This window comes from Rhineura floridana, chromosome 4 (assembly GCF_030035675.1).
Source record: "Rhineura floridana isolate rRhiFlo1 chromosome 4, rRhiFlo1.hap2, whole genome shotgun sequence".
NCBI lineage: Eukaryota > Metazoa > Chordata > Lepidosauria > Squamata > Rhineuridae > Rhineura > Rhineura floridana.
In genome coordinates this window covers 847,460-991,638 of record NC_084483.1, presented here as the reverse complement: position 1 = coordinate 991,638, position 144,179 = coordinate 847,460, and positions in this window count along the sequence as shown.

Below are 144,179 nucleotides of genomic sequence, written 5' to 3'. Positions count from 1 at the left end.
TCCAGCACCACCCTTTCCCCTGCCAAAGCGAGGGGGGGATAGATGTGATTAGACAGATGGAGTATGGGTCCAGGCTGCCAGCCACCAAACCCCCTGCAGTGCTTGATGAGGAGCAGAGCATCTATACAAACCAATCAAAAAGCTGGCAGTTCAATTACAGAGTAATAAAGGGACATTCATCATTCAATTAGGCACCTGTCATGGTTTCACAAAAGGGAAAACTTCTAACCTGAGACTCCAGGGAGAAGATGCTAGAACCAGAAACCAGGGAAACAAATGAAGGGAGAAAAGTGTCTGTGTGTATCGGGGGGGGGAGTTACTAGCTAAACAGACAAAAGGAAATACAGTAAAGGAGGGGATCATCTTTAGGCCAAAAATTTAGGGAAGGTATATGGCCTTACATAGATTATAAAGGGACTAGCACCAAAAGCCAAGGTACTCTGTGAGATATGTTTTTGAATTTTCTCTTTGCAACCTAACCTGAGAACTAAATGCAACAACAAAGACTGGTATTTGGGGGAGGGGGGAAAGATAGAACTGTACCTTAAACCCTAAAACTGCAGTTGGTAACAGTTCATACACGTAGGTAAATTGCTAACCATTATTTGGGACTGCGGGGTACAATAATTGCATTATTATGAATCAGGGATGGGGAACCTTTCTCAGCCCAAAGGTTGCATCTCTTCATGAAGAACCTTCCAGAGACCACATGTGACTGGTGGACGAGGCCAAAGGCCAAAGTGGCCGCAACAAAGGGTGTGCTTTGCACAGTAGGCTACATCCCCGCCATACAAAACTCAGATGTCTCTACACACACACAAACGCATCTTCCCATCCTCCATCAAGCCAGCAAGAGGCATTATCACAGTTCAAAGAGACATTCCAGCAGGAGATGGACTCAGAGACAGGACAGAGCAGAGCTGGTGATGTGTGTGGCCTGGCAAGAGGGCATGGCCAAGGAGCGTACTGAGGGCCAGACAAAAAAGCCCGGAGGGCCACATTTGGGCCCTAGTCCCATCATCCCTTACCCGTTATAAATGTTAGAAATGACTACACATTTAGGCACAATTATCAGCATTACTAAAAACATGTAAGGTAACTAGCAAAGAACTGATTGCCACAGTGAAATCAGAAGAGAATATTGATATTCAGGAAACACTGTATTGATTGTCATATTGAGGTTATTTGCTTATAGTACCATGGGACCGTCTTTGGATGATTCTAGATGGGTGTTTATTGTGGGATTAATGCATGCCAATTTTTTGCAGAGCCTACACAACATCATCATCATCAAAATGTCAGCCCATTCCTCCCTCCCTACCCCCAGTGAATCCAGGTTTATTCTTTTTCGTGAAAATCCAATTAACTAAAAAATGTTGCTGCCAACTAATGACCCATTTGTGAAATCTCAACAGCCTGTTTATTACATTATTAAATTATTGTTACACTATGCTAAGAAATTGGCTAATTGCTTGCTGTGGAAGGGGTTGCACTCCTTCTAAAGGAGCAGGTATGCAGTCTGGGGGTGCTTCTGGATCTGGCTCGGTCACTGGAGGGCCAGGTGGCCTTGGGGCTAGGAATGCCTTTTACCTTTGGCTGGTACCACAGGTACGGCTGTTCGTGGACTGGAATAGCTTGACCACAGTAGTCCAGGCATTGATGATTTCATGACTGGATTACTATAGTGCACTTTATGTGAGGCTGCCCTTGTCCTTGCTCCAGAAACAACTGTTAGTGCATAATGTTGCAGCACAGTTGCTGACAGGAGTGATACCCTATCAGCATATTACACCCCTTCTCAGAGATCTGCATTGGTTGTTGATTGGTTGGAGTTCAAGGTGATACTATTAGAATATAAAGCCCCTAACAGCCTTACCCAATACATGCCCACTCAACTGCTCCAACCTGTGGAACTGGCACATTCACAATGCCACATAATGTTCACTCCACACATGGAAGGAATCAGTCCATCAGTGTGGTGGCACCTACATTCTGAAACTCTGTTCCCATTCACATTAGGCAGACACCTCCTCTGTATTTTTTTCAAAATCTGCTAAAATCTTTTTTTGTTTAGGCAAGCCTACCCAAGACATGTAAATTATAGGTTTATTTTAACATGTGATTGTATTTTATTATACTTTTTTTTTTTAAAACGGCTGGTTTCATTTTTTTTAAATTTCAGGTCAATTTGTTTCCAGCATCTGATTTTATCTGTATTTTAATGTATATTTTATGTAACATATTTTGTAAACTGCTTAGAGACAGATGATTAAGCAGCATTCAAATCCAGTTTAACAAATGATAACCAAATACCCCCATGTAGAGGCACTCTTTGTGTATGTTCTAGATGCTTTTATGTTCATACTGTTCTAGAGTTGCCACTGAGCCCTTGTTCAGACGTTCAGGCTGTTGAATATCTGCTTATCTTGATGGGACAATTATCACCCTGACCCTTTTTATTTCTCAATGCAGAGTCAAAATGTACTGGCGCTGCTAAAGCGCTAAGCCTAAAATTCTCAGCTGGGAAGTAGAGGGTGTGAAACCACCACCTCAGCTGATCATTTTTGCTGCTGCCGCCAAAATTGCAAAAAGCTCTTCCCAGCAGCCACCATTTTTATTTTCCATAATTCCCCTGGACACCCGAACTTTGCCTTCAGGGTACCCACTGGTTTGTATTGAAGTTTTCTGATCAAGATCTAAAGGGCTTTATTTAGACCCAAAAAGAGCACCTGGACCTGGGGGCAACTTTACGCCTGTGATTATAACTGGCTATACCTGTGAGATATTTATCTTTACTTGGATCTCATGCCTCTGTCTTTTGTTTATCACTTCTGCCGGGCAATGCCCTTGAGCTTTGCTGCAGCCTTTTCCAGCCCTTGGCAGCGTATGTGAAAACATCCTTCTGGATTAGCTCATTGGCATCCACTGTCTGGTTTGGCTAATTGAAGGCCTTTTCCCAGCTTTTTTGTAACGCTGAGTTCAACATAGGCAGAGTGAAAAAAACTGCAAATTGAGCTTACTGACCTAAACAGAGCTTCTCAGACCCCTGTACTACACACAGGCTGAGAGAGCAATAAACAAACCCAGAGGAGCAGGGAGAAGAGGGGTGTGAGACAGGAGCATGGGACAGGGGAATGGAGCATGCCGCACTAAATCTCCTCGGTTACATCGAGATGTCTTGAAGTTATTTTCCAATACACTGCCATGGGTGGAGGCGCATTTGCCCCCATCCCACTCCATTTCCCAACAAAGGAGACTTATGAGAGCACCTCCTTGAGGGAGGAGATAAGGGGTAGTGGCTCATGGGGCCATTTAGCCAGTGGTAGGAGGATGGAGCTTGGGCTTAAAAGCCAGTTCTACCCCCCAAGCTCTGTCTCTTGTGCTTTTTGCTGCACCTACCCTCCCACTTTATGCAGTATGGGCTTTGCCAGTTGCCAGAAGGGCTGAGTAGGATTTTTTGGGGGGAAGGGGGGACACATCCTTTTGTGTCCCTTCTGTTTCGCCTACTTCATACTGTTGGGGTTCATATAGTTGGCTTTGGAGTCATGTGGGCGGCTTGCCTTGTTGGCACGGAGTACAAGCAGGAAAGGCGGCTGGTGGGAAAATAGGATTATACTGGGGGTAAAAGCTCCCTGTGGAGAACTGACAGTGCTATATGCCTGGAGGGAACTTGGGGGGGGTGCCCTAGTAACCCAACTTGCACATTTGGGTGAATGTCAGTACAACAGGGCCAGCTGTACAGGTTGGGGACATCCTAAGCTTCACTAGCAAGGAGGGAGGACTTTCCTCCCCATCCTTGACTGAAGCCACAGCTTCCAGCTGATGTACATTCCTGGGAGAATTGAGGGATGTTTTACAACCAGATGTAGTTCTTAGCCCCACCTGCCTGTACCGCATTAATTTGGTTAATTTGGTTAATTCAACTGATTTGGTTTGCAGGGGTTGTTATAGTTTAGTAAATATAATATTAACCCAATGTCATGTTTTCAAGTCTTCTTCAGGAGTGTAGTAGCAAAGGATACCATGTACCTTTAAATTTATCTGATCTTACTCCCCCCCCCTGTGTTTCTACTTTCTTCCATCAGCTTCTCATCAAGGGCCAATTGCCAAAGCCTAGTATACCAATTTTTCAAAGTAAGATGTTTCGCCTTTTTCCAATTTTGGCAATTTCAAGCTTAGCTGCCACCCAAAAATTCATTACAAGAGGTTGATAACAACTGAGAATCACCCATTCTTCCCCAAATATACAGAGAAGAGCTAGGGCTGGTTCTGGGATGAGCATTTACTTGATCATCTGACTTGCACATCAAAAACATGGAACCACCCTATCACAATCCCACCAGAGGTGTAGGAAGGATCCACAGACTGAACGTCTCCTTCAGCATGGTAGTAATCAATCAAATGAGTACGTCATTTGCATTTATTACGATTCAGCAGTGAAATTGTTTTAACTCAGATGTCTTTATTACAAAGAGGTTAAAAGCAATCCAATCTTACTAGATGTGCTTTCTAACATGCTTAGATGAACAAGGGCTCCAGTATTTCTGTCCAAATGCACTGGATCACTAATGAGACCTTCAACCACTGAGTTGTGAAGTTGAAATGTGCTGTTCTTTAGTTCATTCTGTTACTTTGTAAACATTTAAATCACTTGGGGAGCTACTGAATTTGTGCTCTGTGTCTGTCACTGGGTATGCACTAGTGTCTATGGAGGGGAGGGGAGAATTTGGCAGAGTTCTAGATCATGATGCACACACATTTAAACTTTTTTCAGCCATCATCAGGCTAAAAATGCACTTTAGAAAAACTACAAAGTTGAGATTTATAGGATTTGTACACCTGTGTTTTATGGGACATAAGCTAACTCATGACCATTTATAGATATGCTTATAAAGGTATAAATCATCAGACAAGAAGTTTGTTCAATAAAGCTCTAGACATAAATATTAGACCAACTGTTAAAAAGACTAATTTTGCACGACAGCATTTCTCTATCTGACTATTCATAGAAGGCATTGTTATTTATCACACATTAGGTTCCTTAACAGAGTAACAAAATCTATGCCAGGGTGCCAAAGAGTTTGACTAAATGGCGTTTATTGCACAGGCTCTCTCCCCTTATTTTTCACACCTTTCCAGTTCATAATGAGATTCTGATACAAACGCAACAATGAGGTTAATAACCCTTACTTACCTCCTGCACGTGCGTGCCGTGCAAAGCATAGCCCTGCATATGGCTGCTGGTACACACTTCTGAAAAAGTCATCCCAGGCTATTCTTCTGGCTTAAACAGTTAAGAAGATTTCTTTGTTAATGTTGCTGTAAATTCAGTTCCCACCACACTTCCAAAAAAAAAAAGGCAAGAAAATTAACAAAGGAAAGCACAATATGGCCATTGAACTGGAGAGCCACAAACCTCAAAATGTCTCAGGGCTTGTCCAGATGGCAGCCTCCTGCACTCCCAGCTGGGTACTGTCATGCTTAACTGGGATTATGGGAATCAACCAAGGGAAAGGCCAGTACCTTGTTTCACTTTGGACACCCCTGCTGCATGTACTAAGCCTAAGCCTGCTGCATGTATAGCACAGTCTGTACCCATGCTGCCCAATCACAAAAAGTAAAAATTAACCCCCCTCCTCTCATTTATCTTTGTCAATAGGGTTATAGAGGCTGCAGTCAAGAGAATGGAATCTGCTACCTAAAGCTCCACCTCACTTCATGGCCAAGCTGCCTGGCCTTGTGCTGCCCCATCTATTACCAAGTCCCATGTGAATATCAGGCAGCATAATATGTGAAGAAAATACAAAATACTGACCTGAAAAGAATGAGAAGAATCTGTACTGTGTTAACTGCTGGTTGGTTTGCAGCTAAATCTATGGATATCTAGATTTATATACGCTACTTGTTTTGGACCTATATTGTGACGGGTGATTTGCTTTTTTTGACTCCAAAATCCTGGGTCCGCTGCTGAATTGCAGAAATACATTCAACTCATTTCAGGACTGGGAATGAGATAATTTACCTATCCCAACACAGTAGGACTCAAGCAAACACCATACAAAACATTACACCCCATCACATGGACTACCACTAGCTGGAAGTGTTTTTCAGCAGCCTACTGGGGCCATACTGTGTGAAGCAGCCCTTAACCCAGTTAGGATCCATGTTACATAGTGCAGCTGATTGTGTCTACAAACTAATAAGAGGGCTTTGCAAACAGAAGGAACCTCATGAACATGCATTAATAGTAGCATTATTTAAAAATATTATTCACAAAGCCTATCTAAGTGTGGCGTAGTGGTTAAGGTGTTGGACTTCGACCTGGGAGACCAGGGTTCGAATCCCCACATAGCCATGAAGCTCACTGGGTGACCTTGGTCCAGTCAGTGCCTCTCAGCCTCATGAAAATGCTATTCATAGGGTCGCCATAAATTGGAATCAACTTGAAGGCAGTACATTTACATTTTATCTAAGAAGTTATAGCATGATTCTATACATGTCTATGCAGAAGTAAGCCTCACTGAATTCAGATATGTAGGCTAACTCCCAGATAAGTAGGCATCGGACTGTTGTTTTAGAAAGCAATTCAAACCCAAGATCTGCTGGGATGAGGGGGATTTGGAATAGAGGGATCTCCAACTGAGCTGGCTGAGTCCCTGGTCCTGGCTCAGCTGGAGATAAACTGCTGTAAGTCATCTTAGCTCAGCCAAGGTGAGCACCCCCAAAAGGGATGTTCTATGGGCAGGACAGGGGCAGGCGAGACTTATCCCTATTCCAAACTCCTTTCATCTTGCTCACATGACCTAGCAATTCACCAGAAGTTACATTGGCAAAAAGGGTAGTGTAAGTCAAACACTATTTTCAAGACTTGCCAGGCTCAGAGGCCAGCTCAGCCAGCAGTAGCCCTGCTCCTGAAAGGAGTTTGGAATAGGGGTAAATTACTCTGGCTTAATTTAGGCTGACATATAAATTGATTATATAATTGGTAGCAGAAGATGGAGAGTTCCATACTGCAAAAACAAAACCAGGAGCAGACGGCAGTACAGATCGTGAACTGGTAATACCGAAAATCAGAGTAAAGCTAAAGAAGAAGAACAAAGCAATCATAACGCCAAAATACAATTTAAATAACATCCCAGAAGAATATAAAGATCAAATAAGGAACAGGTTTGAGACTTTAAACTTAGTTGACAGAGAACCAGAAGAACTATGGAGTGAAGTCAGAGACATTATCAGGGAAGAAAGCAAAAAGACAATACCTCTAGTTAAAAAGAGGGAAAGACCTCAATGGATGACTGACAAAACTCTTTAAATGGTTAAAGACAGAAGGAAAACAAAAGCAAAAGGAGATAGAAACACAGTTAGAACTCTAAATGCAACAATACAGCTACTAGCATGTAGGGACAAAGGGAACTATTACAATAGTTTTTGTATAGAAATAGAAGACAACAAAAAAGGAAGAACAATAGCTCTGTTCCAAAAGATTAGAGAAATTAAAGGGAAATTTAAACCAAGAATAGGACAAGGGAGCACACTAACTGACCGAGATAAATTAAAGGAAGGTGGAAGCAATACACTGAAGAACTCTATAAAAGAGATGCCAGGATGACAGATTCATTCATGGAGGAACCATATGATGAAGAACCAGAAATTTTAGAATGTGAGGTGAAAGCTGCTCTTAAAATACTTGGAAGAAGCAAATCACCATGAATAGATGGCATACCAATAGAGTTGCTAGAAGCTACTGAGACTAAAAACAAATTTTGACAAAAATTTGTCAACAAATATTGAAAAGAAAACAATGGCCCACAGACTGGAAACATTTGAAATACATCCCAATTCCAAAGAAAGGGGATCCCAGGGAATGCAGTAATTATCGAACTATTGCCTTAATACCCCATGCAAGTAAAGTAATGCTCAAGATTCTACAACAAAGGCTCTTACCATACATGGAGCAAGAAATGCCAGATGTCTGAGCTGGATTTAGAAAGGGAAGAGGCAGGGCCGGCGCCAGAGGGCGGCCAGGTTGGGCCCTGGCCAAGGGCCCCTGTGTCCCAAGGGGCTCCTGAAGGGCCTCTCCTTAGGATGGGTGGGTAGCACACCCTTCTGCAATGTGCAGCAGTGTTGGCTCCCGACCCTGCCGCAGATCACAAGAGGGAGCTCCCACACACACCCCACTGCTGCACAGGCCCACAACACCTGCCTGCCTGCCCCACCTATCTCTCCCTTGATGTAAATGCTGGTTGCGCTGCAGACGCAAGCCTGCCATCAACCAAGGTGGTGGCCAAGGTTTCCCTACGGGCTGATGCCCCTGCCGCCATCTTGGATGATGGCAGGGATGTGTGCACAAAGCACACATGTGCCATCAACCAAGATGGCAGTGGCAGCATCAGCCCCTTAGGGAAGCCTCAGCTGCCATCTTGGTTGATGGCAGGCATGTGCGCACAGCACGGGCAGCATTCACCAACGGAAAGGTAGGTAGGTGGGGCACGCATGCGTGCATGCAGGTGCTGCGGCCCAGGGCAGGCTGGTGCCCAAGGGCCCTGGCATGCCTGGCACCGGTCCTGAGAAGAGGCACCAGAGATCATGTCGCAAACATATGTTGGATAATGGCACAGACCAAGGAATTTCAGAAGGAAATCACCCTGTGCTTTATAAATTACAGCAAAGCCTTTGATTGTGTAAATCATGAAAAACTATGGAATGCTTTAAAAGAAATGGAGATACCACATCATCTGATTGTCCTGATGTGCACCCTATAGTCTGGACAAGAGGCTACTGTAAGGACAGAATATGGAGAAACCGATTGGTTCCCCATTGGGAAGTGTGTGAGACGGGTGTATTTTATCACCCTATTTGTTTAATGTATACGCAGAACATATCTTACGGAAAGCGGGATTGGACCAAGATGAAGGAGGTGTGAAAATTGGAAGGAGAAGTATTAATAATTTAAGATATGCAGACGATACCATACTACTAGCAGAAACCAGTAATGATTTGAAACGAATGCTGATGAAAGTTAAAGAAGAAAGCACAAAAGTAGGACTATAGCTGAACATCAAGAGAACTAAAGTAATGACAACAGATGATTTATGTAATTTTAAAGTTGACAATGAGGACATTGAACTTGTCAAGGATTATCAGTACCTTGGCACAGTCATTAACCAAAATGGAGACAATAATCAAGAAATCCAAAGAAGGCTAGGGCTGGGGAAGACAGCTATGAAAGAACTAGAAAAGGTCCTCAAATGCAAAGATGCATCACTGAACATCAAAGTCAAGATCATTCAGACCATGGTATTCCCGATTTCTATGTATGGATGTGAAAGTTGGACTGTGAAAAAAGCGGATAAGCGGAAATGTGGTGTTGGAGGAGAGTTTTGCGCATACCATGAACTGCAAAAGAGACAAATTGGGTGTTAGAGCAAATTAAACCAGAACTATAACTAGAAGCCAAAATGATGAAACTGAGGTTATCATACTTTGGACACATCATGGGAAGACCTGATTCATTAGAAAAGACAATAATGCTGGGAAAAACAGAGGAGAGTAGAAAAAGAGGAAGGCCAAACAAGAGATGGATTGATTCCATAAAGGAAGCCACAGACCTGAACTTAACACGATCTGAACAGGGTGGTTCAGGACAGGTGCTCTTGGAGGACGCTGATTCATAGGGTCGCCATAAGTCGTAGTCAACTTGAAGGCAGATAACAACAACAATATTACACCGGCTTGGATTGCTCTGCCAGTTTGCTTTATCAATCGTGGGAAAAGATTCAGGTACCATCTTCACTGATATAATTTTCCAATCAGGTCTGCACGAGTGTTACTTGACTAACAAGCACTAACTATATAATCAGATTTCAGAGGCAGTTGCAGTCGAGGTGTGAAATAAAACACAGACACATCAGCTTGGGTTGAACAAGGGCCACTTTATTAAATAATATTAAAATAAACCCAATTTAAAGTGACCTGCAGAAGGAAACCTAGGTGCAGAACTGACTCTAAGCAAGTATCTTGCCATACAGCTCTTGGGCGACCAGCCCCTGCCGGAGGAAGGGCAAGCCCATGTGCTTACCTTTACCCAGGCCACACCTTGTAGGTGAGTAGGGGGGCCTTCCTACGTCATCCCCACCCGGGGCTGGATAACCCCTGGGTAGATGAGATAAGTTGGCCCCAGAGGCAGCCCATATCCTGCCTTCAAGCTGGAAAGCTCTGACAGGCAGGCCTCCGAAACCGCCAATCACCTCCAAAGGTGCCTAAGGGGGCCACCTAGCTGTCCTTACCTATCTCCCTTCCGCACCTTCCCGCCACAAAAGGGGGACAAATCTCTATTTAGTCCCCCTTTACCCCACTGCCGAGAAGAAACTCTCGCAGACACCTCTGCAGGTCTTGCAGAAAGAGGTCATTACCTGCATCAGACAGGTGAACGCCATTGGCCCTGTATAGTTCAACCCTGGAATGCTGAATACGGGGATGCGGAATGGCTAAGTCCCCGTGCCCAAGAAGAGCCAACCGAATATGCCGGTTGACCCTCTTCCGTGCCCTGTCGAGCGCCCCAGGATTCCAAACCCCACGCCATACCCTACGTGGTAGTATGTCTGACCATAGCAGACGTACCGAAGGCCACCTTTGCCTTAACACCTGCATGTCCTCACATGCCTGCACCCTGAGGGCCTTGCCCTGCAGCAAACCAAGGTCATTACCACCCAGGTGAATGACCACCACGTGCGGGGCCGTCCGCACTACATTCTGGTGGAACAGGGTGGGTAGGAGCCCCTCCCAACACATTCCTCGCCGGCCCAGCCACTGTACCGTAGCCCAACGACTGAGGCCCAGCTGCGAGCCCATGCTCGACCTCGCTGCCCTCCAGGCTGCCCAGAAGATCATGCTGTGGCCGCATATGAGGATGCACATCCGCTCCTGCCCCGTCCAGCCACCTGCCAAAATAAGTAAAACGTATCAGGCTTCCACGTTCCCCGGCCCCTTAAAGGGGCGAATGTAGGCCTTAAAGGCACCAGAGGACCAACGTCCGACTGCTTGTACTCTTGGTTGGGGAAAACCAATATCTGCTGCCGTGGAAGCAGCTCCGATTCGGAAGGAATGGGTTCCAAACTGTGAGGGGTCAAACCCCAGCTTATGTAAAGCTAGCTTTGTTAATGCCTCAAACTGGTATTTTGTGAGGGGAACCTCACTTGCGTGGGCAAATAAATATCCATCCCTCTGCCCCCTTTCTGCCATGAACGCGTGTAAAGCCCGCACTGGGCAGAGGGCAGGCACTGTGGATGGGGCCAACCGGACATATTGTCCCTTACAATTTTGGTCGGTCTTAGACCGTCTCAACTTTATGCAAACACAACCTCCTGCTATGGTAACATCTGCCAATTGAAGGGCACAACGAGAGGAGTCTCGCTTGGAGCCAGCTAGGACTTCACCTATTCGGAAGGCACCAAAAAACAATGTGAGTGCCACTGCCTGAAATAACAGGGCTTCGTAGCTGGAGGAACAAAGTTTGTCCCACTGGCCGGGTAAGGCTATCAAAATGTCGACGGAAATAGGTCGACGAGAGTCAGGGGGGGCAGGATGCTCCCTAGCCCACCCTGCCAACATGCGGCGGACCCGAAAGTCCCCCGCATTATCCTGAAAGCCACCTGCTTTTGCTAAGAAGGAAAGCCCCGCCAGCTTACCTTGCAGAGCCCGGACTGACAGGCCACGTCTCCTGCCGTCCACCAGGAATTCCAGCAGATGATTCACTGGAATAGGCCATTCTGGCGCGTAGCCTTTGTCAGCCCAGAATTCCTGAAACGCCCTACCTGCTCTCTGGTAGCTGGCGAGCGTGCTGGGGGCAATGGATAGGCTTATGGCCCTCGCCGACTCTGCTCTCCAATCTCCCAGATTGTAGGGGGCACGGCTTCTGGCTGAGCCCTGGCCATCGGCGCCAGCTGACGGAAATGGTCCATCTGGTTCCGTGACAGAGCATCAGCAACACTATTGTCAATGCCAGGAACATGCCGTGCCTGAAAAAGAACATTAAAACGCAGGCACTGGAGAACAAAAGCCTGGACCAGGCCCATAACTCTGGCGTTCCTAGACGTAAGGGAATTGATAACATGGACCGTAGCCATGTTATCACACCAAAAATGGACTGTAGAGTCCCTCAGCCTCTCAGTCCATAAATAAACGGCCACCACTATAGGGAAAAATTCTAAAAAGGTTAGATCCTTGTCCAAACCGTCTTGCACCCCAAGTTCCGTTGCTAGGTCCTGAAAACATGTCATGAGATATACGCATTCATTAGTGCCGGCTCCCCCAGCAAATAAAAAATCATCCAAATAATGTACCACCGAATTCGAACCCGTCCTTTGCTTAATAGCCCATTCCAAAAAAGTGCTAAAGCGCTCAAAAACTGCACACGGGATCGAGCATCCCATGGGTAGTGCACGATCCATATAGAATTTATTATCAAATGCAAAGCCCAGCAGCTCAAAGTCTGCAGGGTGAACGGGCAGAAGGCGGAAAGCCGATTTAATGTCACACTTGCCCATGAGTGTACCTCGGCCACCAGCGCGCACCATGCGCACTGCAGCGTCAAAGGAGGTGTAATGAACTGCGCAAAGACCGTCAGGAATGAAATCATTCACTGACGATCCATGCGGGTAGGACAAGTGATGAATCAGCCGAAATTCACCTGTTGCTTTCTTGGGCACTATACCCAATGGTGATACCCTGAGGGTGGGGAGCAGGGGCGACTGGAATGGGCCAAGAACCTGCCCTGCCTGTACTTCTTTGTCAATTTTCATTTGTACAATGACCTCCATGCCCTTTACGGATTTCAAATTTCTGGATATGAAGGCAGCCCTTGGCCCAGTGTAAGGAATACGGAAGCCCAACGAAAAACCCTGGAAAAGAAAACGTGCATCCCCAATTGCCGGATATCCTTCTAATAAGGTCTGCAAAACTTGCAATTTAATTGGGGAGGGGCCCCTTTCCTTGAGCCGCCCCAGATGGGGGCTGCTTTCTACCTCCCTGTTGTTCCCTATTACCTCCTTTATAAAACCTGCCCCTGGGGCAGGTGGTACACGGGTGTGCTGCCCCACAGATGGAGCATTCGTGTCGAAAGCGACATGGGTTTCTTGTGCAGACCCCCCGGGAACTAAAGTCCCAGCATAGCAGCCATTTTTGAACCCCTTGCCCCGCATCACCGCGGGGAAGAGGAGCAGTCGACTGCCTGCTTATTAAGTGCCCACTATCACACCTGTCTCCTATTATGGCCCAGGCCGCAGTCATAAACTGCAGCCAAAGCTCTGGTTCCTTCTTGTCCCATGGCAGAGACCCATCGCATGCCACACGCATACGAAATGCCTCATCATAGGACAACCAGGCCAGCCCCGAGAACTCCACATAAGCCCTGTAGATTATATCTAGGTATTTCAGGAGAGACAAACCTCTTTGGGGCTGTCTCTCCATCAGCACTCCAGCGTATATTAAATACGCCGGTAACCAGTTGGCCCATGTGCGTTCCACCTTCCGACGTCTGGGCCTCTCTACATCGCCATCCACCTCCCTATCTTTATCTTTCTTAGGTCGCTCCCTATATAGTAGGGAAAAAAGTCCACATATTCCCCTCGCCAAATTTTCTCTTTCGTCGAAGGGAGCAGGTGGAAACCCAGGGTGATGGATGTGTCGCCGAAAGGTATAGCGTTAGCTGCAATGGCCCCCAACGGGTCAGACAAATTTCCCTGACTGGCCGCTGTAATGGACAGCTGCCGCTCCTCGGCCTGAGTGGCTGTGAGAACCGGCCTGGCATGTGGCACAGAGGATGTTGTTACCTGTTCATCACCTGCGTGTTGCCAAATTTGGCTACACGCAGTTTGAAGCAGTGGTTGAGAAGGAGCACCTATGTCAAGGCTAGGAGGAGTGGATCTTGCACTCGGACTGATAACCCATGGACCCTGAGAAGTCCATCCCCAACCTGGCGGCCCAATTGCCTGAGCAGGCGTGGCAGACTCACCCGTTACCACCAGCGGTGCAGCCCTGAGGGGGTCCACCACAGCTGCTGATGTCACTCCGGTCTGGGGTGTTGCCACATCCCTTCCAGTCCCTGTCGCAGTTGCTGGCACAGGAGGATTCACCGGCCCATCACTCACCCTCTGAGTAGCCTCAGGATGGTTCTCAAGAGCGTTAAGCCTCGCTAAAATCAAAGCAAGCATAGTACTGTTAGACCCTTGACGCTGCCTGACATTTGGGCCACCTGGAGTCTTTGCTTTGACCGCTTTGGCCTAGTGACGCCTCCAGTGGAAGTCCCTGGAGTGGCCTCCTGTACAGGAGCAGGCTGCGATAACCCAGGCCCCGGGGCTGGTGTCGCCCTCCCCCGATGTTCAAGAGCATCCAGGCGTGCCAGAATGGCAGCCCATGGCGCTTCCTCCTCATCTGATGAACCAGGTGGAGGGGGCGCTTTTGTGGCTGTGTAACAGCCTTACCCTCACCTTTTGCCCCCCCTTCGCCTTTCTTAGAAGGCATAACTGCAGTAAAACGCCCTTGGCCAAAAGGATTAAAAGATAAAACCTTGGCACAGGCCTTCACTAATTGATAGCACCAGCAGCAAAATGCTAATTGCCAGGCACTGCCTATGATTTGAACGCCAAACAAAACCCTTTTTTTGGGGGGGGGATTAATACATATAACTGTAAACCGCGTAGTCTAAGCTATAACAGCTAACTAATTATATAAGACAATAAATGTGCTGCTTAACTGGGAGGCAGGTAACCCACAGGTGGCGTTAAAAGAGAGCCCCCGTGCCTCCCTCCCTTATTCGCTAGGGTGGGAGTTATTGTTTGGTGGTTGCACACTGTATTAGGCCGGGGGGGGCCATTACCAAGGCCCACTCGGCCGCAGGCGCTCCTATGGAGCGCAAACACCCTTGCCTGCAACCAAAATTAATTGTATGGGGATGTAAATCGGCCCAAAATTAATGCAAGACGCTGTGAATCGCGCGCCTAAGATGGCATCGACCATGCGGCCTATACAAAATGGCTGTCTCAGTAAAGTAGCAGCCTCCACCAAACTGCCTGTTCCTCGCCGCAGTCGCAAAATGGCCACCGCCGCCGCTCGTCTCCTCGCTCCGTCTGGTCCCCCGTCGTTCTCGACGTCGCTTGAGCAAGGAGGAGGTTGGAAGGGGTGGCTGGGCTTAAATAGGCCCATCAAGCCCCACCCTTTCACTCTGTGCGTCGCGCGCGCGTAATAGCCGCGACGCACGACTCTGCCCCCACAAGATATGGAGGCAGCAGCTTCACTCCCAGCTGCAACTAGGCCTCACCCACCAGCTGCGCAGTAAGTGAGGCCTCATTTGTCCTTTGATTGTTGAATATTGCGTGTATCTCTCTTCAATCTCCCATTCAACCACTGAATGTGTATACAAGTGAGGAGCTGCATAAGTTATGGAGGATAAGACTATCAATGGCTACTAGCTGTGATGGCTATGCTCTCCCTCTGTGGTCAGAGACAGTATGCTTCTGAATACTAATTGCTGGAAACTGCAGGAGGGGAAAGTGGTCTTGCACCCTGATCCTGCTTGCGGACTTTCAACAGGCATCTGGTTGGCCACAGTGAAAACAGAATGCTGGACTAGATGGGCTGCTGGCCTAATCCATCAGGCTCTTCTTATGTTCTTAAGTTGGGAAGTTGCTGTTCTAAACAGTAATCAAAGTTGGTGGGATGGAAGTAGGATGGTTTCATTTCAAATTAGGCTAAAGTCAGTTTCAGGGTTCCTTTCTGAATGTGGAAGGCAGACACTCATGGCTTTGCAGTTCCAGTTCTCCAGACTTTTATGAGTACTTCTTGGGATATAAACAACAACAACAACAACATCCTTTAATAAAGATATGGAATGGAAGTGAACCCACATAAATATACAAATTTAGAAGATATATTTTGTCCGTGCTGAAAGGAAACAGGAACACAATAATGGAGGAGGAATGTGGCTAGGTGAATAATTGATGTGCTGATGGCCTAAGAGTGAGTGTCATTAATATCATCCTGCCATCAGAACTTCAGGCCTTGGGTTGTGACAATTTGTGACCTAAACTATGATTCCTTCCACCTAGCACCTTTTGGAGCTTTCCTTTTTAATTCCCCTCCCACTAATCATGAGTCCCTAACCATGACAGCAAGCCTTAGTAAATAATATATCAAGATAAATGATAATTGTTCTGCTTTAAATGTCTCCTAATGAGCACCATAAATTAAAAATTAATATTGCAAAGACTGTATGAATAGCATCAGCGCTATAAACAGAGCAGCAGGGATCAAGAATGCAAATGAAAGTGAACCACTTCCTTCATCCTCTCTCTCACGGTAACTGAAAATTCCTAGAGCCAGCAAATTGTTAGGCATTAGAGCTAATAAACAAGTTTAATGTAGTTGTATAACAAGCAATTCGTCCTTATATTTTATTCCAGGTTTGGCAGTTTTTTGTTGTTTTATGGTCCCTCCAGAATTATTGTTTCTCTCATTAGGAACAATGGACTAATTTTAAAATAAAACATTGTCTTGAGTCCAAAATTAGCAAATGAATCAGTTTATGCTGCTTCTTGTGATGATCATAAATGTGCACACGGAACACTTCTTGTGCCTGCTGAGCTATCCATTCATTTCAATGGAGAGAGACATGATCCAAGCTGATCACTGAAATTAATGGAGATGCCCATTCCATGCATGCCTTAGAACACTGTTCTTCAACGTTGGGTCCCCGGATGTTGTTGGACTGCTACTCCCATCAGCCCCAGCTAGCTTAGCCAATGACCAAGGATGATGGCGGTTGCACAGCAAAGGATGAATGTCTGAAGGGGCTTTGAAACACTGATTCTATTCCATTGTTTCATAATATTGTTTCTGTTCCAGTAGTGAATTCAAATGGCTGAGTTTCAGCTGATCAGTGACTTAAGAAAGCTGATTTTTTCTCTGTTTTCTTCTTCAGTTACTTGCTTGCTTCATACTTTACAAATCAGAGCTGATCTTTCAAAGATTGGTAGATGTAAAACTAAATACAACCAATTTTCAAGGAGCGAACAACCATTTTTAAACCTTCACAGGCCGTACATATTTCAAAAAATAACTATATCAACTAATATTCTGTTGATAATATGACAATATTGTGAATATTGGGATACTGGTAATAAAAACAGCATAACCAAAATCAGTCAGATCTAGCACACAACTTCTCTCAAATTCCTTGTCTTGGGGAAAGATTTTGAAAAGTGTCACATCATCCTACTCTGGAAAGATAGGGTTGCATATAAATGTGCCCTTCCTTTTGTGGAAAAGCTTTTCATCTTGTGGTGGTCTCCAATAACAGAACTGGGAAAAGCAATCTCCTCTTCACACTGCAACTACCAAGCTGCTCCAGAGGGTCCCCCAAACCTGTGGAGCAGATTTTCCACTGAGGCACAATAGGGAAGAGAAATCAGCAATAATTGCCTCCCATTTGGTTACCAAAGACCTCTATTAGTTCAAAAGCCATTCCATGAACAGAAGGCACAGCTGGATACAATCCACATATCATTATACCTCAGAAGGTTGGGCATGATCAGGACAATATCACTGAAATAAGCATTCTCAGCCTTCCATTGGCATGGAGATTCATCTCTGGTCTTGCAAGCCATCCTTTTGGCAGTGTCCAGGATTACCTTTCAATAGCTTTGTTTTCAATTTCTATCAGACTACAAAAAACAAATACTTAGAACTTGTCTTAAAGCTCTGTGTCACTTGCCCTCTGTTCCTGCATGTACTTTCAATGCCCTTTGATCTTTTTCAAAGGCTCTCTTCTGGGCGTCCCTGCCATCTGAGGTGACACTGGTGGTGACCCAGAGAATGTTTTCACTTGGTGCCTGTTTGAATATCCTTCCAGGGCAAGGAAAAGACAGTTATTTTCCCAGGTTAAATTGTTTTACTGCTATAATACTGGAATTCGATCTGCATTTTTGTTCAAAAGATACTAACCTAACATGTTAGTCTTTGGTGGACGGCATAGCAGAAAAAGAAGATTCCACTATATATACTGTATAAAAAAATCTCTGCCTGGACACACTTAGGCATTTTGTTCTCCCTAGGCAATCATATAGGTGACTATTCACAAGCCTGCTTTTAACCAAAGTCATATATAATGGCTTGTTTTTGTATTGCTAAGCTGCATGCACAAATAGGAAACAGGTGTATGAATGGAGCACCTTCCTCAAGACCACTAGATCAGTACAGTGTAGTTAAATCTGTCAATCCCAATGGTGTTTAACTGGAAGAAGAGACAGGATGCTTTCACAACGCACTTTATTCTGTTATTCCGATGATTCCTTGCCTGGTAATTTGTACATTTTATTTTGCCTTTCATAAAAGCTAGTTCTGGAAATCTAGTGGAATATAGTGAGAGTTTAGCACTAACTTTTGTGATAAATGATTCCAGAAACAACCTGTTTACAAGCTTGGGAATCTGGACGATCACAGGACTTTCCCCCTAGCTGCAGCTGCTCACATGACAGGCATCTTGGCATGCAATGCGTTCCAGTTCTTTAGGTGCATGCCACTTTTAGTTTGTCTGATGAAAGTTGTACCAGTATTCCAGCATAGGCACAGGTAGCAGCTTCTCCTTCCTCCGTTTCCCACCTCCCATGTCCAGACACTTGCTTGTGAAGTGAATTATGGGGGGACTACAGTGTGCATTTGTATGCCAGGCATTGTTCATTGGGGCAGTGTCAAAGACATTTGTGTGAAATGCTGGTATATCTGCCAAAAAAGCCACGGTTCCTTAACACAACAGGTTCTGCAGTGTGAAAGGGATTTTAGAAATTTGGACAGAAGCGTTACCATTTTAATCCGCAAAACCGACGCAATAAACTCCATCTTTGAAAGCAGCCACTGAAGGTTACAGTCAAAACTATGGCCTAATTCTACACTCTTGTTTTCTTTTGAGTTTCTTGTATTTATTTTTCTTCAGTCACAGCTTTTTGATGGAACAGTGGATTTATAAGTAGGGAATATACTGGATGGAACAAAGCATCACCTTTAAAATAATCAACAGGATAAAGATATCACAAAGTGGTAAGACTTTGAATATCTTCTATTAGCCTTGACTTTTGTTGGTGGGTGCTTTTAAATTACATGCAAGTTCACATTCTTTGAACTTGTACAAAAATTGAACCCATCAGCAGGCAGTGCTGAATCTTTAGCTATCAAAGACTAGTCCAATATACGATCATTTTGAATTTACTAATTTCTTAATACTGAATTATAAAGTCAGATGCCACCTCCCCCCAATATAGCATTTTAAAAACTTGTTGAATTTCATCTATGGACTCCATCAAGACTGAAAGGTTGTAATTAAAGTCACAGTTTGTATTTTATATGCTCAAAGGTACCTACATCATCTAGAGACTATGGCAGATAAATAGTTTCAAGTAAGGTCGCTGTGAAATCAGAAATACTGTATCAAATTGAAATAGTTCCCACTCGTTTTAAAATAGCTTTTCTTTTTTTGCCTGAGAATATAAACTATTGTCCAGATCACCAGCAGCTATTAATTGGCTTTATACTACAGAGAGTAACAAAGCTACATCATGATGTACTCCAGCTGAAAATCTGGCCATGTATTCCCATGTTTCATGCTTCTGTTAATGCAGAGAAGTCCACTGCTGCTTGGAATACAAGCTACAGCTTTGCCCTTTGTAACCTAACAGCAACTCCTTCTTTAGCCACCTTTGGCATTGCATTATCACCCTTCAAGTCTGGCCTGCTCTATGATAGAGACACCTGCTAACTAGGAAATGAGCTGAGACAACCACCTTGTTTCATATAGGCCACTGAACAGCTGTCACATGGTAACAACTACCAGGCATGGCTGACCTGTAACAAACCCTAACCTGTGACCCAGAGGTGAAAGGTTCTGTATCCAATTACCAGTCCTGGAGTGACCCAGGCAGTTCCCCTATGACCAAATTTCTAACACAGAAAACTAAGATGATGTCTTGCCTTTCAGATTGCTGTTAAGTGTTATATATGCCATTAAAAAGAAAAGCTATTAACACAGAAAATTGTATGGCTTGCATAATCATTTCAGAAAAACCCAGACCTGAGTTTCCATACTACATTTCGCTATCTGGCCTATGAGCGCAACAGAAAGAAGGGCCTATGACGCAAACATTCTTCATTAAGTTTTCGATAGGATGAAGATCAAACTAGTCACAATTAACACTCAAAAAAGAAAGAGACTTTTATTGACACCACAGAACAATGAAAACTCATAGATTAAAAAAAAGCTCTCCTTTAAACATTGTTAATATTAATTAGGTACAACGCAGTTCAAGAGCATTGCTAAAAGGCTAAAGCAGTGCTAACAAACTGACCAATAAATCAGGAAGTTCCCTGTTCCACTTTCTCCCCTGCTAATGACTCACTAGAGCCAGTCTCTCTCACAGTTTCATTCCTCCACCCACACCATTATGGGGATCATAATAGAGACCAGCCTTCCAGGGTTGTTGTAACAATGTGTTTTAAAAGTAATATCAAGTTTATTTAAGAATCAAGATCATGCCACAGAACTGTATGCTCCCTCCTTCCAAACTTGCCCACATAGGAGTGCATTCTCCCTTTCAGCCTCCCTGAGATGATACCCACTGGTAATAAGTCTCATTGAATTCAACCAGACTTACTTCTGGATAGACATGCAAAGGATTGCACTGGAAGTTATTAAGACTGCAGTCCTAGCAAGCACATTTACTAGGGGAGTAGGTGCCACTGAACTTAGTAGAACCGACTTTTGAGTAGTTTCCACTGAGTGGGTTCCTTAAGGAATGTGCTGTGTGTGGGGCTGCAACCTTGACTGTAGTTAAGGCTAACCAGTTTCCATGTAACAAGAATATGAGACTAGGATTCCAAGAAGTTAATGTCATCACTGATAAAACACTTAACCATGGAGAGGGATGGGTTGCAGTAGAGAGAGATGTGGGCTCCTGAACTTTTAATTGTGGTTAAGAGAGCCCCCACTTCATTAAACCGCATCACCTCAGTCACCCTGATGGATGATCTTTATCAGGAGAAAGATGGAGGGAGTGCAACCCTGTTATTCTTTCTTGATCTCTCAGTAACTTTTGAGATTGTTGACCATGGTACTCTCATGAGCTAACTTGGTGAGATGGATACTGGACACCCTATTGTACAGTGGTTCCGATGCTATCTCTGGGGTCACTTTCAGACAATGGCACTGAGTGATTGTCTTTTAGCCCCTTGGCAGTTGTACTGTGGGGTGCCAGAGGGTAGCATCCTGTCCCCAATGCTATTTAAAATCTATATCCAACATCTATATGAAACTGTTGGGAATGGTCATTAAGAGATTTGGGGGGAGGTGTCATCAGCACTTTGATGATACACAGTACTGGCTGCCAATAAGCTGCTTCACTAAGTTCAAGGAGTCAGTATTAGTGTACAAAGCTTTACAAAGCTTGGGACTGGGACACCTAACAGATGGCCTCACCCAATCGACCACTGCAGATACCATCTCAACAGGAGGTCTATTCAATATGATGTACCTACCCTTTGGAACTCCTTCCCATTATGCATCAGACAGGCAGGGCCGACGACAGACAGGTCATTTCTAATGGGACCAGGGCCAGCAGGGGGACCAGACTCTTAGCTTTCATTTTTAAAAAAGTAAGTTTGTATGTGGTCTAGAAAAAAAGATGTAGACCAACATGTGACCCCCCCCATTTCTGTGAAATAAGCTAGCCACCTGCTCCATGTCCCCACCCTTTCAGGTTTTTCACTAATAAGTAAAGTCACTCCAGAGAGAGAGAGAGAGGGAGAGAACCAGGGTGGATCTTGGGAGGTGCCCACATTGCTAAACAGCTGCTGCTGCTTCCCCACATATTTATGAGTTGCATGAGGCAAGCAAGTGATCCATCAGGAGCAGGAGGTATCCCTTGCCTTGTGCCCCAGCAGCAGGGAGGATGAGCAGAGGAATGAGGAAGCAGGCTCTCAACCCACCCCCAGCCCTGCAATCTCACCTGCCAGCCAGCCATTCCAGAGAGAGTAAGAGTGGTCCCATCGCAGCATCTCACTTCCATCTTCACCTCCAGTGAGGGAGAGACCCCACCACCCCTCTAGGTAATTGGCTCCATTGTCAAGCTGTTCTTGCCATTGAGAGGTATCTTTAACGTTCAAACAAAAACTTACCATGTATAACTTAAACCCATTCAATCTCCCATAATTTAAGATCTCTGGGGCTACAGAGAACACGTATTTGGCATCTTCTATGAGACAGCCCTCCAGATATTTGAAGACTCCCGTCATGCCTCCTCTACTCCAGGCTACACATAGTTCATTCAACCTTTCATCATAGGGCCCGCATTCCATACTGTTGACCATCTTCACTGTCCTCTCCATTCAATTTCTTTATATCCTACTCAAGATGCTGCATCCAGAGCTTCACAGTGCTTTACATGAGGTCTGACTTGTGCACAATAAAGTGGAACCAGTACTTGAAAACCAACCATTTTAGTTTGTACGTCGCCTAGAGTGGCTTCGGCCAGATAGGCGACACAAAAATTAAATTACAAAAAAAAAGATTCTATTAATTCAGCCTAAAATGCGGTTTGCCCCTCCCTTTTTTGCAGCACGTCACACTGATGTCTCGTGTTCAGCTTGTGATGGACTACAATCCTGAGATCCTTTTCACATGTAATACTGCCAAGCCAGGCATTCCCCATCCTATACTTGTGCATTTGGCTGGTTTTGGTTTGTTTGTTCGCCTAAATGGACAAAACTGCATATTGTTTCTGTTGAATTTCCGTTTGCTAGTTTTGGCCCGGTTTTCCATTCTATTAAAGTCATTTGGAACTCTTCCCATTTTCTGAGTGGGTGTCACCCACCCCTTCATCTACGTCATTGATAAAAACATTGAAGAGTGCCAGACCCAGGACAGAGTCTTGCAGCACCCCTCTTGGGATCTCCCTCCAGTTGATCAGGAATCACTGTTTTGTATTTTATTATGTTTCTTGTTTGATTGTTTTATTGTGTTTGTATTATTATTATTGTTAGCAACCTTGATGACCATTTGGTGCAAAAGCAGAATATAAAAATAATTAACGAATAGAAGATGTAGAGAATTTTTTTAAATTCCAGTCTTCAGCCAAAAAAGACTCCCAGAGCACCTTAAACATCACTAAAGAAAAAGAAAAGAAAAAAGCTCTGCCCTCAGGTTTATAATCTAAACAGACACAACACAAAATGAAAATGGATTGGGAGGGAGAAGGAAAGAAGCAAATGGAAGGTCCAAGTTCTTAGTTATAAGTTCTTCTAATGACTACCCCAGATGAAAAAGTTCAGGGAAAGTATTAAAATTATCAAAAATAAACTACTAATGAGCATTTTTTTCAGTTGTTTTCCAGCCAGATGTAAATGCATCTGATTCTATCAACTAGTCTACATTTAACAAGTTTGGTAACCAAAATATGGACAGATATTGTTGGACTATAGCTGCCATCAGCCCCAGCCAGCATGGCCAATGTTCAGGAATTATGGGAATTGTAGTTCAGCAACATCTTGGGACCCAAAGTTTGGGAAATATTGATTTAATGCTTTGCTGAAATCAAGATAAATTATGTCCACAGCATTCCCACAATACATTAAGCTACTAATTTGATCAAACAAAGAGATAAGATCCATTTGGCAAAATTTATTCTGGACAAACTCATGCTGGCTCCTATTAATCATTAGGTTGTTATTCAGATGCATACAAACTGACTCCTTTATAAGCTGTTGCTGTCTCTTCTGTAGTATCTTCTCTCGTATCAAAGCCATACTGACTGGTCTGTCGCTTCCCTAATCTTCTATTTCCCCCTTTTCCTGTGGCACCTTCAGTAGTGCAGTGGCAAATTGAGAAGTGCAGGGTCCCTTTGTGAGTCCTGCGACAGCTCCCATTGCCAACCCTTCTAAGGTTATACCACTGACACTGTTGGGGCCTGCCTAACTGACTTTGAAAGCTACAGCAATAAAGGGGGGAAAACAAACCATGATGTTGTATGGAAGCTTCACCCTCTCATCTCAGTCCTCATGGACAGATCCTTTCCTATTTGATTCACCAGCACACATAGATTAACCACCCCCCTTGCACACTCCCTTAACCCTAAAATTACCCATCAATCTTCCACAAGATCATCATCTCCCCCCCCCCAAAAAAACCCAACACTCACCAGCCAAGTACTGTGGCCTGCAAGTACATCACAACCTGCAATTTCATCAAGGAATTTTTTGAAAAGCACATTGTGGTTTTAGAAGGACATTTGTTGAAAGATCCTTCCATGCCTTCTCCACTCCAAGGTTATGTTCCTAGAATAACAAAATGACCTTAACTCACATGAATGACTTGACTATCATTCTTTAACTATCGTTTTTCTTATCTCTAATCTTGTCATACAATCCAGGCAAAGAAAGAAATTAACAACCTATTTTATCAAGATAAATCTGCTATGGTATCATGCAACCCAACCATTTGCATGTTTACTCATAAGCAAGCCCCACTGAGATCAATGAAGCTTACTCCCAAGTCGACCAAGTTAGCTTTAACATGTTGGTGTTGCTGCCTTCCTAGCTGAGAAAATTGCTTCCTCGTTCGCTCCTCCCACAGCAGCAGCATCCATTCCCCACAGGGAACAGATTAAAGCTACAATCCAATCCATGTCTATCTTTCAGATGCATGGGGGGAGGGAATTGGAGGGGGGAGAAGGCGGGAAAATCTCACAAACTTCTAAAGCCTCTTTTTTTAAGAGAGAAAGAGAATGCTTTGCAACTAATATGCCCCTCCTCCTCTTCGGAAACCTGAACTGATCAATTACCTCTGGGAGGGGATAAAAAACCCAAGAAGCAAGCACGACATCCAATTCCTTTCCTAAGCTGGGTGATTTGAAGCCAAACTAGTCATTCCTGGGGTCACAACCATGTTCCACCCTCCCCCTGTGTCAACTCCTTCTCTCACCCTCCATCATCCTCGCCACCTTTCTCCCGAGTAAACTTCTCTCAAGTTCAGGGTCCCTTCACGCGACCTCCCTCACATACACACATACATTCATGCTGCGCTGCTACAGATCCACCACACATCCCCGCTACCGTGGAGAAGGAGGCAGGAGCTCCCCCCAGCACATCCATACAGCAGAGGCCACAGAAATATCCTCCCCAGGAGTGCTAGTCCAGGAAGGAGGAAGAGCCACACTGTGGGGCAAGAGACAGGCTGTAGGCTGGTGTGGGCACATATCTGCTTCATTTAGAACCCCCCCCCGGGAATTAAGCAGCTTTTTTGCTGGCTTCTGCCACCAGTCGCCTGTCTCTTGGCCTGCGGTTGCACCTCCTCTTCCTTTTCTTCCTCCGCCTGCTTGGATAAGCATTGCAGAAGCCTCTGCTGTATGGTTTGGCTGGGGAGCCCCTTCCCTGCTTGCCTCCTCGTTCGCCCTGGTGTGTGTGTGTGAGTGGGTGGTGGATTGGAGGGGGCTGGCAGGGGACGAAGTCCTGACGTGTCCCCCCTCCAAAACATACCTGGGCACCTTCCCCTTTCTCCAGAATGTTTCAACCTCAGACAGAGGTTCTGAGGTTAACCAGAAAGTTCCCTGAGTAGCCCAGGATGCAATTCCTCTGGCCCTGAGGACCTGAACTCATTTAAGGTAAGTGGCAGATAGCTGATTCCTGACCAGCTCCTTGTCATTCTTGGGCTACAATCCAGACTCCTCACCAGTTACACTACTTATGTAGAAGCTCATTTTGGTATTAAGCAGGATATAAAGATGAAGAAGACAAAGATGACGACACTGAAGAATTTCATGTAGTTCTCCTTCAGGTGAAGATGGTCAAAACAGAAGCTGAGCAGTTCTTCTGCCTTCTCTTTCTGATCCATTAACATTTCTCCATCCAGTAGGCCTGCTATTTCCCTTCCTCCTCCATATTCTTTCAACAAAACTGGAAAAACACGTTTAGTTCTTAGCCTCCTGCACTATCCTCCGCTTGTTGTGAGCTTTAGCTTTCTTGACACCCTCCCTATAAGACTGGTCTGCTCATCTATAGCCGTCCTTAGTTAGCAGCCCTTCCCTGCTTTTCTCTACATCTCCTGCTTTTATTTTCAGCTCCTCACAGGCACAGCAATCCAAATCATGGAAAGCCGGCGGGAGGGGGGGCAGCAGAGGAGCCACAGAAAGTTCCACGGCATCCATTCCACTTTCGGGAGCACTGGGCCAGCTGAATGCTCAGCCGAGGGTCCACCACATCCAACTCCCCCCAGTCCAGCGCAAATACTAGTTGGATTGCACCCTAAGCCCCTTTTTTTAGATGTCTCCCATTTTTCTGCCTCCTTGGAATTGTTTGTCATTGTGCCTTTAGGAAGCCCTTCTTCAGGAACTCCCACCCGTCTTAGGGTCCTACTTTGCCATGGAATCCTACCTTATTAAAATAGTCTTTTCTGATATTCAAGGTACACAATGGATATGTTTTAAATAAATAAATACTACTGCTTTTTTCTATTTGAAAAAAAAACAGTCATGGGGGGAAATATGACTTCTGAATTCATTAATATATTTATTATTGTAGGCTTCTTACAGGACCCATGGTTAATAAAGCCCTAGAAACAAGGTGAAACCATCTGTATGTCACCAGGATCATCCAGGATCATGTAATACTTTCTTTGATCCTGGATGACCCTGGTGACATACAGGATGACTACTTCTTGTAACAGGAGTCAGACGGCTTGGGCCTGAGGGGGTGGATGTTGATGTCATCTCTGAAGGCTTTGGAACACCACATTCCCCATTTCATTCTCTGTCACTCCTAATGCATCTGCCATGATCATAGACCTGATATGAAAGAACGCATGAGAATTCCAGTCTCAGATGAGTCTAATCACAATGCTGTCATTAACTATATGCCATTAGGGATGGCTTCTCCTGATATAGAGATAGCATGTCCACAGCCCTTGGGTATAATCAATGGGGCTTTTGCCAGACAAGCTACACTTTCCCCCTGCTCACTATGCTACCATGTTTTCAGCATATATGGTACTGTTCTCATCAGTTCTAGACCTGTTAACCAACTTCCTGAGTCTCAACCCTCCAAAAGGAAACCAGTGAGAAGTTAAGTAGCCTGGGAAACTCCTCCTTATATGTGCAGAACCTCTCAAGAGTTTTCCCCCACTAGATTCTACAGGATACTGCGCATTATGAGTCATGGTTCTTCAAGTCAGAAAAGCTGATACGTCTTGTACTTCTTCAGGAACCTGAGAACCCAGTTGTCCTGTACATAGATCACTGAAGCTGTTTATCTTACTAATCAAGAAAATAGCAGTGTCTTCTTGAAATTATGGGTCAAACCTCTCTCCTAAAGGTAACTTTAACTCAAGTACATTATTATATTCCTTGATCTCCCTGGGATTATGTGTTTACCACATGTACCACCAACTGGTACTGACACCAAATCCTGAGCCTTTTATTGACATACTCCCCTATGGACAGTTTTACTGGCACACAATGGGGAAAAACTGAGATAGATTATATTCTTAGCAGCCCCTAATGCTGTTGAAGATGCTCCCTCTCTGAATAGAATCCCAAAATTGTGACCACCAGCTACAGGTCCAGAGCTACCTCATTCTGCTATATTGACATCCCATTATTGCTACCTAAGAAAGCTAACAACTACACTCTTAGGTTGCCTTTTGTGATATTCCCAGCACAGGGAGGGGGTGTTCTGGGACTTGAAGAGGGGCATTCTACACTCTCTGGACTGCAATATAATACAGTAGATCCCCATGCCCTTTGTTCCACTGCAACTATCACTTTTAATAATAATTTACGAATTCCTGTTTACCGTCGGGAGGTTGTCTCATGCTGGGCAGGCATATGTTGGTAGTTTCCAGGCAGATCCACCTCATGCTAGTACTATTTATGATACCAGCCAGATGTGGGACACTTTCTTTGAGTTTACACAGTGTGCTACAGCTCACCCAGAAGGCTGAACCACAGTGCTTCTGAACAGACAGGTCCTGCTCCTGGGTATGCCAGCCTCTACTTTTATTATAATGGTTATTATTATGATTTTTTTTAAAAAAAATGGAACTGCAACCTTAAATATAATGTCCTCCATAATTATAGCTGTTTCACAAGCAGATGTACAATTGTACCTTGGGACGTATTCATTAGAGCTCAAGGAACACACTCATGCCATTCAGACCATATTCCATCCATATGCTTGTGTGCTTTATACTCTGGGTTTATTGGCATTGGATACTGTTGTGGAGTAGGAAACTCCCAAGATCGTAATTTGTACTTATTGTTACAGTTCAAGACAATCCCTTTGAAGCACAATTTTCATTATACAAGAAGCTTTTTTTTTTAGCAGGAAGAGCCCCTGGCATAGAATATATAAATTCTTAGTATGAAATGTTAACATCATTTGAGTAAATGAGGAAAAATGGAAGCTCTTCAAGGGAGACAGTAGAACTAAATCATCAAAGCAGCTGCTAAACTCACAGTGAAAATGAGAAGTTTTGTGGCCTACTGTTCAGGATTATTTTAGTACTATAAAATGTAGAGTATCAAGCTATCATATGCATAAGTTGAAGACAGGTTGTTGTAATTCAATGAATGTCATGACTTATCTTTTATTCATATAGGTACTTTCCAATTACCACAGAGGGAACTTTGTCAAAGGTTAACTATCTAAAATTGCTCAGGCAAATTTAGTCTGATTTGTACATTTTTTAAAGTAATCAAAGACGTAGATATTCCACATTTTGAAAAACAGATGAAGTAGAATATGCACAAAGTTTTATAATAATATTAAAAATAGCTTAGTTAAAATTGGGATTGTACACAAAATGGGTGGCATCCAATTGGTGTTTCTCCAACGACAGAAGTCATTCACCAGTAAAACTCCTGGGCTCCTGCTGAGAGGTGGGGTGGGATAAGATTCAATAATAAATAAAATAAATAAATAAAAACTGGGAGGCGGATCCCTCCTGTTATCCTATGCATTAAGTCATCCATCCACGAAAATGGGGAGGAGGCAATTTCTGGTGTTTGCCTCCCTCCAAATCTGCTATGGAGAGTTGGGAGACCCTCTGGGGCAGATTCAGAGAAGCACAGGGGCTGCAGGGGGGAAAGGAATCACCAAAAACTGTCTCCATCAGCAAAGTGACACCAATTCGATACCCATAAAAGTATGCTAACTGGCCAATGCATTTTTTTGCTCTCTATCATAGAGTTAAAAATTCAATTCAGTAGACTAAAATATTTCACTTCAAAAATACATTTGAAAAAATTAATAATTGCTTCATCCTTCTCTTTTGTTATTCTTTTGTGATTTTGTTATTCATGGTCGCATACGTGGTACTGGGCAAGAAAAGGCACTTCCTGCTAATTTGTACTGCATCCTATATGAATGAGCAATAATATGGAGACAGTATTATGGATAAATAGCAAGTTTTAAGTGTCCAGAGTTCTTGATTTGGAATGTTTTGTTAATAGCTTCCGTTCAAAAGTATACATAATCACCGTCATTAGTATTATTATTACAGTATTATTATTAATAATGTTACCACTATAGATTATCAAGTACAGGTTAATTTGAGGTCCGCTCAAGATGAGATATGAACAGGGTGACCACCAGGTGAAAAGCAGGATAGGACTCTGTGACTTTAATGTTTCTGCAGGAGAGAGAATTTTGTCTTGTGAAAGGATGAGAAAAACTGTATTGAATGAAATTCTCTCTTCTACTTCTACACAACTATTCAAAGCTAAGGAGCCTACTGCCTCACCCTAGATGTAAGAGGAAAGTATTTAAAGTAAGGCATTTTGTGTAAGTGGTGGAGGGTGGAAAAATCACATCTTTCTGTGAATAATGGCCTTAACATGGCTTTCCCTCCGGGTCTGCACTGATTATTGCTGGACAAGACCCTATGTTGAATGTAGCCCATTATGTCTCAGTTCAGATATTAAGGAAGCCTATTGTTTCTACAACAGAGTCCTATTGTTTTTAATGTTCAGCCCCAACCTCATTTTCAAGCAGCTTTTGGACAATGTGGGGGAAGGGAAAAGAGCGGAGAAGAAGAAGAAACTCAAGGGAAGCAGCTGATTAGATTCTGGCAAGGAGGACCAAACATCTGCTTTAAACAAAAGACATCTGCATATTTCACATTTATTTTTCATAATTTACAGAAGCAACCTGCCAAAATTTAGCAACAGAGAGTAAGCTAGCACATAATTAGCTAAAGTTTGCTTGCTTTAGAAGTTATTAACATGAAGCCCAGTAGCTCACCTGGGAGGACATCAAGGCATGTAGATAACTACAGTTTGATTTTGCAAATTCAATTTTCGGTCTACTGTGCCAAGCCAAAAAGATTCATTGTTGCCACATATGTAGGGGATAGGTGGATGGATGTGCCAATTAATGCCATGCAATGAACAATCTACTGTCCCTATGTCATGTACTATACAGCTGCCTCACAGGCATTGGCAACGTTGTTTATTAAGTAAGATTTGATTAGACAGAAGGCTTTCTCTGCGGCTACTAAACGAAATGGGGTGCAGGTTAGATGGGATCACAGAAGTTATTGAATCAAATGGGTGCATAAGTAGTGAGTGTGCTGATGGTGTCCCAACACTGCAGAAGTATTCCCCTCCTACACACACACATCCAAAACTCACTTTTTTATGCACAGAAAAGTAATCCTCAATCCAGAATTTATTGGTGAATGTGCATTTCAAATGCATGATGTGAGATTTTTTTAAAAGGCCAAGTAGATACCTATTAATGTAGCCTGTAGCAAACCCTAGAGGTAAGTGTAACTTTAGACATCAGAGCAGCACAGGAAAGAATATATTTTTAATAAAGCAAAACAAAACCAGGTTATTATTTCGCTACCAGATCAGAGTAAACCCAGAAAGCTTGTGCTAGGAAGGGAATATGTGAAATCCAATTAAAATAAAATGGAAATAAAACCTTGTTCACAAGCTATATTTTTGGCTGCAATATTTTTTCCTCATGCTAGATAAGAACTGCTGGGGCTTTCTGCTGTCCATTATGCTAGACACCACATTTTAAGGCCCTTGATTAGCTTGCAGCCATAGAAGGCCAAGGACCTATATAGAATGGGCAAATTTGTCAAAGTTTCTGTCCGTTTCTTATTTTTCCAGTCTTATGTTCAGTTCTGCATAATTCCTCATGACAATTCAAAAGCAGTTTAGTGTGAATTTAACCTAATAAAGACATTTGTATGCAATTTTGCCCAATATTTTTGCCAAGCAATGTTCCCGAATATAATGCATGTTTATGGTATTTTCACAAATATACACATTTCCATGCATACTTTACGCATTTTGTACACATTACTTGGTTACAGAACTGCACTCCAATATTTGGAGAAGTGCAAATTTTGAAGAACGGCAGTGTTTCAGTTCTCATATCATTTCAGTAAATGCATATTAGGGACGTTTAGCTTTAAATGTGAAGTGAACCAAATTTCTCCCCCTAGCCCTCATTCTATAGCAGTGGGTGATACCTTTTCATGAAGAACTGCTCACTTACCCACTACTATAGAAATATGAGATGAAGAGGCCTTTGCCTGTGATAGCGTCTTGGTTTTGGAACTCCCTCCCTTTTGAAATACAATTGGTATAATCTTTGGCAATCTTTTGGCACCAATTAAAGACATTTTTATTATCCCAGGTTTTTAGTGGGGGTTAACGTGAGATATTTCATTGGATGTACCTGCTGCTATAATGCTGTTGGGGATGGTTTTGATATTTACTGCTGTATTTTGTTGGAGTAACATCTGATAATTGCTTTGGGCTGCCCCTTTGCATTGCGTTTCATTGTAAATTATGTATTTTAATTTTGGTCACAGCTTTTTTAACTGTTGTTACTTGCTCTGGAATCACAAAAGTGATGAAGGGCAGGATGTAGATCTACATAATAACCAAAGCAAACAAACAAAGGTACCCTGTACAATGACAGTTTTGGAGAGATGTTCCAAAATTAGTTGTTACAGATTTCCAGAGATCCCCCCCCCCCGAAATTCCCTGTATCCATGACATCTAGAAATTATATGTCATGGTTATCTTAAAATTCTGTCCCACTATCTTTGTATGCAGTGCCCTTAACTTTGGGGCAAAACAAAGCAAAAGGTAAGGAATGATGTAGATAATTATTGGAACAAAAGAATTAAATAAATAAGCCCTATTCCTATTTATGCAGAAGTGGGGAGATTCCTCCATCAGAGATTGCAGGACTGTGCCCACCCAGACATCAATGAAAAAAAGGGGGAACAAGCACTTCAAGAGCCTTGAATTAATAGTCACCACATTAACCAAATCTTTTGGCTTTCCCATGCTGTGCTCTCTTCAGATTCCAGAAGGAAGGGAAAGGATGCAATCATTTTTCTAACTAATGATTATGCTCTCCTCCTTGATGCTCTTCTTGTGGCCTTGAGCAACAGAGAGGAGGAGAGGAGGGGAATTTGTAGAGAGAAGCCAAGCCCATGTGCCATCCACCCATGTGGGTTTTGCTTTTGATGCCTGCTCAGAAACTATAGTTACTTTAAATTTCAGCCACTTGGCTTCTAAGTGAGACCAAGCATTAAGACCAGGTATACTGGCTCCTGTTCATTTTCAGGCATGTCAAGGTGCTACTGGTGCTTATCTTGAAAGCCCTATATGGCTTGAGATGAGGGTACATGAAGGGATGCCTGCCTGTGTTGAGATCTATGAAACCCTCCTCTAGTTGACTCCAACATATGAGATGAGATGTGAAGCAAGAGAGGGCCTTCTCAGTGGTAGCACCCCAACTGTGGATTGTATTTCCCCAATAGTTCTGTTTTATTTCTCTCTGAAACTGATTTTATGCTAATGTTACATGCTGTTTTTATTTATTATGTGTTTTTAACATTGCATGGTATGGATTGCATTTATTTTTAATATGCCATAAGCCACAGTAAGAAAAGTCTTTTGAAAGGCAGGATGTAGGACTTCCGGGAAGGGTGACTTAGCCTGTGCCTGCTTTTGAGACGGGCTCCTGCCTCAAAAGAAGCTTATTCAGATATATCAGTCAGTTTTTTCTTTTTTTTTTGACTGATTAAACTTCTCCCGGGTAGGGAGAAACGAAGAGATTAACCTCAAAGCCTATTTTTGTTGGGACGACCAGATCTCATTAATTTATGGGACGAGGTCCAGCCGACGAAGGTGGGACGGATTTTCAACAGCAAGCTCTATCTGTTAAAGCGAACGTTCACCTTATCTTCTAAGAGAGAACGCACTAACAGGCAAGCACCCTTCTTTCTATATTTTTCTTTTACTTGACTTAAATTGTTGCTGTTTAAAAGAGATTTGCCAGATTGATCGGTTTTTGACATCTCACTGGGGAGCCGTAACTTCTCTCTGCTACGCACTAATTAATAGCTTATCTCTGTTTTTGTTGCAAAAAGCTGTCCTGGATTTGCATTCTAAAGATACACACAGAAGAGGGATTTCTATTCCAGATTTTTATTTTGAAAAATATTATACTGTTTTGAGACTACTCTCTTTTTGGTCTATTTTATTTTGACGAATCTGTTTCTTGACGATTGCCATTAATTGCTTCGATCCTGGGAACTGCATTTTGTTTACTTAACTATTGGAGAGATAAGGCTGTCTGCTCTGTTTATACTGTGATGTCACCAAGTTTGGAGTATTAACCCAATTGTTGCTGAAATAAGAAGTGGTTTTCCTATATTTTTCTTTTAAAATGGCAATTAAGAAAGTGGCTGAGAATCTGGAAATAACTATGTTTCAGAGAATAATGAATGAGATTGAGATAACGAAAATTGAATTGAGTAAAATGAAGCAGGAGATTAAAGATATAAGGGTACCTGTGAGAGAGGTGACCCTGGAAGGGGTCCCTGTGAGAGAGGAGACCCCGGAGATTGGAATAGGGGTCCCTGTGAGAGAGGAGACCCTGGAGACTGGAATAGGGGTCCCTGTGAGAGAGGAGATCCCGGAGATTGGAACAAACGTGGAACAGGAACAAGATTTGGAGTCTATGGACTTTAGAAATAAAATCTATTGTTTGGAACTCAATGTTATCTCTGAAGAAATTAATGAAGATTCTAGAGATAAAGTTATCAATGGCATGGATTATCTTCTGGACTGGAATGATGTGATGGAGCCCAATATAGAGAAAATCTATGGAATTAACTGCAGCCATGTGACAATGGAAAAACTTTTAAGAGATGACCCAGTGTATTTTGAAAAAAAGAACAGAGATATGATTTTACAGCAGTATTTCAGCAACTTATTCAGAATGGATGGCAAGAAAATATTTGGGATAGAGGTAATTCCCATCAGACTCTTATTATATGACTATGGCTTTGACAGCAAGATTATTATGGAATACTGATAATGGAAGATTGGATATTGAAATTACTGGACTTAACAAGACTACTGAAGATAGAAGATGGAAAATGGAACTAATAGAGATAATAGAACAATGGCTACTGAAATTACTGAACCTAACAGATTCTGATGTGATGGATTAATTGAAATGTTTATTTTGACTATGGTTATGACAATAAGATTATCATAATTAGTAATGAGATGGATTAATCGATATGCTTATCTGGAAAAAAAAATTGATAGATATATTTCTTAAAGAATTGAAACCTCTCTTTGACTTTTTGTGGAAAGAATAAAGTAATGTTTATGAGATTTGATGATTAAGTAAGATAACTACTGGAGGAAAGTGATTTTATAATATGACTTAAGAGACAGGATTGCTATATATTATAGACTTATAACTGATTTGATCTTTGACAAATGGGAAGTCAATATTTTACTCTTTATTTTTTTTTTTGTTTTTTTTTCTTTTTTTTCTTCTTTTCTTTTTTTCTTTTTGTTTAACTATTTTTGATTTTGTTTTTTGTCTTTGAATGTTTTATGATTTTGTCTTGTATGTTTTATGAAAATCTGAATAAAAATTATTGAAAAAAAAAAAAAAAGAAAGGCAGGATGTACATTTTATAATGAATAAATATGGGTTGAGTGATGACTTGTCCAAATATAATCCAGGCATGTGGTTGATCTTTTGCCACAATCACTGGCCAAGGACAAACAAATGTGAGTGAAAGCCAGTCATCTGCTCAATATCCATATGAATTGGCCCTTACATTAATCTCAGGTTTGTTGCCATTCATAATCTTGACTTAAAAACCCAATTTCCTACAGCAATGCACATCCTGATAATAACTGCTATATTTTGTGGTAATACAACATTTTCCTTAAATGTTTAAATTATTTCAAATACATTATCTCAACCAACCTTATGTCTACCTAGTGAAGTTAGATTGTATTATTATATGCTGGGAAATTATGCCTTGACTCCTCTAGCACAAGTTTGTTCCAAGCTGAGCTGAGATTTGACTGGGATTTCATCTCACCACACTTAGACATTACGCAACACCAATTCTTCATACAAGACTAGAAGATTTAGACTGTAATCCTTCCTGCATGCACTTACCTGAGAGTAGGGATGGGGAAGAAATTCAATTCAGTTCACATTTAAAGGTGAAGCTATCACATTTGCATTTTCTGAAACAATATGAGAAATGAATCACAGTCATCCTTCAAAATTCGCGCTTATCTGAATTTTGCAATGCAGTTCACCAACTAATTAATGTTAACAAAAATGCATATATTAGGGGGAAATATGTATAAAATGAATATATTCATGAAAATAACATCCAAATATGCATTACATTAGGAGAAATTGCTTGCAAAAATATGTGCATTACTCAAAACTGCATATTACGAGCAATCCGCAAATTGTTGCAGCAAAGTGGAGAACATTGCTTAGAAAATAAAAATGATTAGAAAAATTAGAAACTGAAAGAATTGAAATTGGCAGATCCTTCCATCCCTACCTAGGAGTAAATTGCATTGAATGTAATGGGACTTATTATTTATTTATTTATTTAATTTATATCCTGCCCTTCCCAGGAAGACAAACAAAAAGCACTTTAAATCATCTTGAAAACAAAAGACTTTAAAATGTATTAAAACAAAACATCTTTAAAACATCGTTAGTTTCTTAGCAGACATTCCTAGTATTGTACTGCATAAGAGGGAGTAAAAGTTGTATCTACTTGGAGGCAATATTTTTGAAAATACCCAAGTAATAGATACCCCAGAGCCACACAATGACTTGTGTTCAAGGAACTGTGGGCAAATGAGTTTATGCACCGGGGCTTTCCAAGGTTCTCTCCTGATGGCAGCCTCTCACATCCCTTGCAAAACAATGCAATGCTGAAGCAGGAGAAAAAGGTTAAAAATAGGGAAATCATGTAGGGGCTTTTTGGTTCTAAGTCAATTGCTGGCATAATGGCATGCCTTATGTCCAGGTTGGCAACCCTGCCCAAGGGCTATATGCAGCCCCTAAGCAACAACTGGTACTCCTCAAGACCCCCAATGATTTGCTTGCTGTGTTTGGTTTTTCTTTCTTTCTTTCTTTCTTTCTTTCTTTCTTTCTTTCTTTCTTTCTTTCTTTCTTTCTTTCTTTCTTTCTTTCTTTCTTTCTTTCTTTCTTTCTTTCTTTCTTTCTTTCTTTCTTTCTTTTTGCTGAGCTATAAGTGGTGCTGTTGAGGCCCATTTCATGACTGTGTGAGCAGAGAAGAGTGTGATGATAGGAATGCAATCTCCCCTATCACTGCTCATCAGATGAATGTCTCCCACAGCTAAGTGCATGTTTGTGTCTGCCTGAATATGTGTGTGTGTGCCTTCCTGCCCATATGTTCCCCCCCTCTTCTGAGTGTATGTATGTCTGCCTTCCTGTGTGCATGTATGGTAATCAACCTTTCCCGATCTTTGGGTTTCCAGATGTTGATGGACTACAATTCCATCATTCCTGACCTGTGGCTATGCTGGCTGGGGCTGATGGGAGTTATAGTTCAACAACATCTGGGGACTCAAAAGTTGGGAAAGGCTTGTCTATATGTTAGGTGTTTCTGCTCTATGTATGCGTGTACAAATGACTGTTGGCCACACCATGCCCACCACTGGTTTGTGGCCCTTGGAAAGGTGGTCAACCTCAATGTTGCTTTCAGACTGAAAAAAATAGTCATCCCTACTTTATACCATTGCACTAAGACCATGTACTTTATTCTACTTCAGGAATGGGGACTAGTTGTTGTTGGACTACAATTCCCTTCATCCCTGACCATTGGCCTGGGGCTGATGGAAGCTGGAGTCCACCAGCATCTATAGTGCCATGGGTTCTACACTCTATTTGCTAGCCCAGTTCCAAGACTGATGCAAACTAAGATTCTAAGCAGCTCACATTTCATTGAAAGTCAGTGGTAGTTAGGACTCAAAGGCTCCAGTCTTGCAAGCATTTTCCCCTTCACAGCCAGATGGAAGTAAACATGACTAAGCACACCACTGTTGACAAATACCCATTTAGTTCATAAATCAGTAAGTGGACTACTGAAAAATCTATTCCAGTCAAGGTCCAGAATCATTTTAGCATACAGATTACAAAATAGTGAGTTATAGAGGTCTTGTGGTTAGGTTACAATCCTGACAGCTCTAGGAGCTCATGAGCAATGAAACACAAGCAGATAAAAGAGATTCACTCTGAGTGAGCTCAGATGGGGAAGAGTAGCAGGTGACAGGAAGAACAAGGAAAACCAGTGCTCCTGTGAAGGTGTGGCAGCAACAGGAAGTCTATTCTTCCTCCGAGTATAAGACAAGGTGAAGGGCTAGAATGTGGTTCAGTAGTTATGGCTGCCTGGATTGATTAGTTGGTTACAGGCTGGCTGCATTACAGATATTACCTGATTAAGAGGAAATACATGAATCGGTCCTTGGTCTCTACTAAAAACAGTCAACTGATAGCTCCATATAGAGCGGAGGCACTGTAAATAAAATGTCTTGAATTCCATGTTGCACTCCCCATGAATCATGTTTGGAGGGGAGGAGGTTGCTCGGAGTGCAGAATGTAAATGTACATGGGAGGGAGGCTTTGGAAGGAATATGGAGTTACCCTGGGGAAATGACCGTTGACAGTTGGGAGAGGGAAGAAGATGGAACCTGGAGGGTAGCTGGTTGGGAATCGGTTTAGGAGATTACCATCTCGAATTGCATTCATCTCAAACATCAGTTAAATTTCTTCATTGTTAAATGAACACTGTTGTCAACTCTAGGTAACTTTCAGAGAAATCCATGCTTAAAGGGCTTGAACAACTATCCCAAAACCTACACCTACATAGTTCTCTCAGGACAGTAAGACTGTGATACCCCTTTATGCGGTTGAAATGGCCACCTTTCCTTGCTAACTCTGACACCCTATATTAACTATACCAGGGATGTGGACCCTGTGGCCCTCTGGATGTTATTGGACTACAAAGTCCATCATCCCTGACCACTCACCATGCTCCTGGGACTGCTGGGAGTTGGAGTCCAGCAATATCTGGAGGGCCACAGGTTCCCCATCCCTGTTCAGTGACACGCTTCTCATTAATCAAGCTACAGAGGGAATCCCGCCTTCATCCTAAAAATCAGGGCAGCGTTCTGAATCCTACAGAGGTAAAAATGATCTCCCTGGACAGTCAGAGAGAAATGCAGAGCAATGCATAAACTTTTCCATGTCTGCTTTTTCACTCTCAAGGCATGATGACTTAATTGTTCTAGTTTCCCACAACATGTTGGCAAAAACATGGTTTACCACCCCTAACAAGCAGTTTGTTATTTCTTCCCTTCTTAAAATATCATATAGGTACAATAAACCTTGAAGACAATGTTGGTTGTGTTAAGCTACTTCCCTATACAAGGCAGTGTTGTTATGTCAGCAACAGTCCCTCCTCCTGTTCCACCCTCTGTAATTTATTTATGCAGAAAACATGCAAGTCCCAGCAGGGTCACCAGCGTGCGAAGCAACTCAAAGATGCTCCCTTGTTCAGTCTTTGTCTTTTCTTTTTTAAACTTCAGCTGCCTTTACCGTTAAAGTCCTTCCCACTGTGATGGGCAGAATATGGGTTACTGAAACTCTTCGATCTGTTCGGAGTGGTGGACAGACATCATTATGTGTCACAAGTGATGAAAGTCACAGCCTGTGACAAGAGCAGCTGCTGCCCTGCGGGAGGAGTAAATGTTCCCTTGCTGACTGTGGCACTTCATTTCACCTGAAGTAAACTTAGCCTTTGTTCCCCAGTTTATGAACTGTTACTAATTTACAGTACCCCAGTGGGGGGCGCTATGCTTAAAGCCGTGAACTTGTACTAAGAAGAGGGAGAAGCTGAGTAGGAGTAAAACCTCTGTGAGAACCGTTTAATCCAGCATGACTCTGCTTATAGAAGTCAGCCCTATAGAATATTTATTCACTGAGTTTTTTCCCATTCAGTATACGGTATCTAAAAAAGAAAGAAATCAAATGTGTGGGGCTGAGGCAAAGTTCACTTAGTTTGGAATTGATATAGGAACTCCGGGACGTATTTTTGCAAGGATTCAGTACTGGGTGCTCAAATTATCTCCATGCAAAAACCTCCCTTGTGAAATGCTTTTTTAAAAGCCCTGTTGTTAAAGACATATGGATTTTATCTTTTTTGTTTTTTTCAGTTTTGAAAACAGAAATACAGGTTGATGCTAAAATGTACAACGCAAAGTCTGTGAGACCCAAAATGGACTTTGCTAGAATGTCATGAATCCCTGCCTGTATGTAAGGTGAGGGCAGGACCTGAATTTGCAGCCACCAAGGACATTATGTGCATCTACAGTTTGAGGTGGTATTTTTTTCACCTTGATGGATCTTTGCTTGTTGGGGTAAAACTAGGGGCAAAGGATGAAGCCTGCTTTTTCAAGATGAGAACTTGGGAATGCCACACTTGAATTCTACTGTATCTGCACTGACCTCCGTCTGACGTGCACTCAAAATTACTAGCACTGGTTTTGGTAGGAAATCATAAACAGCTTGAACCCACTGTGTCCCATCATATTCTCAAAACTAACTGAGGGCAATGGCCACTTTTTTATTCTTATATAAGGGGATAATACATGAAGCAGAAGCCTCGCACCAACTTCATCTGGCACACACACACAGTGTATCCTGCAAGTCCAGTTCACCAGTCATGGCTGGCTTAGAAGTAAGAAATATTCAGCATGTTTAAAAATATCAGCTAAGACACAGTGTGATAACAACTGGGAAAGAGTTTGCAAAATAAGTAAATTAAAATTAGTTTAAATAAAGCTATGCACCACTTTTGTCCTAGCTGAACCGCGTGGAGCATCAAAGTCCGAAACATGTAAATGTTCATCTTTTTTAAAAAAAAGGATGCCCTCACTGCAAATGCAAAAAGACGTTGAAAATGTGCCCCTAATGTGGAGCTAACACATAGAAACCATAAGGCAAATATAAAAAACTCTGCATTACTTACACCTTTTAGATTTCATTATTTTTCAGGGGAGGTGTGTTACTCTGAAATGTATGCCTTTGAGAGCAGCATTCTGGGTTGTAGGGTACTCAATCTTGCTGGAAGATTCGATTGATAATCAGAGATCTGGTTAAATTGAAAACAAAGGCTGAGTTAGTTCATGTTCTCTAAGCTCTAATACTAAAGCTTTTGAAAATCTGGTGACCGTTCCGAAGACTGTTCAGAAGATCTGTATTCAGTCTGAATAAGATACTCGTATGTCTAATCCTTGAAAACCATCTGCTGTTGTGGGCTACCATTGTAACTCAAGAACCTTTCTTAAAAGATTTTTAACTAAAGATTTACTTTGGAAACACTAAAAAGAAAGGCAACAAGAAAAGAGCAATTACCTCATTACTCTCATGATAACACTTGTTACCATCGGTCTGTCTCCATTTTATATAAGCCCCCCAAAACCATGTAGAAAGCCAAGACACATTTTGGTGACAGATAAATTGGCAAAAGGCAGAAATTATCCTGAAACCACACTGCAAATGAGTCATCTGTAATTTGTTCCGTCTCCTCCTCTAGAATTAATTTTGTGTTTGGGGACTTAAAGCACAGATTAACAACCTCATAAATATCACACTAGCCATCACAAACACACACAGAGAGTGCACGATAGGATAAAAACCTTTCAGACTGATCTGTGAAATGATCTGGCTTACTATCCTGAAGAAACCCTCCTTGGACCCAGATAACTTGAACAACTATAGACCTGTGGCGAATGTTCCGTTCCTGGGCAAGGTTCTGGAGTGGGTGGTGGCCGGCCAGCTCCAGGGGCTCTTGGATGACACTGATTATCTTGATCCGTTTCAATCCGGTTTTAGGCCTGGGTTTGGTACCGAAACAGCCTTGGTCGCCCTGTATGATGACCTTTGTCGGGAGAGGGACAGGGGGAGTGTGACCCTGTTGATTCTCCTTGATCTCTCAGCTGCTTTTGATACCATTGACCATGGTATCCTTCTGGGAAGACTCACGGAGTTGGGAGTTGGGGGTACTGCTTGGCAGTGGCTCCGCTCCTACTTGGTGGGTCGTCACCAGAAGGTAGTGCTTGGGGAACATTGCTCGATACCCTGGACTCTCCATTGTGGAGTCCCACAGGGATCGGTACTGTCCCCCATGCTTTTCAACATCTACATGAAGCCGCTGGGTGCAGTCATCAGGAGTTTTGGGGTGCGTTGCCACCAGTACGCTGATGACACGCAACTCTATTTCTCCTTTTCATCTTCTTCAGGTGAGGCTGTTAACGTACTAAACCGTTGCCTGGCCGCGATAATGGATTGGATGGGAGCTAACAGACTGAAGCTTAATCCAGACAAGACCAAGACGCTGTTAGTGAGTGCCTTCTCTGCCCAGATGGTAGATGTTCACCCTGTTCTGGATGGGGTTACACTCCCCTTGAAAGAACAGGTTCGTAGCTTGGGAGTTCTTTTCGACTCTTCCTTGTCTCTTGAGGCTCAGGTAGCCTCAGTGGCAAGGAATGCTTTCTACCATCTCCGATTGGTAGCCCAGCTACGTCCCTATCTGGACAGTGGCGACCTCGCCTCAGTCGTTCATGCTCTGGTGACTTCTAGATTGGACTACTGCAATGCGCTCTACGTTGGGCTGCCCTTGAAGACAGTTCGGAAACTACAGTTAGTCCAGAATGCAGCGGCCAGATTGTTGACGCGGACCAGAAGGTCTGCTCATATTACACCCGTTCTGGCTCATCTGCACTGGCTTCCTATTTGTTTCCGGGCTAAATTCAAAGTGCTGGTTTTGACCTATAAAGCCTTACACGGCATGGGACCGCAATACCTGGTGGAGCGCCTCTCCCAATATGAAACTACCCGTACACTGCACTCAACATCTAAGGCCCTCCTCCGAGTACCATCCCATCGAGAAGCTCGGAGGGTGGTGACTAGAAATAGGGCCTTTTCGGTTGTGGCTCCCGAACTATGGAATTGTCTCCCTGATGAGGTGCGCCTGGCGCCGACGCTGCTATCTTTTCGGCGCCAGGTGAAAACCTTTTTATATTCCCAGGCATTTTAATGCGTATTAGTATATGTATTTGATGTATTTTACTACTGTTTGATTATTTTGTTTACCTTTGTTGGTTTGATTTTATTGTATTATTGTATTTATATATTTTGATTGCTTTATTGTATGTACACCGCCCAGAGAGCCCTTGGGCTTAGGGCGGTATATAAATTAAATTAAATAAATAAATAAATAAATATCAAGAAATCATCTACTGTGTAAATGTTGCTTTCTTTTAGGCCATTTTCACACATGAGGTTTGCTTCAATCAGGTTTAACAAGAATGTAAAACCTTCATTGGCCAGAAGGTTAATTTTCGCAATACAAATGCCTCTCTTCTGCCTTATATTCCACATGAGCAATGATCAGTTGTCAGCATAAATAAAAGAGGATCAAAGACAAGTTAAGATCTCACAAAAGGTTTACAGGGGATGGCCACTTGTTACATTTTTGATAGGTGTAAAATTTGTATAAACTTAGCTAGTGCCATTCATTTCTGTATCTTTGTAGTTTCCATTCACTGTAAAAGTCTTGCAAATGTCAGTATCACGTTTCCAAAAGTATGTTCCTTTTCATCAAGGTCAATTTCCCTATGGCCATACATGCACAGAGTCTCCACTTAAACACTGCATTGGCGAAGCACTTCTGGGTAGCAAATCAGGATATTTGTTGATACAATATTTACTTGTTATATGAAGAGAATATAATCTTATTGACATTGCATTTTTTCAATTACTTAAGAGCAAGCACATGCATACATTAGGAATGTACTGAACTTGTCCCTTTATGTCCATGGCATTTTCTACTTTTCCCACAGCCTCCAGTATCCATGGCCTTGCAAAGCAGACATCCTTGCTTTTAGGAACTTCAGACATTAATCAGATGCACATTTACTTTCAAGGACTGTTTATTCAGAGTAGGGATGGAAATATCTGTCTTCTTTGGTTCTCAGTTCCTCATTTTTCCGATGTTAAATTCAGTTCTCCATGTTTCTACAGCGATCTGCAAATTTTGTTTTAAAAAAATCCTCATGAAAATTTTCCACCATTTTAGTGCGAATTTCTCCAAATAGACACATTTTTGTAGGCAGTTTTGACAAAGGGACACATTTTTGCAAGCCGTTTCTAATCACATCGTGCCTTTTTGCATGTTATTTTCACTTATGTATTCATTTTTATGCACACATTCCCCTAATATACACATTTTTGTAAATGTTGTTTAGTTGGCGAACTGCATCCCAAAATTCTAATCAATGCAGATGTTGAAAGATGTCTGTGTTTCGGTTCTCATTGTTTCAGAAATTGTGAATTTGATAAACTCTCCTTGAAATGAGGACTGAATTGGAATTCTCACCCATCCCTAATTCAGAGACACATCCTCATTTTTAAATCTTTGGCTAGGAAGCACATCCCAGTTTATGTATCTAGGTCCTTATTTAGGAGTGATACACACACTTCTAAGAGTTTAATTTAAAAAGCATTCAAGTTTATGGAAGGTTTCCTTATGTATTCAATATGATTTTGAAAACAGAAAATAAAGGCTCCATTCTTGGGTAACTTTCAAAACTACAGTATGGGGCAGTATAATATTTGAAGAGACAGCACCATTTTGGGTTTAAGTGGGCAACAACTTCCTTTAAAAGGATCTGCAATAGGTTGCAATTCTAGCTGTTCATATTGCTCCCTAAAGTCTGGGTTCCTATTTTTTCTCAGGTGTTGGAGCATTCATTCTTACACATCCTTCCCTTTTCCGGTGGGTCTCCTGGCTCAGGACCATGGAGTATTTCTTCCCCTCATGGCCATCTCTTAGACATCAAACTGAGTTCCTGGTTTTATTTGAATGAGCCTTGCAGCCTTGTTGAGTAGGTCCAAGGAGGCCTCCCCCCTTCATTCAGCTGCCTCAGGGTGCACAACAAAATTGTTCTCTTGTTCTCCCCCCCCCCATTAATCATATCGAAGTTCACCTACTCTAATTCCCGCCTTACTTCTTGGTGACTTCCTGCCTTCTATAGGCAAAACAACAAAACTTCATAGGTATCAGGGAGCAGCTCAAAAGTCTCCCCCACATATAGCAATACTCTTCAGCTTTCTCCATTTGTTTTGTCATAACGTAGATTTAAATATGAAGTGGCTGGGCCTTTTTCTTTCTCTGTTTCCCCCCAGTGCCAAAACACCTTCCCGCTGCTTCAAATGGCAGCTTGGCTACTCTGGTCCAGAACAGAAGGCTTCTGGGAAAAGTGTTACACAATCACTCTCAGCCACGTCATGATTAATCCAAAAGCAAAATGAAAATTTGCCCAATTTTGGAAGTCATTGGATATCAACTCCACCACCACCCGCCCATTCATGGGGTTGGATGGTCCTGTGAAAGTGCAATGGGGATATTTGTCCCAGTTCTAGAAAACGCCACCATGGGCCTCTGGTCAATTTGAGCCCCCAGGGGGGAAATTCAATGCAGCAGTTTGTCTACATAAGATTGCAGTTGACCCTATGCCTCATATCTGTATGAGAAGCATGGGCACAAAATCACTCTATGCTACAGTGTGCTATGATGTTTTAGAGTGTTTTTAGTTTGTCACCATGAGCTCCTACTGGCAGGAAGGGTGGGATATAAATTTAATTAATAGATAAATAATACCTATATATAATCCATTTTGTCATGAATAGTATTCAGTAAGACATTTTACTATAGTCTGAGAGACATATTATCAGAACTGGAGGATTATGATTTAGGGGCAATAGCTCTGCATTCTAACAAGTGAGAGCCTGGATGTATTTTGGAGGGTTCGTGAGCAGCTAGACAGAAGGAATCAAAGTGGGACATCTCTGACAGTAAAACCATACATTGGCTTGTGAACATGGGCACATGAGGCTAAAATGAAACTGCTGCCTCCAGTGTGCATTTGATCTAGCAACAGCCAAATGTTTAGAATCGAGAGGAGCTTCTAGGAATTTGGGGTGCTACTAAACTTCTCCAGTCTTTCTTACGCTATCTTCTCCTATCTTTCTTCTGTCATTAATGTATACATTTGCTCTTGGGAGTATTGGATATCTTTTGAATGTTTCAGGTGACCCAGCAACCAAGCTGGTCATAGAAGTGATATTGAACACATCGAGTCCAACTCCATGCTCAATCCAAGTGAAAGCATACCCGACATATGTCTGTTCAGCTGCCTCTTGAATACGTCTAATTTTGGCTAGGTAATTGATTCCATTGTCCTAACTACTCTAAGTTGCAATCTGGCTTCCTGAAACTTGAGCCCACTATTCCATGTCCTGCACTCTGGAATGATTTAGAAAAGATCCTGGCCCTCCTCTGTATGAAAAACTTCAAGTACTTGAAGAGTGCTATAATATCTCCCCTCAGTCTTTCCTTCTCAAGGCTATACATGCCCAATTCTTTCAGTCTTTGCTTATTGGGCTTTGTTTCCAGTGCCCTGATCATCTTCATTGCCCTCCGCTCAATCTGTTCCAGTGTGTCTGCATCCTTCTTAAAGTGCAGTGTTCAGAACTAGGCACAGTATTCAAGATGAGACCTAACCAGTGCCAAATAGAGGGGAACTAGTACTTCACACAATTCTTCTGTTAACGCAGCCTAAAATAGCATTTGCCTTTTTTGCTGCCACATCTCACGGGTGGCTCAGATTCAGCTTGTGATCAACAACAATTCCAAGCTCCATCTCACATGTAGATAAGCCAAGTATCCCCCATCTTATAACTGTGAATTTGGTTTCTTTTTCCTAGGGGTAGAACTTTGAACTTATCCCTGTTAAATTTCATTCTGTCGTTTTCAGCCGAATGCTCCAGCCTATCAAGATCACTTTGAATTTTGTTTCTGTCTTCCAGGGTATTAGCTATCCTTCCCAATTTTGTAAATTTTGCAAATATTGCAAAGATGTCTCTTTGCAATATGTGCCCTTGTTTTTACTGTATATTTAATGGTTTCTGCTACACGTTTTTTATTTATTGTAAACTATGTTGCTTTTTTAAAAACAATATAGCAAGGATACAAATATGTTTATAAATAAATTAACAAATTCAGAGCCAGCTAAATGTGGCAGAGATATAACATATATCCTGGTTATAATAAATTGTGGGTTTGATCAGGTTAGGAATATAACCTAAACCTTATGTTTTAGGGTCTGTAAGGTTGGAACATTCTTCAACTCTTCAAATCTGAATTCGACTTCATTGTTTTAGTTAGGATTGAAGAACCAGGAATACACTTCAGAGCAAATACTGGTGAATCACAACCCCTATTTAGGTTAAAGTGCACTCATGTTGCCTAGTAGATTGTTGTGCATTTATCAAAAATTTGACATCTGATCCATATGCTTTGCTTAGGCTTTTATGGCTAAAGGGAAGTATTACGTGATCTACTGAATGAAAACTGAACCATGAACCATGGCAAGTGGTGTAGCTTCATCATTAAACTTGCCAAATGCTGGTACATCTCTGATAGAGACTCTTTTTAAAATTAATGTTAACCCATCCTGAGATAACTTCAAACCACAGAAATAAGCTGAAGATACCGTCTCTAGCAACGCAGTATTATTTGTTTCTTTATTATTTGATTTATATCCTGCCCCTCCCAGCAGGAGCCCAGGGCGGCAGTATGACATCATAGTTGCAGAATAACCATAAAGGGAGTGGAATAGCAAACTTTGGGGAAGCATAACTAAACCTACCGTCTATTGCAGTGCATTACTGCATCACATTATTTATTTGTTTAAATTGTGTCCCATCTTTCCTTCCAGAAGCTCAGGGTGGCACACTTGTCCTTGACGCTAATTGGCTGAGCTGATTCACAAACATTCCATTTGCTCAGTTGGGCTAAGGAAAGTTAGCTGGCTGGCTGGCATGAGAATCTTGCAGAGCCATTAAGGACAGGAGAGGCCAAGAACTGGGAAGAGATCACAGGATACAGGAAAACCGAGGGACACAGAATTCAGAGCTACGGTGTCTAATCTGAAGGAAGAGAGGTATATATGGATTAACAAAGGGAAAGTCAAGGAAGGGCTGCAGAAAGGACAGAGGGGACAGGTCGGGGGGTGGGTTGCATGCTATGAGCAAAGATGGAGACAGACATACTAGGGAGGGTGGAGAAAGACAGAGTGGCTAGAGAAAATTGTCCATGAATTGTGGGATTAAGGATGATAAAGAACTGAGAAAAGAAGCCCTAGAAGGATGAAGAAGCAGAGTTTGTGGGGCTGTTTGTTACCTGTTTTGAACTTATGAGCTACCTCTTTGGCAGCTTTCTTCATATCCTATTTGTAAGTTTCCTGTGAAAAAAGAAATAAAAACTGTTGGTGAGTTTTGCCTACCTCCTCTCTCCTGTTTCTGCTGTCTTGGTTTAATACTAAGAAACTTCCTGACAGACAAATCTCCTGTTAACTGCATAGATGCTGTAATGTAGTTGCCATTCAATTAATTAATTAGGCAAAAAACCCCATATATTTCATGCTGCTGCGACCTATACTGGGTTTACTGAAACTGGAGTAGAAAAAGATGGAAAACATGATGTCAGAAAGGGAGGCTAGAAAAGCAGATATACCTGAAACAAAATAAGACATATTTAAATTGGCCAAAAAATATGTGGATGTGTTTAACATTCCTTTCAACACTCAGTGAAAGGCAATAACATGAACTTACGTATTTATGACTATTTTTATACTATTCATCCATTCATCCTAAACACATTTACTTGGAACTAAGACTAATTAATGCCTGTAGAACACAAAAAATAATGTGCTTAGGAATGTAGACCTGATAACATTTTATTTGTATTTATGTTAGTATTATTCTCCCAGTCTTCAACAAAAAAAGTTCCCAGAATGGCTTACAACATGCTAAACTTGATGCCATAATTGGTTCAGGTTTGTTAGAAGTCCCTAGAGCACTGTCAAGTGATAACTTGTAGAATCAGATTTAGTTGTTGCAGCCCGAGGATGTGGACCGGACACTTGTGGCAGTGAAGCCAATGCCATCCTCTCTTGCTCCTTGCCCATTACGCTTGGTAAAATCTACTAGAAGGCGACTGATTGGATGGGTCCGGGGAGTGGTCAGTGTCTCACTACAGGGCTGTCCTGACTCCTAACCAAAGAAGCAGACTTAGGACTTAGAGACTGGATTTTTCTGCATGAAGCTTTATTCCAGAAGTCAGTACAGGAACACACACTCTAGGCTTGTTAGGATACAAAACTGGGGCAAACTAGGCATGTCTCAGGATACAAAAACAATAACAGGCTAGATATATCTTAGGAACAAACTAGGAAAGGTGGGGGTAGCAACAGACATTATTGCAACAAATCTAAACAGGATTAACTACAACTTTATATCAGACAGAAGACGGACATTTGTATTCTATGGGTTAATTATGGCTGTTTCTCCAAGTGCTTTAAGATGAGAAAATTCTTCTAGGAGCAAAGAGCACTTTATTTAGCTGCAAACAACTCTTATCTAATTTATGTGACCTTGGCGAGAGTGTAATTTCAGGCTCAGAAAAACTATCCTCATCATTGTTTTAGTTAGCCTTTTTACTGGAGTCTGTTCCAAAGCTATATCTGGACTGGGTGGCAGAGAAGACTCTTCACTGGCCGGTTCAGGTGAAGTGGGGTTTTCTGGGCTTTTGTCAGCCATTCCATTAGCAAGCCCAGAGGCTTCTAGAGGCATTTCCTCCATGTGTTCTTCATTCCTTTCATCAGGACTGGCAACCCCCTCCCCAACATCTGTAATCACTCTTCATCTTCCCTTCTTGCCAAAGGGGCAGTGGTGCTGTCCCTCCTGAGAGCTCTTCCTTGGATCCAGAGGTTTTAGAAAACTACCATCCAGTCTTTAATATTTCCTTCCTGAGCAAGGTGATTGAGAGGGTGGTGGCCGGCCAGCTGTAGGCCTGGAGGATGCAGATTATCTAGACCCATCCCAGTCTGGCTTCTGGCCTAATTCTGGTACAGAAATGGCCTTGGTGCCCTGTCTATCAGGAGAGAGACAGAAGCAATGTGGCCCTGTTGGTTCTCCTTGATCTTGCAGAGGCTTTTGACATCATTGACCATGGTTTCTTTTGGGAGTGACTGAAGGAGGTGGAAATTGGGAATTGGGAATTGGGAATTGGAGGTACTCTATTGCTCCTACCTGCAGGGTCAGTACCAGAAAGTAGTACTAGGAAATTGTTGCCGCCCTCCATAGTTTTTGGACTGTGGGGTCTCACAAGGCTCCATTCTATCTCCTGTGCTATTTAACATATATAGCCCTCCCTATCTGCCCTGTGGCCCAAATCTGTGGGCTGCAAAAAGGGCCAATCCACCCTGTCCCAAAGAGATCACCTGCCCTGCCCCGGATCCATACCCAAAGTAATTCAGGGGGGTAAGGGTTAAAATTAAAAATATGGTCTGGAGGGGGGAAGGAGAACCCCAACTGACAGCAGGTGGGTGCAACCACACAGCTGCTAAGGGTTCTTACTGCAGGGTGCTACTCCTTTGCAAGCAGCTTCCCTGCATTTAGGGAACCTGCTCGCTAAGGAGATTTGGCATGCAGGGCTTAGGAGGCCTGGGGGGGAGGGAGGAGAGGTCAGGCAGAAAGGCACTTGCCTTCTGCAAATAAGTACTCCCTTTTCCTGGTTTCTCTCTTCCTTCCCAAGCATGCCTGCCTCCTTTTTCTTCCTACCCTAAACCCTAACCTTTGATAGCCTCAGATCACTCTGTGCCACTGTATCTGAATCACAGCAATCCGGGGCTATCTCAACCTGACTTGGCGCAAATGCCTCCACAGAAGCCTGATTCAGCCCAGAGTAGAGCCCTATATGAAACCATTGGGAGCTGTCATCTGGGGATTTTGAGCACAGAGTCATCAGTATGCTGATGACACACAGGTCTACCTTTCCATTCCATCTGAATCAGGAGATGCTGTGAAGGTGTTGGACACGTGTCTGGAGGCAGTGACAGGCTAGGTGGGAACCAACAAACTGAGGCTGATTGTGTGGTAGGAGCATGTTGCGCCCCCTTTAGCAATGGGAATAACACAGCCAGACACAGATTTATGGGTGAAGTAAGGCCACAACTTTATTGATAAGAGCAAGTAAAGCAGGGTTGGCATGGCAGTAGGGCAAGGATCCGCTTCATTCCGGCAGTCTATGCTGGAGGAATGCTGAATGAACCAACAAGCAGTTGGGAACTACCCTTGGGAGTTGGCTCGCTTTAGACCCAGGTGGGGTGTGAACGGTCCCGCTGACCAACCAGTGGGAGGGGTTGTGAGCTGGATGAGGCAGCGCCCCTCCCGAGCTAGGGGCGTGGCTATTGTGTACCCCCACTGGACTCCTTATGGGAGTCCCCCTTATGATTGATCCTGCCCAATGCCATTTCCGCCACAAGGGAGGGGAGCTGTGCTTCCCGACCCGCCGCCAGCCCCATTCACTTGCTGAAACCAAGCCCATAGTCCTTTGGTGAGATCGCCAAGCCAGGCATCATTCCCCTCGCGGAGAGATGAATTCCATCCGTGTGATAAAACTCAGGGCACGAGTGCCTGATGAGTGGGTGACAAACAATGAGGCCCCCTTTTGCTTGGACCACTTTTGCTATGGCTCTGCTGACATGGCAATGGGTAGCCTTGATGCTGCCCAGCTCATGTGCATTTCTCCACTGGAGCCTCGGAAACCAGGCTGACCACCCCAACCATATGGATGGATACCTTTCAGCCAAATGGGTAAGGTCAGATATTGCAGACCACTTCAGGTCGACACCGGTCCAGGTGCCCAGGTCATTCTCCCCCAGATGTGTGAGCAACAAGTCAGGAGGGCCATAGCGACAGAACTGTTGCTCCAACAAGGGTCAAAATTGTCCCCACCTCATACCACGTCTGGATGTCCAGCACACTCTCGCCCAGGATGACACACTGAGCTGTTCAGACCATAGAGTGGATCTAGCATGATGCTTGGCCCAAGGAATGATGCTGTGACTGAAGATCCACACCCTTTTCAGCCTGAAAAAAGATCATAGGTTACTGGCAGCTTTGGGTCTTGCTTGTGGGCGGATATAGCTTCTGAAGGCATGAGATCTCCAGCACCCAATGGCCTTGATCTGAGTTGTATTCAAGCCCCACTCTGCCGCTGAAGTGGCAGCCCCATTCCTAAAGGAGTGTGTGCCAAACTCCTTCTCTGGGAAGCCTGCCTTTGCCAGGCATAGCCTAAGCACCCCTGCAAATTGGTGCCTTGTGAGGGGAGATCCATCTTTATGAATAAAGAACTGCCCTGAATGTGGAGGCCGGAGGCGGAGATAAACCCTGGTGTCACGAAGTGGGCAAGGCCCCCCTTTTGGAGATGGCCTGAGTGAAAAGGAAGAACCCTTTGCCCTTTGGTCTGTTTTTGATTTCCGAATGGTCGCTGACATCTTGGACTTGGAATCCTGATAAAACAGATGTGCTGTGGATGGGTGATTCCTATGTCCAGGAATTAGGTGCACAACCTGTTCTGGGAGGGCTTTACTCCCCCTGAAGGAATAGGTCCATAGTCTTGGAGGACTCCTGCATTCCAACTTGTCAATAGAGTCCCATGTGGCTTCTGTGGCTAGGAGTGCTTATGCCCAGCTGAGGCCGATTCACCAGCTGTAGCCATTCCTAGACTTGGATTGCCTGACTTCAATTGTCCATGCTCTGGTGACTTCCTGTCTGGATTACTGTAATGCGCTGTATGTGGGGCTGCCCTTGAGGCAGAGGCTGCAACTGGTGAAGAATGTGGCTGCTAGATTGGTAAGTGGGACAGCCAGATGGGACCATGTGCCACTGTTTCTGAACTGGCTGCTGGACCAAAATCAAGGTACTGTTACTAGCATATAAAGCCCTAAATGGCTTAGGACCTAAGTATTTAAAAGAGCACTTTCCCTACTATCAACCATCTTGGACCCTATGATGATGAGGCGAGACCTTGTTGATGGTGCTGCCACTGAGCTCTGCCCAGTTGGCACTGATCCATGACAGGGACTTTTCAGTGGTGGCTCTCAGTTTGTAGAATGACCTCCCCACTCTTATCTTTTGGAAGGAATTTGAAATCTTTCCTATTCACTCAGGCATTTGATGGCTAAAAAGGCCTGTTCCTGGCAACCTGAAGATTACTGATAAAAGAATGTTTTTAACTGTGTTCTCTATATTTTTAAAGTGTGTTTTAGAATTTCTTAAAATTTAATTGTGTTTTGGAATGTTTTTAATTGTTTTAGTATGTTTTTCCTTTTGTTATGTTGTCTGTTTATGTTTACCACCCTGGGATCAGGGGGAAAAGGGGGGGATATGAATTCAATAAATAAATAAATAAATAAATAAATATACAACAATAAGCCCCTGTCATCAGGCTTATATTCCAAAAGACACAAGACAAAAAGAAAGGAAATTGGGAGGGAAGAGACATTACATTTTGGGTCAGAATGGGATAAAATGATAATCATGCTGATGTCACACCATGAAGTGCAGCTCAGACATTGCTTCATTGCATTAAGTAATATCGAGCTAGGATGATCCAGACCTAAAACACAAGAAGAAGCCACCATCGCCAGAACTCTGTGTTGTGATGCCTCAAAACACAGATGCCAGTTGAAGATTCACCAAAATAACTCCCCCAGCACACCTTTCAGTAATAGTAAACAAGATATTTTGGCTCAGATCTTCACACTGATGTTTGTGTAGTGGATTATAACTGACAGCTTGGTAGAAACTATCATAAATGCCACTCTGCACATGTATTTAACATTCAGGTCCTGGTAGGAAATGAAGCAGAAAACAAAGTGATCAACCAAGCTGGAACTTCTGTTTCTTCTGGAGATATTATATGCCGTTTTAATAGTCTGTAGTAAAAGCTCTCTTCAGTGCAGCATTGCAGGAATTTCATTTAGCAGGGCTATCTACATCAACTGATCTCTTAACCCTCTGCAGTTAATTAATAAAGATGATAAGATCACTCTTTGGAGGGAGACAAGCTAGTTTCATTACTGCAACTGCATAAAATTCACAAAGGTACCCCACATGTGGGGAAATAAGGGCATAATCCCCCAGCATAAAGGCATCTCTACATCTTCCAAAGATCTCCCAAATGTTTTCCAAACTTAATCCATCTGAGATTATATTGGTCTAATGTGTGCTCATGAAACTGAATTCAGTTTCTGTTCAATTTATCCCATCTAACACTTTCATTGCTGTACCATCTTTCTGAAGCTCGGTAGCTTTTAATTCCCGGATTTTAGGATGACATTTTAAACTAAATATGCTCTCCTGTTCAGCCTTTTGTTTTTGTTTTGAGGGCTACCGAATGGATCTCATCGATCCTTGCCTGAGAAGCAGACTTTCCTTCAGCTGATGCCTTATGAGGGTCAGATTTTCAGGTACTGCCTGCTCTATCACAGGCACAATTTAATTAACCACCACAGATATCACTGATGTCCAACAGAGAGGACTGGGGTGAAGATATAACCTTTAGTACAGGGTAGGAAGACCTTTTTCAGCCTAAGAGACACATTCCCTGCTGGGTACCCTTCCAGAGCCACATGCCAGGGGTGTGCAGGGCCAGGGCTATAGATGGGGAGAAATATGATTCAGTTTGCAGTTAAAGCCAAATCTATAAAATTCACACTTTCTGAAACAATATGAGCACCGGAACACAACTGTCCGTCAAAATTCACACTTTTCCCATGTAGTTCTCCAACCAAAACAATGTTTGCAAACATGCATGTTAGGGGAAAGTGTGCCTAAGAATGAATATACAAGTAAAAATAATGTACAAAATGCATTATATTAGGAGAAATTGCTAGCAAAAATCTATACATGAGTCGCAACTGGGGACAAAAATGTGTTTATTAGGAGAAATTAGCACTAAAATAATGAAAAATTTTCATGGGGATGTTTTAAATAAATAACTAAATGACAAATTGATTCAGAAATGTGAAGAACTGAATTTAGGAGTGGAACATGAGAAACAGAGAGAACCAACGACAGATCCTTCCAGGGCCAAAAGTAGGCAGAGCAAGGGATGTGCCTCTATGTACAGGAGGCTATGCGTGCTGCCACATGACTATATATTGTGGACTCGATGCTGCTCATGCTTAGAATTTTTTTGCACCACCCACACATTGTCATCAAAATGCCAGCATGTACTTTTTCTTTACTTAATCCAGATTTCCCCTTACTATGGAAAATCCAATATGTAAAAACAACCCATCATACATCTGCAATCAATGTTAGTGTGGAAGCTCCTTAGCACTTTTTTTGGGGGGTAGACAGTCTGTCATACGTGTAGTGATGTTGCAATGAATGGCTATTGCTATGCCCTACTTCTGTTTGCTCCTTGCACAAGCAGATTTTTGCAAAACCTGTAATGTGTGTGCCAACCATTCTGTAAATTAAGATGATTTCTCTCTCTCAGCCTTCTCCAGTTAATACTGAACTTCATCTTAAAACACCTCGGGATACGATAATGTTCCTGGGGGGAGAGGAATTGAATCAGTCCTTAGTGTCTTCTTGCTGTTTTTTCAAACTTCTCAAAGACTCTGCTGCTGCAGGAGTATGCCCTACATGTATATTTGTGACTGTGCGCAAGCATTTCTGGCTCTCTAACGAATGCCTGTCTGATACATACATTTCCCAAACTGTGTTTCCCTCATTCATACTTCACATTTTTAGGTATACTGAATTAAAAATGCTTAGGTACATACCTAAAAAATGTACCATGGGAAGCAAGGTTGTCATCTAATGCTTGATGGTGTTTTGGAATTAGTTCATCTGAAGTCAGTGGGACTTTGTTTCAGTTAAAGAGATACATAACAGAGTTCAATGCCAGCTAATGTTTAACAGAGCTCAGTACAAGGTTAATCTGACATTTAAGTATTTCCATTCAGTCAAGATTGAAATCAGATTATAAAATGCTGTTTTATTCAAGTCAGTTATCATAGTTTTATTTTACGCCTTTTAACCAATATGTACTTCACTAAGACAAACCATGGAACTACTAACACACACACACACCATCTTTAAAAAAAATCTGTTAAAATAATTAACTTCTTCATTTCTCAGGGAGAGAGCAGAGCTCTTTTCGTTTTGCTAAATCCAGCAATAACTGTCTTTGTTATGACCCTGACACAAATTGTGTGTATGTGTATATATGCACATTTTAAAATGTACCCTTAACTTTTCTTTTTTATAGCTCTGAGGTAGCAAATGCCAGAGGCACAATTATTCAACTGTCCTTCAAAAGGTCTTTTGTATATGAGGCATTTCCCCCCTTTATGCTGGAGAAGACTACATAGGTTCAGCTTTAGGGGAAAAAAACAGATTATTTTGTTCATTTCATTTCAGTTAGCTAAATTTGTGGTTTAGGCATCTGTTGGAAAATGTCATATTGGTTAATGTTCTCAGCTACATGCTTAATGTAACTAGCCACACAAGCCACACTTCTGTCTGAACAGACTATGGTTTTTTTCCCCTCCCCTCCCCCGTGTTGGATATGGTCTGAAATATAACAAAAGTAATTCAATGAGTTTGCTGGAATGTTGTGTCAAGTAAAAACTATGATGTTTTCAGACTATTCCACCACATGTTGGTTGCATTAGCAACACTTGGCATGGACATTAGAAATAATTGCGCATCAGCTCCAAGAGAATCATTGTTGGCACTGTTAGGAATCTTGTTCCTTTGGCATTTTTTTAAAAAGGCACAGCACCCAAAGGCTCTAGTACTACTTACAAAGGCAATATTTTCAGAAGGGGGATGCTACAAGAGCATGTCATTAAGGTGACTAGGTCTTAGTCCAACATCTCATAAGTTAAAAACAACATCTCCTAATGTCTGCTAAATGTAATGAGCAGTTCAAGTAATGAAGCTAAACCAGGCATAGCGATACATCTCGGTGAATGTCTCCACTCTGGCAGCTGCATTCTGAACTGATGCAATCTATGTAATGCATTTCTCAGAAAGACCTAGCGAGGAGGTACATTAATGGAAAGTGTGCTGATGGCAGAAATGCAAACAGTAGCAGATCTGGCAACGGGGAACAAGAGAACAAATACCTTCAGTTTAGCAGTATTCCTAAAAGAACCAAGCCATGTCCAAGACATGGGTTGCCAACGTGCCACCTGTGGGTGCACATGCACCCACAAAGGCCTTCCTGGGTGCCCAAAGAGTCCGGTCTCCCCTCCTCCTTCCCCATGCTGAAATTAGGTTGAAAATAAACGTTCTTTAGCCATGTGATTTGATTTTATTATGTAGTTTTATTTTATGTCTATTTGTTTTAAAATTGCTAGTTTTATTTATATTTTTGATTTCTTAGCTTTGATTTTATTGGCATTTTAATGAATATTGTGTATTGTTTCCTGTAAACTGCTCAGAGGTTTTTGTTGATTAAGTGGTATATAAATCCTGTTAAATAAAATTAAAAAATAAAGACTTTTTTTCAAGCCTAACTGCAGCGCAGAGGACAATAGGGTGGCGATTTACACCTGGGGAGGGGGAAAGTGTGGTGCCCACAACAATTTATCTGGTTAACAAATGTGCCCACAAGCCCCAAAAGGCTGGCAACCCCTCGTCTAAGAGATACAGTTACCAAAATTGGGAAGCTCAGTTTTTAGAATTAATCTTACTACTGCTAAGAGAAATTGGTAAAGGGCTTTATAAAGAAAAAGGTGGGAGGAGGGAAAGAGACCCCCCCATCAGATAATTAGCAGCAGCGGTTGGCATTGTGGGGTCATGACACTTCCCTGACCTCCCATCACCCACACTGCTGCAGCATACCAGGAGGGAGAAGGGTGAGGCAGCAGCGAAGCTGCTGCAGTGCAAATACAGTGGCAGGAACACCAAATTGGCTTTGCTGCTGCGTTTGCACTGCACTGGCCCCGTGGCCACCTTTCCCTCCCCCTCTTCTTCCTGGTCTGCTAGAGCAGTGCAGGTGACAGGAGGTCAGCTAAGTGCCACCACCTTGCCTTATCATCTGCCTCTGATTATTAGGATATAGCATCCAAGCAGGGCCAGAGCTGTTTTTTCAGGTATGCAGATCTCCACTTTTGTATGAATACACACGTTTTTTGGAATGGGAAGATGTCTGGGTCAGAACTGTTTAAACTTAGTTTCCAAAGCATACATCCATAACAGTGGCTCCATTCAAACACTGTGGGAAACCATGGTTCAATCCATGCTTGCCTTTTAAGTCTAATTCCCAGATGCCCCAGAGCGGTGTCCTTAAAACAGAGATCCCTGTGGAGGCGGAGGCGGCAACTGATGCAAACTCCACACTGCTGCTTCCTTGCCACATGAAGTTTCAGGATTTTTTGGGGGGGATGGCAATAGCAGGGAGGGCTTTTTGGCCACAGGGAACACTGAGGTGAGTGATTAAGAGCTAGGTATGAACCTTGTGAGGGTGACAAGACTCGGCTCATCATGGATTGTTTTCCAGACTCTGAGGATTTGCTTCTGACCTCGTCCCCAATTCCAAAATTTGTTACCATCACCAGTGTGCACAGTGTGGTTTTTAATCTTCTTCATGCATCATACAAATGGTTTCTATTTCTTATCCACAGCAATGAGAGCTAGATGGCGAAGTATATATACTCAGAACCAGGGCTGGCTCCAGGCACGCTGGGGCCCTTGGGCACCAGCCTGCCCCAGGCCCCTCCGCTCCCCTTCCACAATCTGCGGCAGGAGCCGTGGGTCACAGGACAGGAGCTTCCAAGCTGCCCGCAAGCTGCCCGCGAGCCGCCCACTATCCCCCGCTATCCCCCCACCATCCCCCCGTTTCACCTACCTTTCTCTGCTGTTTTTTGCGCCTGCACAAACTGCGCACGCAGGGTTGCCATCAATAAAGATGGCGGTCGAGGTTTCCGTAAGGGGCTGAAGCCTCTGCCACCATCTTGGTTGATGGCACCCTGCATGCACTGAAAAAAAAAAGCAGCAAGAAAGGTAGGTGAAGCGGGGGGATGGGGGGCCGCTTGGAAGCTTCTCCTGTCCTGCAATTCGTGGCTCCTGCCACGGATCATGGAAGGGGAGCAGTAGGCCCCCCAGGGGCCTCTGTAGCTCCAGGGGCCCTCGGGCCAGTGCCCCACCTGGCCGCCCTTTAGAACCGGCCCTGCTCACAACACAAACAATCCTGCATCCACGGGGGCCAATAAAAGAAGGAAACATGATGAATCTATCACACTGCCACTATATTTAATAAGTCAGCAATTATGCGATATTCTAGTTTATCTGGATCAAATCCTGAACCTTAGTTACTAATGCCCATAATTAGTGGAAAGCCTAGACATATTCCCACTACTCTACCTATCAGATTCAAGCAACAGTACAATCTGTTTGAGTTTAGGGGAAAGAAATAAGGGAATTCACTAGAGGAAAGAACAAGATCAAAACCTATGTCTGGCTTGTAATTAAATACTACAGTATTGTCTGCTAGAGAAACAGATATAGTTTGCATATTTTGTGCCTTCCTGAATAATTAATACTGAAAAGTTTGGGAATGAAGCATCAACACTAAGCTACCAAGACTATGATCACCGTAACAACCTTCTCCTGAGAGCAATAACTCTCACTTTGAAAAATGAAACGATTTTTAAGATTCTCCTTACCACAATTCATCGACTTGAGGTAATATTCAAGTATCATTCAACATCTCCTAGATCAGTTTCACTGATGGCTAATAGGCACCAGCATTGTTACACTATTAGCTCCATCTGGACTGAAGCTTCATCAACAGTAGGAAAATCAGTGTCCTACTATGAATCAACTGATTCCTTCCTTCCTTGGGAAGGAAAACAAGCCATATATTTACTTACAATTTAATCAGATTTTAATTCAGAAGCAGCAACATTTTAATGAAAACATTAAACACAGATGTCTCCTTTTTCCAATCCAAACTAAAGCATTTCTATGGTTCCAGGTCTGAACAAATAATAACTATGGTCATCCTGTATATTAGTCGCAGTCTAGGCTAGACTAAATACCATTAAACCAATTGCAACTAAAGATCATTGCTTTTAATTTTCTTTTTTTACACCACCATCTTTTACACATTGACATAGAAGTATTTCAAATTCAGTGAGGCTTACTCCCATCAGGGTGTAAGATTGTAGGTATAGTATTAAACTCAGAACCACATATTTCCAGATAAATATGCATAGAATTGGACAGCCATGGCTAATTTTGGCTGGATTTGGAGCATTTTGAATGTTTGTGGGTGGCTCCTTAGTGGTAAAAACATTCTTGCCCCCCTCTGCAAATAAAGAATTGCATGCAATCAGTTTGCTTTTCAATATGTGTATTTTTAAAATGCCACAGATAGCAAGTATCGCAAGCACTTTCAGTGGTGATCATTAGAGGAATGATTATACTGGGAAAAATACACAGAAAAATGATTGACCAAAATAGGTGGCCCACATTCTTCTCACATACTGATTTAAGGGAAGCAAATGTAGTCAAATTCACTAGTTGCATATTGATCAGTAAAAATGCAGCCACATTAGGACTGAAAAATCTTGATATTAAGATGTTTTTTATGTAAAACATACTAGCAATATGTCTAGGGTATATATTTGGTTATACAGACTACAGACTAGGTAGTTCAGTAGAATCAGCACATTTTCGAGTAAAAGGTTCTCATTAAGTGATAGAACACGAAATCACAATGATAACCACATAAAAACAATTTATTTTAAAACTAGCAATGAAACAGTAGCAAGTGTTAATTACAAATGAAGAAATGAACCAGAAACAGTAATCAGCTAAAAGTTGATGTAAACAATCAGGTGTTTAGAATCCATTTTAAAACACAAAATGTGGGAGCCACATATACTTTGTGTAGAAGAGAATTCCCTAATGATGGGCCATCAATGAGAAGACCCTGTCTCTTTTGCCTGCCAACCTGATGGACCTTACCAGCAGGCCCTTTTTAAGCCATCTTCAAAGGTAGCACAACATGGAGTGCATTGCAAAAGTTCAGTCTGGATGTAACCAGGGCATGATCTGCTTTGGCAAGGTGAGCTTTCTCCAGATAAGGGCGCATCTCGCAAATGAATACAAGGCACTCTTGGCCACCAATGCTACCTGGACTTCCATAGATAGTGCCAAGTCCAGGAGAATACCTCATCCGTCAATGGTATAGCACATAGTCCTTCTGAGGGAATGCAATCTCATCCAATACTGGTCATACACATCCTCCAGATCAGCAGACTTTGTTGGCCATAGTCTCTCCATTTTATCCGGATTAAGCTTCAGATTATTTATTCTTATCCATCACAAAACTGCCTCCAGATACCTGTTCAAGATTTCCACAGCTGCCTGGGACTGGTAGATAAAGATGAGAGGTAGGGCTGTGTGCCATCTGCAAACTGGTAACAGTTAACCCAAACCTCCATATGATTTTTTCATGTAGATGTTGAAAAGCATGGGGACACGATGCAACCCTGAGACATCCCAAAGGCAAAAGACTATGAGGTGGAACAGGAGTCCCCCAGCTCTGTCTTCCCAGAAAACAGTTGCCAACTCAACACTTTCATTTCTCTTAGCTCCTTGGAGTACTAAGAAGGTGATATGGCTCCTTAGTTGGATGCACTGAAATGACCATATAGATATGGGGTCCCCAGTTTGCCACCCATGGGCACCATGGTGTCTTCACATACCCCCTTGCACCCACCAAGGACCCTTGAACCTCTCAATATTTATTTTTAATTATGTGTTTGGCTGTTTTGATTGCTTTTTTGTCTGTGTTTTCTTTCTTTTGGGGGGTGTATAGGTATTTGTCTATTTTGGGAGAAGGGGTGAGGTTCTGAGCAGTGACAGTTTTTCTTCTGTGAAATGGGTATTTTGTGTGCAAACAAGTATTTTACTTATCAAAAAGGGGCAAAAGGAAGCCATATAACAATGGGCAATGGGACAGACAGGGAAACTCACTGATCCCTAATAACATAGAGAGAGTGGAAGTCTCTATGTCAAGAAAGAATTCAAAATTTTACAATATAAGAACCCCCTCCTCAATAGCATATTGTGTGTTGTCTGGGAAATAACCTGAACATGGTGCATAGGTCTTCAGGGGTAGCCTAATGTGATGCCCTTCAGATGCTGTTGGACTCCAACTCCCATCATCCCTGACCATTAGCCATGCTGGCTGGGGATGATGGGAGATGGAGTCCAACAATTTGGCTACCCCTGATCTACTTTAACAATTATTTGTCTTTTACATTCTGCATCAAACAACGGTAACAACATTTGTACAAATTTGCAGCACAGTTTTCAGATGGATAGCTGTGTTTGTTGTTTTTGCTTGAGAGCGGCATTCGCTCCTGGCAACTCCCGGAGGACTAAGTGCCAGTGGTGGGTATAACCAAAAGAGTGTGTGGCATCCCCTTTCTTTTTGCTGCTGCCACATTATTGGTAAGGTCCTAGGAAGGCAGCAGAAAAAATCCTGGGTGGTGGATCAGTCCCCAAATCAGGTGTTAGCTATCTCTGCACTTCATCAGATGCTGCAAGCTCTAGTCCACAAAACCTTATGCTACAATAAATTTGTTAGCCTTTAAGGTGCCACAATTTATTGACCTCCTAGCTTTTAAAACACATATAATTAAAGAGCTGTTGTGAATTTACCACCTCCACATCATTGCATATATTTATTTATTTATTTTATTTATTTAATTTAATTTATATACCGCCCTAAGCCCGAAGGCTCTCTGGGCGGTGTACATAAAAAGTAAAAGCAAGCACAATATATAAATACAATAAATACAATAACTCAAGAAACAAAAACACACAAACAATACGAGAACCAAACAACATCCAAAATACAACATAGTAATAAAATACTGTAAAAATACACTTTAAAATGCCTGGGAGTATAAAAAGGTTTTCACCTGGCGCCGAAAAGATGGCAGCGTCGGCGCCAGGCGCACCTCATCGTAGAGACCATTCCACAGTTCGGGAGCCACAACCGAAAAGGCCCTATTTCTAGTCACCATCCTCCGAGCTTCTTGATGGGATGGTACTCGGAGGAGGGCCTTAGATGTTGAGCGCAGTGTACGGGTAGTTTCATATTGGGAGAGGCGCTCCACCAGGTATTGCGGTCCCATGCCGTGTAAGGCTTTGTAGGTCAAAACCAGCACTTTGAATTTAGCCCGGAAACAAATAGGAAGCCAGTGCAGACGGGCCAAAACAGGTGTTATATGAACGGACCTTCTGGTCCGCGTCAACAATCTGGCCGCTGCATTCTGGACTAACTGTAGTTTCCGAACTATCTTCAAGGGCAGCCCAACGTAGAGCGCATTGCAGTAGTCCAATCTAGAAGTTACCAGAGCATGAACGACTGAGGCGAGGTCGTCACTGTCCAGATAGGGACGTAGCTGGGCTACCAATCGGAGATGGTAGAAAGCATTCCGTGCCACTGAGGCTACCTGAGCCTCAAGAGACAAGGAAGAGTCGAAAAGAACTCCCAAGCTACGAACCTGTTCTTTCAAGGGGAGTGTAACCCCATCCAGAACAGGGTGAACATCCACCATCTGGGCAGAGAAGGCACTCACTAACAGCGTCTCGGTCTTGTCTGGATTAAGCTTCAGTCTGTTAGCTCCCATCCAATCCATTATCACGGCCAGGCAACGGTTTAGTACGTTAACAGCCTCACCTGAGGAAGATGCAAAGGAGAAATAGAGTTGCGTGTCATCAGCGTACTGGTGACAACGCACTCCAAAACTCCTGATGACCGCACCCAGCGGCTTCATATAGATGTTGAAAAGCATGGGGGACAGTACCGATCCCTGTGGGATCATGAAAGCTAGCAAACTGACTTCATGTTGATCTCTTCAAAAGTCCTCCTAATCATTGCTGGTGTGCCTCACTGCATAGGTGACAATAATATCTCCTTCAATAAAGTTGAGACACATATAAGGCGGGTACATGGTTGGTTAAACAGCAGGTGTTCAGCAAAACTGTAGACACTACAAAAAATGGCTTGGAACCACCACCTGATATTTGCCACAAGAACACAAGCATATTCTGTTTGTTACCATGCCATCATACATAATGTGTCCTTATACTTGTTTGCCCATTGTAACAGTTTCTTTGGAAATATTCTAGGCATGAATGTGAACAGGTTTTATGAATAAGTGGCTAAAGCAGATTCTATATTAATTACAGGCCTTTTGAATGCACTATTTGAATGCAGGATTTTAAACAGGTAGCCTAATACATCTATACTTTGTAAACTGAGTACTTTTCAAAGAGAACTCTGGCATCCTACAGAGCTGTCTTCAGGAGGGCTTTGATCTTTCCAAAGCACATATCTTGTGTTGCTGTAATTGCTCTAGTTTAACAAGGTTTCATAGCATAGTGCAGAGGGGGTGGGGAGAAAGATATCCTTTTATTAAGGCTATTAAACCTCACTGGCCAAAGGACCAGAATCTGCTGTTGGGGACCTCCCCTGCAATACTATAAAAAAAATCCAAAAGGGTAGTGATTCAATGGAATGAAATGTTTATGGAACATGTTGCCAGCCTCTAGGATGGCATGAAGAAAGCCTTGATCTCTTTCAAGTAAAGTGAATGTTGAATTAAATGACTGGCTGAAAGCTAAGGAAGTTATTGCTGAAATTTTGGGGTTAAGGATGACAGCTCCACGTTTCAAGTTGCAGATGGCAGACTGGGGGATTAAGCCAACCAATTCTACTCATAGCTATCAAGTTTCAAATGGAGGGGAATTCCTTGTATGAGCATTTCACGCTCTCAGACAATGGCAAAGATTTCTCATTTACTGTGGCTTGGCCATATTAATCTTACTTTACAAATACATGCAGTGATTTATATCATGTTTAATTAACTGATTGAGGGCTCCTGTGGTAAAATGGCATCACATTAAGCTCTGTCCTTATGGCAAACGCGAATCACATCTTTAGCCTTGCAAGAGCAAAATATCATGGGACTCACTGATAACAGGATGCAGGAATCGAAATAAGGTCCCTCCTGTTGTTTGAGAATCCAGGGAGGGTGGTTGCCATATGCTCATCATTTCCAAAGGGAAAAAAATGACAGGACAGAAAAAGAACTTCTCTGGTTCTTCCAATATGTTCAAATCTCAGATGGAAATGATAGTACAGCAGTTGTGTACTGAGGCCAGATTTAACATGAAAGCATACAGGAAACTTTCAAAAAGATTAATGAGAGTTTTTTAAAAAAGAAAACATAAATTACTTTCCTACATTTAAATAACTTATGTCAATAAATTTGACTTGTTTAAAAATAAGTCTAGGAAGAACTATAAGCAATTTTTTTTTTTACTAGTGAAAAGAGTAATCAGTGAAATGAGCAAAAATCAGCTTAGCTTTTAGCTGCAAAATGATTTTTAAAAGTAAAACAAATTGTAATAAGTGTTCAGCATTAATGAACTGTGTACAAATACAGTTCATTCCAATTTTCAGAATACTGAGCTTCAGTTAAACCCTCTCATTTTTAAACTAAGTTTAGACTAAGTTTTGCAGAATTCTAATTCTACCAAATGTACAGAATGAAGGTATTGGTAAATATTAAACGCATTCAAATAATCTCAACTATGGACAAATGCCAGTTGGTGTTGATGTCCAGATATGTACCCCATACATTTAAGAAATATAAGATGTTAACAGTGCAATCCCATACAGAAGTAAGTCCCATTGACTTCAGTGGAGATTACTCCCAAGTAACTACATAGAGGAGTCCCAGTAAGTCTTAGTGGCAGTGGGACTTACTTCTGACTAGAGATATATAGGATTGCACTGCAGATCTCTTATTTTAGACAGCTAAAGTTTGGATAACAGAGTTATGAAACAATCATTGATCTTTATATTTCAAAACTGCTGAAAAGCACACACAGTTAAAAGTAGGAATGGATGGGTCTGTTTCCAGTCAGGCAGAGCAATCCAAATGAGAGGAAACTGAAGGGAGGGTGGGTTGGCAAAAGGGGAACGAGGAAGCCCCACAGCGTCCACTTGCTACTCAGGAGCTGCTGGCCTGGCTGAACGTAGGCTCCATCGGGAGCTACGCACAGGAGCTGAAAGGAAAGAGCTGGCTCCCACAAATAGCCCTATTGGGGAGTAAGCACTCCCCACAGAGACAACCATTACAATTATTTTCCTCCACCGACCCTTTTGCTGGTGGAATTTTCCTGTGGACTGGGACCCGCAAAAGCACTCCAAGGGGGATGCATAAGTCCCCCCATGGGTCTTCCCCTGCCATGTTCCCAGAACACCCCATTTTGGGGGCTTCCACTGGCTCTCTGTCTACCAGACTGGTTGTCCCCAGCAGACTCCCAGCTGAGCTGGCAGGCTCCCGGCACCACTGGCTCCGTTGGGATGGGGGCTTCTGCTGGCGGAGCCCAGCAGTGTCGGGAGCCTGCCAGATCAGCCATCATATCCAACTTCACCCAGCCCAGCCCAGCCCCAAGTTGGATTGTGCCTAAATTGGATTGCGCCTAAGTTAGCTGTCCATCTGTTTATTCATGAATCTGTTCCAACTTGTTTCTGCATTAATCTTTTTTTTTTAAAGTATGAAAATCTATATTTAAATATATATTGAAATATGTACTTAAATAGTATTGAACTATGTATTTTATCACAAAATATGCATGTAAAATATTTTATCACAATGTAAACATTTCTAAATGTATTTAGCCTAAAATGCACCTTTTCCATGTTTGTACATATTTTTAGATGAGAACTGCATCACAAAATTCAGAGAAGTGTGAAATCTGAAGGATATTTATGTTCTGATATGAGTTTTAGTCTGGGAATACACAACTTCGGTCCATTCACTTAAAAACACAAATCCAAATAAAATTCCCCTCCATACCTAATTCAAAGAAACATTGGAATATTTCTGTTTGCAGTGGTAGTTGGTGTCCATTCGGATTGGTAGGTCATCTGGCAGGGAGCCCAACGGTAGGTGGAGCCACAGCCAATGACAGACACAGCAAACTAATTCTAATTTTGTCCCCCTCCCCCTTCCTGCTGAGTTTGACAAGGGCAACACTGAAACTAAGGAGGAGGAAGTTGACAGCCAGGGCTGGATGAAAGTAAGAAGGCAAGCAAGTGCAGGCTGGCTGATGGCAGACTAAGGTTGGTGGGGCAGTGCCCCACTAACCTCAATGGACCAGCTTCCACTGTCTGTCTGTGCCATCATATGCTACCTAAAGGGGAATGAATCACTAGAAGCAAATTTGATTTGAAATGAAAATTTTTATTCTACATATAATTTTATTTATTTTATTTATTTCATTTCATTTTTAGACCGCCCATAGCTAGTAGCTCTCTGGGCGGTGTACAAAATAGAGTTAAAATACCATGTCACAATAAAATCCGATTCAAATAACAGGAAAATTTAAAACATTAAGATGAACAATTAACATTAAACATTAAAACATTAAAATGCCTGGGAGTATAGCCAGGTCTTAACCTGGCGCCTAAAAGAAAATACCGTAGGCGCCAGGCGTATTTCCTCTGGTAAGCTGTTCCACAATTCGGGGGCCACCACAGAAAAGGCCCTAGATCTAGTAGTAATCCTCTGGGCATCTTGATGAGTTGGTACCCGGAGGAGGGCCTTAGATACTGAACGAAGTGGACGGGTAGGTTCATAGCAGGAGAGGCGTTCCACAAGGTACTGCGGTCCCACACCGTGTAAGGCTTTATAGGTCAAAACCAGCACCTTGAATCTGGCTCGGAAACAAATAGGGAGCCAGTGCAAATGGGCCAGGATAGGTGTTATATGCGCAGACCGATTGGTCCTTGTCAACAGCCTGGCTGCCGCGTTTTGCACTAGCTGTAGTTTCCGAACTGTCTTCAAGGGCAGCCCTACGTAGAGTGCATTACAGTAATCCAGTCTAGAGGTTACCAGAGCGTGAACAACTGAGGCAAAATCGTCGCTGTCCAGATAGGGGCGTAGTTGGGCGACTAAGCGAAGATGGTAAAATGCATTCTGTGCCACCGAGGCCACTTGAGCCTCCAGTGACAAGGAAGGGTCAAAAAGGACACCCAAACTACGAACCTGTTCCTTCAAGGGGAGTGTAACCCCATCTAGAACAGGTCGAACATCCACCATCTGGGCAGAGAAAGAGTTCACCAACAGTGTCTCGGTCTTGTCTGGATTGAGTTTCAGTTTATTAGCTCTCATCCAGTCCATTATCGCGGTCAGGCAACGGTTCAGCACATCAACAGCCTCACCTGAAGAAGGTGAAAAGGAGAAGTAGAGCTGCGTGTCATCAGCGTACTGATGGCAGCACACTCCAAAACTCCTGATGACCGCACCCAGAGGCTGCATGTAGATGTTAAAAAGCATGGAGGACAGAACCGATCCCTGAGGGACTCCACAATGGAGAGTCCAGGGTATCGAGCAATGTTCCCCAAGCACTACCTTCTGGCGACGATCCGCTAAGTAGGAGCAGAGCCACTGCCAAGCAGTGCCCCCAACTCCCAACTCCGCAAGCCTCCCCAGAAGGATACCATGGTCGATGGTATCAAACGCTGCTGAGAGATCAAGGAGAATCAACAGGGTCACACTCCCCCTGTCCCTCTCCCGACAGAGGTCATCATACAGGGCGACCAAGGCTGTTTCAGTGCCAAAACCAGACCTAAAACCGGATTGAAACGGATCCAGATAATCGGTTTCATCCAAAAGCGCCTGGAGCTGGGTGGCAACGACCCGCTCCAAAACCTTGCCCAAAAAAGGGACATTCGCCACCGGTCTATAGTTGTTCAAAACATCTGGGTCCAAAGAAGGTTTCTTTAAAAGAGGTCTCACTACTGCCTCCTTGAGACTACCAGGGACTACTCCCTCTCTCAAGGAGGCATTTATCACCTCTTTGGCCCAGCCGGTGGTTACAGCCCTGCCAGCCTTCACCAGCCAAGATGGGCAAGGGTCCAGAGCAGACGTAGTTGCCCGCACCATTCCAAGCACCTTGTCCACTTCCTCGAGCTGCACCAACTGAAACTCATCCAATAATAAAGGACAAGGCCGCGCTCTGGACACTTCAATGGATTCAACTGTCATAACATCAGAGTCCAAGTCCCGACGGATGCAGTCAATCTTTTCTTGGAAGTGCTCCGCAAATTCGTTGCAGTGGGCTTCCGATGTTTCCTTAGTATCAGGAGGGCCAGAATGTAACAGCCCTCGTACCACCCTAAAAAGCTCCGCTGGGCGGCAAAGAGATGATCTAATGGTGGCAGCGAAATAAGACTTTTTCGCTGCCCTGACCGCTTTTACGTACAACTTAGTGGAAGCACTTACCAAAGAATGACTGCATCCGTCAGGAGTTCGCCTCCACCTGCACTCTAGCCTCCTTCTCTCTTGCTTCATCACTCTCAGCTCCGGGGTATACCACGGTGCTGTATGAGTTCTGCACCGAAGGGGGCACGCGGGAGCGATCATGTCGATGGCCCGAGTCATCTCCGTATTCCACAGGTCAACCATGGCCTCGACAGGAGCACCAGTGCTATCAGCCGGAAAAACCCCCAGAGCGCTCTGGAAAGCTACAGGATCCATAAGCCTCCGGGAGCGGACCAACTTAATAGGTCCCCCACCTCTGCGGAGTGAAAGGGCTGTTGTGAGTCTAAAACTCAACAAGTGGTGATCTGTCCATGACAATGGAGTAGATGAAAAATACCCCACCCTCAGATCACCATCTCCATGACCAGTGGCGAAGATCAAATCAAGAGTATGTCCTGATACATGCGTCGGGCCAGTAACAATTTGAGACAGCCCCATGGTTGTCATGGAGGCCATGAAGTCCTGAGCCGCCCCAAACAAGACAGTCTCAGCATGAATGTTGAAATCCCCCAGTACCACAAGTCTAGGGGACCTCAACAATACCTCCGAGACTATCTCTGTCAGCTCAGCTAGGGAAGCCGTTGGGCAGCAAGGTGGGCGGTACACCAACAGTATTCCCAGTCTGTCTCCTTGGCCCAGCACAATATGAAGACATTCCAGACCAGTCGCCATCTGGACAGGGTGCTTGGTGAGAGAGAAAGAACTCCTATAGACCACAGCAACCCCACCTCCCCGGCCCTCAGATCTACCACAGTGCTGCACCGAATACCCAGGTGGGCACAGCTGGGAAAGAGCAACTCCTCCCTGCTCACCCACCCAGGTCTCGGTAATACACGCAAGATCGGCGCCCCTCTCCACAATCAAATCATGGAGAAGGGGGTTTTTATTAGCAATCGACCTGGCATTTAAAAGCAGCACCTGGAGATCCGAGAGCTGGCTGACAGTACAACCAACAGTCCTGTGGATATGAGGAGAACCGGAACAAGGCACAGACACAACTTGTCTGGGACGAGTTCCCCTTACCTGGCACGTTCTCCTCCCAACACCATACCTCCCATTACCCGTCACAACGTTAATTGGGCCCCCCGAAAATCCCCGTACCAGGTCTGAAGTATGTTCTCCCAGGCACATCTTAATGCTAACACAACAAACTTAACAACACGAAAAACACAAGATACACACATACATCCACTCAGTCTCATTCAAGCAACAACAGACAAAACAACAGACAAACAACAGACAAACAAACAACAACAATTTAACATGCAATCAAACAACAACAATAACAATAACAACCAACATTAAAAACCCTCCTCCATAGCAAGCCTCGTCTGCAGGAGGTGCTGTCCTTCACAATGTTCTCCTGCCGCCGCCGTCGCCGCCAGCCGGGCCATAATGACAGCCTGGTCTCCTCCAGCGATGCTCTCACCACCGCCAGGCCAGGATGTCTCCTCCAGCGATGCTCTCACCACCGCCAGGCCAGGATGTCTCCTCCAGCGATGCTCTCACCACCGCCAGGCCAGGATGTCTCCGGCAGGACCCCACACTCAGCCGCTCCGTGCGGCGCTCTCTCGCCGCCGCCACTCCACGGCAGCCGCCCCGAGCCACGCCCAGACCCTAACCAGCCTATCAGCTCTCCTGTTGGGCTATATTCAATCAGCATCCTCCTCCACTCAAGACTGCTGAATCATAGATGACAAAGCATGGCCTACAGAGGCCTCTCACAAACATTCATCAGCAGTATTCACCCAACAGGGTGGAACCAGCTCAACAGTCAAAGTAGATGATAAACTTAAACTTAATCAACTCCTACATATCCTCACTATGGGGTTGGTTTTTTTTCCAGATTTGGATAGGAAGCTCTGCCTCAAACGTACTGTGTATTTCACTGTATAAGGTTTGAACATAGTGCAATCCTCTAAGCATTTCTAAAAGAGGTTTGACAATGTTAGTTGTGAGGAAAAAAATAAGGTGATAAGCACTTCAAAAAGAAGAACATAGACATCCAGAAGGTTCATAGTCCTGGAATTTAGTAAGATTTGAGGACTAGGGGCAAAATCCAACATAGTGTAACAATGCAATCCTAAACTGCTGGATGGGGTCAGGATAAAGCAAGGCAGAACCAGGAATTCTTCTTGTAGTAACAGTGTGTAGAAAAGCCTCTAACTAGTGCTTTTCAGGACAAGGTATAGGCGGAAGCCATTGGCTTTAGATCTGCTGGACTCAAAGCCCCCCAGACCCCTTGAGGGGACTGTTCCTTGAACCCCTCAGCTGCGCCAGCCTGGAGCTGGTGTAGCACAACAGGAGGAAAGACTGCCACTTTCCTCCATGGCTGACACAAGCAAGGGCTCATGATGTGGCAGTTGCTCCACCACTGCCTCCCAGTTGCGGCTTAGGATTGCTCTGCTGCCTTGGATGCTTATGCCCTCTGAAATCAGTGGACTTAAGCATCCGAAACTCTGTGTTAGATTTATGCCTAACTTATAAATTTAAATTTCAAAGTACAATGAGAGATTTTAATTATAACCAAGTCCACAGAGAACAAAGACACACTTAAGAACAGCTTGGTGGTTTTGACACATCCATATTACTCAAAATAAAGGGCGCTTGAGGGCCTAACAACTAGAGATGGAATGATCTGTTTCAGAATTTCAGTTCTTTCAGTTTCTCATTTTTCTAATCTTAAATTTAGTTCTCCAGATTTCTGCAGCAATTGGCATTTTTTTTAAAAAAAATCCTCATGAAAATTCTCCAGAATTTTAGTGCAAATTTCTCCTAATAAATACATTTTTGTATGGAGTTTTCACTATGAAATTCATTTTTTGCAAGTAATGTATCCTAATATAATGCATTTTTGAACATTATTTTTACCAATATATTCATTTTGTGAACACTTTCCCCTCGTATATACATTTTTGTAAACATTGCTTGATTGGGGAACTGCATCACAAAATTTGGATAAGTGTGAATTTTGAAAGATGGCATGTTTCGGTTTTCATTTTCTTTTGGAAAGTGCAAATTTGATAAATTCAGCTTGAAATGTGAATTGTATTACATTTTCCCCCTCTCTACTAACTACACATTACATGCAAATATGTAAAATAACCCCAACAGCTGATATTGTTTTGTTAAGAAAAAGCAGGAACAGTTCACCTGGTGGGCAAAACCAAACTGGCCGTCCCGCTGGTGTGCCCACACAGCTTTGCCCTGGCCACCACCTAACACCTCCCAGTAAGTAGCAGCAGCACTGCTACCAGGAGGCTATTGCTGTGGCTCTGCCCCACTGGGCAACCTGAGAAAAAGCAGATACAGGGAGAAGCTACTTGAAACAAAGGAACTGGAGGTGGAGAAATAATTAAGTGCCCCTCGTTCCCCATCCTTCTCTGATTCAAACTGCCCCCTCCTGAATCTGGCTTTCCTTTTATTTTTTAATAAAGGAATTTGTGTGTGACATGTAGCATGTCAGGTTTTTTTTAAAGCATTCTACCTTTCCTACAGGAAACTAGAAACCAGCTTTAGCTAATAGCAGGGTTTTAGGATTCTTTAGCAGTTTGATATGGGACAATGAAAACCTTTCTTAAATAAATAAATCATATTTCTCTAATGATTATGACTTTTTCAAAAAGCATTTACTAAATTGGAGCTTCAGTAGCTTTTCCAGGATGAATGGAAAAGTTGAGGCAAGCAGACAGCCTCCAAAAAGTGAAGACAATTAATATATTGATAATATATAATATACCAAACCTTATACAGAAGAGACTTCTGCTTCTTTGCCCACCCATTGTGTCTTTGACTAATAGTCTTATTTTGAGGTGTGTGTGTGTGTGTGTGTCTGCTTGCATTAACCACAATTTATGAATATTTTAACACATGTGTACTCAGTAGGGTGTATTATCATACTGATATAAATAGAATTAATGAGCAGTCGAGTTACCATATGTCATGACATATGACAGGGCAACAAGAACATGGGCACAGTACTTCCTGCTTTCACATTAAAGCTTCTTTTCCTATTTTTTGTTAGTTTTGTCAAGCCCAGTTAGAACTCACAAAAGCTAAAAATCCAAACACACTAGTGACTTGTGTACGTAAGTAAATGTATACACACAAAATGACACAAGTTGTGTATCAAGAACTTTTCAGTCATTACTTTGGACATCCACCAAGGCACAATAATATATTTACTGTTGCAACTTCTTTCTACTGCCAGTGCTTCTCTCAGCCTTCTGTCTATGAGCCAATATCTTTTGAAAGTGGCCAACTGTATAAACTATGTGCATTTATGCATTTGAAAATTATCAAGACTGAGAGAAAACGTCAGTGAAATTCTTTTGGGTGGATGTATGGTTTTTTAAAATGTGCTTATCCTTTTATCAAGGGGTCTGAGAATGTATAATATACCCCCTTATGAGGCTGTTTCACGGTCAATCCTTAGAGTAATCATTTTCCTTGAGGGAGCCAATAAATTCATTACTTGAACAGGTAGCAATATTTCTGAACGTAGCAATATATCTTAGACATTCAATGACTGTTAGCTCTTAAATCCACACCTTTGTTCTTCTGATCTTATGATTATGTGTTTATCCAGGTATGTACTTTTTAATGGTTGGTTGACCACAATAAAATGTTGTTGTTATATGCCTATCTTACTTTTGAAATGGCTGATGTGTGTATGTGTATATGTGTGTGTGGGTCCTTTTTTTCCTTCTAACAGTGATTTGAACTCTGCAGCCTCCCCAGGTGTCCACACTTCAATTAAAACCCAGGGGAAGACATCCTGAAGTCATTCCTCCCTTGTGGCTTTTTAAGATTAGGAAGTACAGGCAGTCAGGGAGACTGGCAAGTGCTGCAGAGATGTTTACCGGAGAGAAAAACACATACCTTTTGCACTAATAGGTAAGCTCAGAAACCCATACCAACTGAAATTCTAAATAAATTCTCAAGTCTCTGAGAACATTCTCAGAGCACTCAAATGAAACAGAAAAATGGGACCCACTTTCACAGAGGAAGAAAATTTTCAAGGAACTGCAGGACAGATTTTTACACAGCACTAGTCTAAACACCAATGCCCTAATCAAAATGTTTGCATGCAGCTGACTATACACAAAGGATCTTCTCTGCCTCTTCTGTCCTGGTCACTTTTTGTAAGTGTCTAGAAACATTCTCCACACACCCTCTAATATATGTCAATCATACCTGGGCTCCTGCTAGGAGGTAGGGTGGGATATCAATCAATCAATCAATCAATCAAATAATTAAGAGTATATTGGAGATGCAAGGTGACTAGAAATACCTGTACTCTTTGGTCTGTACAGGACACTATCCAGAGGGTGTTCTACATGCAGAAGCTGAAAATTAGCATTGGTCTATTCCCCATACTGCCTGCTGAGAAGGAAATTGACTGGAGGGCCAGTGCAGGCATCTAACATTAGCTTTGCATGGACAGTTCCAGCAATCTCCAGGAATGGATTAAATCAGCAAACTTCTGATGACCCAGTCCTTTTAACATAGCCTATCCAAAGTTATTGTTTCCATCACCACAATAGCTGGACCAGTCCTCACTATTCTCCATCTTCCCCTCGCTTAGAAAAAGAATCTTGATGGAGCTGTCTAATAAAGATGGGCTGATTCACACATGGTCCCAGTGTGTAGGTTTTACTCATGGCAGGACATAAGAGTGAGCCTCAAACATACTCTCCCCTATCATCTGTAAAGCCTTGAATGTGAAGTAAGCTCTACTGCTGTAGGCATTCACAGGCATAGTTTTCAAGGGTTCGAAAATGAGTGAGGAGCCCCCATAGATATAGGATGGGCATCAAAAACACAGATGAGAGTAGGGAGCTACTGCACATGTCCCTCTGGGATCCCTCTCATGTGTTTAGTCAACACGATATCAGAATGCCTGAACCGGGCTCCTGCCTCATCCCAAATAGATCCTTTGCAACTTCTCATTGGAACAGTTGGTGTTTGGACAACTTGCACTTCTTGCTAGGAACAGGAAGTTGACTGTCGCCTTCTCCATGTCACATCAGAAGCCACTCTTAGGCTGAATGAGTTTATTTAGTTGGTGAACTCCCTGCCGCTTCACTATTTCTTCTAAATTAGAAAACTCTGGGATTAGAGAACTCAAACATATGTAGACAGTGAATTCTATCAAGTACTTGGACTAGTGTTCTTAGCCTGTGATATACCATCCTGTTCTCTCTCTCCCTGTGTGTGTTAATAACTCCCTGTTCACATTCATGACCCTGTGCTGTGACATTACACAGCATACAAGGGAGATGAGATCCAGGCTACTCAATACAAGAACTTAACTCTGAGTACCCAGTTTGGCCCTTTTAAGTGATTGCAAATACATGCCGCAGCCAGGGAGTAACAGAAGCCTGTTTTTATATACTGATAGTCTAGGCAAGGGGTAGCCAACGGGGTGCTTTCCAGATGTTGCTGGACTCCAACTCCCCTCCTTTCTGACCTTTGGCCATGCTGGCTGCAATGGGAACTGGGGTCCAATAATATCTGCAGGGCACCATGTCGGCTACCTCTGATCTAGGCAAAAGGAGTCAAGATGTGAAAAGGGATTTAAAAGGAAAAGCTATTTCTTTTCATCCCTATTTCTTTTATTTATTTTTTAAATAAAGCATGAATAAATAAATATATACTAAAAGAGATGAAAAGTTGACAGATTTGGCAGAATGTTGTTTGCAGCCATCGCCCACTTTTATAGCATTTTTATTTTAAAAGATAATAATGGAGCTGTAATATTAGCTCTGATTGCACTGGTCATTTGTGCTCCAAGGGTAATAACAAAACTAATGAGTTAACTATATCAACCAGATTTCCCAGCAAGAGTCTAATTAAAAATGCATGACACTGAAGTTTTCTTTTTGCTGCACAGAAAATACCACCAGAACAGCAATGATGCCGGCGTGTGCTCCAAACCTGAGTCAGATTATGTGCCAGAAAGACCATCTCTTTTCGGTTTAACTCATATTTTCACTTTAACTTGCATGAACCCTTCAAATGCCAAGTCTTCATGCCTAGCACAGCAGCGGACAGCAGCAGCAGCTCTCTTGGGAAATGACAGCAGCTCTTTTGCACAGAAAGTAAAGAGGCACCATCTAGTGCTCTTTCAGGGGAAAAGCTATCAGTGCTGGTGCCATCGGAAGAGGAGCTGAGAACAATGGCAGTTTTGCTTTTCAAGGGTCAAAGACCGCCAAGAGCTTCATCCCTCTTTAAAGCTCCTGTTAAAGAATTAGCTGTGAAGCCACCTAGAACACTTAAAATAAAAAAAAGGAAAAGGCGGTGGAGAAATCCTAGGAATAATAGACTTTTTTTCTTTCCCGCTAAGAGTGTTTGGGCTATATTTTTATGTGCGCACTGCTTTTTTTCACTCTACAGGTTCTTACATGTAGCATAGCAATTTGCTATTTTTGTCTCTTGTGAAACTACAATATGGCACCCTCAATATCTGTGGAAATCTTCTCATATGTAAACTATACTAAAGCCAAAGACAACTTGGGCGATTTCATGAAGTGGATCTAAAATCTAGAAACAACTTTTGAGTGAAATAAGATGACAACTATCAGGAAGGAGCTCTGAGAGTTTCCTTGCTAGTTGCCAAAACAGACCTTTCATGAGAGAATAGAATAGACAACCCTGGCATAGTTTCACAAGTCTGTGAAACACAGGGATAGATCATTGTTGAAATCTGTTTTGACCTTTAGAGGTGCAGGTTTTGACACTGACCGGAATCCATGTCTCAGAGACTGCCTCTCTTCCTCCATATGAGCCCCCACAACACCAGGAGTGGCTGGCTGGGAGGAGGGCAGCAGCATGGGCCTGGCCTCCCAGCAGCAATACTGCTGGCACATAATGAAATGCTGTGAGGGTGAGCAGGGTATCAGCAAGGTCAGGGCAAGGCAGGAACAGTGGTAGAGTTTTTGCACTAGCTGCAGCTCCTGTGTTATCTTCCAGGGTAGTCCCATCTACAGCACATTGTAGTAACTCAAATGGGAGATAATTAGAGCATGAGTCACAGTGCCCAGTGGTGGGCTGGATAAGCGGCCACCTACTGTGTAGATGACACCCCATCAGAGCTGGGAAAAGGCATTCCATGTCACTGCAGAGGGCAGACACCTGTTCCACAACCATGGCGCAATCTTCCTCACTTTCTTGCTTGCCTTTAGGAAGGGCTTAAGGTGCATTCTTTTTGCTTGGTTTTCAGACTGGCAGGCATAGTACTAGTAATACACAATTTTATGCTCCCGGTTTTTTTTGCTAAGGTGGTTTAAAAGCAGTATAAAACAGATTAAATTAATTTGAACCCATGTTATGACATCTTAATTTGTTTTAATTTTATGTCATTAATCAAGCTGCTTCATCACCATTACACTGACTCATATAGTTCAGGTATGTTTTGGCAATGTTCAGTGCAACCAGTGACTCCCCATTTTTCTGAGGAAACTGGACAGCATACAGAACTTATGTTGCCCTATATAGTTAGGTTGCCCATGCCCTTTTCTAAGGCCTTAGAGTGAGTTCCAAGAAAATATGTGTGGTGTGGAAGTGACTGGGGTACCTTACTTGTAGGCACCCCAATCTGTCAAGTAATGGACAACCCGTTCTCACAAACACACACACAATCCAAAAACTGGATTTTAAACAACAAAAGCTTTGCAAAAACATTGTTTGGGAAAAGGTATAGAGAGCCATAATTTTCCCTATACAACTCCTTAAGAAGGAACCTTACATTATGAATGTGCGGATACTTCTTGGTAGCATTTTAAAACACTTTTTTAAATCGCCCAGCCATAGTAGCATTATTAACTGCTCCAAGCATCTCTAAAAATGTTTACTAATTAAGAAGGCAGCCCTCAGATCATCTTATAAGTTGATTATTTTAAATTTACTTTTATACTTTTTATTTTTAATAAAATGGATCCATGGATCCATTATTACATATATGAGAAACTGACACAGGACAAAAACAGGCAGATTCATTTATTCCTACTAAAGTGACAGTCTGTGGAAGAGCAAAGAAGAACAGAATGATGACATGATATGAATACAGGGTTCAGTGGATGATGGAAATTATAGAGCCCAGCAGGACCCAGAAGTTCTAATCCAAAATGGAGAATGGAATTGCAGTACTTCCATTATCTCTGCTAAGAAACTGCCTTTGGTCCTCCCTATCTGTCATCTAGTAGTAGCCATTCAGTCTGGTTACCTGAACTGTTTGCACCCTAGCTGATCATTATAAGAACTGTAACTTTAAGAATTCATTCCTGTGCTTGCTTTTTTCCTCCTCCCCCCCATGGCCTTTTTTCTTTGTGTGTCATGTTTTTAGATTGCAAACATGAGGGCAGGGCCTGTCTTACTATGTATCTTTGTAAGCCACTTATAAGAGCTGTTTCGATTAATGGGTGGGGTAAACATGATTTAAATAAAATAAATAAATTGATATGCAGCCTCTATAGGCTAACAAAATTAGATGATACAATCCACTAGCACAGCATAATAGTCTAGCACAGTCTGTGTATTATCCAAGACCTCCAGCACACTGATGGGGCAGCAATATCAAGTTGCGTACTTATAAGATGAATGGTAGTTTTGGTTGCACAAATTATATGTGTCTATTCCAACAAAAAGACAAATCTGGGACTTTGGTCCACCACTCTGACACTGACAGTCATCTATTTCCAAGGTAGTGGTGAAGCTGGAACTAGCCACAGGATAGGATACCATACCATATAATATTGACTAAATAACACATCTGCTAAGGGCACGGCCATTAACAGCTGTAATTTCCTGGCATTTTGGAGCTTAAGGGAACATGGGCATTAACACAACATGTTCTCTGTGACAGTCCCTAAACTGTGGAATTCCCTCCCCAAAGAGGTGTTTCTAGGACCTATATTGTAAGGTTTCTACCGTATGCAGAAGTAGCACCTCTTTACCCTGACTTTTGACAGTTATGTTTTCATTATTTTATATTGCTGCATTCTGTTCCACTGGGAAGAGTTTCACTTGTTTTATCATTGTAATGATTTTATTTATTTTTATACTTGAACTTAGACTTTTAAAAAGCTTTCAATAAGGTACCTCATCAATGACACTTGAGCAGGCTTAGCAGACATGGAATAAGAGGAGAGGTCCTCTTGTGGATCAAGAACAGGTTAAGAAGCAGGAAGCAAAGAGCAAAGAATAAAGGGACAGTTCTCCCAATGGAGGGCTGTAGAAAGAGGAGTCCCCCAAGGTACTGGGACCTATGCTCTTTAACTTGTTCGTAGACAGTCTAGAGTTAGGGATAGGAAATGAAGTGGCCAAGTTCAATGATACTATGGTTGTTAAAACAAAAAGAATTGCAAAGAGTTCCAAAAGGACCTCTCCAAACTGAGTGAATGGGCAGTAAAATGGCAGAATTCACTGTAAACAAGTGTAAAGTTATGCATATTGGAGCAAAAAATCTTAATTCACAGGGTCTGAACTGGTGGTGACTTACCAGGCATGAGACCTTGGGGTTGTAATGGATAGCTCGATGAAGATGTCAACCCAGTGTGTGGCAGCTGTGAAAAAGGCAAATTCCATGCTATTTTTTTCAGTAGAAAACTAGAAACATGCTACACTACTATTATACAAATGCACATATTAGAGGTTCCCTTGACAAACTATTTCCCAAAAGGCATAGTACAAATGGAGAAAACTTTACAGAAAAACCGCCTCAGCAAAGTCTCATAGAAAAATACTCTGTCAACATGCCAGAGTCTTTTGTCAAATGTTTTAACTTGTTCAAAATAAGCCATTTCTTATAATTTCTACTCCAGATTTGGCATGGGCCATCCCCAAACTTACATCTCCTACACTGCCAACATTCAAACCAGTCCATTGAATGATTTTCTAACTATAAGCCACAGAACCTACTCCCCCCCCCATTTTCTCATTATAATGGTGAAATGTGATATAGCCAACTCACCTTAAATATAGAGGTATTGACTATAGTCCTACAATAAAATTATTGTTTGTTTTGTTTTTTAAAATTAAATTGACCAAAACCCCAGTCTACAAGTAGGTAGACTGATTTCATTACTCCCTGATGAGCCAACTTCCGAGAAATATGAACCCAAGATAAATTTATTCATTTTAACACTAGCAATCTTTCTAATACTTCTCCCATCTGAAGTGATCTTAGTGGAATGGAAGCTACTGCAGTAAATGTCACCCCACAGTGGCCACTGCAGTAATATCTGAAAAATTAGTTATCCAACAGGGAGCCCATAATGTTGTTAAGTCCTATACTAGCATTGCCAATATTAGGAACTGGTCCAATGCTGTGTAAGAAGGAGAGACATCATGAGATCCTGCTAGAAGGCCCAAATTTTCTGATGTTACTGACTTAGAACTGGAAGAGCCCAATTTTACAGTGACTCCCACATTATGAAGATAACATGCGATACAGCCTAACACAGTGTTCTTCAACCTCGGGTCTCCAGATGTTGCTGCATTACAGCTCCTATCATCCCCACTCATCTCAGCCAATTGTCAAGTTGTCATCTGGCAACATCTGGGAACTCAAATGTTGGGAAAGGCTGCCATAGAACAAGAGTGGGGAACTCAGACCCTACTGGCCTAAGGTATGATATTCTGCACTTTTCATTTTATTCCTGATGTAGTTGAGAAAATAGATGTAATAAAATAACTAAAAATGTAATGTTGCGAATAAATTCAAAGAGAGGAAAATATTTTCAGTCAAATTCTCTTCAAGGGTTGTCTTAGCACAAGCAATTGTGTTAGATTTAAGGATGTCATGAGCTTGCCTTGACAGATCCCAGAACTGATTAAACAAGACCATTAGTGAGAATCTACACCAGTTTGCTTCCCAACTTGTACAGAAAGAGTAATGGGAGTCTCTACCTATTTGTATCCTTTTATAACATAACCACTAGCATGCCAGGCACCATCAGAAACTCTTAATATGTCTCCCAAAGTTTTGACTGTATATATAAATTTTATCTCCCATTAAGTGTACCATTTTTCTCCTGTCTTTGCAGCTGAGCTTTCCCAAACACTACAGTTCACAGTGAGCCCTCTGGTAATGAGGGCAGTGGAGTGATAATGGACTTTCCTGATTTCCCGTTAATAGTAGCACTTGATCCAGCAATGTGTGCCAGTTCAATGGCAGAAGGATGCTGTAACATTTTCTGGAGGTAAAAGGACCCGTTCAATTTATAGCCTTGGCCAGCTCAGCAGTTTCGCTCAGTTCTGGCACAGAAATTGATGTTTTAGTTAAAACAAAAAGGAGGAAGAGCCTGCAGTTCCTTGCAAGTGAAACAAAGTACAATTGATTTTTCACTTGCTTTGAAATTCTTGAAAACTGCATAATGTGAAGCTGATGCTAAAATGATTTCTACAGGAGAGAGGGGCAGAACAATGGCACCAGTAAACCCCAGCCTTGGTTCTCTTTTCTTAACAAAGACAGGCCACCGGTCATAGGGTGGCTTCTCATATGTGTCTGTTATTTAATGGATTGAGGCTATTTTGATTTACACTGAAGGCCTCATTTGGAAATCACTACCAAGAAATTGCAGATTGCTACTGGGAAGTATTACATGGAGGATAAATCTATAGATGACTATTTTCCATGATAGCTAAATGGAAACTCCATGTTCATGGCAATATTCTGCTGAATTCCAATTCTGGACATGTTGTTGTTATATGCCTTCAAGTCAATTATGACTTATGGTGACCCTATGAATCTTTTTGGATATATTCATAGGGTTTTCCTGGTAAGAGGTGTTCAGAGGTAGGTTACCATTGCCTTCCTTTAATCCTACGGCACCCAGTATTCCCAGGTGGTCTCTGGAGACATACGATAGAGAAAACTCACCATCATATTCTGCTTGAGAGCTTCAAGAGGCAGCTGGGTAGTCTCTGTTGAAGAGAGAATTCTGGACTAGGTAGGGTAGACTTTTCTTCCATCTGATTCTGCAAGGCAATTATTATGCTCTAGTACCCTAACATTTGGCAGGGAAAACACCAACTGCTCCCTTTTAAGGAAGGGGGGACCAGACAGAGCATGGGCATGTTTACAGTAACCCTACATTACAGATAATCAGAGTCCTAGTCTCCTTTAAATCCTCCATGTGAAAGGCTAGCACATGCAGAGAGAGAGAGAGACCATGCCTCCTGCCTTCATTCCTGGTTCCACACATCTGACAAAGGTCTGGAAAGAGAGCCGACAGCATTCACAAATGGAAGTCCTGATTCCACAGGACTCCCGATAGCATGGAAGAATGAAAGTATAGCCAGTTCGCTCTTCAGACATTCATTGACATTGGAACTAGGTCCAGGGGCACAGTCCCAATGCCCCTTCACTTTTAGGGGAGGATAGGACTATGATGATGGGTAAAAACAGGATTGCTGTAGGCATGGCCATGCTCTATCTAAATAGGGCCCATGTTTTATTCCCTAGCTCAAAAAGTGATAAATATTTCAACAACATAAGTCATATATCTCAAATTCTGCTGTGCCCCTGAAATATGTGGACAAATTGTTCTCTGAATTAGGCATGAAGTTTGCTACCATAGTAAATGTGAGGTATCTCTGCCTTGTGTTGAACTTTTTCTTCCACATTGTGTCTGATATGAAACACACTGCACCTGGAGTATTCTAGATGGCAAGGAGGGAGGAAATTCCAGTAAGGCCTGCTTCCTTATTGCTGTTAGATGTCAGGCAGCGGGTCACAGCAGGGTCAGCAGAGTGTCCTCCAGTGATGTCAGCGGTTGCACTGGTACAGCCTGGTCTCCAGTTGTGCCTGGCTTTCTGTGTTAATACCAAGACCTTGAACATAGCTCAGCAGTTAATCTGCAGTCCCTGCAGCTCTTTCAGCACCAGTGGAATGCATTTGCATGTGGGCAAAGCAGTCAGCACCCTAGCCACTGCTTCATTTATCCACTTAAGTACTCATGTAGACCAAGAAGAAGAAGAAATCTGTCAGTTGTGCATTCCTCCACAGTAATTCTCCCAACATTTCAAGAACATTTTCTGATTGTGGAAGCCCATTTTCTTTTAACCAAGTGCATCCCCCCCATCCCCAGCACAACAGTGAATAAACCACAGTTACTCCTGCTACACAAACAAATTGTACGTTCACCTCTCCTAAACTAATCTGTCGTTATAATGTTACGGAAACAGTAAGGGAATGTTGCTTCCCTTATACCACAGAAATAACCATATGTATGCACCATGAACATATGGTTTTAACGTTGTTTGATCAGTCCAAGTTTTTTTCTTTGAATGTTAATGCTTTTTAAAAGTGTTGCTGCCTCATGATGTTTAATGTTGGACTTGAAGTAAACTTCAACAATAAAACAAGCCAGGCTATTGGTCCATCCAGCTCAGTATTGTTGACACTGGTTGGTAGAAGCTGTTCAGGGTTTCAGGCAGACACTAGGGTTTGAACCTGGGTCCTTTTGCATGCAAAGGGCAGGATATGCAGCATTTACACATGAAGGTAATATTTGCTACGAACATACCAAAATACCCCATCTTCTCTGTCGTAGAGTCATAGACATACCAAACAGCTCATTACAGATTTGGAAAACTATAGTCCAGCAGTCGTATCCTCCAATAAGGGCTATAATTAGAATAAGCAAAAATAGGTACTCAAAACAATTCTTTATGTCATCACTGCATTATGCATCCTTTATTCTAATTCCAACTTGCTTACTAATTACCTGCTGATCCTCACAACCGCTACCCTTTCAGCAGCCTCATTTGAAAAGTGTCTGGCAATAATCTCTCAGCACTGCATTATCTTGCCCTTTTCACCACATTATTTAATCAATAGGGTAATGACCTCAAATAAGCCATTTCCACAGCCATCTTGTCATGCAGTGTAAAATTAATGAATCCAGCAAAAGCATTTGTGCACATGCCTTCTGGTTTACAAACATACAAAAAGGGATCCATTTCCATCCCAGAGAAGTTCTAACTTTGCAATAATGATTATCTTTCAAATCTCTTGCCAACAAAGTAAGCAATTGTTATTTTCTGTGAATTGACTTAATTACAAAGCACACGCATTCAAGACAGTGTTCTAAGGAAAGATGTATTCAAGATCCAAAAACATTTTCTCTGACAAATTTATTATGCATCATTTGGGGCACTGTACAGTGATGATGACTAACACTTTATGATGAAGTGATGTGTGGTACTGACTAAATTATATGTGTATACATACTTAGGCTGTAATCCTATAACCGTTGACCTGAGGCTTACTGGGAGAGGGAAAGGGAAAAAAGCAGAAACTACCTTCACTGGCATGTCAAACACAATGGACCTAGTTCCTCCTTGACAGACGATTGAACCTGTGCATTACTGTTTCTCCCTCCAGGGTGGGAGGGGAAAGAGGCGGGATGCAACACTTCCAGAGAAACAGAGTGGATGAGCACATGCACAGGGATGCCTCATCCTATTGCCTGCTGGCAATTCTCAGCCAGGAGAGTGCTTATTTTCAAGTTGGAGTATTTGTTTCTTTAACGTATGAGAGGAGAGTGGCAGTAGCAGTTTGGTCAAGTTGGCAATCAATAATAGTTTCACTATTTGCATTAAACTACTGCCCTCCTCATTAAGCAAGTTGTATTCAATTGTGGACACTTCGAGACGGTTGCTGTTTTCAGTTGGGATGCCATCACATTTTGACAAATTCAGGTTGCACAATCAAAGTTGATTTGGCACTCTTGCATGACAAACCCACTTCCCTCAAACCCCAGATTTTTTGTGATAAGGAAGATGACAGGAAAATGCACAGGAAAGTGCTTGACACAACATGGTCTAGCCTCCCCACAAACTTTGTACAAAGAAATTAATACGAATACTCAATAAACAGGGTGTCTGGAAGTAGCCTGTGTCCCTCCAATGATGGAAGGCTCTTTGATCCCCAGGGGCTTATGTGAGTGGAAGTGGGAGATGATTTTTACTGATTCACTCTTCCCTCTGCAGTTCCCTGCGCTCCATCTGCTCCAGAGGGTTGGGAACAGTGTGGGAGGTGGCATGGACTGAAGGAGAAAGGGGAAATTGCCAAAACCACTCCTTCTCCTTCCACTCACGGAAACCTTCACTAGATCAAAGAAACTTTCATCAGCAAAGAGACAAAAATGAATACAACCTAATAGCTGTTATAGTTTCAGAGGTGGGAAAGCTGCACAGGGAGGTATTTTTGAGGGAAAAACTGCTGAATGAGAAAGGTGTCCTGTTCAGAGCAGGATTCACGAGGCTGAGATGCAGGTGCAATCAAATCTTGTTTTATTAAAGTAATGGATACATCAAAAGTAGTACACTTCATAGAAATCTCTAAGCTCGCTCACTAGAAGTCCCTAACTGCACTCTAGACATGCTCTGCAACGTGTGAAGAACGTTGACTCAGCAACTTAATCCAGAGCATAACAGTCTTAAGTAGGGAAAGTTTTAGATCATAATCTCTGGCTCCTCCCCAAGTCCTGCCTCTGTTCTGTCTGCTTCTCGCGGTGTCGAGAGCAGGGTGACAGGGGGGGTGCCTCCAATGGCTCATCCGAAAGAACCATCTCCTTAGCAACCAGCTTGTGGTCAGGGGGCGGTGAGGTGCTTGAAGCATCCTGGGAACCACTTGGCAAAGGGGGAGTCACCACCCCCTCTGGAACATCTTCCAATGGCTCCTCCAACCTGTCGGGGGGCGGCGTACTCTCCGCTTCCGAGGCCGCGCCATCTGTGGGAACTGGCCCAGAGTCAAACTCCCCTCCCCTCCCAAGGTCTTGCTCAGACTCAACAATTACTTGGTCTTCCGCGCCCTCTGACAGCTGGGAAACCTGGAACTTGTGCCTCCCCCCTCCCTGGCCCTCGTGGGGAAGCAGAGGGTCAACAAAAGGACTGAGAAGTGCAGGAAGACTGGCACTAGCAGCTGGAACACCTGGGAGGCTGGGGAAGAACACTTATCATCATTGCACTTTCAAGTGCATCCCTTTTGCTGCTGCCAGCCAACTCTGGAGGAGAGACAAGAGAGCCATCTGTGAACCATCGGATTAAAAGACCCCAACCTCTCTGAACTGTACAGGGCTGGCCCAAGACATTGTACTGCCTGATACAGAGCAGCAAATGACAGCCTCCTCCATAGTAGGGATGAAGAAATGTTTTGCTAAAATAGAAGGTGGCACCAGACTTCCTTATAGTTTGCACATTTGCTAGGTTTTTGGACCAACCTTGAATGCAGTGAGCTTCTATGGCCTTTCCCGACACGGGATGTGTTTGCTTTTTGTTTTTAAAGCCACATTGAATATAACACTATTGTTATTGTTGACAACTTTGATCTAAAATGCTGAAATGAGTATTCCCTTTAACTTCTGTCAGTGAGGTGTTGATGGTAGCCATTTGTTTTAATAAGCTGTCAAACCTTTTTGCAAAGACCCGCAAAAGCTGGAGAGAAAGATCAGCTATCTCTCTGTCCATCCAATCTTCTGTCCTCCTGAATTGTATTGTATATTTGTCACTTTCACAATAGTAAAGATGCATGGTTGTCAGTTTCACGAGTAGCAGATAAAGCATGCACACACACAAACACACACAAATCATGAATTTCTGAGCAGAGACATCACTTGGGTGTTAAGAGACTGGCTAGAGAGAGAGAAGCTTATCTCTCCTCCCACTAGTTCCCTAATTTTGCAAAAAAAACCCCTCCCCTTTGGTCCCCAATTCTCACACAGAAAAGCATGATTTTGGCAGCCAGTCCAGGCTCCCCTTCCCTCTGCTCAGCGACCCCAAAAGCAAAAGCTGCCTTCTCTCTCATGCATCCCATCTCTCTCTTTCTCTCTCTCTCTCTCTCTCCTCAACCAACCTCAATTGAACAGTTGCAATTTTCAAATTAAACACCAAGTTACAGTGTTTTGCAAGGGTATTTGGCTGAGAACTACCACCACTCAATCTAGTCACCACTTGATCACTCCCATAATTGTTCATCAGCCATCGTTGCCATCATATTTGCATCAGCATCGCCAATAATGTGTGTGCAAGGGCAGGGGGAGGCTTGTTGAGAGGGGAGAGAGAAGGGGGCCGGTGCTGATAATTGGGTCAGCTGCATCCTAGAGAGATTAGGGCTAGGGTTATAAAGAAGAGATGGCTAATGCTGTGGCTACTGCCAAGTCTCCTTCTCCATTACTGCTGTGATCAGCAGCTCCAGTGAATGAGGCAAAGACTAGGGGGATTTAGTTAATTTTGAGCAGTAAGCTTGAGGCAAGAGACAGACTTGATGGGCAATGCCTCATTTACATTTAAATAAAAAATAAAAGAGACCATCGTTAGAAAGAAGAAAAATATTGGTAGAAAGACTGATGACCAAAGAAGGAGAGAAATAAAGAACCAGTAAAAGCAAAAGATAGTGGGAAGTGAATGACATGAATCATAACTGCCTGCCAGTTGGGCAAAATGAGACCCAGTTTAGCACTGACAAGCGGACTACATCGCTACTCCACACTCACCAAAGTCAAGATGCATAGTAACTAAGGCTGGTCAAGTTATTTTGGTACATGAGGCAGAAGATCCAGCATGTGTTCTCCCCCTCCATGGCAGTAAAAATACCATAAAAAACTAAATAACTAGCAATGAGCTACCCTTACATGACTGAATTCCATAGCAAAATTTGGAGAAGTGCAAATTTCAAAGGATAGCCCTTGTTTCAGTACACATATTGTTTCAGGAGGTGTGGATGAGATTTAAATAAATTTAAATTCACCTTTAAATGCAAACTGAATCACATTTCTACCTCATCTTTATTTTGAGCCCAGTTTACTGTGGAAAAGTGTCACATATAAATAAATTAAACACAAACTCCATCACACTGCAGACTGCAACTTCCATGGCTACATTTTCCATGACTGCAACTTCCATGGCTACCATGGGGATAGGGATAGGACAAGAGATTATATACAACTGAATTTCATGCACAGTTTGGCACTTATACACTACTTCTGCATTAATGTCCTGGGTTAAGTGTCCCACGACACTCGTGAAAAGGCAGCCATGGAACACTGTAGATGAGGCACACAGATTAAGAGAAACAAGGATGAGATGCCTATCTGTCAAGGGGAAGGGCAGGGAAGATATCTCTGAAATAGTGTTCAGAATTGGGATAATCTTGCAGATTGCCAACCCTGTTCACTTACGCAAGTCTTACAAAGTTTGATGCATCTCAAAAGAGCGACTACAATAGCAGGCTTGAGTTGCTCTTTTAATCTGAGGCTGTGGGTGGGGTGGCCATTTTCAAATGGAATGCCTGCATTTCTTTGTAGACAAGGAAAAAAAGACTGGCTCACATCTTAAGAGGCACAGAGCAACCCATGCTAGCTCTCTCCGCTTCTAAAATTAAGAATTGGCAATACAGTATTGCTCTCCACATCAGCTCCTGCTGTGTAAACCATCATTTGCTTCCTCCTGACTGCATCAGTATGTATCAACAGGGTCCCCAAAATGTGCTTTTGTACGCTGCATGGTACACAGGTTGTGGAGCCCAATTGGCTCTGGATCTCCATGGCCTGGTCCAAACAGTCAAATAAAAGATGAGCAAGGCTGTTACACATTGCAGGGGACATTGCCAAGTACGCACAGTATACAGATAAGTACCTGTTAATTCTTCTAACCTGTGAAGCAGTCCTGAGTCAAGAATCCACACTTGCCTTGAGATCCTGAATGAGCTTCGCACCCAACTTGTTAATCAAAATGATGCAGTTGTGACATTATGCCCTAATGAAAAAGGACAAGATCTGGGGGGAAAAGTAACTGCTTATAGTTTTTGGCACTTTCGGTTTTAGGTGTGTTATGAAAATGACAATGTGCCAGTCATCCAAGCTGTCAGGCACCCGCTAAAATCTGTTCAGAGCCAGAATAATTTACACTTGGATGAACACCTCCCAAGAAGTTATCACTAAAGTACTCAAAGGTTTAGGTGCAACTCATGGCTTGTTAGGTAACTCCTATAATGAGCCTATGTGTGATGAAATGGTTACAGGCAAACATTCCGTCAAGCTCACACAGGAGGTGTTATAAAGGTAAGTATTCTTGTGTGAGCACAAAGCACCTGTCATGTTACAAGATATTCGTTCCGGGCTATAAAGCTGCATTTTGGAAGCTGTTCTCCCCAAACAACTAACAAGACACTAGCCTGACAAAATAGTGCCCTAAAAATTACATCTTTGCTCTGTTCAATTAGTCCATCTGTTGGGGTGGGCAATGGTAATATTATATCATGCCTTATTGTGGAAGTGGCAGTTGCATTAGATGACATCAATGACAATAAGGAAGCTGGAAAAAAGGAGAAGGCAGAAAATGCCTCCCTAGAGCATGTGCAAGCAGCAGCTTTCCGTGGCAACCTGTTGGACCCTGTGGCACACAATCTGGAATGTTCATCAGAAAGGCATTCTTGGGGAAGGCAGATAGAGGCTCCTCCTCTGTGCCTTCCCCCCTCCCCTGGCTCCCCCCTCTTTGACTCTAAGCAGTTCCAGAAGAAGAAACAAAGAAATGGAGAACCAGGTGACAGATAACTCAACTGCCATTGGTCAGCAGCTGACCTTAGAGAGAAGGGGGGGACTTTGCCCATCTGAGCATCTGACTCCATCCATCATCAGCTGCAGCCAATGTACAAACAGCCTCCTATAGAAGAAAGCTTCTCCACCCATGCTTTACAAATTCCAGCTGCAGAATGCATGGCAGAAAACCTTTTTAATTATTAGGTTGTTTCAAACAAATTTCAATATTGCTATTTGATTCACTGAGGTTTTGTTAACAAGGCTGACTGACAGGATGCAGTTGAGAAAATGGGCTGATTTCACACACGGGGCTTATTGCATCAGTTTTGCAGATTAAAATGGTAGTGCTTCTGTCCCAATTCCTAAAATTCCTTTCACTCTGCAATATCTGTTGTGTTAAGGACCCATGCTTTCTTGGCCGATAACATACTGGCATTTCATGCAAATGTCTTTCACACTGCAGCAACAAACAGCATCTTGTTTTAGTCCCTCATCATTATACACACGCACACTGTAGTTCCCCCCCCATAATTCACTATGCATGTTAGTGTCTGGACACGGAGGTGTGTGTGGGAAAAGAAGAAAGGGGAAACTGCTACCCACACCTACGCCCGACTACTGGTACAATATTTGCCTGGGGGGAAAAAAGAGGCAAAACAAAGTTGATGTGCACCTAAAGGGCAGGAACGCATTGCATGCCAGGATGCCTACCATGAGTAAGACTGTGCTAGACTGTAAGCCTGTGGCAGGGAGTGTCTTATTTGTCATTTTTATTAATATTTTGTAAGCCACTCTGGGAGCCTTTTCAGCTGAGGAGTGGGGTAAAAATGGCTTTTAAAAACTGGCTTTAAATAAAATGTGTAACGTCTGCAATTTCCCGGCTTCCCAAGCTTGCAAACAGGTTATTTCTGGAATCATTTGTCACAGAATTGAGCACTAAACTAAATTTCTGCAACTAGCTTTGATGTTGTGTGAAAGATCAAATAAAATGCTCAAATTACTAGGTAAGAAATCATCAGAATAATGGAATAAAGTGCAGTGTGAAAGCAGTCTTCAAGATGGAGTACATGTCATTCTGGTCTCAAGGATGCCTCTATTTCCTCCCCCATTTTAATACTGCATGGATGGCCATCATCCTATGACATGCCTTGTTAAACATAATGGCTGGTAAGCAGTCATTAATAGTAGCCCTCCATAATATTAGACTCCACAGGGTTACTCATTGTTTCTTTAAGTTTAGAAATCTGTACACCTTGAGTTAGATCTAAAGAGCCATGAGCTGCTAAGGCTGTCATGCAAACTCTGGCACGTGGGCACATGCAGTGATATAAAAATAGTTTTCATCATTCCATAAGCCCTTGCACAATCAGGGCAAAGTCTTTGGATTTAGTTTCACTTTTCTGATGCATCATTTGAATGCAAGATGTAAAGTAGCCCTTCTCTGGAGCAACATGCAATTTCTGCACACAGAAAGTATTTCTGCAAACAGCCATTGTAACCTGCCTGAATAAATGCTGCAGCAGCTTAGAAACATAATTCTATAAAATAGATCCCCCTATCCTCATTTTCTAGTAATGAAACCTTTTTAAAACAGATTATGCAACTTGTTTTTCCTGACCTACACAAGAATCAATTACATGTATCAGACTGAGTGTGCGTATGTGAAATTAGCATCATTGCCATGGCTTCCTTCAAAAACCATAAGCACCACATTGTACAACAGTAGTGTCATGGAAATCATGCATGTTAGTTGTGAAAAATATAGTCAAAATAAAACTCAGATTAATGGAATACCAAAAGAGAACGAGAGAAAAAGGCATAGTTTGTGTGTCGTCCCTCTGCTCTGTGCATGCATCTGGTGTTTATGTATAGTATATTTTACTGAACTTAATGAAGGGCACCATATTTGACAGCCCTGGTGACAGCAAGGACAGGCCCAATTCATGCAATACAAACTTTCATAAAAGTTTCTGACAAGGCCTAGTTTTGAACTAGAGGGGACGGGACCACCACTTCTCAGGAAGCCCACTCTGCATCCATTGAAACCTTGGCCACCTCAGCGAGGCTGCCAAGTATACTGGCAATTAATGCCAGCTGTGCTGGTAATTTTTATAATATGGACATCAGGTACAGAACTGAGATGACTGGCTCACTTCATGTAGACTACTGAACAGCTGTTGGATGGTAATAACTTCTAATCACCACCGACATTTGAACCGGCAGTGTGTGTACTACTTAATGGGAGTTACACACGCAGCTGGAGCTGAGAGACTTCATTGTTATGCATTTCCATGTAAACTGTGGCTTACATTTAATGCAATGCAGACTTGAAAGATAATATATAGAATTTACAGAACCAGAGCAAAAATATGCATTTTGTTAACAGACCTGTTTTTTCAACTGTAAGCTATGAAAATGTGTCATGGAAATATTTTATGGCAGCGGTGGAGAAGGAAGCATGTTGGAGATAAACAAAGTAACATTTTTCAAGTACTGTATATACATTTGTAGATTTTGATTATTAGCTCTTCAGCAAGCTATTCAACACTGCAGGCTAAAAGTTCTCCAGAGGTGTATGTTTCAATCAAAAGCTAAGCTTATTTAAATAAATGAGCAATTATTATTTCCCCTTTCTTAGATGCCTAATCAGAAATCTGTTTTCTCTGAACTTCACCACAGTGTTTTTTTATATATTTGACTTACTACTTAATGGTTTATGCTACACTCTATGAGAGAGTGTAAGTGATTTTAGGCCCTCAAATACAGGTCAGCTTTTATCACTGATGAAAGAAATTGTCTACAGGATATAGAGTAGATTAATGTTTGTCAGACTTCCCGATGAAACAGGCAGCCTTTCCCCCCCTTTTCCCCCTTCCCCCTTTTTTGATGTCCATAAACTTTTCCTTTAATAAATAAATGCATATTATATCACAGAGAGAAAGAGAGAGAGAGACAAACTCTTCACAAAAGAGAACTCAAATACAGAAAATATATTTCACATTCTGTGATAGCTTGGGGATTAAAGTAAACTTTGGTTGATGTAGTTCTAAGGAATATGTTAAATCCCAGTATTGTTTATGCTATCCGTTCATTTAATAAGTGATAACACTGATTGGGTAGGCGTGTCATTATTTTTTAATGTTATTCCTGGCATAATTCTATTTCTCCTTTTCATCTTCTTCAGGTGAGGCTGTCAATGTGCTGATCCGGTGCCTGGCTGCGACAATGGACTGGATGAGGGCTAATAAACTGAGGCTCAATCCAGACAAGGCTGAGATGCTGCTGGTGGGTGGTTCTTCTGACTGGATGGTGGATGTCCAACCTGTCCTAGATGAGGTTGCACTCCCCCTGAAGGAGCAGGTTTGTAGCTTGGGGGTTCTCCTAGAACCATCTCTGTCACTTGAGGCTCAGGTAGCCTCGGTGGCGCGGAGTGCCTTCTACCAACTTCGGTTGGTGGCCCAACTACATCCCTATTTGAACAGGGATAACCTGGGTTCAGTTGTCCATGCTCTGGTAACCTCCAAGCTAGATTACTGCAATGCACTGTACATGGGGCTGCCTTTGAAGACAGTTTGGAAACTGCAGATTGTGCAAAATGCAGCGGCCAGATTGGTAACAGGGACCAGACGGTTTGAACACATAAAACTGATTCTGGCCTGCTTGCATTGGCTGCCTGTATATTTCCAAGCTTGATTCAAGGTGCTGGTTTTTACCTATAAAGCCTAACACGGTTTAGGACCACAGTACCTGATGGAACGCCTCTCCCACCGTGAACCCACCCGTACACTACGCTCAACATCTAAGGCAACAAGGGAGAGGGCCTTCTCAGTGGTGGCACCCAAATTATGGAATGATCTGTTTGACAAGGTGTGCCCGGCACCAACACTGTTATCTTTGTGGAGCCAGGTCAAGACTTTCCTCTTCTCCCAGGCATTTTAGCATGTATTTTTAAATTGTTTTTTTTAATTTTAATTGTGTTTTTAATTTTTTTGTGTGTTTTAAAATTTGTATATTTGTTTTTATTGTTTTAATTGCTGTAAACTGCCCAGAGTGTTTTTGGCTATGGGGCGGTATATAAATGTAATAAATAAATAAATAACAGCATGGCTTTTGAGAATATATCTGCGTATCTGAATATATCTCAATGTACCTGTGTCACCACTGTATTGTGACCTGGTGGTGTTTTTTTCAACTGTACTATGGATTTCACTGTTGCTCTACAAAGACATTAAAATATGCAGAATGAATTTTGATGGGGGGGTTGTGGGGAGGGAATGGCAGTGTGTAGCCAGGCTTAGCATTCAAACTGCATCTGAATGTCTGAAAAGAGCAATGTCTGAAGAGAGCAAACACACAGATTCCCTTCGGAGGTTGCGGGTGGACCCTGCTACCACTATGCCCCTCCCCCTGCCCATGCACACTCTTTTTACAAAGACTGAATATCTGTCAAGGTCTTCTGTGGTGACCCAATGTGTCTATAAAAATGAAATCCAGTAATTTAGCCATCAAGTGTGGAAGCTCATGCTGCCTTTTATGTATCCTATAGTCCTTTTCTCTTTTAATTTCTGTATTTAGAAGCATATTGCATTTCAGAAATCTCAGGACTGCATATAAAAGATCAACAGTGCAAGCTAAAGTTCTTAAAAGAAAAAACAAAGTGGGGACTGAATTCACCTTGTTATTGTCAGACAAAACATCTGCATGCCATTTAGATTCCCCCAAAGCCTAAAGCCTCTTTTTGCTTGGATTGTACATGTATATTGCCTCCCAATGCCTCACAGCTCAATCCTGTGCATATTTACTAGAAGTAAATCCCATTTCAATGGAGCTCACTCCTGAGAAAGTTGCATATCAGTGCTTCTTCAAGGGCTTTTTGCTGTTGGAGAATGAACTCAAAGGGTCACTTTTGACAGTGCAAAAAGGTTCGCTTAAGCTTTCACAAACATCAAATTACATAATAAAGCAATACTATAATAAATGTTTTTCACATTAAGTTATCGAGGGTGCATCTAGATAGGGACTTAATATTGTAAAGTGGTTGTGTAAATCTCGCAAATGGTCATTAGCAACCGTGTATGCTTTTTTAGTTTACTGGATTTTTCTTGGAAAAGGTAAATCTGGATTAAATGGGGGTATATGGGCTGGTTTTTTGATGACAATGACATTGTGTGGATGCAGAGGAAAAAAATACAGGTATGAGGAGCACCCATCCTACAATAAACACCTATCTGGAAGCACCCTTAAAAAAAAATTGCACTTACATTCAACAACAATCGTTTCCATTCAACCCTTACAGCACCAGCAACTGGAACAGCCCCATTCTGTGAGTACTGTTTTGCTCCCTTTACCACTGTTTATGGGCAGCATATACACATTTTCTCCATTCTAAACAGCCTCAAACCATGTCACTTCAGGTATTTATTTATTTTTAAAATAAATTTCAAGTGCAGCCTTATGCATTGATAATATTGCGTTGATAATGATAGGGGAGAAATTCAATTCAGTTCACATTTAAAGTCAAATCTATCAAATCTGCACAAACAATGTGGGAATTGAAACACAGCTGTCCTCCAAAATTCACACTTAACCGAATTTTGCAATGCAGTTCTCTAACCAATCAATGTTTACAAAAATGCATATATAAATAGGAAAAGTATGCATAAAAACAAATATATTAATGAAAATAACACAGTACAATGCATTACATTAGGAGAAATTGCTTGCAAAAAATTTGTACATTAGTCAAAACTGCATACCAAAATGCATTTATCAGGAGAAATTTACACTAACATGCTGAAGAATTTTGACTAGGATTTTAATTTAAAAATTCTCAAATTGCTGCAGAAACATGGAGAACTCTGAGAGAACCAAAAATAATAGATGCTTCTATCCCTAGTTTGTAACAACTGATTACCTTTTTATTGGTTGTCTGTTTTGTACAGCCCTGCTGGTTTGTTTTGGCTATACAGTAGGACCCCGCTTTACAGCGTTCCGCTAATGCAGTGGTTGTCAATTGCAGAAAGGCCCCGCTCTTACAGCACTTGTTCCACTTTTATGGCGTTTTTTTGCCGTCAGGCACCATTTTGGTCAATGTTAGTCAATGGGTTCCGCTTGACAGCGGTTTTCGCTTTACAGCGGGGATCTGGAACGTAACCCGCTGTATAAGTGGGGCCCTACTGTATCTTTCTTCAGATGCTGCGATTGTAATTCTTGTTGGAGGGGAGTGGTTTGCTCTCTCTCTTTTTTAAAATCTACTTTGTCTTATTTAATTCCCAGCAGCTTTGTCTGACACAATTATGGAGGGAATAGTCACAGCTGAAAAGTCCTTGGCAATTTTTTTTTGCCAATTAAAGACTTTCTGCAACAGTGTGTTGCATTTCTATGTGCTTTCTTTTTGCATTTCTTTTAACATTGGGCATCATGTACATACCTTAAGCTGCATGGGTACAGACTCAGACTCCATCTCTACACTATACATTTAAAGCAGTGTCATACCACTTTAAACAGTCATGGCTTCCCCCAAAGAATCCTGAGAAGTGTAGTTTGTTAAGTGTGCTGAGAGTTTTTAGGAGAGCCCTATTCCTCGCACAAAGCTACAATTCTCAGAGTGGTTTAGCAGTCAGTCTCTCTTCCCAGGGAATCACAGCCTAGGGGCTACCACAGAAAAGTCATTCGCTCCAGTAACCATCCACCTAACCTCCAAAGGACAAGGCACCCTGAGAAGGGCCACAGAATATGATCTTAACTGGCAGGCAGGTTCACACAGGAGAAAGGGGCTTCTTCAGGTAGACTAGACTCAGACCATTTCAGGCTTTATAGGTTCTACAAAATCCCATATTTTAGTTTGAATTTGCAAAACCGCTACTTCTTTCAAGGCCTTGTTTATTCATTTAGAGTATGTGTACCCCACTGTTTGACTTGAATAATCCTCAAGGTGACTCACAATAGACACAGATATGCATATACACACAACAATCCAGCAGTCCTTCAGCTATGCAGCCCCAGGGGAAGTGGCAGTTGGAGAGTTGTTTCTAGCCATGGGGGAACAGGGAGCCAGCTCTCTGCAGTGGCTCCTCCTCTGGCTGATGGATGAGGCCAAGCTGATCTCTCCCCTGCCATGATGCTCTTTGTCCCCTAGACAATGTAAGGGGCCAGTGTGCTTCCCTGCAGCTCAGTAATCCCTGATCTAAAGTTTTAAGGGAGAGTGAGCTGGTAGGCTTGGGAGGTTGGCTTCTTGTCTGGCATGAAGGAAGCTTCCTCCTCCCCCAATAAAATCCAGGAGAGGAGAGCCTTCCTCTAAACCCTGATTATTCCCCATGAAGGGCCAGGTATATGGTATACCACCTGGGAGTGCTCCTGACTAAGGAGGCACGGATGGTGTTGGTAGTCAGCAGAGGTTCTTTTGGAAGCTGCAGTGCTATCTAGCAACAGCTGACCTAGGCTACATTCGTACAACACATTTATTCCACTATTCCACTTTCAACAGTCATGGCTTCCCCCAAAGAATGATGGGAAGGTAGTTTGCGAAGGGTGCTGAGAGTTGTTAGAGGAGACACCAATTCTCCCCACAGAACTACAGTTCCCAGAGTAGTTTCAACAGTCAGCCCCTCTTCGCAAAGAACGCTGAGAATTGTAGCTCTATGAGGGGAATAGGAGTCTCCAAACAACTCTCAGCTCCCTTTACAAATTGCACTTCCCAGAATTCTTTGGAGGGAGCCATGACTGTTTAAAGTCATGTTTAATAGCAGAATAAATGTATGGTGTGAATGTGGTCCTAGCCACAGTCACACATGTTTTGGTTACCTCTTCGTGCTTTATGAGAGGCTGCCCTTAAAGACACTTTGGCAAGCTTCACGCTCATGAAATGCTTATAGGAGCTAGGCACTATCAGCTACATTGGCTGATTATTCATTTCTGGGCCCAATTCAAGGTGCTGATTTTAGCTTTTAAAGCCCTAAATGATATGGGACCAGTTTACCTGAAGGATCATTTGTACCCATATGAGAGTGCCTGAGCATTAAGATCAACACTGGACATCCTGCTCTCTAATATGCAAACAAAAACTGTTAGCTTGGCAGATATTCGGAACAGGGCTCTATTAACCAATCCCCACACCTCTGGAACTCTCTCCCTCATCACTGCTTTATTTTTTTTTGAAGTCTAAAGATATTTTTATTCCAATCTGCATTTAGTTGTTTTGAGCCATACTTAGGGGGAAGGGGGAATTTAGCTGCTGGTGGTCCTTCTAAATTTATGTTTTAAATTTTGAAACTAATTACTTCTTTTGTATGTGTTTTAGAATCTTATGTAAGGCTGATTTGAAATCTTTAAAATAAATAAATGTGGATCAGTAACAGGTTAAAGAACAGGAAACAGAGTAGGAAACAATTCTCACAATGAAGGAAAGGAAGAAGTGGGGGTCCCCAAAGGATCTTTATGGGGACTGGTGGTCTTTAAAGTCATCAAAAATGACCTGGAGTTAGGAGTGCACAGTGGTGTGGCCCAAGTTGGCCAATGACATCAAATTATTCAGAATGTTAAGAACAAAAGGATCTCTCGCAACTAGATTAATGGACAACAAAAGGGTGAATGTGGCTCATTTTCAAACTGAAAATTCATGATTCATGTCAACCTGCAAGTATGATTAACTTTGGAATAGATGCAATTATGCTTTTCAAGTTTTGGCTCAAATATATTTTGCTATATACAGTAAGAGAATACAAGCCCATCATGGAAAAACAGCTTCATATTGAAGGTAGGTGTGTGTGTGTGTGTTCCCTATTGTACTTTGAGAAATAGACTTTGAGCCTGATTATTCAGTTAAAAAGTGTGCTGTGAGAATTGGTGATGTTCAAAGGTTTCCCCATGGAGTGATTGCTTCAAGGAGGAGGGGAGTTTGAGTCCTCTTGTCATGATGCTAGCATCTGGATCAATGGCTAATTGTGGTATGTCTCTCTTCTGGGGAATGGCAACAGATTCTTAGTGCTGCTGGGAGTTCTGAGTCCTGGTTTTGAACCAGCTGGGAAGAGGAAGAAAGGAGAAAATTGAATTAATAACAAAGGTAGTGACGTTTTAATGGTGTCTTTTGCAAGAAATCTTAGACAATTGATTTTGAAAGAAAAAAATATTTCTGGGAGGCATAATAATGATAATGAAGAAGACGACAACAACAATGTAAGAATGTGTTAAATGAACATTAATTATTTGTAAACCACTCAGCTTGTAAACTGCCTTGAAAACTGATGTTGAAGGGTGGTGAAGAAATTCCTTAATAAAATAAATAAATGTATATGAACTGAAGCCCATTAAAGTCAATGTGGCTTACCACTGAGTAGAACTGATTTTATGTAGCACATTGATTTCAAGCACCACATTAAGGAGGCTTCTGTTCCCAACTCTGTCATACTTAAAGGAGCACCTCCCCCAATACCTACTGGCCTGTTCTGTGAGATCAGCTGAGAAGGCCTGGTTTATGATCCTACCAAGGGGCCCATGGTATGCTAACTCAAGACAGAGTTTTCTTGGTGGTGGCACCCTGATTGTGGAAATCCCTCCCAGGGGAGTGTGGTTATACCCCCCACACACACACACTGCTAATTTTTAGGCATCAACTAAATTCATGTTTGTTTGTCTGAGCTTCTGGGACATAAATTTGCCTTGGTATCTAATGTCCTTGGTATTGTGTTTGCTGTATTGTGATATTGTCTTAGTTCTATAGTGTCTTTTATCATGTTGTGCACCACCTTGGCTCGAGACATGAGCATCCTAGTACACTGAAAGTGAGGTCTTTTTTTAGACCCAATCTCTCTAGCTAAAGCTTTGCAAACAAAGTGGTATTGATATGGTTAACCATCTCTATAGATTCACTCAGGTATAATAAGGTATGCTTTCTTACTGCTTTGGGAGAACACTTTAGACTAGGGTTGCCAGGCTCAGGGCCTGAGACTGATCCTGTATCTCTAGGAGAAGAGAAAGTCAGCCACGTGCAGGTGCTCTTGCAACATTGCAATGGGAAAAACCACAAGGTGGCATTCTCCCTTCCCCCTGCACAATTGTTAAAGATACAGAAGACCTCTTGGAACACCTGCGCTTGGCTGACTTTATCTTCTCCTAATGTCTCAGGCCCTGAACCTGGCAACCCTACTTTAGACTGTAATGTGGATTTTTGACACTCATATCCATACCTGACGGTGTTGTTGCAATAAGCCCAGAAGCCAAGCCCAGAAACCAGTTCCATCATCCATTCTAACTAATTTCTGCTGCGGGACTTTATGTTGATGATAGCAGTGTTCTATGCTGAATGGAGCATATAACTTTTCTTTCTTTCTTTCTTTCTTTCTTGACTGGCCCAAGGTCACCCAGTGAGCTTCATGGCTGAGTGGGGATTCAGATCCTGGTCTACCAGGTCCTAGTTCAACACTAACCACTGCACCACACTGGCTTTCAATCTTGTTCCAACTTCATTGATTACCAATTTGTTTCTGGTTTGAACAGAGCTTGGAAAAGTTACTTTTTTTGAACTACAACTCCCATCAACCCAATCCAGTGGCCATGCTGGCTGGGGTTGATGGGAGTTGTAGTTCAAAAAAGTAACTTTTCCAAGCTCTGAGTTTGAAGTACTGGTACTGAACTTTAAAACCCTAAATGGATTGGAGCCAGGATATCATAAGGCTTGTTTCTTCTCATATCAACCTCTATAGTGTGACAGGTAGGCATGAAGGTTTCAGTCATGGTACCCTGGATGTGGGATTTCTAACTGGAGTGGTAAGAGGAGAACTACTTATCTCCCTCATTTGTCATCTTCCAGTGGACTAGGATTTCTGCTGTTGGCTGTTTTTTTTTTTAAAAAAATTTGCCACTTAATGATTTTTGTGTTATTTAAAAAAATTAAGAATTTTGTGTCATCTGACAAACTAACATTTATTATGGCATGAGCTTTCATGGACTAGAGACCACTTCATCAGATGCCAAAAGAGTTCTTGATCCTGAATGATGCCTAAGTACTGTGTGCATGTAGGCGCACCTTTTCAGAGATACAGGTCAACACATCATAGTGGAGGAGGCAGGCCAGTGAGCTCTGCCTCTGCAATAAGCCACTTATGCCTCCCTGTGTAGAGGCAATGTTGGAAGGGAATCATACATCTTGCATTTCCTGACCTTTTATCAGGGCCGGTGCCAGGCATGATTGGGCCTGCCCCGGGCCCACAGCGCCCACCCTCATGTGCCACCTACCTCTTCTCTGCAGTGAATACTGGCTGTGCTGCACACACATGGCTACCATCAACCAAGATGGCAACGGGGGCTTCCCTAAGGGGTTGTCGCCTCATCCGCCATCTCGGTTGATGGTAATCGTGTGTGCTATGCATGCACGCATGCCCGCCATCAACCAAAATGGCAGCAGGGGCATTAGCCCCTTAGGGAAGCCTCGGTTGCCACCTAGTTGATGGTAGGCATGCGCGTGCAGTGCAGCCTGCATTCACCACAATGGGAGAGGTGGGTGGGGTGTGCAGATGGGCATTGTGGGCCTGCGTTGTTGTAGGGGGGGTGCCTGGGAGCTCCTTCTTTGCGATCCACAGTAGGGATGGGAGCCGACGCTGCTGCGGATCACAGAACAGGAGTGCTACCCTAAGGAGGAGAACTTCAGGGGCCCCTGTGGGCCCCAAGGGCCCTTAGTCAGGGCCCAACCTGGCTGTCCTCCAGTGCTGGCCCTGCCTTTTGTCACCACTGTTTACAAACTTTCTTCTCTGCACCCATGAGTATGTGTGCGTGTGTCTGTGTGTAATCTGAAGAAATGCTTCATGAATCTAATGACAGATTGTAGTCAATGAAAGTGTACACCAGAATACATATTTTACTGTTTAAGGCAGAGGTGGGCAACCTGCAGCATGCAGTTATACTAATTTCATGTCAGTAGCAAGGAGGGGAAATGGGGGGGAGTGGCAGAATGAGACAGAGACAGAGAGAGAGAAGGGGGCACCCTACACACTTTTGGCTCCCCCTCCCACAACCATTGGCAGATGGCTGTCAACAGATTATTTTTAAGGGAATGTGCCCCTTGAGACATTGAAAGAAAAAAACATCTCCCCCACTTACACTTCAAGGCTTCAAGGAGCCATGAAATTCTTGGTTCTTTACGTGTGGCATGACATATCTTTTAGTTAGATGAGAGCACTTGGTAGTGAGCTGTGCCAGTGCAAGATATTAACTATAGTTCCGTCAGACTCACAAGTTACTTAGCAGAAGATAGGGACATGCATGTGTGTATTCTGTTGTCCAGAATCGTAATGTATAATGGTGTATGGATGAACACTGAATATCTTTTGCCCTGAACTAAACACAGTACTTTCTTCACTATACGGATTTTGTAATTTGTTATCATTTTTATTTTAAAGCTTAATTAAAATTGTTTGCAATCCTTACTTTATTGCATTGCTTAGCACCCACTGATTTCAACATGTGCAGGATTTGCAGCCTTGGTTTAGCTACGTGTTTGGAGTTTTACATAGGCAAAAGGCTATTTGTCACTAATCTGCAAGGAATTTCTAAGCAGTTTTTACGCTTTAGAAATATTGCTCAGGTTCATGAAGGTCAAATACCTTATAAGAAGTGTTTACCCTTTAGAAATACTGCTCCGGTTCAAGAAGGTCAAATATCTTATTGGCAGAGAACTTCATTAAACATAGTCAGTTTATGAAATCCTCTGAGGTTTTTGCATTCCTTAAAATGCTGTACATTCTGCTGTAGAATAAGTCTTTAGGAACACAAAGTTGGTTCACTTAATTTTCCTACTTGCACTTTGCTGGCTTGTCCTGGCTTTTTTGTATATGCCTGCCTCCGTTTGTGAATGCCCACTCTTCCCTGTATACCCAATAGTTCCATAGATGACAAACGGACTTTTTCAATTATTATTTTGGTCTATTGTATAATTTGATAAATAGAAAAAGTCCTTTTAGTCCAAGGTATTTGAAAAATATGTATTAGGCCATGTCTATGTTAGAATTTTTTGCTTTCTAGGCTAAATATTCTACTGCCCATTTACTTAATTCCGATCATACTTAAAGTAATGGAACACTTTACAATAATTAATTTGTATTTGGTTATGGGAATACTTCTGAATTGTGCAGTCAGCAGAATGTTCTTGTCCGAATTTTGGTGATCTGACATTCGTGCCACTTTGTTGTACCTTCTGCATTGTAGCCTGATATTAATGTAGTACCACTCTTCTTTATTCAAACTTTGAATATCTTTCAGGGCATTTGAATTAATACACTCAGTGAATTAAACTCCTCTGGGTTAAGGCTCTTTGAGGCTGTGGGTTGGCCATATTTTTTCAACCATAGAGAAGTACCTTCCAATAAGTGTCTTCTAGGGATGTGCTTGAATTTTGCAAAATTTGAATTTGACACTGGATTTCCTATTTATTCGCTTTTTTTTTTTGTCCTCATGGATCAGGTTTTTCTGGCAGTTTTCTGTGGCTGAAGCAGATTTTTTTTAAAAAATCACCTCAAAAATATTGATATCGATATCAACATTTCCCTCAATATATAAATATAAATATTTATATTTAGAGGGAGATATTTTTAAAAAATCTATGAAAAAGCTGATAGTTTAAAAACTATTGATATTAATATTGATATTTTTGTGGGAAAAAACAAATTGGTATTTATCTCAAATAGTGAACATTGAACATTGAGCCCTAATGAAGTGGTACCGGAAGGAATTTTGACAGAGTGAAAATCAAACTAATCCCATCCCTGGTGGCTTCACCCTTGTTGGCCATTAAAATTTGAGACTCATTAAAACAATCCATCTGTGTATTTCTCCCAAACTATTTTTCCCATTGTGTTCTTTGGTTAATCTCAGTTGTTTAACCATGGCATACTGTTATCTGCATGCTATTTTTAAAATCTGAGCAACACATTTTCTTTGAGTATTTGAACATTGTGATTTTAAAGGGGGGGGAAGGAATTGTGGAGAAGCTCTGGGGGAGACAATGGAGGAAATGGGCTTACAAAGAAGCATGGATCAGAGAGAAGGTCTACTGGGATTCCCTGGAATTTCATAGTGTGGCCGTTAACATGTTTTTGATAGATACACAGGGTGAGGTATCAAGATTGTGCTGGCATGATTTGCTCCATTTATTTTTTTATTACTGAATTTATAGACTGCTCCACATTCAGAGAATATCCAAGCAGTATACAAAAACAGAATATAAAACATAGCACAGATCATAACACAGAAATGCAGAAATAAAATAGACTAATTTGGGAAGGCTTTGGAGAAAAGAAACATTTTCAACAAATGTTTTTATTTATTTATTTTATTTATTATTTGATTTATATCCCACCCTTCCTCCCAGCAGGAGCCCAAATGTTGAAAACATAGCAACTCTGAGACTGGCCTTACTTCTTAGGGGAGTGTCCTGCTCTGCAGTGTGGCCAGGCAAGATTCAGGCTGGACACAAGGTGGAACATGATCAGGCTAGAATACAAGCAGGCTTCAGGCTGTGGTCTGGGGAACATAGAGCTCTGAAGTGGGACCAGCAAGGAACAAGCTGAAACGTAGCAGTAGCACCAGGGACAGCCTTACTGTTAGAACCAGCAGTGCTGCAAGATGCTGCTGCCCTTAAAGGAGCCCAGCCTTCTCCAACAATCTCCTGCTGCGACTGAGCAGGGGAGGCTCAGGTCTTCCAGGAACGTCTACAGGGGAGTCCTCAGAGTAAGAGGATGGCAGTACCATGTCCTCAGCTGTGGTGGGGCATTGGCCCAACAGGTTCATTGGGTAGAAGTGTCTCTGAGGCTAGTTCTGGGTGCCCCTCCCCTTCAGATTCAGAGTCCTCACTGCCATCACCTGATGAAGGAGAATCCGACTCCTGGCCCTTACTGGATGAAAATTTCAGAGAATTGTTGCCACCAGATGTTAAAAGCACATGCTCAAGTCACAGCATTCTTCACTGCAGGGGGGTGTGGTACCAATCTTCATATCTAAATCCAAAGATCTATGTGAACAGGGTGCAGGGTTGCCAGGTCCAGGGTCTGAGACTGATCCCGTATCTCTAGGAGAAGAGAAAGTCAGCCAAGTGCAGGTGTTCTTGCAACCCTGTAATGAGAAAAACCATAAGGTGGAATTTTTTCTTCCCCCTACACAACTTTTAAAGATACAGAAGACCTCTTGGTTGCCCGGCCCGGCCTCCAAGAGGTCTTCTGCATCTTTAAAAGTTGCGCAGGGGAAAGGGAGAATTCCACCTTGTGGTTTTTCCCATTATAGTGTTGCAAGAACACCTGAACTTGGCTGACTTTCTCTTCTCCTAAACATACAGGATCACTCCTAGGTCCTGAGCCTGGCAACCCTAACAGGGTGGGATGTAAGGGAAGAGGCAGCTTCTCAGATACCCTGGTTCAGAACCATATATGGCTTAATATATCAATAGTAAAACCTTGAATCTAGATTGATAGAAAATTGACAGCCAGTGCAACAGTTTCAACAGAGGTGTCACGTGTTGTCAATATGTTTCTCCAGAGAGCAACCACGCAGCAATGTTTTGTAGTAGCTGCAACTTCTGGACTAAATTCAAGGGCAGTCCATGTAAAGCACATTACAGTAATCCGGTCTAAAGTTTACCAGTGTGTGGTCACTGCTATCAAGCTATCACTGTCCAAGAACAGTCATCGCTGACATACCAGCCTAATTTGGTAAACACAAAAGACACTTGAGCCTCCAGTGACAATGCTGGATCACGGAGTACCCCAAAATATACTCCTGTTATTTCAGAGGAAGTGCAACCCCTTCGAGACCAGATAACTGACTGGGCTCTATGCAGATGTGACACCAGTACACAAAACAGGGGTGGATGTGTGATCCTGCACCAGGAGACATGATAACATATATACACTGTGATTCAGTGGCTTGGTGGGGGAATGAAGGCAATAAGAAAAGGTGGCTTCTGTTGCATCAATTATATCGAGAGGTTTGCAAGTTTTTGAGTTACCCTGAAAACTTTCTAGCTTATTTTCATGGTTCATTCAGTAAAAGGTCTTATCTGAATCATTTTGGACCTTAATCATTATTTGGACCAGCACAGCAATTTGCCTCGAAGAAAGAAGGATAAGTTAAATGGTTTGTCATGTGATAAGGATTTGATGTCTGAAAGAAAGCCCTTTGAACTTGATAAGGAATGCGTAGGTGGAGGGGTGAGGGAAGAGGGAAGCCAGGAAAGAGATGGATGACTGCCATGGATAGGGATTCTGTTGTGAAAGGAATGAACCTTGGAGAGTCAGTGAGATTGGCTGGAGATAAGAAATAATAGAAAGCATTCATTCAACCCGGGCATTATGGACACATAGATAGGGGAGATAAGAGTGGTTATCACTACAGCTGAGAATAAACAGAGCTCAGCAGCATTCTTACCACCCATAGGGTATTGAAAGGACACAGATTGGTGCTCTCTCATACCAGGTGCATTTCCCCATCACTGATTTTTTGTCTACCTTCTTCATAGCTGTAATCAGTAAGATTAAAAAGGATCTTTGAAGATCCAAGGCACTGCTGATGATCCCCAGCTCTTCTGTGGCCTGAACCAAGGCTTTCGAAGTCAACATTTTTAATGGTATTTTAAGCAACTCTGTAACACTAACTCATTCTAAGTTCCTATATTTACTGAAAAATAGGCCATCAAGGAAGTGTTACCCTGAGATTAAACTGTCTTAAAAAGATCTCCACAGAGTGCTTGCATACTGTTCTACATCTATAAGAGATACTGTTGCAGATGGTCAAGACATGGTGGACAGGCTCATATTAAGTGTTCATTAGTGCTTCCACACTAGGACAAAATTGGTAAGTGAGGACCTTGTTTTTCATGGTGTGGATGATGAAACTGCCACGAAAAGCTATCATATGATGAAGGCTTCATGTAATCACCAGTCATACTATGTAAACTAGTAAGAAGATAGGTGGAAATCTCCACATAAAACATAGATCTTTATTAAGGAAAATATACATAGATATATATTTTTAAAAAATTAAAATTAAAATCCAGTTATTATTCAGTCATATTAACTGTCCTTTTTAATAACCTGGTTTAAAAAAAAAATCTGAATTTAATGCAAACCTGTTAAATTCCACTCTAGTGAAAAACTGAATTAAGGACCCCTATATCCAGCATATTGCATTAAAGCTTGCCTTCCTGTATACAAGGGACAAAAACATAGGGAAAATATAATAAATATGGTATATTACACCATGTATTTATTATGATGGCAAAATTATGAGTATCCCTTTAGGATGCACACCTTAACATGGTGAGGGGGTTTGAGAGTTTTGAAGAAGCTGAGAGCAATGCCATCAGGAGTCTAGACCAAGAGGCTAGACTCCTAGCAGGGGCACCCAAGGCGGAATGGTCAAAGCTGAGACACCAGACTAAGATGCATCCAAACTCAGAGGAAAGCAATGGTAAACCACCTCTGAATACCTCTTACCACGAAAACCCTATGAACAGAGTATCCAAAATGCAACATGAGATAGTGCTGGAAGATGAGACCCCCAGGTCAGAAGGCACTCACCGAGCTACTGGAGAAGAACAAAGGACAAGTACAAGTAGTGCTGTGACTAATGACGCACCTGCGTCAAAGCCGAAAGGAAGCCCAGAGGCTGATGAGCACAGATGCGAAAGGAGAGTCCGGAGTTGTATGACGCACACAATAGGAACATGGAATGTGAGAAGTATGAACCAGGGAAAGTTAGAAATTGTCAAGCAAGAAATGGAGCATATCAACATTACAATACTTGGCGTGAGTGAATTAAAATGGACTGGAATGGGACATTTTCGATCAGGCAACTACAAAATATTTTATTCAGGAAATGAGAAATCAAGAAGAAATGGGGTTGCTTTAATAATGAGAAGTAATGTAGCAAAAGCAATTAGGAGCTACAATGCAAGGTCTGAGCGAGTGATATAATGAGATTAAACGGGAAACCTATTAACATAACCATCATCCAAGTCTATGCTCCAACATCAAACGCAGAAGAAGAAGAATTGGATAGATTTTACGCAGAAGTACAGGAAGAAATTGATCACACACCAAAGCAAGATGTGCTGATAATCATGGGGGACTGGAATGCAAAAGTTGGGAACAGGGAAGAACTAGGGATTGTGGGGAAATGGGGCTTAGGTGACAGAAATGAAGCAGGAGAAAGACTTATTGAATTCTGTGAAGCCAATGATCTGTTTCTTGCAAACACATTTTTTGAGCAACCGAAAAGACGACTGTACATGTGGACATCACCAAATGGTCAATATTATTTATTATTATTTTATTATTATTATTTATTTTATTTATTAGTCTCCCATCTGGCTGGATGTCCAGCCACTCTGGGCGACGTACAAGATAAAAACAATACATTAAAATGTTAACATTTAAAACCATAACAATAAAAACCTAACCCACCCCAAAAGCCTGCCTGAAGAGCCAGGTCTTCAAGGCCCGGCGGAAGCTTATCATAGAAGGGGCATGGCGGAGATCATTTGGGAGAGAGTTCCACAGGGTGGGGGCCACTATTGAAAAAGCCCTCTCTCTAGTCCTCACCAGTCTAGCTGTTTTAACCGGTGGGATCGAGAGGTCTTCTGAGGCTGATCTTGTTGAGCGGCATCCCTGACGATGCTGGAGGCGCTCCTTCAGATAGACTGGGCTAAAACCGTGTAGGGTTTAAAGGTCAAAACCAACACCTTGAATTGGGCCCGGTAAACAACCGGTAGCCAGTGCAACTCCTTCAGCACTGGAGTGATGTGATCTTGCCGGTGGCTGCCTTTAATCAGACGAGCCGCCGCATTCTGTACCAGTTGCAGCTTCCGGACCATTTTCAAGAGTAACCCCATGTAGAGCGCATTACAGTAGTCAAGGCGAGAGGAATCAATATAGGAATCAAATTGATTGTATAATTGGAAAGAGAAGATGGAGAAGTTCCATACTTTCTGCAAAAACAAGACCAGGAGCAGACTGCGGTACAGATCATGAACTGATTGCATCGAAAATCAGAGTAAAGCTAAAGAAGAACAACAAAGCACTCATAATGCCAAAATACAATTTAGATAACATCCCAGAAGAATATAAATATCAAATAAGGAACAGGTTTGAGGCTTTAAACTTAGTTGACAGAGAACCAGAAGAACTATGGACTGAAGTCAGGGACATTATCAGGGAGGAATGCAAAAAGACAATACCTCTTTTTAAAAAGAGAGAAAGACCTCAATGGATGACTGAAGAAACTCTTCAAATGGTTAAAGACAGAAGGAAAGCAAAAGCAAAAGGAGATAGAAACATGGTCAGAACCTTAAATGCAATTATACAATGACTAGTATGTAGGGACAAAGAAAACTATCACAATAGTTATTGTATAGAAATAGAAAAGGACAACAAAATGGGAAGAACAAGAGCCCTATTCCAAAAGATTAGAGAAATTAAAGGGAAATTTAAACCACGAGTAGGGATGTTGAATAATCAACAGGGAAACACACTGACTGACCGAGATGAAATAAAAGGAAGATGGAAACAGTACACTGAAGAACTCTATAAAAGAGATGACAGGATGACAGATTCATTCATGGAGGAACCATATGATGAAGAACCAGAAATTTTAGAATGTGAGGTGAAAGCTGCTCTTAAAATTCTTGGAAGAAACAAATCACCAGGAATAGACAGCATACCAATAGAGTTGCTACAAGCTACTGAGACTGAATCTGTCCAAATTTTTTAAAAAAATTGTCAAGAAATATGGAAAACTAAACAATGGCCCACAGACTGGAAGCGTTCAATATACATCCCACTTCCAAAGATAGGGGATCCCAGAGAATGCAGTAATTACCGAACTATTGCCTTAATATCCCATGCAAATAAAGTAATGCTCAAGATTCTACAACAAAGGCTCTTATCATATAAGGAGCAAGAAATGCCAGACGTCCAAGCTAGATTTAGAAAGGGAAGAGGCACCAGAGATCATATCGCAAACATACGTTGGATAATGGAACGGAGCAAGGAATTTCAGAAGAAAATCACCCTGTGCTTTATAGATTACAGCAAAGTCTTTGACTGTGTAGATCATGAAAAACTATGGAATGCTTTAAAAGAAATGGGGGTGCCACAGCATCTGATTGTCCTGATGTGCAACCTATACTCTGGACAAGAGGCTACTGTAAGGACAGAATATGGAGAAACCGATTGGTTCCCAATCGGAAAGCGTGTGAGACAGGGGTGTATTTTATCACCCTATTTGTTTAATCTGTACGCAGAACATATCATACAGAAAGCGGGATTGGACCAAGATGAAGGAGGTGTGAAAAATGGAGGGAGAAATATCAATAATTTAAGTTATGCAGATGATACCATACTACTAGCAGAAACCAGTAATGATTTGAAACAAATGCTGATGAAAGTTAGAGGAAAGCACAAAAGCAGGACTACAGCTGAAAGTCAAGAAGACTAAAGTAATGACAACAGAAGATTTATGTAACTTTACAGTTGACAATGAGGACATTGAACTTGTCAAGGATTATCAATACCTCAGCACACTCATTAACGAAAATGGAGACTATAGTCAAGAAATCAGAAGGCGGCTAGGTCTGGGTAGGGCAGCTGTGAGAGAACTAGAAAAGGTCCTCAAATGCAAAGATGTATCACTGAACACCAAAGTCAGGATCATTCAGACCATGGTATACCTGATCTCTATGTATGGATGTGAAAGTTGGACAGTGAAAAAGGTGGATAAGAGAAAAATCAACTCATTTGAAATGTGGTGTTGGAGCAGAGCTTTGCGCATACCATGGACTGCGAAAAAGACAAATAATTGGGTGTCAGAACAAATTAAACCAGAACTGTCACTAGAAGCTAAAATGATGAAATTAAGGTTATCATACTTTGGACACATCATGAGAAGACATGATTCACTAGAAAAGACAATAATGCTGGGAAAAACAGAAGGGAGTAGAAAAAGAGGAAGGCCAAAGAAGAGATGGATTGATTCCATAAAGGAAGCCACAGACCTGAACTTACAAGATCTGAGCAGGGTGGTTCATGACAGATGCTCTTGGAAGTCACTGATTCACAGGGTCACCATAAGTCATAATCGACTTGAAGGCACATAACAACAACATCAACAAAGGATCATGGCCATTTACCTTCTGTCACAGAGAACCACTATTTAACCCAGACACTACCAGACTTGTTTCTAGAAAGTTCAGTGCACATAACCCATAATTCAGCAAACCTGTTTACTCAGTTGCGCTTTTTGTCTTCAGGTGGTCTTGCATGTAGACTTATTGTTGCACACGCTCACCCACACGTGGGCATTAATTCTAAACTGTGCTTCTAAGCAATATAAAGGCTTTTTAGTTGAATATCAGTATGCAGCAAGGGGCGCCACTCAGTGCTAGAACATCTGCTTTCCATGCAGAAGGTCCTCGTTTCAACCCCTAGCATCACTAGATAGGCCTGGGGGAGACTCCTGCCTGAAACCCTGGAGAGCTACCGCCAAACAAGGTAGACAATTTATTATTATTTAATTTAATATTTAGAGAACACTGAGCTTGTTGGCCTGATTCAGTATATGGCAGCTTCCTGCTTTTCCTATGTAATACAAGCATTATAAATTAGAAACTTTTCCCATAATTTAAAACTGTCTGCATTAAAGTTATCTACATCCATTAATTAATGGCAACACTTCAGCATTTCTGCAAAATATTACATTCTTTTTGTCCTGTGGCATAAGTATAATAGATAATACATGGACTGGTCTCTTGGAATCTCATATTTTCCACTCCGCTGTGTGCTGAGGTTGAATAGGTGACTTGATTGGCAGGTATCCTAAGCACTAGAAGTAGGTAATTTTAACTTCCAAATATGCAGTGAACAGGTTACATGTGTAAATATTTAGGCCCACATTAGTTGTAGAACTTCAGGACAAAGTAAGATGGCAAAGCTCTGGGTAGTAATTACGTTAAATTTATATTCTGTTCTATTTTATATAGTCTACTACTCTCAATAATAAATAAACAGTAATAGTAAACATGAGTAAACAGGAATAGTAAACGTAGGCTGATCAGAAGTTCCAATGAGAGTACTTGGGCTTAATTCCTATAAATCTTTCTGTTCATTAATCACATTTGCAACCTGCCTTCCTCCAAGGAGTTCATCACAGTATACACAGAACTATCCTGTTTCCATCCTTCAGTTAGCAAATTAGGAAAATGAAGTGGTGACTGGCTCAAGGTCACCCATATAGCATTCTGGATTAAAGCAACAATGAACCCAGAGATTTTCCTAGTCAAAGTGTAACAATATGCAGTACACCAAACTTTCTAAGATTAGGACTAAGGAGATATTAAAACTTTTTTTAAAAAAAATCCTAAAATAATTTTACTTGGCATTCTGATGTTTGTGTGCCATTCTAATAAGTTTATGAGGCTAGACCATTATTTTTCCCGTTAGAGAATCTACACTATTGTTATGATCTATTGAAAAAAATAGATTAATGGTACACACAAATCAACCTCCATGGTTTTTTAGAAGCTTAGATCAAGAATATAACATAGTTATAAATGTGAACTTTTATAGTATATATTTGTAATGTGGCTCAGCAGTGACATCTTCCCCAGTCCAAATTATAGCAATAAATCATCATCTTTATTTTAAGCTAAAAGTGTGAATGGGTCCATTGGACTCCAATAGCAGATGTCTTTCAAGGTCTACAATATCCTTCTTGAGGTGTTGTAATCAGAACTGTACACACTACTCCAAGAGTGGGCACACCATATACTTATATAAAGGCATTTTGATACTGGCAGTTTTAGTTTCAGTCTATTTCTTGGTGATTCCTAACATGGAATTTGCCTCTTTCACAGCTGCAGCATGCTAGGTTGACATTTTCATTGAGCTGTCCACTACCACATCCCCAATGATTCCTTTTGGGGCAATTAACAGCTGCTAAGAACCCCTCAATGAACATGGGAAGGTAGCATTTTTGCCTCAATGTGCATCATTTTACAGTTATTTCCATTGAATCAGGAGCGGCTGGTGGTGAGAGGCAGTGCCTTGGACTGTCCTTCTGGCAGTAGTGGGATGGAGCAGGGCAGTGATGAGGGTGGGGTGGTGCATGCTTAGTTTGCTTCTTTTTTTACTGGACATCCACAGGACACTCACTCAAACATTGACCATCTGTGCTTTCCATAGTTCTTCTATCTTTTGTCAGACTACAGAAAGCCACCTCCTCTCCCTCCTCCAAATGGAAGCGTAATGCAATCTCAGTAGGTGAAGATATAGTTAGAGCTATTCTTCCCAAACACACAAACACACATTTTTCATTGTGGTTTCCATGTGCACAGTGGCATTTTGCACAGATGAACCTACCACCACTTGGTACACCTTCACTATTTCTTATCCAGTGAGTGCCATTTATCAATCCAGTTATTTATTTATTCTGACTGGAGTTTTCAATTAGCATGAAAAATATTTTTTCCTTTAACTAAATCTACTGCCTTACTAATCACTGCCATTTTAACAATTTGCTTTTCACCAATTCAGCACTTAAGATCCAAAACACACATGAAACTGAGACTAATACTAATACTAACCAAAGGAATGTCAAGAGAGATAAATGTAAAGTTCTGCACTTAGGCAGGAAAAATCAGATGCACAAATATGGGAGGGGTGACTCTTGGAAGGACAGCAGGAGATGCAAAAAGGAACTAGGGGTTTTAGTAGCTCACAAGTTAAATGTAAGTCAGCACTGTGATGAAACAGCTAAAAAGCTAATACAGTTCTAGGCTGTATCAACAGATGTTAAGTGTTCAGATTACATGTACTAATGGTATCATTTTATTTGGCTTTGATCAGACCTCTCCTGGAGTGCTGTGTCCAGTCCTGGGCACCACAGTTTAAGAAGAATATTGACAAGCTGGAACACATCCAGGGGAAGGCGACAAAAAAAATGAGTAGCCTTGAGACCCAAGTCCTATAAAGGAAGGCTGAAGGAGTTGAATATGTTTATCTCAAAAAATAGACAATTGAGAGGCAATATGAGTGCCTCCTTCAAATATTTGAAGGGCTGTCATATAGAGCTCCAAAAACTGTTTTCTGTTGCGCTAAAGGCTAGGTCCCAAACCAATGGATTTATATTACAAGAAGAATTTAGACTAAACATCAGGAAGAACTTCCTGACAGTATAAGTTGTTCAACAGTGGAACAGATTCCCTCAGAAGGTGATGGGCTATCATTTGCTAGAAGTCTTTAAGAAGAGGCTGGATGACTAGCTATCAGGGATGCTGCAATAGTGGATTTCCTGCATCAGAGGACTAGATGACAGTTGATGTCTCTTCCAACTCTATGATCCTATGAAAACACTTTAATTTTTGACATTACATAACAATAATCAGACAATATCGTTCCTGCTATTTGTAGAGGTGGATACTGATTGTAAGAGAGCCAATGTGGTGTAGTGGTTAAGGTGTTGTTCTACGAACTGGGAGACCAGGGTTCGAATCCCCATACAACCATGAAGCTCACTGGGTAACCTTGAGCCAGTCACTGCCTCTCAGCCTCAGAGGAAGGCAATGGTAAACCCCCTCTGAATACCGCTTACCATGAAAACCCTATTCAGAATCGACTTGAAGGCAGTCCAATTCCATTCAGTTCCTTAATATTTTGACTGGAATGTTCAACATAATTGTGCACACAGACTTTCTTCAGAGGAATTCTTCCCTTCCACAAATCCCCATGCTGATGCTCTGTGGATAATCATTGAGGTAGCCTTATGTGCTGCATGTCAAAAATAAGAATGGAGAGCCTCATGTACTTTATTTGACTTATGACAACCTCTTCACATTTGCACTCCATGGACTCCCAAGGCCTAGTTTTAATCAATGCTATCTCACAATATAAAAGAATTGGAGAGAAGTAATGTGTTGTGAAGAGGTCACCAATCCAGAGAAACCTGTTAACCTTTGAAATATGGAGGTCAGATCTTGGGTTCTGAACAAGTAAAGTGCATTGTGGATAAGGGGTGTGAAATAAAGAATTTTCCCAGTCCTTGGACTTTCTCCTTCTGACCAATTTCCAGGTGTAAATGAGAAATGTCAGAAGGCTTGTTCAAACTTAACAACCACCCTCAATTGACTTAAAAGGCTAAGGCTGCAATCCAATTCACACTTACCTGGAAGTAAGTCTCATTGAACCCAGTGGAGCTGAGTAGACGTGTCTTGGATTGCAGCCTAAATTTTCCAGGTAAGCATCAGCACATTGTAAGATTTTCTTGCTATTCTGAGCATTCAGCAATGGGCAAATCTGTAGTAGTGCTGCAGTATCATTCAGATCTCTATGTATGGATGTGAAAGTTGGACAGTGAAAAAAGCAGATAAGAGAAAAATCAATTCATTTGAAATGTGGTGTTGGAGGAGAGTTTTGTGGATACCATGGACCACGAAAAAGACAAATAATTGGGTGTTAGAAATTAAACCAGAACTATCAGTAGAAGCTAAAATGATGAAACTGAGGTTATCATACTTTGGACACATCATGAGAAGACATGATTCACTAGAAAAGGCAATAATGCTAGGAAAAACAGAAGGGAGTAGAAAAAGAGGAAGGCCAAACAAGAGATGGATTGATTCCATAAAGAAAGCCACAGAACTTACAAGATCTGAACAGGGTGGTTCACGACAGATGCTATTGGAGGTCACTGATTCATAGGGTCGCCATAAGTCGTAATCAACTTGAAGACACATACACAAACACTTTCTTTATCTTGATCCTAGATACTGAACACTTATCTTTAGAATCTGATCATTTCCCCCCCCATCTTTTTTAAAAAACAAAAAACTGCTTCTGTGGCTATATAACTATATACCTGTAGTAAAACCAATTTTACTTCCGGTTCAATGTTCATGACGGGAGCAAAAGTACATACTTGGTCCTTTATGTCACTAAGAATAACACCAGTATCAGTAAATCATATACTAGTCACTTTCATGTGTTGCATGTATCAAAGGGCTGGACAGCATGTGTCTCATGTCTCATTTATTTATGTATTTTATTCAGGAGTTTTATTTATCTATCTGTTTGTTTAAAACATTTCTCTGCCCCAAAGCTACCAACAAAATAAAACCATAAATGAACAATGTGAAGCATCCATTTCAACCTAATAATAAAAGACAAACATTTTATTTACTTATTTATAAGATTTCTTACTCACCCTTCACCATAATATCCCTGAGTGGGTTACAACAATTACAGCTATAAAAACAAGTAAAACCATTCTAATCAAAAACAGAACAGTATAAATTCAACAAACACCTTAGCCTCCAAAGTCCAGTTCAGCAGATGACAGAAGCTATACAGCGAAGATGCCAGCTACTCACCTCTGGGAGGAGGAGGAGGAGGAGGAGGAGGAGAGAGTGCCACAATTTCGGGGCCGCCACAGAGAAGGCCGTCGTTCCCTGATGCACTTTTGAACATGGGAGAACTACCAAGGTGGCTGTATGTAGCAGTTACTTTCATTTAGTTCCAAGTAACGGTAATCCAAGTTCTACTTAGAAATGAAAAAGGCCCTCCTTTTCAATAAGCATATTTTGTGGTTATATTTTTAGCTATGACTTTTGAAGGATCTAGTTTGTTTGTGCTCATTTTTTGTTACATTGACCTTTTCTTTTCTTTTCAAAAAACATTTTATTTTTTCTTTGCCATATCAGAACAGTATAAAGCAATAAATAACAAAAGAAAAAAGCATAAATCGCATTGTTGCATATAAAGAAATCGTTTTTTGGTTAATTGCCCTTTTTTAGTAATTGTTCTCTTTTCCACCTTGAGTTTCCCTATACAGTCTTTTTAGAGTGGTCCATGTGTACACACACACAATTTATTTCTGTCAAACATTTTACTTATCAGATAAAAATATGATAAAAGAGAGCACTGACTAGCAGGTAACATCTTTCCACCTCTCCCTTCAAATCCCTCTCCAAAGCTTACCTTTTTGATGTGCCCTTTGGCTTGTCCCCTTAATCACAAACAGAACAGGATAAAATTATCGCTAATCCGCCATTTTTAAAAGCCACATAACTAGGAAAGTCAGGGTCTGTGGGCTGCAGATATGCCAATTTTTAAAAAATTATTAAGCCTAATAGGATCACAACAAATGGAGTTAATTACAAATATATTCTTAAACATCTTGCTGATTATGACATTCATAATAAAGCCAACAGAGCACTCTAAAGTGTGTCTGGCTGGCTCCCTTAATCCTTCTCCAAGTTCAGTCTTTGGCACCCCCAGTTAGAAGGTTATCAGGTAGTTGGTAACATAGAAGAGCACTGCTAGTTGTCTCCCATGTTTTATTAACCTGACTGGTTTCACCTAGAAGCTAGGCATTAAGTATTGCTAGTCCCATACTATGGAATACTCTTCCAGCAGAAATTCTGCAGACATCTGCACTGCTAATTTTCAGGCATCTCTTGAAGACCTTTTTGTGCCAATATGCCTGTTCAGTTGTTTAAACGTTCACAAGATGAGCCAGCCATTTTTATGATTATTTTGTATGGTTCTAATGCCTATATTTTTTGTTGTACCTGCATATATTATTGTACACCACCTTGATAATTTATATGAGTGTGTGGTCTATGGATATTTTTATAAATAAGTGAAAATGTGGGGGAAAACCACTTGCCTGAGCCACTGGAGTACTGCTGTCAGTCAGCTGTGGCCCTCCAGATATTGTTGGACTCCAGTTCCCATCAGCATGGCCAATAGTCAGGAAGGATGGAAGTTGCAGTCTAGCAACAACTGAAGGGCCACAGGTTCTCCATCCCTCATATGGACAATACTGGTCTAGATGGCCAAGGCATCTGATCTGGTGTAAGGCAGCTTCCTGTGTTCTTCCTATGTATTTTCCCACTTTGGCTCTACTTTTCCTCCATGTGGTATTCTCCCAACTTTCTCAACTCTGTAAGGCACTGTGTATAAATAAATTCATACCAACTACCTACATTCAATTCAGCTACTAATTAAAGTAGTAGTGTTGCTAATGAAAGTAGTAGTGTATGGCAAGAGATCTTCTGGGATCCTTGCTTTCCTATTGCAAATAAGCTAGGAAACTACTTGTTTCAAACACTCTTAATTTGAAGTCTGCTTGGAATTGTCATTTGAAATTTATTGTCAACGTGTGTTTACCATTCTTGCAGCAGAAGATTTAAATTTGCAATACTATTAGTGTAGCAATTCTGTTACAACATAGATGGAAGTTTGTAGATTTTGCTGGTCCGGGGCTGCTTCAAAGGCTAGGAAATGCTTATTCTTGTAGGGTTTGGCAGTTGCTAGCTAGAACAGTATTTTCAAGCAGTGAATGGTAGAAGCAGACGGCTAGTGGATGGATGCATGGTTGAAATTTCAGAAATGGTTAATCACATTGCTCCTCCAGGTAACTACTACTTCCTAAGGCAAAGCTACATAGGCAAAGGGTGTTTTCATTTTTCTTTCATTTCCTTTCTCTGTCCATTCTACAGAAACAGCTTACTTTGAAGAAAGCAAGGGGGGAAGAGCTGTTTCCTCTCTAGCTGTTTTTCAGGCTAGCAAGATAAGTGCCTGATTTGTTTTTTGTTTAAGAAAATTTTGTTCAAAGAAAATTTACATGAAGTTGGATCACATTTGGCAGGACTTTTTGTATTATCTGCAACCTGAACCGATTAAACAATTTTGCAATTTTCTTCAAGGCTGCAATCCTATACACCAGGGGTGGCCAAACTTGCTTACCGTAAGAGCCACATACGATAAACTTCAGATGCTTGAGAGCCGCAAGACATGAACAAATATTACACACATGTTTTTATTGTTACATGCACATTTTGTTACAAAAATTTTATATAAATATTAACAAATATATGTAAGTAATAATATTTATTCATGTATGTAGTTTTTAAACTGTTAATTTGTATTAGTTTCAATAATCACAAAGTACACATGTCATATATATACCAAATGTTTCCAAAATGCTGAATGATTATTGTTTTAACTATATTGAGTTTGTGGTCTTTTATTTCAATATCAGGGAAAGTATTTACTCTCCTTTTGAGACTGGGAAAGTAACTGAAGTTTCTTGACAATATGTCTCTTTGAAAAACTCTTATTTTATTCTGAAAGCTGAAAATTGTCTGAGTAAGTTCAGAAACAATCTTATCCTTCCCCTGGAGTGCCAAGTTGAGAGTTTGTAGATGATTCATTATATCAGTAAGGAACATTAGATCTTGCATCCATTCATCATTTTCCTGTTGAGGATAGAATCTTTTCTTCAAGAAAATTAATAATAGACTCCAACAGATCTTGCCCTTGAAGACAGTTCGGAAGCTTCAGCTAGTGCAAAACGCAGCAGCCAGACTGCTGACGAGGACCAGCCGGTCAGCGCATATAACACCTGTTCTGGCCCGTTTGCACTGGCTACCTATTTGCTTCCGAGCCAGATTCAAGGTGCTGGTTTTGACCTATAAAGCCTTACACGGCGTGGGACCGCAGTATCTTGTGGAACGCCTCTCCCGCTATGAACCGACCCGGTCACTTCGCTCAGCGTCTAAGGCCCTCCTCCGGGTACCAACCCATCGGGAAGCCCGGACAGTTACTCGATCTAGGGCCTTTTCTGTAGTGGCCCCCGAATTGTGGAATAGCCTCCCCGAAGAAATACGCCTGGCGCCGACGCTTCTATCTTTTCGGCGCCAGGTTAAGACCTGGCTATGCTCCCAGGCATTTTAAAGCGTTTAATGTTACAATTTTAAATCTCTTTGTTTCAGTTTATTTATTGTGATATTTTGTATTTCTGTACTTTTAATCTTTTGTACACCGCCCAGAGAGCTATTTGCTATGGGCGGTTTAAAAATGAAATAAAATAAATAAATAAATAAACAGATCCACAAACCTACTTAAGACATTGCTGGTTGACAGCCACCTCACAATACAGTAGAAAGAGACATGGGAGAAACAGGGAGAAACTCTGGAAATCTGGGATCATTTTTCATAAGTGCAATTAATCCTGCATTTTTCCCCACCATTGCAGGTGCTCCATCTGCTGGAACACTGACGAGTTTATCCAGTGGAATATCAGCATTTGTTAAGGCTCTGTCAAGTGCATTTTTAATGTCAACACCACGAGTTGTTTCTTTTAGTGCCACTAGGTCCAACATCTCTTCTTTCACAGTTACATCAGAGGAAACATAACGAACAAATACCGCTAGTTGTGGGTTGTTTTGTATATCTGTAGATTTGTCAAGAGCAAAGCTGAATGCAAGGGAATTCTTTAAATCATTTTGCATTTTGCCTGCAACATCAGCACTGATCTGGGAGCCGCACATTATATGTCAAAGAGCCGCATGTGGCTCGCGAGCCACGGTTTGGCCACCCCTGCTATACACACACCTGGCTCTCATTAAACTCTGTGAGGCTTACTTCTGAATAGACATGCATAGGATTGCACTAAGTTTTTTTAAAAAAAGGAGCCTGTTATGATTGCTATTAAGTCATAATATTTTAGTTTTAAGAGATATACCATAATGCTAGGAAATATTTGACCATTTATTGTATGGTCAATAGAATGATTCATTCAGTGTCATAATTTTTGTCACCTGTTGTTCAGATGTGCTCTGTTTCAATAACTGCATTAATGAGCAAGTGCCACCTTTAAGTATATAATTCTCTCAGCACCATCAACTCATAAGCATTATTTCCAAGCAAACATGCCTAGATTAGGCTGTTAGTCACAACTCACTTTTGCTGGCTTGTGCCATCTTGCATTCTTTGCAAACATACTAGAGTACCCTTAGATATGGAACAATTTCACTAATAGGGTGCTATTTTTCACTGTCAAACGACAAATATACATCCGGTGAAGGTACTTAGATTAAAGCTGATTTATGGCACGATCCATAAATTATGCACTTATTAGGAAGTAATGATGCTAGTGGGACTGAACTTCCAAGTAAGTCATGCTATTGCAGCATGTAAATACTTAAGACTGGAGCAAACTGCCAGATATTCCAGCACGATGTCACAAAATATCACAGTTCTCTTCTCTAGCAAGAAGGCAGCACAGCTATTTAAAATGGAGGTTGCCAGTCCCAGTCCCAAAGATTTGAGAACTTGCATGTTATCATATGGGGTCACTGTCAGAACAAAATTTCATCTCATTGAAAAAGATATTTAAAATGGTAGTTGATTATGACTCTAAATTTATTTAGTATCATTCCAAGTTTAAAATGTCTTCATGCCAAAGTAGCATTCAACAACCTTTTTGCTTGGTATGTCCGGCTGCACCGAGGCCTCTCAAATACTCCCTCAAATAATAGCTGTTGGTTTTTAAATGAAAAGCAAAGCATTTTGCTAGAAGAGCAGCATACTTTGGAAGAAATCACAGAAGCCAAGGAAACTGTGGTTAGAAGCATGCATCAAAGATAATTCTGTTTTGGAATGTGTGGAACCTATTCCAGCTGAAAAAGCTGTAGTGATTTGAACGAACACTGGAATCAGTTGTCTCAAAAAACCTTGACAGAGTTGTCAAGGATGGTTTCAACAACTGGAATGCTGGTTCCTTGTAAGATTATTCATTTGTAATACAAATTACTCAACACCCTGAACTGATAAGCTCTCAGGAAATGCTTTGTCCCACAGTTCAAATGAAAACAGTGAAACAAAGGAAAGAGGTTTCAATTATGACAAACCTAATAGTGGCCCATGCACATTTTTGAAATGATGTAATATTGTTCCAGAATCTCATGCTTTATTAAAAAAACAAAGCAATGGGATAGAAAAAACAAATGCTGTTCTTTTGCACAGTGATAGTCATTTATAAACCTATATGATAAATCCCATTTCAAAAAGCAGTCAGAAGAGAATTTCAGACTTTAATTCTGGTTCAATGAAACTTGAAAATAAGAGTGTACAGGAAGGCTTTACTCAGCTTAAATATGTCATCAATACTAGTTTTCCTGGGGAAAAGCTGCTTCTGATTCAGGGAATTCTAATCTCACTAAACCACAGACTGGAAAATACAGAAGTAACGTGCACAGCATTTACCATCAATCATCTTCCATTTCGGCTGATACAAAGCCTAATGACCTAAGGAAAGTGGTTAGCTAAGCCAGAACAGGTCATCTAATGCAGGCAGAAATGCCAAAGACATGTCTTCCATCATGTGATGATTCAAATAAGCCTAGTTTCTTGAGTGAGGTTGTAGACACATTTGGTGTGTCTGACCATCTTTGGGGTACAAACTGAGTCAATGGCGTTCCCACACTCACATAGGGGCAAGTTTGCCCTGCCCATGCAGGGAGGACTCGGGATTGCCACTCCCAACTGGGTCAGGGAATGGGGTGAGGTGACATCATGCCTCAGTGGGAGGGAGTGGAACGGCTGCATTTAAGACGGCTCCACCCCCTAATTCTTCTTCCTTGCGTTCAATCATGCAAGGACAGGATGCACGGCAGAGCTCTAGAACAGGCCGATGCCAAAGCCTGTCTTCAGCTGCGACCTTGGGCCTCGGGTGCCCAGATGCTGTGGCCAGCAGCAGCAGCAGCAGTATCCCTCCTCCTCCAGCAGGGCAGGACATCTGAAGAGGTGGCACTTTCTTCTCTTCCTGGCCCCCAAGTGGCCTTAGGAAGTTGTTTGGTGCTAGCGTGCTTCCCCAGTCACCTCCTCTGGCCTTGGGGAGTTGTTTGGCACTAGCACACACTAGTGGTCATCCTGGCTCTGCCTGAGTTAGAGCCCAACAGGGCAAACCCAATGGCCCAGATCAGCAGCAGCTCCAGAGAGCAGCTGGTGGCAGCCTTGGTACACCGCAAAGCCAGTAGCCCAATTTGTTCTGCCCCATTGGCACATCTTCTGGTGATGTATCCCAACAGGGATGCTGCAGCTTACCACCTTGAGGGCTTTTTGGAGGGATTTAGGATCCCATATGAGGGACCCAGGATTCTGATGTGGGCACCTAACTAGACTTCTATAAGGAGCCCGGAAGAGGTAGTGGCCATAAAGCTCACCAAGGAAATCACTGCCGATAGGATCTCGGGTCCCTTTCCTTCCCCCCCTCCGCTGGAACTTCACATCTCACCCCTTAGCATTGTGCCTAAAAAACAGCCAGGTCAGTACCGCCTCATACATAATCTCTCCTTCCCAAAGGGGAGTTCTGTGAATTATAACTCCCCTGAAATGGCCTCTGTCAGGTATCTTTTGATGACACTGTCAGAGTGGTGAGAAGAGCTGGCAGGGAGGCCCTGATGGCAAAGTGCAACATCAAGTCGAACTTTCGCCTCCACCCTGTGCATCCCATGGACATTGAGTTTCTGGGCTTCCAGTTTTGCAAACAATACTATGTGGACCGAGCCATGCCTATGGGCTGCTCCATATCATGTTCTGCTTTTGAAGATTTAGTACCTTCCTGGAGTGGGCTGTGCAGGAGCAGGCTGGCTCTTCCTTGACAGTGCACTACCTTGATGGTTTTTTATTCGTAGGCCCTTCTGATACCAGTCAGTATGCCCAGCTAGTGGCAGCACTAACAGCTCTCTCAGATCTTTTAGGGGTTCCCCTGGCCCCTGAAAAGTCAGAGGGCCCATCTACCTGCCTTACATTCTTGGATATTGAACTGGACACTGACACACAGTGTTCAAGGCTGCCTCTGCAAAAACTTCAGGCCTTGAGAGACAGATTGCGAGTAGCTGTGAGTGTAAGGAAACTCATCTTGCAGCAACTGCAGGGGATTGTAGGCCATTTGGTGTTTGTATCAAAGGTTATCTCGCCTGGCAGGGCTTTCCTCAGGTGCTTCTGCAACGCCATGAGGGGCATTCAAAGTAGGTTCCATTACATTAGGGTGTCAGCCAGCATGCGAGAGGACCTGCAGACCTGGCGGTCCTTCTTCGGTGAGTTCAATGGAATCTCCTTCTGGCGCCAGGAGATGCGGTTGGAGGCGGAGCTTCAGATCCAGTCCAATGCAGCTGGAGGCTTGGGATTTGGGCTTATCTTCCATAACAAATGGTGCACTGAGAGGTGGCCTGTTGGCTGGCATGAGGCGGGGGTTAACTTCTGATCTAACCTTCTTGGATTTTTTCTCCATTGTAGTGGCTCTGCACATCTGGCCTCTGGCATTCCAGAACCATACAGTGCTGTTTTGGTGTGACAATCAGGCCACCGTCCAGGTTATTAATACTCAGACTTCTCTGTCGGCATGAGTGATGCGCCTTGTTAGGGTTTTTGTTTTGCAGGGCTTACGTTTAAACATCCTTTTCTTGGCTGGAATGTTCCTGGTTTGCAGAATAGCATCGCTGATGCACTTTCTCACTTCCAGATGGAGTGTTTCTGGAAATTGGCTCCCGGCACTTCACCTGTCCCGACCCAGATGCCCGCCAGCCTCCGGAGCCTTGGCCGATAGAAGCAAGTGTTGCCATGACCTCAGCATTGGCACCCAGTACCCAGAGGCCTACCAGTGTACTTATACTGAATTTTGGGAGTTTCGAGCAGCTAAAGGCCTACAACAGCAGTGGCCCATCCCTGTTAGGCACCTCATGCAATTTTTAGTTGCCTAAAGGACTAAGAGTAAGGCAGTCAGCACCCTTACTGGCCAATTGTTGGCACTGGCATTTCAGTCAAAGGCCAGGGGCTTTACTGAGGCTATAGCTGACTTCAGGATACGTAAGATGCTTGAAGGTTGGGCCAAAGTATCACCCACCACCCCTGATAACAGACAGCCGTTTACTCCTGATATCATTGTGCAATTGCTCACACAGTTTCAGCACCTCTGTTCCTCTTCATTTGAGGTAACTCTATTTACTGCAGTTGTTCTTACAGCTTTTTATGGGGCATTTCGCAAAAGTGAGCTGTAGGCTGCCTCAAAGGGGGACCTCTCCACCAGGGCCCTACAGTTTAATGACTGTATTTTATATGAGTCAGCAGCCTGTCTTACTTTATGGATGTCAAGACAGATCAAAAGGCCAGAGGAAAACAGGTTGTTCTAGGCCCTTGCCCTATTCTGTCACTGCATTGAGAGCTTATCTGGGACCACAGCCTACAGGACACGACTACCTCTTTAATCATCAGGATGGGATGTCGCTCACAGCATTTCAATTCTGGGCAGTCTTCAAGCGAGCGTTGTTGTCATGCAGCCATGACCTGGTGGCTTTTGGCCTTCATTCCTTCCGGATAGGGGTGGCTACTGCTGCGGCCCTCATGGGCCTCCCAGCACCTAAAATCTGGGCTATTGGTAGACGGCGATCTGCAGCTTCCAAAGCATACATCTGATATTGATGGTGGTGCATCTGGCACGGATATTTGGTTTCCCTCAGGTTCTCATTTTTCCATTCTTAAGTTCAGTTCTTCACATTTCCCCGTCAGTTTGTGATTTGTGGTTTTTTTAAAAGTTCTTTTGACCTTTGCAATTTAGCCTAATATACACATTTCTGCAAAGCAATTTCCCCTAATATAATGCATTTTGTATGTTATTTTCACTTATATATGCACTTAAATGCATACTTTACCCTAATATATGATTTTTGTACACACTGCCTGGCTGAAGGACTGTCCTGCAAACTTAGACAGCTGCTTATTTTGGAGGATGGCTGTTCTCCAACCAAGTACTGTGTATAAAAATGCATGTACTGTGGTTAAGTGTGCATAAAATGCATATATTAATGAAAACAATATACAAAATTAATATAAAGGAAAATTGCTTGGCAGAAATGGTGTATTAGGCAAAATTGCATACAGACATGTATATGTTAGGAGAAATGCGACTAAAATGGTGATTAACTCTCATAAAGACTTAGAAATCACAACTTGATATAGTAATATGGAGAACTGAGCTTAAGATTGGAACAATGAGAAATTGAGAGAAACTAAATCTGACAAATTTGCCCATTCCTAGCAGATACACGAGCAGAAGTGCCAGATGGTTTCTGCCAGTCAGTGTGTCCATAAGGTGCAGTGATGCTGGTGTTGAGAGAATAGCTTCATGGCTTTGCCCCACCACGTGTGCCGCAGGTGATGCTGTTCTGAAAATACTTGCAATGCGCCTTATGCAGTGTTATAATAGGTTCTCTAGCAGTTCTCACAGGTGTGCTAGAGTCCGCATACACACACCCGTATCTTTGGATTTAGTTTTGCTTTCCTTCTGCACTAATCTAGCATGAGGTTTAAAATGGTTCCTTCCATGAGGCAAAGATACTTTCCACATGTGGAAGGGCACCTTTTGAATCCAACCCATTAACTGAGCTTTTGCCAAAGGCAGACTATTCAGACACACACTGCAGTTAAATAAAAAGAGCAGGATTGTTGTGTGAGGAAACGAGGTGCTGAAAGCTGTGTGTAGGACAGACCGGCCATGTCTCCAAGGTTTCAGCAGACACCGCCGTACTCTGTCTGTAGCCATAAGAGCAAGACACCTACTGTCCCTTTTCAAGTGAAAGCTGGAATTCAGAAGAGCTCAAATTTGTGCAGTTTGCCCCATTCTTGCCCCATTCTCACCCACTGGCACCAAACCTGAATTCCTAGGTAGTAATAATTCACACTTAGATGTTGAGCCAAGAAACTGAAGATATTATTTTAATGCAGCAAAGCTAATGATAAATATGACCCCTAGTACAGAAGTACAATATTTGTTTTCTACTGAAGAGGGGGAATTCTACAACATGGGAAGCCCAATTCTGTATCAACTTGTTTTCTTTAGAAAGAAAGCTGAGATTGTTGGATTCTTGACAAATTTGACACAGGAGCAAGGCGAACTTCCCACCAAACTATACTGGGTTCAATCCATCACCTTTATTATAATTTAAAAGCCTTCCGATTGACAATTAAACCAGTTGAATAATCTAAATTTTGTGATACACAGAATACAACTTAAATGCAAAATATGCACCTTATTGATCTTGCTACACTTCATAACCCAGAAAAACTCTGATTTTGTATAACCCTTTTTCCTTGTATCCATGAGTGACAACGTTTTCCAGTTATCTCTGTCATTTCTCAGCTTTTTGTCTAAATCAAGTGTAGACTATACTGGGTTGAACATCCTCAGATTGTGCCATATAATTAGTATTGGTGAAGCCCCTCACATTTGGATATCCTACCTTGACACTCAGGTGATTCTTTATACCAACAAAGTTTGGGAAAGGACAAATAATTGGGTGTTAGAAGCTAAAATGATGAAACTGAGGTTATCATACTTTGGACACATCATGAGAAGACATGATTCACTAGATATGACAATGATGCTGGGGAAAACAGCAGGGAGTAGAAAAAGAAGAAGACCAAACAAGAGATGGATTGATTCCAGAAAGGAAGCCACAGATCTGAACTTACAAGATCTGAACAGGGTGGTTCACGACAGATGCTCTTGGAGGTCGCTGATTCATAGGGTCGCCATAAGTCGTAATTGACTTGAAGGCATATAACAACAACAAAACTTATTATTGTGTATTACTGCAAAACAAGTTTGCTAAACTTCTGGTTGTTTTTGACCTTCACTCAACCCTTGTGATTTTATTTGTTTGAGAACTGCACTATATATGACTCTTATTTTTATAAAATCCTAGGGCCCAAATTCTCTGCCCAGTTTAACTATTCTTGAGTCTTTTTCTCTGCTTTTTCAGATACTTGATACTCTAGTTCCTTGGAATCTCCGGGTTGGCTGCTAATGTCAAATGGTTCATTTGAAGGGCAACCTTGCAAAATAACCTTGAAGCAAGTGTCTGTTTCCCTATACATTGGTCAACATCATTCATGCAACACTACAAAGGTCAGGAATTTATCCCCTTCCTTCCTTGATGGCTGCTAGCAGATTATTAATAAACCAGCTTTGTCCACTTGTCAGGACAATATAGTGTAGCCCAACAAACCTGGCTACCTTCAAACCACAAGTACTAATAATTTTAGATCATGCAGCTCATGGCATGTGAAGTTGCTAATGCATATCTTCTCTTGCTGAAGAAGAAAGGAACTGTTATCAAGAAGATACAGTGAAGAAAAAACTCTTGAATAGGGAAAATGTAAAATGCAAGCATTGCTGAAAAAGATAGCATCCACCTGAGAGTTGGGCTGTTAAAGGAATGGTTGGCACCTGAGCAAAGAGTAATACAAAATACATAAAACCAAACACTTTTGTTCTGTTTTGCTGCTTCTGTGAAATACTCATATTGACTGGAAAAAAAATAGGAGCTGACTTTTTATTACGTTATATTTTTTTAAAAAAATTGAGTATTAATTTTCCACAGTTAAAATATTCACAAGTTAATATTCACAGTTAAATCATAATAGTCACAAGTTAATAACTTAAATCTTTATCCTTTCTTCCTGCTTTAAAAATTAAAAATATTTCCAGTGTTTTCTATTTCTTGTTCCTTTTAAAATATCCAGATTTCTTATAAACCATGGGTAAAAGTGGTGGTGGTGGTGATTTAACATTAATAATAATATATTTCATCTGCCTTTACCCATCTCAGCTTTAGGTGAAAAATATCGGAGACTTTATACCTCAGCTTTCAGATATAAATGTAAGATCTTTGTGGTCCAAGCACCTGGGGCAATGCTTCTCCAGACCTACCATATTGCCAAAAATAAGGTCAATACAGGTTAGCTGAGCTGCAATAGTTTCAATCATAATAAAAGAAAAAAGGAGAGTGGAGTTAAGTAGAGTCAACTTCTGTACATTGTCCTTCACAAGGTTTAGTCAGCCCTTAAACCCTTGACCCACAAGCAATGAAGATCAAAGACAGTCCAAAATGATAGACTAGCATAAGATCATGAGAAGAATGTGGGTCGGCACTCAAAAGCAGAAAAGCAACACCCCCTCCCCATTGTTTGCAGCAATGGGTGGAAGAAGTAAGATTGTAATCCTAATTGTGCTTACCTGGAAGAAAATTGTATTGAAGTCAGACAGGTTTATTTCCGCATATACTGTTAGGGCTTCTTCAAACATGATTTTCTTTCCTACTTAGAGTCTCTATATAGAAAACATGTTATGCCTATGCATGAAGATGCACAAGTGGTGGTGGTTGTTTGCCATGTATACGTTAGATTGAAAGTCACAATTTATATTGATGCCTTTAGCCCATGGGTAGGGAACCTATGGCCCTGCAGTTGCTGTTGGACTACAGTTCACATAATCCCTGACCACTGGCCATTTTAAAAAATTAATCCTTTCAAGTATGTTATTTCAATAGGGTTTTATTTGCTTATTAATATATTGTATTTCATTTTGATTTTGTACATTGCTTTGAGATTTTTTTCAAATACAAATTAAGAAATTTTCTGAATAAATGAAAATAAAGATTGAAGTATAATGTTCAAATATTCATAAGTGATTTGTACAATCTTGGGTGACTTAATGGCTTCATTAATTGCTTCATTTGCAGACCAGATTTTGTCTGTACATACTTAGTTGCAATGAATAACTGAAAAAATCATATACAAGGAATTTTTAAATGTACATTGTTCTTTTTAAAAAAGTATCAACATGTTCCCAAAGTTCACATATGGTAAGTCTATAAGGAGGAAAAAGTGTTATATTTCTAAAGCCACTAGCATAGGTTGTATATTACATAATTTACAGATTGCATAGATCATGTAGAGCGGAATTTGAAGAATCAGCTATTCTGTCTTTTCTTCCAGAATACCTACTTTTCTTCCAGGTAAGGAGACTTCTAGATCAACACCAAAAGAGGCTGCCAACTGAAGAGAAGTCAGGCCCTTGCCCCTTTGTACATGCAGGAACTTTCCATTCATGAATGTTTGGGGTCAGGGGGACAAAGAGTTGGATCCCTAGGAGTAGTTGAGAACATGTCTCTGGGTTCATACACACATTATTTTCTGATAAGAACAGTATAGAATCTTTATAAACAGCCATTTTCATATTTTGTGTTTTCATTACCTAATGTTAGCGGTTTTTGACTAGTAAAAACAAAGTACATCATTTTAATTAATTATTATACATGTACTCACAAGAAGTTCGCTATTGCAATAGCTGACATTGCACTGTGTCTCACATTCCTCTGGGCAAGAAGAAAGACCTATATAACTAGTAACCACCATTTTAAGTACATTCCACATTGAATTATGAGTGTCATGTTTCATATAAATTAATTTATGACTGTTTGTTTAAGCCCTCATCTCCATTTCCTTCTTAGGGCAGTAATTTTTGACATGAACAGGATGATAGGGAGGGCCTTTTTATTTAATATAAATGGCATTCTCATATATCCACATAATCACTCAATATAGGGTTTTGGAGATTGGTTTTTGTTGTACATAATTGCTTCTTTTTTCAGCATCTCCTGTCCTTGTTGCGATAATTTTTGAACATAGTATTTTGAAGAAAAGATGCAGCTGCTGGGAAATATTTTTGTCATGTAGTTTAGTATTTGCAGCACAGTTCACAAACCCGTAAAAACCGGCACCATGAAAACTATATACAGTACTTATACAAGTCATCTATTTATACAACAAAGGTATGAATTCAAGTGTACACAGATAAAACAGAGACAAATATTCTAAACTGGTGACAAGAGAAACATCTAATAAAGTTCAGGATTAGGTGTATATATTTTTAATTTGTACAAATATTGGAGAGAATATATGTACAGATATATATGCACAATGTTCTTAGTTCCCTGGGAATTACATAAACTATGTCAAATTCTGGGAGATAAAAGTTGTCATTGTCATGTGACTAACTGAGGGAAGCATAAACGCACACACCTAATTATGTATGTGGAAGCCTAAGTTAGATCCTGACCCTTCTGCAACAGCAGTTATCCAAAGTTGAGGTTAAAATTCAGTGAAAGAAACACACACCTGACAATACTGACTATGATGAATTTAAAACTTTAGCATTACTTCCTATTTTAATATTGTCAGCTTAAGACAGGCTAGCAAATTGGGGCTGAAGATATATCTTCACCCTTCCCAGTTTGCCATCCTACCAGAAAGGGGAAAAATCAAAAGACAAATGAAGCTGACTCCCTGAAATTTTCCTAGGACAAATTAAAAACATAAAAGAGTTGGAGCTCTTAAAAAGGGAAGGATGTGCATGCTTTGATGGAAGTTTCACTTCCAGGTTTGTTCCAGAGAAATCATATAATGAAGATTTCTTCCTCCTCTCCTACATCACTCTCTTTTGTCACTCAAAAAGACTCTCCTGAGGACCAGGTCAGGATATGGTGCAGGATATCGTAGAGAAGGTTCCTACAGGAGGGGAGGAATCTGGGGAGCCTTGCTGAAGCAGAAGTAACCCCGTTCTTGCTAGTAGCCCTCTCAAACCTACATGTTTGCCCCACATTTGAAGACAATTAAATTCCTTTCTTTTATCATTGTCACACATGAAAGGAGAAAATAGGGCTCATATGCATAGCCAATTAACATCATGTAATTTCTCGTGCAAACCCTCCAGTGGAGTTTATTATTAGTGATAGTCTAGCATTCTCAACAGGTTCTCTGTGGGAGGGGGAATAATTGCGTATAGTGGTGGAACCTACGGTATAACATCTGGGCCTACCCCAGTTAAACTGTCCCCTTCAGACCCCTACTGAGTCAACTTATAACTGTCCCATGGGGAAAGAAGAAGGGAGGGAGGGAGGCATCCAGAAACAACATCAGGGCTTGCTCCAGTTGAACTGTCTCCTTGTGATGTTCCTATATATTAGTGTATATATGGTAAGTGCTGGTTGTTTAGAGTATACATGGTAAGTAGTGAAAGAGGAGGGGGAGTGAATGGGTAATAGAATGCTTGATGATTGGCTGAATGTTTAAAATGGCTGACAGTATAAATGAAAGGATGACAGGTAAATCTGGGTGAATGTGAGGTGGTGAATTGTGGGATCTGGGGGGAGAAGAGAAAGAGTGGATTGCTTGGTGGGGTTTAGAGAGTTGTTTACCAGGAGAGAGTGGAGAAGGAGGGAGGTGGAGTTCGGATTAGTATTGAGTAAAACCATATGCTTATGTGCCTTAAGAAATCTTGTTAATCTTGTTAGCTTTGTTATCTTTAATAAATACTTAATTTGGTTTACCAAAGGCCTGATCCTTGGCTGGAGTTTCACAGACCAGAAGGGAGGGTAAGGTAATGACCAAGGCTGAAGGGGAACTGTAACAAATGGTGGCAGCGGTGAAGAGAGTAACAATACCAGTATTCAGAGTCTCTGGGAATACTAGTATTGGGACGTTACTGGTGGTTGCTTAGCAGGGGGATCTGTTGAGATCTGTGCTAGAGCGGGGAGAGAAATCATAAGAGAGAGCGGTCCGGACTGGTGGAGTCCCTGGTGGTGCCTAGTGACAGGCAGTAGCCACGCGCAGGTAGGAACCTGACAGGGAGAGCCAGGGAAGGATGCATCACATGTGGTGGCAGTAGCGGTGGGATACGAACAACAGAGAATCCAGATACGAATACTAGAGAATCCAGAACAGTGGTGTGGCAAACAGAAATAACAAAACAAGATTTCTTGTGAGAGTGACTGGCAAAGAGTGTGTGGCAAAGAGTGAGTGAACTCAAACAGGTTGTTATGGCATGGAGGGTTGTGGTGTCAGTAGCGGTGGGATATGAACAACAGAGAATCCAGATACGAACCAAAGAGAGTCCCAAAGACACGTGGTGACAAAGGAGACTACGTCACAGGTGTTGGCTGTAGCAGTGAGATACGAATACTAGACAATCCCTAATAGTTGTGTGGCAAACAGAAATAACAAAACAAGATTTCTTGTGAGAGTAACTGGCAAAGAGTGTGTGGCAAAGAGTGAGTGAACTCAAACACCATGGCTGAATACACAAAAATGAAAAGAGAGGAGCTGGTGGAGAAGTGCATAACATTCAATTTACCTCATGAGGGTAAAGGGGTAGATGAATTGAGGGTAGCACTTATAGGATTTGCAACTGCCCAGCAAAAACAACCTGTCAGAGAAGAGACCCCAGAAGGATATTTCAGCAATCCCGCTTATATAGAGTACTTGAGAGAGAAGTTGAGGATGGAAGGTGCAGAGAAGGAAAAACAGAGAGAGTTGGAAGCTGAGAGATTGAGGATGGAGGCTGAGGAAAAAGACAAGCAGAGAGAGTTGGAAGCTGAGAGATTGAGGATGGAAGGTGCAGAGAAGGAAAAACAGAGGGAGTTGGAAATTGAGAGAATGAGATTGGGGTTTGAGGAGAGGGAGAAGCAACGAGCATTGGATGCTGAATTACAAGTAGAAAAGTTAAAATTTGATAGAGAGAAATTTCACTCTGAGGAGACAAGGAAAGAGAGAGATGGAACAAAAATAAAAATTACTCCAAAGGACTTTGCTGTCTATGAGCCTGGTCAAGATCCTCAAATTTACCTCAGCACCTTTGAAAAAGCAGCTCAGTTGTGGGGGCTACCTGAAGATAAATACATGCAGTATTTATCAAACCTGATTAAAGGGGAATTGGCTGAGGTATACCAATATTTCCCCTCAGACAAGCCCGTCACCTATGCTGAATTCAAAGAAGCAGTGTTTAAAAGATTCAGACTGGGGCCTGATTATTTTAGAAAGCTTTTCAGAAATTGCCAGATACAGACAGGGAGGTCTTTTGTGGAACTGGGAGCAAAGTTGATGGATATATTTGGAAAGTGGATGAGTAGTGCCAAAGCTCAGTCAGTGGAAGAGGTGAAAAGCCTCATGATACTGGATCAATTATACCATCAGTTACCACCAGAAATAAGGCTCCTGGTCAAAGACCGTTCCCCTACATCTGTGCAGGAGGCCACAGAGTTGGCGGATCACTTCGCCTCCAATAGAACTGGCTGGGTGGGGAAAACATCAAGAGAGTTTAAACCCAGACCACATAGTGCTGGCAGAAGGGATGTGGTACCACAGCGAGTGAGTCCTCCATTAAAATCTGAAGGGCACAGGACACCCCAGAGTGGATCTGTGTACCCTAAAAGTGAGGAGAAATTATGCTACAAATGTGGTAGACCGGGGCACCTACGTTTTCAATGTGAGGTTGCCAATCCCATTAGTAATCCTGCTCAGACAAGGGCAGTGAAAACAGAGCCCAAGGCTTTAGAAACAGCGAAAAAGGTTCAGTTTTGCCAGATAAACTGGACAGAAGTAACAGACCTTGATTCAAGTCTGAGAGAGGAAGTGAGAGTACAAGGGGCAAATTATTGGGCATTGCTTGATACAGGTGCCGCTCAGACATTACTGAGGCTGGATTTAATAAAATCTGAGGTAATATTACCTCAGGAAACTGTGACTATCCAAGGAGTGAGGGGTCAACCAGAAAGTTTGCCTGTGGCCCTGGTGGATATGACTTGGAGAGGCCGAGAGGGCCGATATAAAGTAAGCATTAATGCCCAGCAACAAGAACCAGTAATACTGGGAAGGGATGTAATGGGCGCCCAAGGAAAGATCTATGTAGTGACCAGACAGCAAATTGGCAGAGAAAAAGAAGCCATATTAAGGGGGGCTGAAACAAACAGGGTAGAATCTGTTAACCAGCCTCAGGTCACCATAGCAACCACTAGCAGGCCTGCTGAAGAAGACAAACTGTATCAAGTGGTCTCTGGGGAAGAAGCAGATCAATTCAGGGAAGAGCTGCATAACGATACCAGTTTGAATCAAATAAAGGCTCTGGCCCAACAGATTCCTTTCACTGACAAACTGAGGAATCAAGTTGTGTGTGAGAATGGGATTTTATATAGACTGTGGATGCCTGCTGAGAGAAAGGATGAATGTGAACCAGTGAAACAAATGATGGAGGTGGTGAAAAAGAATCTCAGTCAAGCACAGCAGAAGCAAAGTTACTGGTATGACAGAACAGCCAGGGAACGTGTGTATGATGTGGGAGATATGGTTATGGCGTTCATACCCAGGAAACATGACAAATTACAGGCTAACTGGGAAGGACCATATACCATCAGAGAAAGGCTTGACACAGTGACGTATGTAATCACCACAGACCAATTAAACAAAAGCAAAGTGGTTCATGTAAATATGTTGAAGCCTTACCATACCAGGGATGCACAGGTGTTGCAAGTTACCTTATTCCCTGAGGGAAGTGGGCCTGAACTTCCAGATTTGGTACAGGAAAGCAAAGACAAAGGAGGGGTAGATCAAGTGGAATGGTCAGAGGAGGTGAAGGAGGAAGTAAAAGAAGAGATTCTGAGAGTTTTGAAAACCTATAGGAATCTCTTTAGCAACAAACCTGGCCGAACCAGTATAGTTATACATTCCATTGATACTGGAGATCATGCCCCAATCAGATCTGTTCCGTACCGTGTGAATGGGAAAGTTTTGAATGAGATCAAAAAGGAGGTGGAAGATATGCTGGAATTAGGAGTGATCAGGGAATCCATCAGTCCCTGGGCCTCAAGTATTGTCCTGGTTCCGAAAAAAGATGGAACGACAAGGTCTTGCATTGATTATCGGCTAATCAATAAAATTACTGTCCCAGATGCGTATCCTATGCCTAGGGTAGACGCTATGTTAGAGTTATTGGGGGCAGCAACCATTATCTCTACACTAGATCTCTGTAAAGGATTTTGGCAAATGGAACTAGACGAGCAATCCAGAGCCAAAACTGCCTTCAGTACACCAGATGGGTTATATGAGTTTGTGACCTTACCCATGGGACTAAGGAACTCACCAAGTTCATTTCAGAGGCTAATCAATACTGTGTTGCGACGCATGTCAGATTTTGCAGAGGCCTATATCGATGACGTGGCCATTTTTAGCAAGTCGGTGCCTGAGCATGTCCAACACCTGACAACAGTATTGGAGGCCTTAAGAAAAGCAGGCCTCACAATAAAAGCTAAGAAATGCCAGTTTGGACTAAAGGAAGTAATCTATTTAGGACATAAGGTGGGGAGTGGGAAAATCACCCCCTTATGGAGCAAGGTGGAGGCAATACAAGCGTGGCCGATCCCCTTAACCAAAAAACAAGTAAGGGCATTTCTGGGTGTGGCTGGATTTTATAGGAAGTTTGTGAGAAATTTTGGGGAAATAGCAACCCCCTTGCATGAATTGACCAAGAAGAAGTGTTCTGAGCGTGTGGTATGGATGGATGAATGTCAGAAGGCTTTGATCTGCTGAAGCAAGCCTTGTGCCAAGGACCCATATTAATAGCACCAGACTATGAGCAACCATTCATCGTGGCTACAGATGCGTCAGACCTGGCCCTGGGAGTCGTCTTGCTGCAGGAGAGAGAAGGCACCAGACATCCAGTGGCGTATCTGAGTCGCAAGCTGACGCCGAGGGAGAAAAACTATTTGTCGGTCCAGAAGGAGTGCCTAGCGGTCGTGTGGGGACTGAACAAGTTGCGCCCATACGTGTGGGGACGAAGATTCACAGTGACTGCGGATCATCGGGCCTTGTTATGGTTACATGGGAGTTTTGAAGGGCGTGACCAGAGACGGAGGGAGGCATCCAGAAACAACATCAGGGCTTGCTCCAGTTGAACTGTCTCCTCCTCAGTCCCCACAGAGCCAACTTAATTTTAAATGCCCTGTGGATAGGTATTTCTGATGCTGGGACCTGTTCCACTGAGGATGATTGTTTTGTTTAGCTCTGTTGGGACAGATACCTTTCATCTTGTTTTGCCTGAGGATGTGGACAAACTGCTTAGAGCTGTGAGGCCTACAACCTGCTTTCTTGACCCTTGCCCTTTATGGCTTTTGAGATCAATGAAATTGGGTTGAATGACTGGATTTTGAAGGTGGTTAATGTCCCCTTGAGAGAAGGAGTGGTCCCTATCTTCCTCAAGGGGGTAATAGTGAGACCACCCATTTAAAAACAATAATTAAATCATTTGGCCATGGTGTATTTCCCGAGACAGTTTATTGTGTCAATGCTAAGGTTCTTTGCAATATGGACAAAATAACAACACAGATGGGATGAAGTCACAGTTTTATTAACTACTAAGCACAGTACAGAGATACAGGGAGGGGGCAGACCTAGCACACCTGTAAAATGGCAGCATGGTCTGGGAGTTCCTCTACCTGGAATCTGTTTGTGCCTGTTGTCTGAGTGAAAGGTGTTAAGACTTACCAACATTTTGTGCATGCCTGAGAGGGGATGATCTCTAGATCGGCCAGAAGTAAGGATTTGGACTTAACACACTATTTTTGACCCGCAGGGAGAAGCTTGAGGCCTGCTCCTGAGGATGATGGAAGCACCGCTAGATATGGTGCCACCTTCCCCCATGCCTGGAAAAGAAGTGCAGCCTGACGATATGGCGGGGATACAAGAAGCAGTCATGGTGGACGTACAAACTCAATTTCAAGCATTTAAATGTGAACTCATGGACAGCTGGACTACTATTTTGGATAAAAAACTGGGAGATTTAACAGTATGAATGGAGAAGACAGAATTTAATGTTTGAAAAGATGGGAGAAAAGATGGCAGAGCACAGAGAGGATGTTAAAATACTTTTAAAGGCTTACATGGAGACCAAAATTAAGTTGAAAGACCTGGAAAACCACAATAGAAAAGCGAATCTGAGATTTCACTGACTGGATGAAGATATTGAAAAAGATAATATTAAGCTATTTCTTAAGTGGCTAATCTCACTGTTACCCAAGTTCTCACTTGCTGAGGAAGATTTTAAAAGAGTTCATCAAGCACTGGGTCCATGCCGCAAAGATGGTCCCAGAGACATTATTGTCTGATTAGCTAAATACACAAAAAAGAGAGCCTTCTAAAACAGCTAAGGAGCTTGGAAGTTGTTAGATTTATTGACAACTCAGTTTTAGTCCTTCAAGATCCTTCTCCTGAAACCCTACAACTACAGAGACTCTTGAGACCATATACCCTAAAGCTGCAGGAAGCAGGTTTTAAGTTCCATTTAGTTTGACTGTCCCATACAAGGGAGTCATATATTCAGCCACAAGGATAAAAGAAGTGGGAAACATCCTAAAGATTTTGCATTTGGAATCTCCAGGTGAGAGTGGTGACAGGGCAGAAGGCAGTGAGGCTAATGAGGGATGTACTCTGGAATCGGATGGAGAAGAGGAAAAGTGGGAGACAGTAAGAAGGAAAAGACCTCAGAGAATGTGACAGGATAAAAAAGAAAGAGGTAACTTTGATGGCAACTATCTCCCGCAATATATTTTGTGCAATTTACCAAATCCCAGGGGATAAATACTGTATTATTCTTATTTTGGGACAGAGCAGTGAGTTTAGTTATACAACCGGAATGGAATTTGGAAGTCACGCTAATAAATCAACAAAGGGTAATTGATTCGTTCAGGCACTGTACTAAATGTGATAAAAACTGAGCAGGCAGTTCTGTATGGCGTGGTCATGCTATGAAGGAATAGGATGGTCCTTCTGCAGTTTACTTTCTGTTTGTATAGCTCTATAGTGTAAGGATGGGGGGGTTATTAATTCATTTTATCCTATCCTGTTTTATTTAATGTTATACAGAGAGGTTTTTGTTTTTTAAGAGAGTCCCAAGTGAAACAGGGAATGAGCAGAATAGTGATTGGGGGAGAAGCAGTACTGCACCATTGTTCATTTGTTTATTGTTGGTCTTACTGGTCTCCCATCATGCACACTCACTATTTAGCCAAGCCCCAAAAGATGGGGTGTGTTGGCAGGGTTAACTGGGGGAAAGGGAGGGGAAGGGTGTTTTGGGAAAAGGGGAAGGGGAGAGGAAAGAGGGAGGGGAGGGGAACAAGGTGACCATTTGATTCAATTAAAAGAGGAGCATATAAATAGTTTAAGTTGATAATGTGTCTAGATCAGGGCCAGCTCCAGGCATGCGAGGGCCCTTGGGCATCACCTTGCCCTGGTCCCCCGGTGGCCCCCCTGCATGCCCCCCACAGCCCCACACCTGTCTAGTCTTTACCAATGCCCTTAATGAAGATGGCGGCCTCGGTTTCCCTAAGGAGAATGAAGCCTCCGCCACCATCTTTGTTGATGGCACACGTGCGTGCTACACGCGCACATCTCTGCCATCAACTAAGATGGCGGCAGCGGCTTCAGTACCTTAGGGAAGCTGCGGCCGCCATCTTCATTAAGGGCAATGCTAAAAAGCTGGCTGACAGGTAAGTGGGGGGTGTGGGGGGGCAGATCGCAGAAGGGGAGCGGAGGGCCCCTTAGGGGCCCCTCAGGGGCTCCTGTAGCTCTGGGGCCCTTGGGCCAGTGCCCAACCTGGCCACCCTAGAGAACCGGCCCTGTATAGCAGAGACAACATAAGAGAGGGTCTTACTAATTACTTCATAGATAATGCATATGGGGAAATATCAGAAGAACTCAGATAGGAGGCAATGAAATTGGTGGTAAGGGGAATATGTATTGGTGAATGGTCCCATAGGAAAAAGGTTAAAAAAACCCAAGATCTGGAAGTTCTAGAGAAAGAATTGGAAAAGTTAACTCAGGAATGTAAAAGAACAGGATCTTCTAAAATAAGGAGATAAATGAAGTGTAAAAGAACAGAACTAATTTTGACAGACATAGATTATACCATGGTTAATATATTATACTTAAAACAACACTACTATGAAAGGCTCTAAATTATTAGGGCAAAAACAAGGAGAAGACAAAACTTGATTTGCACCATGGTGAATGATAGTTCAGAGATAGGGGAGGTTCTGACTAATTTTTATGAACAGTTATATGGACATGAACCTAAAGATCCTATACTTATCTAGAATTACCAGCGTAACTCAACTATCCCCAAACTATCTAGAGCGGAGCAGGAAATATTGGAGAGTCCCATTATGGCTGAAGGAATCTTACATGCCATTAAATCACTGAAACCTAACAAGGCTCCAGGGCCTGATGGGTTTACAGGAAACCTTTATAAGGTATATAAAAAACTGTTAGTGCCTCATTTATTAGCCCCATTTAACGCTATTCTAACAGGGTCACGGTTGCCTCCCACTTGGATGGCCTCACATATAGTTCTTTTGCTGAAACCAGGTAAAAATCCTACACCCCTAGATTCATAGTGGCCAATTTCACTGCTAAATACAGATTATAAAATTTTTACAACAGTTTTGGTTAATAGGTTAAAACTGGTATTCACCAAATTAGTCCACCCTAATCAGTATGGTTTTATCCTGGGCAAATTGATAGCTGATCCAATAAGGTCGTTCAGCATAAATAAATTTAGCCAATTGAATCACTCACGTCCAGCCATTCTTGCACTGGACATCTATAAAGCCTTTGATAAAGTTAACTGGCAGTTTTTAATACAAGCATTCAAAAACTATAATTTTGGCCCTAAATTTATATTAGTACTAAGGTCCATATATGCACAATCGGCAGTAAAGAGCTTATTTAATGGTACAGCAACAAGGCACTAAGCAGGGCTGCCCACTATCCCCCCTCTTGTTTACCCTAGTAATGGAATTCTTAGCAGACTGATTGAGAGCCAATGTGGCAATTCAAGGAGTGAAGGTGCACCAAACAGAACATTTGCTTAACTTATAAGTGAATGATCTATTGATGATGTTATCAGATCCAGAAAAGGCCCTACCACATTTGAGAGAGGAACTTAGTCAATTTGGAATGGTCTCTGGTCTCACTATAAACTTAATGAAATCAGACTTTAATATTCCTGTTATTGCATAATTGAATATCTCACAAGCCCTGGAGATCCCATTAGTTTGCTCTAAATTTAGGTATCTCGGAGTCCAGGTTTCTAAAACTCAGAAGAAATTATTCCATTTTAATTGCACATCAGTATGGAAAAAACAGTAGTAGATCTTAAGAAATGATCTAAGCTGAATATGAGTCTCTTGAGTAGGATTGCGTTAATAAAAATGATGGTGCCCCCCAGATTTACCTACATCTTTTATGTGTTGTCGATGATGGTTCGATTGGTGACATATAAAAATGTGGCAAAGCAGGCTAGAGGCATTCACATACGATTCAAAACAACCCTGGCTAGCCAAAAATGTTAGATATAGGGGAGCTAAAGATGAGGCATGGGGGTACCCAATCTGCATTTATATTATGAAGCTTTCCAAATCAGACATATTATTTCCTACATGGATGTTAAAAATGAAAAACACTCAGCGCAAATTAAGGTCCAGTTACTTGATCAAGAATGCAGTAAGGGCACTGCGTATATCAAGAAAAAAGCTTTAAAAGTTTGTAAAAATCATAGGTCCACGATGCTATCAGTTTTTGAAGTTTAGAAACACAGAAAAGAGATTTTCCTATCTGGACTATCTCCACTGACTCCAATATGCAATCATCCTGATTTCTATAGACCAGATAGGTTTATGGACGACTCAGTATTTATAAAGTTGGATATGTTTAGGTTACAAGATTTTTATAATGGGCCCAATCCACTTCCTAGAGATAACAAATTAGGGGAGAAAAAAGTCCCCTGGCTAGTCTGATATCACTTGAGCTCCTTTATATGTAACCTCATGTAATAACACAGGGAACTCAGGAACTAACAGCAAGTGAAAGACGTGATTATGAATAAGGAAACGAATGACAGGGGCCTAGTCTCCACAATTTATGTCTTCTTATTAAGAAAGGACATGGGAGACAATCTAGCTTTGAAAACATATCGGGAAGCTGATTTAGATGTAGAAATAGATGAGGAATACTGGGATGGGGTAATAATAATAATAATAAATTTAATTTTTGTGTCGCCTATCTGGCCGAAGCCACTCTAGGCGATGTACAAACTGAAATTCAGTAAATTACAATACAAATACAGATAAAATACAATAAAATCAGTACGATCATTAATCACAGCAGCATGAAATCAGTTAGGGCGATCAATAGATAATAAAATATCCCAAAAAAGTTAGCCCTCCCCGGAATTCCTGAAGGCCTGTCCAAAAAGCCAAGTTTTTAATGCCCGGCGAAATGTATCCACGGAAGGGGCATGGCGAAGATCGAATGGGAGGGAGTTCCAGAGAGTGGGGGCCGCCACTGAAAATGCACTCTCTCTAGTCCCTACCAACCTAGCTGTTTTCGTTGGTGGGACTGAGAGAAGGCCCTGTGTGGCTCATCTGGTTGGGCGGCTTAATTTGTGGTACTGGAGGCGCTCCTTCAGATAAACTGGGCCGAGACCGTATAGGGATTTAAAGGTTAATACCAACACCTTGAATTGGGCCCAGAAAACAACTGGCAGCCAATGTAGGTGAAATAATACTGGCGTGATGTGATCACGGCGGCGGCTGTTTGTAAGCAACCGAGCCGCCGCATTCTGCACCAGTTGTCGTTTCCGGACCGTTTTCAAGGGTAACCCCACGTAGAGCGCATTGCAGTAGTCTAATCGAGAGGTGACCAGGGCGTGTACCACCAGTGGGAGCTGATGAATAGGGAGGTAGGGTTGCAGCCTCCGTATGAGATGTAATTGGTACCAAGCTGCCCGGCTCACTGCCGAAATCTGAGCCTCCATGGACGGCTTGGAATCAAGAACCACCCCGAGGCTGCAGACCTGATCTTTCAGGGGTAAACTCACCCCATTAAACTGTAGGTCAACAGCACCCAACCTCCCCCTGTCACCCACAAGTAGCACCTCGGTCTTATCAGGATTAAGCTTCAGTCTGTTCCTTCCCATCCATCCACTCACGGGTTCCAAGCACTTGGACAAGGTCTCCACAGCCATCTCTGGTGAAGATTTAAAGGAGAGATAGAGCTGCGTGTCATCTGTATATTGTTGACATCGCAGCCCAAAACTCCTGATGATAGCTCCCAGCGGCTTTACATAGATGTTAAATAGCATGGGAGAGAGGATAGAACCCTGTGGCACTCCGCATGTGAGGGGCCAAGGGTCTGAAACCTCATCTCCCAATGCTACCTGTTGATGCCTGTCAGAGAGAAAGGAACGGAACCATTGCAAAACAGTGCCTCCTATTCCCAATCCTTCCAGGCGATCCAACAAGATACCGTGGTCGACGGTATCAAAAGCCGCCGAGAGATCCAGGAGGACAAGAAAGGTGGATTCTCCCCCGTCTAATGCCCTCCTCATATCATCCACCAGAGCGACCAATGCTGTTTCAGTTCCATGTCCAGTCCTGAAACCCGATTGGTATGGATCCAAATAATCCGTTTCATCCAAGTGTGCTGCCAACTGGCCAGCCACCACTCGCTCAATGATCTTCCCCAAAAATGGCAGATTTGAAACGGGGCGAAAGTTGTTCAAGACTTTGGGATCCAAGGAGGCCTTTTTCAAAATAGGTTTTATAATTGCCTCCTTGAGGGCTGGTGGCAAAACACTCCCTTCGCCTAATTTCTCCCTACATTTCATAAGAAACCATGATGGGCAAGGATCAATCAGACAGGTGGTAGGCTTTACCGTTGAAAGCACCTTGTCCACATCAAGAGGTAGAGGATCTCCCACATATTATGTTATATTGCCCAATTTATCAGAATCCTAGAGTAAATCTTCTACAGGAGTGGCTCAATTTCCGTGAGATGCCCACGGAAGAGGAGAAAACATTATTCTTATTATCTGATACAAACCACGAGATAACACGTGAGGTATCTCTCTTTGCGCTGGCGGCTCAGAAGCTAAGAGCCATTTTCTAAGTTTACAACCAAATTAAACTATTTAATAAAATTTTAACTTAACTAATAATTAACTCTGGTTCTTTTAGCATAATAACTTTGTGTCTTATTTTTATATTGCATGTTGCTTTGTACTTGTGTTGGCCTATGGCCCTACAATAAAATTGAACTTGAACTTGAACTTGATTTGAGGCAAGTTTTCCTATTTATCAATGTCCAGTTCAATAAGGGAAATGGCACTTAAGATGGTGCACAGATGGTGCATTATTCCAATTAAAATCATCATCGCAGTCATGCTGTAGAGGCTGTGGGGCTCTTGCCTCTTACTGTCACATGTGGTAGGACTGTGGAAATGTTTGGAAATTCTGGGATGCTGTGCAAGGAGAAATAAGTAAAATAACTAAACAAACAGTACAACTCACACAGGCACATGCTTTATTAAACCTCTTTATTAACAGTAATTTTGATTTATTGCATAAAAATTAATGGAGTTTATGTTAATAGCTGCTTGTTACTGACTTGTTCACTGCTGGAAATCTCTAGGAGGGACTAACATTGGACCACTGGTATAGAAAGTTATGGGAACTCGCCCTGCTGGAAAAATTGACACAAAATTTGAAATTAGCAACAGGCACCAAGAAAAAAATATTATTTTACTGATCACTGGATGCCTTTTATTGAATTTACGTCTAAAGAGGAAAATTGTCATCAAGTGCCCAAACCCTTTACTAGATTATGGCTGGCTTGATGGATTCTTATATTTGATCTTGAATCTTATGATAGCTCTTGCTGTTAACCGCCCAGAGAGCTTCGGCTATGGGGCGGTATACAAGTGCAATAAATAAATAAATAAATAAATAGCTCTCACACAGGTATGAGTGGGGTTGCCTGGGATAAGGGGGAGTTGGGGATATGTTATGGCTGTTCTTTGGGTCACTTGAAAAAAAGAAAATAAAAGATAAAAAAGATGTAGGAAACAAAGTAGTTAATCTTACATTCCTTCTATTTTCGGGAACCCTTGTAGGAGATTTGATGTGCAGTACACCATCCTAGGATCTTGGGTCTATGTTGATAGTTATGGAATAGTTTTGCAGGGCTTTTTATACTCTTGGATATTAATATGCTACACCTGCTTTTTATGGGGTATTGTGAGTATGTTTATGTTTTTCACAAAGCTTAGATAATGCTTAGTAAACAGCACTTGTGAGAAATAGCTGAGGTCTGTAGTTGATTACAGGTGGGCCCCACTTATATGGTAGGTTCCGTTCTGGACCCCCGCCGTAAAGCGGAAATCGCCGTAAAGCAGAACCCCATTGAGTATAATGGGGCGCGTCATGCGAAAATGCCGCAAAATGCCGCAAAAGTGGCTT